General features: G+C 38.9%; 3 protein-coding genes across 5 annotated transcripts in view; 1 reads left to right on the top strand and 2 right to left on the bottom strand.

The window, feature by feature from the left end:
• Positions 1–239: 239 nt before the first annotated feature.
• Positions 240–77,873, top strand: LOC139974445 (ornithine decarboxylase-like). The gene is made up of 13 exons (XM_071981609.1): positions 240–550; positions 1,680–1,815; positions 2,444–2,679; positions 3,037–3,210; positions 24,864–25,036; positions 25,631–25,765; positions 39,516–39,681; positions 44,170–44,347; positions 45,546–45,679; positions 46,217–46,343; positions 66,068–66,155; positions 67,366–75,432; positions 75,464–77,873. Exons 3-12 carry the CDS (start codon positions 2,581–2,583, stop codon positions 67,508–67,510), a joined length of 1,419 nt encoding a protein of 472 aa, XP_071837710.1. The 5' UTR covers positions 240–550; positions 1,680–1,815; positions 2,444–2,580; the 3' UTR covers positions 67,511–75,432; positions 75,464–77,873.
• Positions 77,008–81,659, bottom strand: LOC139974446 (fibrinogen alpha chain-like). Its single transcript, XM_071981611.1, has 3 exons — positions 81,492–81,659; positions 78,822–78,861; positions 77,008–77,886 (listed from the first exon to the last, which is right to left on the bottom strand). Exons 1-3 carry the CDS (start codon positions 81,540–81,542, stop codon positions 77,645–77,647), a joined length of 333 nt encoding a protein of 110 aa, XP_071837712.1. The 5' UTR covers positions 81,543–81,659; the 3' UTR covers positions 77,008–77,644.
• Positions 81,660–112,016: 30,357 nt separating this feature from the next.
• The window catches only part of LOC139973240 (uncharacterized), a 66,342-nt gene continuing 56,462 nt past the window's right edge, over positions 112,017–121,896 (bottom strand). For all 3 annotated transcript variants that reach the window (XM_071979778.1, XM_071979777.1, XM_071979779.1), the window contains 9 exons: positions 121,412–121,495; positions 120,495–120,613; positions 118,779–118,894; positions 117,513–117,714; positions 116,695–116,899; positions 115,886–116,060; positions 115,106–115,219; positions 114,287–114,530; positions 112,017–113,545 (listed from right to left, as the gene is read on the bottom strand). In XM_071979778.1, the coding sequence (XP_071835879.1) occupies positions 113,513–113,545; positions 114,287–114,530; positions 115,106–115,219; positions 115,886–116,060; positions 116,695–116,899; positions 117,513–117,714; positions 118,779–118,894; positions 120,495–120,613; positions 121,412–121,495 (1,292 nt within the window). In that variant the 3' untranslated portion in view covers positions 112,017–113,512. The remainder of the gene's footprint in view (positions 113,546–114,286; positions 114,531–115,105; positions 115,220–115,885; positions 116,061–116,694; positions 116,900–117,512; positions 117,715–118,778; positions 118,895–120,494; positions 120,614–121,411; positions 121,496–121,896) is intronic.

Below are 121,896 nucleotides of genomic sequence, written 5' to 3'. Positions count from 1 at the left end.
GAATATGTTAACTACGGTCTTCATATGTATAGTTTGGAACTTTAGGAGATGATTTACCCACGGAATTCTTGTTTTATGCAGAGCCTTCGCCAATTTGTTCCGGTCTTGCAGTTTTGAGCCTTTCATTACCATATCGAAATGGTCACAATAAGTTGCTATGTATATAGTAGTATAGATGCTATTGGTCGCTGTTATTGTTCGCCAACTTCAGCCCGATTAGTATAGAACCTGGCGTATCAAATGCATAGTAACATTAGCAACCTAGTACACAGTCTTCACGTGGTCAATCCGGCGTGGTTAGTCAACGCTTGCACACGTCGAAGTTCGAACGTTGGCCTAATAATATTAAACTGTTACTGCATTACTATTAAATATCTGGCGTTACACTGAAGAAGCAGTTTGTTCCATAAACCTAGGCTAGTTTTATCTCATAAAAAGTTGACTTTTTCTCCCAGATGTCAATTTTGAAGCTGCGTATATGTCACTCCTAAGGGTCAACATTATTTTCCCTTTGCAAAGACGAATTATCCTGGCTGAACCTTCTGTACAGGTAAGAATTATTTTGCTTCTGTGTCCATAGCCTAACGTACAAGACATCTGTTGCATAGACTGGACCTAAGTTAGGCTGGTGGCCGTGTCATTCCGCTGTCGGTACTTTCCGCCATAGAAAAGGTGCTCTTACCCCATAGAAAAGGTGCCATGTTACCGCCATAGCGGTTAAGCATTGTGTATGGCGGAAAGAGCATGTGCATCATTGTGGGTGAACTGTATATTCTACCTACACTCTACCTAGGACCGCAAACTCCACAAATCGGTCATTTAAATCGACAATCAGAATTGATATATTCAACCAACTATCAATCATAAAATTAATATTTGGAGACAGTGTATTGACTCTTACGAACTTACAATTAAAACAATTCAATCAACCTGTTCATTAAAGACTGTGTACCAATTCCCCCAATCTTGTCTTAACTACAATTCAGTTTATCCAGCCAACCGTCACATTTTGAAGATGGTGTACCAATCCTTCCACGCAATTCAAAGAAAATTTATACCCATACATTCCTGTAGTTGTACACCATGGTCAAATCCTCCCCACTGCTAAACTGCATGAATAATTAGAAGCAAACATCCAAAAATCATTGCAATTAGTGTTTTTCTTAGGCTTATGAATACAGATTCCATATAAGGCCAATGCTATTTCCAGTTGTAAACAGTCAACATGCATCCATTGAACTTAGCCTAGGCCTACAGACTGTAAATGTTGACAAAACTTCTAAAGAAACTTAAAAAGAAATCATTGGAAATGGAGTAGGCCCTAGCCTAATATGACTACTAGATCAGAGGATTTGATTAGGCTATAAGTAATATGCTTGAAGAAGTTAACACATTTTAATTAATAGGGAGTTGAAGGGGAGGTGATGTGAGGAAGGGTTGGCATCTTTGTAATTGTAGCATGACTACCAGTAAGTTTAAATATGACCATTACTACTAGCCTAGGCTCAAGAGTTTTTGCAGCCCTCTTAAGGCTGACAGTGATATTTCTATGTAGAATTTCAGTTATTAAGTGTATCATGAGTAATCTTCATCAGTTAAGTTGTACAATCAGTCATTGCATGTTACTATGTGGTCCCTGTATGTGATTGTACTGTTCATGTGACTATTTCTTCTGCTAGGGAGGACAACACAACAAATACTGGACTGAGGAGCTTGAGGGAATCCAAAACAGCGACCAGCTGATGGTTTTCTGTGAATCTGGTTGGGATCCCAGCTGATATTTGCTAAACAAGGTGCACAGTTTCTAAAAACCATGTAAGTATATCTCTTGAATTGTCATCTTTTTAGCTAACTTTACAAGATCTCTCTATCAACCTAAATGGCAAGCAATTTTCAATGCAAGGACTAACATTAAGTCACTTTGAAATTAGCAACAAAGATAGATAAAAAAGTACTTAAAGCCAGGAGCATGTATTCTTTTTACATGGTAATATGAATAAAATATTATGGAATACTTGCAAATGCCCCACAATGCCTGTGCTACCCTTACAAAAAGTAAAACTTCACTGTAAAAATTTCCAAAATAGTCCAACTTGTCTACCTCAGAGTGGCTCTGCGGATTCAAAGTGGGGAGCTATTTGAGGAGAACACAATTAACATTGTGTATGTGCAGTGCAGTAGACTTTGAAACTCAATGTTGAAATAGTTGTTTCAATGTATTCTGCAATTATGCCAAAATATAGATTTGTTGTAAACAAGTTAAATGTTAATGCTAATATCTTGCTACTATTTTTGTCACTGTTTTTGTGTGAAGATTGAGATGCTACATCGTAAATGAAGGAGCAATGAACTGAAGCCTCCATTGCCGTTTTATAATATTCCTGAGCTATATTTGATCGTTTCCTTGTTGTTGTAAGACTATTCTTTTTTTGCCCCCCATCAGATTTCTTTGACCATCATCATAGGTGTCTTCCAATGAGTAATTTCTAGCAGAAGATACACACACCGAATCAGAACAGAGACCCTTTGTTGGGTGACATTCAAAGAAGACCAAAGTAGATTGATTAAACTGTAATCCAAATGACGACCAGGCACAACAGCGATACTCGTTTTATCCCGGATGGGTTGACCACTCCAACAATTGTACAGGACTTTGCCAATGAACAGTCTGCAAGAGAGGTGAGTCCTTGTGAAGCAGTCTGTTTGATTTCTTTCTATGGTTGATATATTGTGGCAAGGAGGGAATGGAACTTTTATTAACTATATCACAGGAATAGTTTATCCGGTATTGTGTAATAAAATGCTATGCAAAATGGGCAAATAATGTACAAGTGCAAAAACAGAAATTTGAATGATTTCTAGTCATCCTTAAATATTGAATATCCATCTATAGAACAAAACTTTCCAAAGACTAAAGTTGTACATTTTATTTTGTCGATACCTGAGTAAGTTCTGGCAGTTTGAGATTAATTAAATTTTGTTTTACTCACCGAACCCATCTTTACAGATTTTGTCTGTTTTTTAATGTTATTACAGGACATTGATGATCCGTTCTTCGTCGTTGATCTTGGTAACATCGTAGAGAAGTTTAGAACATGGAGAGAGCTTCTGCCGAACGTAGAACCGTTCTACGCCGTCAAGTGTAACTCCGAACAAAGAGTTCTCCAGCTATTGGCTCATCTGAAGATAGGCTTTGACTGTGCCAGCAAGGTGAGCTGTTAATTGTACTAAGGAACTGCTATAGCTTTCTCTCAGAGTCAGCGATGCTGTCTCCAGCTGACAGGGATTTCTGTACCATTAGGGTCTATAAACTTGGTCCATCCATGTTGCAGGACCAGTTAAGTCTCCTGCCCTACTTGAGAGACAAAGCTCCCTGGTTGAGTTTTGTAAAACCATTCTCCTTTGTAATGGATAGTTTTGATTTTGTTTTGGTTGCAAGGGGGGGGGGGGAATTTGGGTGCCCCTAAAAGTGATAGTCAAATTGACTCCACAATTATTAGTACGTCAGGTAGGAGGTAAAACAATATCAATTTCATGTTATACCCTCTCACAGTAGTACTAATTTAATTGAAACTACAAGCCGTCTGTGTTTTACACATTTTTAGGGGAGCCGAACAAAAGAAAGAGGCTCCCTTGTTGACAGGGTTTACAACATCTTCATCTCTGTTTGCAAGAAGTTACAAAAACCTGCTAAATTGGCAGTGTTTGTTCTAGGTAGGTTTGAAGACCATTCTGTTGCATGGAATCCTAATCATGGTCCTGGTGGAGTTTTTACTTGTTTAATGATATGTTTTGGATATTGTGACTTATTTTCAGGGTTGGGGCTGTAACCCTCCTTTCCTTGGGTCAAGGAAAATAGACGATGGGTCAGCGATATTTGGACCAGGTGGGCCTAAGCCTCAAGACAGGATAAAATTGTCTGCAGGTGCAAGTGGTTCAATACTGATATTTTAAAACAACTGTTGAGTCAGTTCTACACAAATTCACAATGAAGACACAAACACAACGAAATGTACCACGAATCACTTAAATATTCACAACAATACTTTTGACTGTCAAAAGCATTGGTAGACAAAAATTATAGCTGTACAGACAAGATAAAAATGAATAGTTTGCAGTGTCAGGCTTATCTCTGTGCATTTGAATTTGTTTGGTTGCAAATAGAGCACACTGCTAAGAGGCAACACTGATTACAACCCATTGTCAAATACAGGCAATTCTAAAGTAGGGGGTCTTCACCTGGAAGAAATTTAAACTAGACCTGAAAATGGTGCATTCTGATGCATATTTAAGCCAGAAGTTTGGTCGTGTAGCGTACTCATTAGATTCTACTAAAAAACTGCTTTTAATTCTTTCAATACCCTCTCCCCTTCCTCTCTCCCCCCCCGCCATCCCTTAGATCGGCACCTGATTATAAACATCATGAGTGCTGTGTGTTTCAAGCTGACTTGCTACAAGCTATTGCCTAGTTTACTCCAGCCTGACTTTCACTTTGTACCTACAGTACAGTTGAAATTGCACATTTGATGTATTGAAGATGTGGGTTTGGGATTCATTGCTTCTCAGTAAGGTACATATTCCAAAGTCTCTTTTACCATCAAAATGTGTTTATTCCAAATTGCCCTTTGTATGTAGAGCCACATACCATTATATTTTTCTGTTTAAATACATGACTGGCTCTTGTGCCTATATAGTCAGATTGTTTAATTCTACATGATGCGAGTTTGGTTACTCTGCTGGTATATCATATGCCAGTTCATCATCAGTAAGGTACTTGTTCACATTTTAATAATTCCCAGAGCAAACCTCTCCAAGCTTACGTAGCAAATAATCATGTGTACGGGGATTTTATCCCTTGTCTAATGAATTCCTTATGGAGACACATGGCCCCCCACCCCTCTTAAATCTGTGCCTCCTTTTGAAGTTTTGATTTCAAATTGTTTATTTCTACACTAATTAGTAAACCTTGCAGTCTCTGTTTCTACAGTTTATTCTCAGATACTGACCTTGATAACAATAAATAGTTTCTATATTTGTAAAGTACTTGGTGCAGTTACCAACTGACATGCTAGAAGCAAATCAAGGATGTACTCCTGAAATCTCATTTCCTACTTGTGTTGATATTCTCGTTAATATGGGTGTCCTTCGGTCAGAACCTTTTACATCCTCCCCCCTCCCCACCACCCCTTCCACTTTGCATCAGGAATTTTTGTATGGTTATCTGAATTTCCTGGCTGTTCTTGAAAACATTTAATGAGAACCAGTTGCTGTACACACAGTATATAATAAATCCAAAGTCCCAATCATTACTGTACATTCAAATTTCTTTAAGTTTACTAGGCATGTTTCTTACCAAGTATGTCATATAATATTTGAAGTTTGCCGGGTTTGATTCATATTCAATAATCTCGCTGCAAAGATTGTCTCTGCAATCAAAATTTAAAAAGAAAAAGAAAAAAGCAAGAGAGCAACAAAGCAACAGGTAAATAATAACAGTACTTACAGTACCACACTTACCCTTCGTTTAGTGACGACAGAATCCTGTTAAGCCGTCTTTAGAGTTTGAGACACTTATCAATGTTGTGTTTGAGTAGTACTAGGGAGGTACTACGGTAGGTGGCAGCAAATGACCAAACCCTGATCAAAACAGTTAGTTTTGGGGGACTCTTGTCAACATACAGGGGATAAAAGACCTTGACATACACTTAGCTCTAGTGTTCTGCATGTAGTGAGCAGGCACATGTGTACAAAATGCAATACCCAGCAAACAGATCTGTGTGTTATATGGATCTAAGAATTACCAGACTAGTTTGTGGTTAAACCATGGACGTGTGTGTACACACATGTTATCTTACCAAGGTCAGCTGAAAATAATAGCTCTCATATACAGGGATGTAAGTCTTCTGTATTTTTACGGAAATCCGGTTTTCTTAAAATTCCATTAAAGTTTCCACAAAATTGTACGAATATCAAAGACACAACGCGGCAAAAATGCCTGGCCCGTTGCAGCAAGCTAACTTCAATTTTCACTCATGGATCAACCAAAATACCATTTTCTGTTACACATCGCATTGCACTGTACAACATTGTGCCATGTGAACATCGTTGCGTATGTGCGAACTTCAAATCGCTATAGCTCATTTCTGTCGTTGAAAAAACCTTGCCTAATTCACATCTTCTTAACTGCTGGTGCTCGACATAAGTTTGGGAATTAACGCTTGTGATATTTGTGAGCAGCGGAAATCTACGAGATTCGCATATGATAGTGGATATTCGTGATCACATTCGAATGTGAGACTGTTTTTTATTCCGGAGTTCGCTGTGACGTATTCGTAACTTTGAGCTAGCCTAACATAACAATAGTGTGTAAGTAGTCAGAACTAGGAGTAGGATGTTTTAGCGCTAATACTTTTGAGCTAGCCTAACATAACGATAGTGTTTAAGTAGTCAGAGCTAGGAGTAGGATGTGTTAGGACGGCATTCACCCGGGGTCTCCGAATATTTTTCCGGTTTTTTTTTGGCGCTGCACTATATCCCTGCATATAGTTTGTTGGTTCCACAACACTTTTTTACTAATTAAAAGAAGATTATTTCCGAGATAAGAATTGAGCAAATTGATTTTACTCATACCGCAATTTCATATTCATTAGAGCCTATTAATTAGAGCCAATTTATTTTTAGTATTAGAGCAAATCTATGTTAATCACCACCATATTAATAAAGTCTGGAATCAATCAACATCATTATTGTGAATAATTCAATTTGGCTGACAATCCTGGCAGAATAACCCAGACAATCACACGACTGAAATCACCATGACAACAGCTAGTCATGCACTAAAGCCTACTACAGTACCATATCTGCTAATCCTCAAAACAATTAAACTTCCATAGAGGGGTCTCAGATAAGGAATGTTAAAGCTTTAGTAATGTCCAGCTTTAGGCATAACTTTGTGAGTCTTGTCTATGTTAAGAGCAATTTTTTTACATCTCGTTTGGTATCCCATGGCATATAATGTTCACCGCTCACTCTTTACCTGTATACCACATGACAAAATGAATAAAACAGACAGTTCAGTTTGGAGATTAAATTGAAAATAGTCATAATTTTTCATCTCAGAACAAACAATAAAACAAAATAAGCAATTTTTGTTATTACCAGGCACCATTTCAAAAGGAGGATCGGGAGGGGGTGGGTGGGGGGGGGGGGGGCTGCAGCATCAAGCAGCCAGGCTGTGTGGGATCTTATCTATTGTGCTCTACATTTCCACATAATAGGCACTGGTAGGTCTTTGATGTGAATTCCTACACACTGAGCAGGTTTTTGCAGCTGCTGCAACGTTTCTTTTGGAGATGTTACCATACTCAGGGGTTTCCTTGATGATACTTTTTAATTTACTATTACACTTTTAGTACGTCTATCCCTTCCAAAATATTACTGTTTTAAAGCATTACTCTTTCAAAAACTCTTTTAAAATATGACTCTTTTAAAATATGACTCTTTAAAAATATTACCCTTATAAAATATTACCCTCATAAAATATTCTTCTTAAAAGCTTTTCTATGACAGGGAAATACTGTATGTCGATGGGGAATTTCCCGTCGTTTTGTAGTTGATCTAGTAGACAGTATTAAACAACTTTCCAAAATGTGACTTAAAATGCGACTTTTAATCAATCTAAGATGCCCACCTTGATTTAATATTCACCAACATAAATCAGCAAGTGATGAATTGTTCAACATTTCATCATCCAGATAATATTTCAAATTAATTGGTATTAATCACGTCTAAGCATCAAAAGTTAGGAAAATTTGAAAGACTTTACATCATTATTATTCTTCACACTAGCCAAGCTTGTAATGTAAACCACCTCGCTATGGGATTTTGGTGTCAAATTACATTGTATGAACTGCACAAAATGAACTAAAAAGCTAGTTACAAGTGTTTTGTATTTATTATGTTTACTTTTTAATGCTCTGGGATGCCAATTCCCAATAAGTAAGGAATGAAGCACATTGGCAGCAAAATTTATGTCACATGGGAAATATTTAAATAGTAAATACATTAACATTGTGCATGAGAATTTCAACTAGTTCAGTGAAAATTTGCTGTTTAGAAAGTCGTTGCAATCAAATTGGTTTGATAATTTTATAATAGATAATTTTGCCCCCCTCCCCCCAAAAAAGATAAAGATATCTAATTCCCCCCCCCTCCCAAAAAAGATAAAAATAGCTAATTTTGTGGTTGGCAGTAACTGGGGATTGAACTCAGAGGAGCTGTTTAAAATTTCAAGCTTTGAAAGTTGTCAATAAGATATAATAAAATTAAAGCATACAATAATAAAACAAAGGCAATGTAAACTAGAAGACAAAGCTCTTTTAAAAAAAATTGATTACCATCACACTTGCTTCTGCATACAAAGACCAATGTCTAGTCTGAGTACAAAAGAAAAAAGCAAAATGTAAAGATTAACTTTCATAAGAAGAAGAAGCTATTTTACAACCAATAGAGTTGAATATGTTGATTTGAATAATTTTAACATATTCCATGGTTACCAAGATCAGGAAGCTGTTAAGATCATGCATACAGTTACTCTAGAGTGATGTTATCATCGTTAGCCATTATTGTAGAGCAACAATACAGCTGTCAATTAATTTATTGTTTGCATCTGGGTAGCGATTGGGAACGGGAGGAAAAACGAAAAGGGCAAGAAACTATCATTAGTAGAGTCACTATATATTAAATGATAATTATTATGCAATTGAAGAGTTTTTTTGGTTCCTTGCTTTAGCAAAAGGAACCTATGCTGTCAGGTTGGCGTATGTGTGTGTGTATGTGTGTATGTGTGTGTGTGTGTGTGTGTGTGTGCATCTGTGACACTTGCTTGGGTACGCTCTATCTCAATAAGGGAATGTTGGATTGAGGCCAAACTTGGACTATAGATCCGCCATATGGAGAAGGTGTGCCCTATTGTTTTTGGTGCCCACGAAGGTCACCAAAGGTCAGTTATGGTCCAAAAACCGAAAATATTAAAACTGCAATAACTCCCAGTGCCAATGTGCGACAAGATTGATATTTTGGGACAAGTTGTGAACTGGTTAGGGGAGCATTTTCAAACTTAACGGTCATGTGATCCGAGGTCACCAAAGGTCAATTAATGATAAAAGTATTTTTGCAATATCTTGAGAACGAAATGTCTGTTAGGGTTGGGAGTTGCCTCAATGTAATCCAATTGTTGACCCGCATCTGGGTGACCCTTGACCTCAATTTGACCTCTGGTGACCTTTTCGTGTTTTTGGGATTTTTACAGTTTCGATGCTATTTTCAGATGTCAAAGGTACCTTCTGATCATAAATGTCAATGGGTTGACCCCGTGTGACCTTTATGTGCGAAGTTATATGGGGTCAAAGTTTTTCGGTCGGAGTTAGGATGGTTGTACAGACTTTTCGTTTTGTTTTTTGGAATCAGGAGATTAAACTACATCTGAAACCAAGGTCAAAAGGTCAAAGGTCACATTAGAAAAAATGTGCTTATTTTGGGAGGAAACGAGCAAAAAAGAAAATGTTTGGTTTTGATGCTAGATTTGGATATCAAAGGTACCTTCCGATCAAAAATGTCAATTGCTTGACACCCGTGTGACCTTCGTGTGCGAAGTTATACGAGGTCAAAGTTAATTTTCAGACATTTAATGCAACAACTCCCAGTTCCAAGGTGTGACATGGTTGATATTTTTGGACAAGTTGCAAATGGTATAGGGGAATATTTTCAAACTTAACGGTCATGTGATACAAGGTCACCAAAGGTCAATTAATGATAAAAAACTAGTATTTTTGCGATAACTTGAGAACAAATTGTCCGTTAGAGTTGGGAGTTGCTTCAATGAAATCCAATTGTCGACCCGCATCTGGGTGACCCTTGACCTCAGTTTGACCTCTGGTGACCTTTTCGTGTTTTGTGGATTTTTTACAGTTTCGATGCTATTTTCAGATGTTAAAGGTACCTTCTGATCATAAATGTCAATAGGTTGACCCCTGTGTGACCTTCGTGTGCGAAGTTATTTGAGGTCAAAGTTAATTTTAAGACATTTAATGCAATAACTCCCAGTTCCAAGGTGTGACAAGGTTGATATTTTTGGAGTAGTTGCAAATGGTATAGGGGAATATTTTCAAACTTAACGGTCATGTGATACAAGGTCACCAAAGGTCAATTAATGATAAAAAACTAGTATTTTTGCGACAACTTGAGAACAAATTGTCCGTTAGGGTTGGGAGTTGCTTCAATGTAATGCAATTGTCAACCTGCATCTGGGTGACCCTTGACCTCAATTTGACCTCTGGTGACCTTTTCGTGTTTTGTGGATTTTTACAGTTTCGATGCTATTTTCAGATGTTAAAGGTATCTTCTGATCATAAATGTCAATGGGTTGACCCCCATTTGACCTTCGTGTGCGAAGTTATTTGAGGTCAAAGTTAATTTTCACACATTTAATGCAATAACTCCCAGTGCCAAGTTGTGACAAGGTTGATTTTTTTGGACAAGTTGCAAATGGTATAGGGGAATATTTTCAAACTTAACGGTCATGTGATCCAAGGTCGCCAAAGGTCAGCTAATGTTAAAAAAGTAGTATTATGGGGGGAGAAAATGGGCAAAGAAAAAATGTTTGAATTTTTACAGTCATGCTCTATTTAGGTCTCACCGATCAAAAATGTCAATTGGTTGACCTCCGGGTGACCTTTGTGTGTGAAGTTACATACAAGTTCAAAGTTAATTTTTTGACATTTAATGCAATTAAATCTCACTGCCAAGGTGTGACATGGTTGATATTTTGAGACAAGTTGTGAATGGGGTGGTGGAACATTTTGAAACTTAAAGGTCATGTCATCTGAGGTCACCATTGTTATCATATCTGTTGACACGCTTGTAGGTCTCTTATATTTCTTACATTTTCGACGCCATATTCAGATGTCAAAAGTGCCTTTTGATAAAAAATCCGATCACATTTTGTGATCACAAAAGTGTTGGCTATAGTGTTGGCTACTTTATGGGAACATGTAGGACCACAATTACTTGGACTATTTCAGCCCAATCTTGCTATGATAATATTATGTGTATTGTCATATACCCCAAGCAAGGAACCACAGTGCCCTTGGGCTCTTGTTTTAATAATTCAACCGGTAGATGCATCCCGTGGTTATCAAAATCGTCCCCAGCAGTACAGTTATTAGCGGATATATCCAGCAACATACCTACGTATACAAAGGCTTTTATCTTTGAGAAATGATGAGACGTAATAACAAGAAAAAATAACTAGCCTCTCATGCTCCTCTCTTGTGGATGTTGCAAGATTTGCACCTTCCTGTGAATTGATACACAAAGTATAAGCTTCATTATAAGATACTATGCATTGAGGATATTGTAATGATGAATAAATTTCTATGTCACTCTTCACTTGCCTCTTTCCTGGCTATAACGAGCAAAATATTCATCTCAGAGCCTCATAATTGTTGCTCGGTGCGTTGAGTCTTTTCCAGAAAGGTTTCATTGTAGTTTTTAAGTCGACTGAATTTAAAGAGCTTGGGATTTTATCACAGTCCGTACCATTGTACTGTACATACTTACATCAAACAGGGAAGGCAATATATTCTAAAGTGTCGTAAAAGATCATCGAGTCGGACCTTGTTCTCAAAATCACAAATTGCAGAATTGGACATATTTCAGTCATTGCATCAGTGCATTCATTCATTCAATAAGATTATTAATGAAAAGTCATATTTGTTTGGGATTTGGTATGCATGCTTGATGGTTGAAAGGATAAAGAAGTATCTGAACAATAAGAAACAGTTTAGTACATCGATCACAGTGGTGCCTGGGACAATGTAATGTAGCCATGTATAGCTTGGTTACCATGACACAAATTAACGTGGACCACATATCCCATGGAACACTGCACAGATGCCTATAGAAGGTGCTAACATAGATGTGTGTAGTTTCAATACATACAAGCAAAAGAAAAATTTTTAAATAAAAAATTCTTAATACTGATTAAAACTTGTATGTAAGTTGTTACTATTGATAAGTTTGGGCACTTGTTAGTTTCAAATGTCTTTTTTTCTTGTCAATGTGTATTAGGATCAGATAAGTGTTGTATGCTACATTTGTAGAAGTGTACTTTTTGTACTTTTGGAAGTTAACTATGATTTGTATGGAAAGAAACCCTCTGAACGATTCTTTTTAACTTGCTTGATACCCAGCAAGTTATCCTATAGTCTGTGGTACCAATAGGTTGCTTTAAGGACCTATTTGGTAGTCCCTACATATAAATAAAGTTAGATGAAACAATCCATGGTGCTTTGATAACAGTTCTTATCATATAACATTGCTGGTACACAACCCTTTTTAATTCCCCAGTGAATTAGGTCGCCAGGAGGAATATCCTGTGACGACTAGATCTAAATTTTTCCCAAATTCTGGTCGCCCAGAATGAAAATGTGATCGCCACTTTGATATGCTAAATATTAGTACAAAAAACACTAGGCCTAGGCTCAACATCGAGTAGCACTAGACTGTACATGTGTACACGCACAGAATCGTATAAAGACGTATAGGATAATAGGGTTGGGCGATGTATCGAAAATTATTATTATCGCGATAATTTTTTTTCAAGACAATATTTTTTGAGGATTGAACAAATGACGATAACTTCTTGTGAAAGAAATTTGATATAAATGTGGGAAAAAAATGCAATTATCCGTTCTCCGTTTTATGTGTAAATGTTATTCAAGCATTCCATGGTTAAGAAAGTTGAAAAGAAATCAAGTTTATCAACTTCATTTACTGACTTTTGAACTTTGTTAAAACCTTTCCTTTACAAAATTCACTGTATAGAGAACAAAACTCTGAAAATCAGTAGAGAAATTACCAATTGTGTACGAAAAGTTAGTTGGTACACCTTTAAAATTTTACAAAGGATCGAGCAAAATACTTTCGAAAAATTCATGCGAAACTGGCATATCGTGCTAAATGCAACAAATGTCATGTAAACAAGGCTCTAGTACACCCATTTATGAATTAACCATAAGACCACATCTGGTGTTGAATTTCCACCAAAAAAGGAAAAATTATTATCCTACCACAGTTAAGTGTATAGTAAATAGCCTAACCACTTTGTCGGTTACGGATCTCACGTAACAACAAAAACACAACTATAATTTGTATTTTGCGAAGTTGATGTTCTCTACAAGGACATGGAAACAATATTTAGCATTTAGTTAATCATGCCAAGTGGCCTAAAATATGGAATTGCAAGGTTTACTTTTATATGACCATACCGTAGCTATCGGGGCCATGATATCGTGCTATGTCTGTATGATATAGACTGTGCCTCGTGTATCATGGGGAAAAGAATGTTTTGTTCATGCGGAGGAGTCGGTTGGCTTGAGGTGTGTTTTACTAACCTTCATGTTACGGGGATATTTACCTACTTTTCTTAAACGTCTAAGATAATATTTCGCATAACTTTACCGATCCTTTACTGACTGACCTAATTAATTCTAGAGCGGAGCGAAAATAGTTTACTCCAGGAAAAGTTTTTTGGAAACGTGCCAAAAATGTTAACAAACAGGTGTTAGACAGGGGGTTGCAACTTGCTTGACAAGGTACCTGGTAAAATTTGCTGCACATGTAGCCTACCAGGGTTAAACACTGCAGTTGTAAACTGATGTACGTATAGTGCACGCTGTTCATTGTTAGGCAGTCTTGAAACAGGGCTTTGCCGAACGTAGTTTGTTTCATAATATCGACAGTTTTGTAAGTTAAACTTTTTAATGATTGTAAGACAGATTAAATCTCTTTTTATTTTATCACATAATATTGCTACTCTAACTTGTCATTTTAAACAGTTTTGTGACAATTTAAATTCATCATGGTGAAATTTTCAGTTGCAAAAACTGATCGCCACAGTATTATAGGTCTGGCGACTAGCATTAATTTTTCCAGAAATTCTCATCGCCAGCTGAGAATTGCGGTCGCCAATGTGACCATGGCGACCGTAATTAAAAAGGGTTGCTGGTACAATAATAGTGTAAGTTATGGGTTTGTTGCTTTGAAAGAATGGATTTATGAATCATCTGATTATATAAACTGTTTGGTATAGCTGCCATGGCATTAGATTTGCTGCTGGGAATTGAATTGATGCTACCTCACGACGTAGTCATAACCTAAACCGGGTGACCTGTGTGACGACCGTACACCAGCAGGTCACCAACTTGCAAAGTACTTTGCTTTAGTAGTAATGAGTTTAACCTTATACCAAGGTCTGGGCAATTAGTTACAAATTTTAATTACTCAAAATTTAGTCACTTTTGGCAACAGGATCCTAACAGAATCAAAGTAATGGTCTCCATGCTGGTCAAGGGCTCTTCTGGAGTGATAAGTAGAGGCTGTCGTGCATCCACATCATCTTTGACACCTGGGTTGTTGTTGTAACTGGAACAAGGGTCTAATTAAAGGCTTATTAGTATTTGCATAAATTAAAACTTGTTCAAACAGTACACATAAAAATGAGAAACAAATTGCTTTGACTTCAAATTTCTTATTAAATCTTTAAAAAAGAGTTCATTCCCTCCCCTCAATCATATCTACTACCAGGTTGCCAACCTCTCACATAATACCCCCATCTCCTCCTTTACCCACATATATCCCTTCCCATAGCAACATACATGTTATGTAAAAGCTTATGCTTATTGTAAAGAGATGTATAACCACTAGTCCCAATCAAGGTACCGACAGTGAAGTAGGACAATTTTCAACCAAATGTACCCCTCTGTAGTACTCTGCGCTATGCCCCCACCCCCCCCCCCCACCCCCTGCACTTTCCAGCTCACCTCCTTGGTATTGGCAAGCTCCAATAATATAAACTCAAGTCATATACATTTACAATTTATATTTTATACACAGTAATGTATGTATGTATTTCGCAAGTACACCATATATTTTGTACGTAACTTATTCCGCTTTTCTCGCCATAGTACACACTGAAAACTATTTTTGTTAAAAAATTCTTTAAAATGTGCATCCATTATCACATATATCTTTAGAAAGCAAAGTTGGAAACTTATCTCATTAATTTGTCAAGAAAATATAAAAAATATGGAAAAAAAGAGAAATCTGAAACATTTTGCTCTCAGTGTGCAGCTGTATGACCTCACACCAGTTTCCATCAATTCCGCTAATTAGTTCACACTTGACAATTTCAATGATTAATATCTGGAAAGGAATTGCATACAAATTTCACTGTTATGCGTAGTGGATGTAATTTTATTCCCTTTCTCTCCCATAGTGGGTCCTTGATGGGGATTGTCCCTCCTGATCCTTTTAACTACTTAACTTATCTTCATTTTTCATTTCAACATGTAGTAATTATGGACTATCCTTTTTAGCAAAAGCCCTGCTTTTAGCCCAAGTCCCAGTGATTACACATCTATTCCTACAATATGATAACATACAAGCAGCATACAAGGACAACACCTTTCAATAAACTGAAATAGACTGCTGTTGTAACAATACTACTGGTAGTGATAAATTATATATAGATCTATATTAGCTGTCATCAACAGAAATATTGTACCCAGGTGTTGCAGTTTTCAGTATAGATATCCTTCAGTCGTCATACCTGTCTCCCCACCGTACATGCACTCTCATGATCCCATCTATCCAGTCAGATACAAGAATTCATCAATCAATTGTACAGTATTCTAGGAACTTCAATGTTTGACCCATATGTCTGAGAAGTTCAATGCCTGAACATAACACATTGCAATAACTTATTTATATACATGTATATCTCTTCCCTCTGATAACATAAGAGCAGTTTACAAGGACAACCTTTCAAGAAACTGAAATGAACAGCTGCTGTAACATTAGTGCTGTTAGTTATGATGATTATTAGACCTGTTTACGTTCTTGTTCAGGGCAAGGACCTCTCACACGACTTAACCCTGGTCATTGGTAACTTGTCACACCTACACACCAAAGTGTGCACAATTCAATCAATCTTTCCTGTGGCACCACAGTGCACCACAACCACATGTCCCCCGGGGGACTTCCCATAGGGTGCAGCCACAATATATATGACAAAGATTCAGATGTTTTACACTTCCTGTTGCAAAAGTGCTCAATACATCGAAGTAGAGCAAGTACATAGTATACAGTAGTATACCTATATGGTAAATGTTTTCTGATGATTGCAGCACACTGCAGGGGTGAAACTCAAGTAACAACATGCTGTTAGTTACTGTATAGGTTTACTATAATATATATAGATATTTATACCCATTCTTATAGTTTTCCAAAATAATCTACTGCACTGTATAGAACACTTGCTTTCAAGGAACAAGCGCAAAAAGAAAAATTACCCAAATTTGACCCTACAGTGACAAACTGAAAATGATATTGAGTTTTAACAACCTGATTCAGGCCTCTCTCATTAAGTACCCTGGATATGGTAATGAGATAATTCATTTTCAACTTTGGGCATAAATTCTTATTTTCTGGTGAACAAACAATTTCCAAAACCTATTGCAATAGGTACCTCAAAGGGTAGACATTTATTAAAGTCAAGATATTATAGTTCTGATAAAAATTTGCAGGCCTTTTATTCTGAGTTAATTATTCATATGTATCCTTAAAGGCAGTCAATTTGTTAGGACTACCATACAACCTCTACCAAAGTACATTACTGTAAATTAGAACAAATTTGGGGGTTACTTTGAATATCTGAATTTCTCTGATAACTATCAACATTTTAGTATAATATCAGAGGCATTAGCATTTAATTTTTCAATACTAATTTTATATGAAGATGATGAACTATTTTATGAGTAAGGCATTAACTACTGTAGATGCTTTAATGGCTGAGTTTCCATGATGACTTATACAGTAGCCAGCATTTGTTGTACAGCGTTTCTCTGCACCTGCTTTGGATTGCAATACATTGATATTTAAAAGAGTTTTAAGTGTTTAGAATGCTTTGTCATTTACTCATTTTCATGGATTTACCAATCTTTTGAAGTAGAGTGCAATGTGTATGTTGCAGGGATATAATTTAGTGTTCAAATTGTGTGTGTAGCAGAGTTGAAAACTATGTCCATTACAAAATAGGATTGTGCAGACTGTGCTATAAAACATATATATCTTCGGACTTGTATAGTAATTTTGCCCATTTTGTATAGCATTTCCCAATGCGATACAGGATAAATTATTCCCTGCGTTGATCCATTGGTTCACACTTCACAGCTTGTCACCATTGCAGCACCTGTCTCCTCGTAATGATAGCACTCTGATATACTGTACTGTGTCTATTGTGACCCTGTTATACTATTGAAGACATTGATCTTAAGAGTGCCTGGTTTCCATGGCTATCCCATCTCAACACCTACAGTGATTGAAAACATTTCAGAATGAAAGCTCATGTATTGCAGTTACCAATGACACAGTTAACATATTGTTTAAATGTTAGCTACTCTCCACAAAGTCCCCTTCCCCCCCCCTCCCCCTTCACCTCCAAGTTTACTGACTTAGCACCAAAGAGCATGTTTAGTGTTTTAACATATTTGCCTCCTCACATGATAGATAGCCCCCCCCATAGTTTGTTTGGAGCCATCTCTCCACAAAGCTCCCCACCCCCCACCCCACCCTTACTTCCAAGTTTACTGACCTAGCATCAAAGAGCATGTTTAATGTTTTAACATATTTTCCTCCTCATTTGATAGATTTTTCCATATGAGTCTCCCTCCCCCCCCCATATTTTGTTTGGAGCCATCTCTCCAAAAATCCCCCACCTCCCTCCCCACCCTCACTTCCAAGTTAACTGACCTAGCACCTAAGAGCATGTTTAGTGTTTTAACATATTTTCCTCCTCATTTGATAGATTTTTCCATGTGAGCCTTGCCCCCCATATTTTGTTTGGAACCATCTTTTCACAATCCCCCCCCCCCACCCTCACTTCCAAGTTAACTGACCTAGCACCTAAGAGCATGTTTAGTGTTTTAACATATTTTCCTCCTCATTTGATAGATTTTTCCATGTGAGCCTTGCCCCCCATATTTTGTTTGGAACCATCTTTTCACAATCCCCCCCCCACCCTCACTTCCAAGTTAACTGACCTAGCACCTAAGAGCTTGTTTAGTGTTTTAACATATTTTCCTCCTCATTTGATAGATTTTTCCATGTGAGCCTTGCCCCCCATATTTTGTTTGGAACCATCTTTTCACAATCCCCCCCCCCCACCCTCACTTCCAAGTTAACTGACCTAGCACCTAAGAGCATGTTAAGTGTTTTAACATATTTTCCTCCTCATTTGATAGATTTTTCCATATGACCCTCCCCCCATATTTTGTTTGGAACCATCTTTTCACAATCCCCCCCCCACCCTCACTTCCAAGTTAACAGACCTAGCACCTAAGAGCATGCTTATTGTTTTCCTCTTATATCTGTCCATATCAACTCACTGTATTTTGTGCTCTCTGCAAGTATGTTGTTTATTGTGAATTTTCATATTACAGTGTAGTTTTCCTTTAGACTAGAGTATGCTGTATTAACTATTGATATTTATCCTGTGTAACACACACTCCGAGCTGTTGGCTATATGCCTGACATATCACGACAGGGCTCAGCGTACACGTGACAGTTGCGTTTTACTTGGTTTCACAATATATCAGCTCAAGTCACTGGACACACCATTAGGTGTCACATACTGATTAGGCATTAACAGTAAAACACTTGGAATGTGACAGGTCTCAAGGAGTCTCGGTATATCCCATGTCACCTTCTCGTCAGCCATTTCCATATTAAAGGAGACATACTATATAGATCAAGGTATTGTGTTTAATCACATCATTAACTTACATCATGCAATTAGAAAACTGTGCTGTTTGTCTCTCCAAAACTCCTCAGATTTCCTCCAAGGTTGTCTCAACTACAAGATTGGTTGCCCACCAAGATAATAACTTCAAAAGTACAATATATGTAAGTGGGCCTGACATTTTGATCCTAGCAGGATCATCTTCAGCCTCTGAAGAAGATCCTGCTAGGAATTGAAAGGTTAGGCCCACTCACTTTTACACAGGCTCTTAGTGGATAAGCAGTTTGCTAAAAGTTTTTGTTTTATTTTATTTTGAAGAACAATACATGACGGAACGCATTTAACTGTATGTACACTGATTGTGCGACAGCTCAAACATCATCACACCCCCGAGTCTGTAATATAACAGTCTGTCTCAGACCATAAAACAATTCTTGAAAATCAGACATGGTTGCTACATTGTCTAAAACTACCTCAAAGGAGCCTAGCAAAATCTTGCCCAATTTAGGAGATCTCTTTAATCAAAATTGTCAATATTTTATGTTCAAAACCTAAAATAGAGCTTTTAGATTTATTGAGGGGAGCAGGATTATCGTTAAGGGTAACTTGAAAATGTCTTAAAGTGCACCGTTGGCATTCTTATGGTACTAGCATTACAGTAAGGAGAGAAGATAAATTTCAAACATATCAAGAGTAGACAAGTTAAATCTTTGTTGTAGAAGAAAGTAAGAAACGAATTCTTATTTGTGAAGGAGGACATTTTTTAGCTGATATTTTGTTCTGGGGTTTGAGGAATGTTGTCTTCTGACAAAAAAGGATTGCTCCACCTGTGCTGTAGCTACTGGGCAAAGCAAAGAATGTGAATTTAAGGTGCATCATGTTGGGAAAGTGCTGAGATTTTGTTTATTTGTTCCCATGTATAATGGAAAGAATGACCCTCAGCCCCCCCCCTCCTTTGAAACTCTGTCTTCTGACCATGTCCACTCCCTTTGAATGGCCACCAGAACGTCCATTTTGTACCAAAATGTCATGAAAATGGTCAACTCACTCCTGAACCGGATCATTTCCATTTTCAGGAGAGATAGAAGTGTCCACTGGTATGTTTGCAGGGTTCAAAGATCTGCTTCAAGAAGGACATTGTATTGTTTGAAGTTCTGAAAGTATGCATCAATGCACTTCAGGATGTTAGTAAGGACTCTTCTTGAAATCTTACTGAAGCGTTCAAATGTCTATGCAGTTGTTGTTAGATGATGACCACGAAACTTCCACTTTTCTTGGTAACTTCCTCAAACAATTTCCAGAGTCTTAGGCCAGGTTTGTTAAACTTTCTGCTTAACTCTACAGTTGTTGCCTCAATATTTGCACGTACTGTAGATAACCTGTATGGAAATGGATAGTGATCATCTAATAGCAAGGAAAAGTAGAATGGTTCATCTTCATATTTCTTTTCAGATCTGCCAGGAAAGTCATGGAGATGTCACCAATTAATTTCTTTCTTGCTTTATTAAGGAGGTAGTTGTCTCCTAACTCCACACCATGCTTCTTCTCAAGAAGAGCTATTGTTTTAAACATCTGGAATGATTACTTGAGAGTAGCCTGCAGTGTAGGCTACATGTCAAATACCTTGATCATTTACTGATGCTTGACTGCATCCCAATGTATTAGCAGCTGTACAATAGCAGACTCTTCCATTGGACGCAAGGAGTTGGCAGCATGTACATGCTTACCTGACTTAAGGTAGACCTGTCACAGCATTACTTCTTTACTTTTGCTGGTTCCTTTAACGTAGGCATCAACCTGCATCTCACACATCTGAGCTTGTCCAGGTCCATAGGAGTAGATCCTTGTCTTTATAGTTATTCCTGCAAACTTAAAACCACACCTTGGATACCAAACCATCAATTACCTCATATACTACAACCAGTCACTGAAACCCCAGGATTCTAAAACACCAAACATCAAATGTGTATGCTTCGTGGCTTCTTTATCAAGTTTTGGTGTTGGCGGGCCTCTTGGCCCCCCACCCCCGCCCCCTAGCAAAACTAAAAGGGTATGACTGCAATGTTTGCTGTAGACTGGGCGTACAGTATCTTTCATGGGCACCACGGCAAACACAGAGGGCCCGACTGCTTTTTGTCACCGGTAATGTCAAGCCCTGCTTCCAGTGCTATTAGCCCTGTTGAATTCATTGTGATCCATGTGAACAGAATAAATATCTTTTTCTATGTGACTATACTTTGCCCATGAAATCCAAGGACATGATATTGATGTTAATCCCCCCACCCCCCCCTATTGTGTGTTTAAAGGAAGGCATTTTGAGCACCTCCTTGCTTTGTGAGTTACTCCAGAGAGCTGGTCTCTCTGTGCTTTGGTGGTTCTGTTTTTCAAATCTGGTCAATGGTGAATTTGTTCCAGTTTAGAACATTTCGTTCAGAAACAAGTATTTTGTGCGAGATAAAAATCCAATGTCAAAACCTTTTTCTTTTGTACAGTAGCTGGAAGTCTCATTATTCATTACTACTCTATGAGCAACGTATGGTGTTTTTCATGTGAATTACAGGCTGTGAATTAACTCAAGGCATTGCTGAACTAGTAATAACACCTGAACGATGGCAGCTTTGGTAAAAGCTGTTTCTATAAACGGGAGGCGAATTAGGTAAATAAATTATTCAGGGCCATTTTACATATTTGAGGATATTCCTTTGACAGTACATAAAATCCAAGGACACTTTTAACCCTGGCCTAGTATATAAAAACCGGGGACTGTTCAAGTTAGTCGGGGACATCTGTTAACCTTGCCTTTCGTTTCTGTACTCTTCCAAGCTGATACAACAAAGTTTAATTCTATAATGCTTTGGAGGCGGGTTGAACCTAGTCTTTGTGCTCTGTCTGAGCTGTGATAAAAACTATAAATTCTTCAACAATTGGAATCGGGATAGACCTAGTCTCTGCAATCTTCTGAGCTGATAAAAACTATAAATTCTTCAACGATTTGGAAGCCTGAAAGCCTTAGGACTAGTGTAATTTGTAGATAAGGAGTCAGAAGAGAGATTGTCATTGTAATTAAACTGGCAAGACTGGAGTCCTAAATTGGGGAGGGGGGGAGGCAGGGGGATGGGGGAGGCAGGGGGATGGGGGCGGCAGGGGGATGGGACATAGTAACACTACCTCATTGAACTGAAAGAAACTGGTTTCGTACTACTTCACACCGCATCCTCTGGCTATCAGATACAGAACAGACATTCAAACCCATTTGTTGAATTGTAGTAAACATGTCCTAATACTGCTTGTACTTTAAACCCGGTATTACAGCAACTTCATTAGACTCCAGACTTCTCTCACCCTGTCCACCAACTCATGAAAATTATCCAAAGTCTGAGTCTTGAGTTACTTCACCAAAATTTTCTTCTCAATAGTCTGTGATGACAAAATGCACACTGAGATCCAGTAAATTATGATATGGGGACCGTGTGACTGTATGTTACACATGAGAGGTTTATTAGTACTGAGTGTTCATGGATAATTTAAAACCAAAGGGTTTTTTTTGTGAAGGGACAGATCTGTACGTGTTACAAATTTTGGCACTTTTCTTGTAACCTTGTTTCTTCATCAAAAACTTTTTGTCAATCAAACCTGGTTGATTATACAGTAGCTTGTTTGTTGTCTACACTGTACTTAAAGTTACACTTAATACAGGTAACCTGGAAGTATTGGAAAGGTGATGTAAGACAGTTTCCTCTAGGCTTAATACTGTTTGTACCAACAATAACAGTTTTACACATCTGAGGCCTCCTGGTAAGCAAAATCTCCATACTAATAATGATTATATACATAGCATCAAGGTAGTATATTTACAAATATATACTGTACTTATGAGGCATAATACTGTAGAGAGGGTTAAAACTAATTCATCAACCGAAAAGATAACATGGACATCAGTGCAAGTACATCATCAAACTCTGGCAGTAATTACTGTGGTAGTAGTAGTAGAAGTGCAGTAATACTGTGGAATGTCCACATTACTGTACCGTACTATATGCCATGTGTGGACCATCTGCCAGCCACAAGTCAGATTAAAATTCCATTCTCCATGATTATGTGTGCTCTGAACTTAAAATACTGTATGCACAGTACTCTGATGATAAAGCTCTTAGAGCCAGCGAGCCACGTGATGACTTGTGGTACTGTCTGTACATACAGTGTTTGGTGATGGGAGAGATTGCGGTTATTTAAAAATGTACACACTCCTCCGTGAGATAAAAGCTCAAAGGCTTTGCGTATACGACTTTGATTGCTGGATGTTAAAAGACAAGCACATGACGTCACGATATATCTGATAACGCGACGTCTTTACAGGAGCCAGAAGTTTTAAAAATTTTACCATCATTGAAATTAATATTTTTATATTGTACGTTACCATGTTAATAGGTTTTACTTGGCCTGCCTGATCATGTTTCAATAATCTTGCACACGAATTCAAACAAAATTTGACTTTGAGCGTTAATATGCTCACTAAGGCTTGTTGTAATTTCGTTTGAGAAAACCATCTGTAAATTGATAGGATTGAGATGAATGCAGTCAAGTTGTGCTTATTTGCTGAAGGCAAGCTACTGACTATTTCACTATATATTCATGTTGGCGTGTGTATTTACAGTATGTATGTGTGTATGTGTGGTGACCATGTGAAAAACACAGTATCTCAAGAAGGGGAATAATGCCAAATGTCAGACTTGTCATGTGACTGATAATGAAGGTCAAATCAGCAGAGGTCAAGGTGTGAAAATCTTCAAATCTATAGAAACATAATTTGAATACATTTTGTACATTCATCATAGTGTAACAAGTCTACAGTTTTGGCTGGATGAAAATGTAACCACAGTATTTCCAGATGGCAAAGTATTGCCAAAAGTATCATACAGTACTTGACATGAAACATGGCTGTCATCAGTACAACTTTCAAGTCCCTATTGGCTTGTGGTTTGTGGTCAAAGGGCAGAGTTCATGTGCATATCATAAAACCCATTAGAATTACACATATGATTGCTTTATGAGGTGTCTAACTTTGTTGGTTAGGCTCAAAAATTATGTGATATCATCAATGTTCAAAATTTAAAACTTTAGGAACTTTGTACTACATAGTGTATTGCTCTGATATTTGCACACACATGTCCATGGACTTAACAGAGCTACTACAGTGCATTTTTATGAAGTTTTCTTGCATCATCCTGTTGAAACTTTGCCAAAACCAAGGAAAAGCTGGATAAATTCAGCTTGTGCTGTTGCACTATACTTGGTAATTTAACACATTGTGGTTTCCTTTGCTGAACCAATTAGACCAGCAATTAGTTGTTTAAATCAATTTGCAATAATTAGCATCCTAGAAGCGACATGTCAATATGGTTATTACTTCAGTCTGCCAAACTATAAAAACTAACATAAGGTAAAGTTTCATTACTCCACTACATTAAACTTAATGTATACATGACAAATTTACCAGTCTACATGTGTATGCATGGCAGTAAAGGGTACCCTGCAGAAAATTGGCTATTTAATTATATATGTATGATTTTAATGTTCCTCATTTTGGCAAGTAACAGCTGCCTAGGGTTCGTGTGAAAAGGCGTGATAACAATCTAAGAGTAATAGAGGCGGGTTTGTATGAGAGAAACATGTGTTTGATGTACTGAAGGAGTGGCTCAGGCTGGTACAATCAAAAGAGCATCAACTTTTATGAAGTTGCAGAACTTTTTATGATAGGAAAAAGAATGTAAAATTTTCAGCAAACAGCATTTTGAGCAGACATCAAAACCATTTTTTTTAAAGTATAATTTTGATAATCCACAGAGCTTGCTACATACTTTACTGGGCATTATTGTACATGCATACTTTGCCTGAGTAATTTGATGTAGTTTTGTCAATACAGTAAATACTGTGCTGTAATTGGCTGCTAAACAGTTGATGAAAGTAGTATGAAACAATTGACCTATGACCTTTCCTTTTTCAGCATGAGATCGAGACCATGCTTGACCTGAATGTGCATCCTTCCAAGATAATCTTTGCTAATCCTTGTAAGCAGAAGTCTCACCTCCGATATGCAGACAAGTACGACCTCTACTTTATGACCTTTGACAACGAAACTGAACTGGACAAGGTCAAAGCAACGTGTCCTCAACAAAGGTACAGTAGGCAGGCAAAGTTACATAACCAGCCGTTTCTTGAATTGGCTTTACGCATGTTCAAAGTAACAATGGAATAGTGAGAAGTTACAAGAGAGAGGGCACTAACTAGTCCCAACTGTAGCGGTTTAGGTTCTCTTATCCCTGGTGGAGGGGTCAGCAAGATCAACTGTACAGTATTTGAGAGACATGTATGCCAAGCCATACTTCAAGCTTTCAGAGTATTTGACATAAACTGTACACATGTAAATGTGATACTGGAAAGAACGTTGTGGGTCTATGAATTTCATCTCTTTATGTCTTGTGCTAATGCTGAAGTTTAAAATGCTTCGATTCAAAACATTGCACAAAAAAAACCCAAGACCCCCCTCCTCCCCCCCCAACAAAAAAAAAACAAGCATTATGAAATGAAATAGCAAGTTTTGGTTAATCCTTCAATCCACAGTAAATAATCCTTATGCTGTTTGCCTTTCTGGACAGAAATGATTCACTCTTGCAAAAAAAGGTAATAATGTGTGGTTTGAATTAGCATATTGGTTTTGATATAATATCTTTGCATTAGTTTTGATTTTTTGGCTTTTTTTTACACTTCAAGACTGGTCCTACGAATCTTAACAGACGATTCTACCGCTCAGTGCCAGCTGGGACTAAAGTATGGCTGTCATCCAAAGAGGGCGCACTACCTCCTCGAAAAGGCTAAAAATCTTGACTTGAAAGTCATTGGAGTAAGGTTAGTATGCAATAAAATGACGAAAACTTTTTGCAAAGATTGTCACAAAAGTTTGAAGAAAACTGTCAAACTTGCTATAGCCTCCTGGTATTCAAAGAAAGTTATTTCAGATGGAAAACCCACCTCACTATGACCCGACTGGGTATCGAACTCGGAGCCTCCCGATTGCTAAGCCTCATTGCTTCAAATGCCACCGCTTTTATCCACTGGGCCACAGCACCGGTTAACAAACTGAAAAAAGTGCTGAGCCAAAAAGTCTGTGGTCTTTCACCATTGAAATCATTTGCATAATACAGTACCATCATAAAAATGATGATGTTTGAGATGTAAACACCCCAAAATGAATTTCTTTTGAATGTAGATTGTCAGCATTTTATTCAGTTGAACTTGAACAAATATTTAATTGTCAATGTTCATTAAGCATGCTTGGTATTTAATCAAATTAGAATTTGACTCAAATGTTTGACTTACGGTGATTGACCATTTTTTTGAGTCTGAACTTTAAATACAACTGCTCACAGTGTAGGTGTGAAAATGGATCATTACCTTAGGAATATTTTGGTTACAGACAGTGAGAAGAAAATGTTATGCACTGACAGTTTGCCACATTCTCAAGATAATGGTTGATTGAATGTAACCTGTTTTGAGCAGCCAAACCTTGAATCTTTCCATGGCATGGATAACAGTTCAGTTAAGTATGTGATCTGTGATATCATCAAGGTAAAGACAGAGCTCTTAAAAGCCCTGCTTCTTGCCAAAAAGTATATTGCTGTCTGCCTGTAGTGATAAGAGGTCTGATGATGTTAGCTGACAGCTTTTATATGCAAACTAGGTAACTGACATAGGGTGAGTTGCCGATGCACTGTAAGTGTTGCAGTCGGTATAGGCTGTGCTGTAGTTTTAATTTACAGTATTTCGTCTTGGAGAAAATACATAAATTTGATAATAATATTGTTTGGCAATAAACTAGCGGCAGATTTTTGTAGATATGACACACATTTATAATATATAGTCACATAAATCAGCAAGCATCATTTGTGGATTAGTGTATCAAGGGGTGGGTCTTAGCAGCAAAGAAAATATATGTATCGCCATAGTTCCATCAGTGTGAATAACTTGTGTGTAACTTATATACTGCAATGGATTAAAAATCAATGATATGATGATAAATTGAGAAAACGTCATTAATGTTTGGGTCTTATGCCACAATTCTCAACTGGACGATTATTTCCAAAATTTTGCAAAGATGATGTGTAGTAATACTGTACTGTAGCAAACGGAAACCATCTTGATAAATCCGGGTGATAATTTAAAAGTACTCTGCAATTTTTGAAAGCCTCAAATGAAGTAAGGCACATTGTAGCAGGGTATTGTTGTTGAGTTTAATTCATTTAAATTTTAAATTAATATGGAAATTATGTACACAGTTCAATTCTTTTGTTAGATTTAAGTCAAATGTTTACATAAAATAATGATGAAATTATGAGAATTGTGGAAATTTCCTCTTTGCTTTATTCTTCTGACAAAAACTAACTTTCCCATTCAGTATTTCATTATTCATTAATTTAAATCTAAATCTATACAGTAAATGTCTCTGGGCAATGGAAAGTTTCAGAAGTCATTTCATCATTTTCATTTGATCAAATAATGTAGGAAAGCTCCTGATATACTTCATTCATCTCATACCGGTCTCTTCCCATACATAACATTTTCAGCTTTTACCTCCCTTCCCCCACCCCTTCCTCAATTGAGCTCTCTCACACTTAAATGGCAAAAGTACCTAGCATGCTTTGGATGTAAGAGTTGTGTTGAAAAAGTGGTAAATGATTATGAACTAGAACCAAGTATTCTATTGCTAAGTAACGTGTTCATCTTATCTTTTGAACTGAACTACTTTTATTTTACTGATTGACTCTCTAAAAGCTGTTTCTAACCTACCATTGCATTTTACTACTGTTTTACTACCTGGTCTACAAGTTAGTCTATATCCGAGTAATTTCCTCTTTGCAATAGCCACTTTTATGGAAGTTTGAGGTAAATTAAATACATGTATATTTGATGGCTGAAATTGCTCTGATGATGGTTTCAGCTTGGTAATAAATTCCATATGATGATCATTTGTTTACTCAACACCTGATTGCTGGTAGAAAATGACTTGTTAAGAGCAGTTTTTCTGCATTTTCTCAAATTTTGATTGTTTACTAACTTCTTGATTGCTTTTTGCAAGGAATAAACAGGTGTTTTCAGACGTTTCCGTCGTGAAATTTGGTAGAAAAAGTGGACAATACAAGTATATGTAGGTTACATTTGTGTAATGAACATGCTGATATGGGCGGTCGCAGTGATTTTACGGTAAATCGTTCGCTCCATAAAGGGCAACAATATAAATTTCTTTCCTTCGATTGTGAAAGCTTTTCTCCATTAAACCCACCTGGTCAGAGTGCATTTAGAATATAGAAACATTGAATCTGCTTCGGAAGTTTGTTTTCCGAAATTCATCAGCAAACACACATTGAGACTTTAATTTTAGAATGGGTCTCATCAGTGTCCTTAAGTACATTTGAAAATAAATATCTATCACCAAGAATGTTCCTACCAAAACAAAAATAGCTATTAAAACTGTCTATTTCACCCAAAGTTCTAAAAAGGGATAGATGCTTGGAGCCAGTACATGCATTCCTAGAAAAAAAGGACCACAAAACAATTACTTAGTTTAAAAAGAACAGACAGGTCACACAGGGCCCACCTGAGCACTAACTGTTGCCATGTCAGTAGTTAGCAATAAAAGTGAAAATTAAGGGAACTCATCAATATACCAAGTAAAGGTTATTCATTATCAAATGAATAAAAATAAAACTAAGATGATGAAATCAAATGATCAAATGAATAAAAAAAATAGGAAACTGAAAGAAATGATAAATATACTCAACAACAAAAAATTAACCAAGTTATGCTCTGGTTACACGTGAATAAATAATCCCAGATCTGGATATGACCTCTAAAGCCGAAATATAAAGATATGAGACGGTTCGACTTAATTAGTTCTTTCACGTATAATCAATAACCTGTGATTGGTTATGAGGATGGGAATCTTGTAAAGAAATTAATTTGATATCAGTTATCACATGATTGAGTATTTTTTTCAGATGGCTGATATAACTTCTCCAGCAGCAGGAGTTTCCATCATTTGTACTTTTGCAAGTTGGTTGTGTGTTTCATGCACCTTTTCCTATTGATGCTGTGAAATTATAAATACTAATTGGGTCATAAAATATCATAGCAATGTAATAACTCATCAAGATATTCAATTCTTAAATGCAAAAGAGCTTGTAAACTGGTACTTTGACACGAATAGAAATGAATTTATTGTTTCTCTCTGTGTAATATTCAATTGTTGAAAACATCTGGAGGAGGGGAGGGGTAGAGGGGGAGATGTTATCCAGTTAGAGTGATTGATTTTTTCCCCATTGTACTTTAAGGGAAGGTTTTTTAAAATTCTCAGGAATTGCAGCAAGTCCATGCAATCATGTTTTGTTTTGAAAGAAAAAACTATGTAGATCTCATGGATTAAGTTGGCAGCCAGTTGAGACAGTTTTTAAGCTATGTTTTGTACTTACATGTAATGCTATTCAAATTACAGAATTGATAGTATGAACAGTTTTGAACCTCCTCTTAACTAATAGGAACAGGATATATTCATACTCTACCATACTGTACATTTGCCTTGAAGTGTTACATGAAAGTACAGTTTACTTGTACAGTAGAAAGCTGCACATAAATATCTATACAGGTGAACACATGTCTTCATTCACTTACAATAAATTTGCCTCACTGTATGAACATGGAGTGCTTGGTTGGGTTCTCCTTTTGAGATGAACTTTACCTATAATGTAATAGTAACATAAATATCTCTTCAAAGGTTGTTAGTCAATGCTGTATTGGAAATACACCTCGAAAGAGATCGTCAACTTTCCTGTCAGGGAGTTACTTATCCAGTGTGGCATCACAAAATGGGCAACAGATGTATTACGTAGGGCTCAGTTTTAGACACACAGTATGAATCAATATAATATTCAAATTATGTGTAGCAGGTATGAAATGTTTGAACTGTTTCATATCAAATGCTAATAGAAATATATAACTTTTTACTTCCTACATTGCAGTTTTCATATACAGTATTGTAGAGCAGTGTATGAATTATTACTTGTTTCATACGAGACACAAGGTTCTGAACCTTCAAAATTGCCTCACAAAATTTGAACGCTTACTAATTTATTCACCACTCATTTAGTGTAGTTGGTTGATTGTTGTTTATATAACCCCTAAATATTGAGAAGATGGAGGGATAGTACGTGCATCCCATGATATCAGAGGATTAGGAAGTGTATCCGATAAGATTGCTGGTTAGTGAAAGAGAATAAGCGGGTAGATTCCTGTTTTAATTGTTGGTTACTTGATTGGCAAGTAACCCGTGCAGTCAAGTTGGCGAGTATAAATTTTATTGGCTATTAATTGACTTTTAAATTGCTCCACAAATTGGTATGGTAAAAGCTAAAAAAAAATTTAAGGTTTGCAAAATTCAAACCCTTTTAAATTTCTAAAAGTCGAGTCCCAATGGAGATGTGAAACTTCAAATGATTTGACTTTCCCCATATACTGTATGTAGTAGAATCTCCTTGCTGTTTTAGATCCATGGGAGGTCAAAGGTCCAGTAACTAGGTACCTGCAGTATCACCATCAGCCAAGGTTAGCTCGCAAAGTACTCTTGTGCTAGATATGCAACGTATTTAAAGGCAAGTAACTGCTGGGAGGGGTTTCCCTTTTTGATTCCTTGCCCGAAGGCTCAAGGAATCTATGCGATGGTGATTGCGTGTGTGTGTATGTGACACCCTTGGCTCGTAAACACGATAACTCAACAATGGCAAGTTGGATTGAAGTCATACAGGTTAGTACATAGATGCGCCATACTGAGTAGATGGATCCTATTGATGTCGATGCTCATCTCATGAATAATAATGAGGTCACGGGGTCAAACGTGAAAATCTCCAAATGCTTTTAACTCCGCAACCGAAAGACAGAAGTTATTCATACTTGGTAATAATGTGTTGGTAGATATTGGGTACATGGATACATATGTTCAAGTTAATATTATGCATATTTATTAGGGGGCAGGGCTTAAGTTTATAGCACTAAAATAGCTTGTAAACATGGTAACTGAACAACGACAAGTTGGACTGAAGTCATACTTGGTACATATATGTGCCATAGTGAGTAGAAGAGCCAGTGTAGGACTTTCACGGTCGTCCGGTCGTCCGTGACGACTAGAAATTACGTCGGACTACCAAATCTTTCAAAATGTTGTGTGGTTGGTTGTCCTTCGGACGACCAAAAAAAATGAAGGCTTTGAAGAATTATTGAGCCTAATTATATTTCATTAAAAATGAAAGTCAATTTAATTAAATAGTTTCTGAATAACACCCAAACCAAACATGAATTATTTAAAAACATGCGCGAAATATTAACTTTACAGCATTGTTAGAAAAAACTTTTCACTAATAAAGTCGCCTAACGTTAGTCTCTAATGATGTACCCAGAAAACAAATGAGACTTGTGGCCAAATGTCAGTGCAATGCATTTTGTACGGTGTTGTAACAACAGTCGATCAGACACTGACAGTCTATAGGCCGAGTGAAAATGCATTGCTGGACAATGGGGGAAATCTAGCCTATACTGCTGAATTTGTGACGCAGTTATAAGATATCCATGGAATACTTTCAGTATTGCTGTTATCTTCAACCACATGGTTGCCTAACAGCACACTAAGTCAATTGGGGAAATCTAGCCTATACCGCTGAATTTGTGACGCAGTTATAAGGTATCCATGGAATACAGTAATGTTATTAGCGAAAAAATACTGACAACTTTTAATTTAAATTGTCACGAACGGAAACTGATGAAAATTTTAAAATGACAAATTAGAGTAGCTATATTACGTGATGAAATGAAAAGAGATTAAATCTGTTTTACAATCTTTAAAAAGTTACAACAAAACTGTTGATATTATGAAACAAATTTCGTTCGGCAAAGCCCCGTTTCTAGACTGCCTTACAAGGAACAGCGTGCACTATACCTCACCAGTTTACAAATGCAGTGTTTACCCCTAACATTTTTGGCACGTTTCCAAAAAACTTTTCATGTAGTAAACTATTTTGGCTCCACTCTAGAATTAATAAGGTCAGTCAGTAAAGGATCGGTTAAGTTATGCGAAATATTATCTTAGACGTTCAAAAGTAGGTAAATATCCCCGTAACATTAAGGTAGGTAAAACACACCTCAAAGCCAACCGACTCCTCTGCATGAACAAAACAATCTATTCCCCATGATACACGAGGCACAGTCTATAACATACAGACATAGCACGATATCAAGGCCCAATGGCTAAAGTATGGCCATCTTTATGAAAGTAAACCTTTTAATATCATGTTTTAGGCCACTTGGCATGATCAACTTATTTCAAAGTATTGTTTCCATGTCCTTCTAGAAAACGTCAACTTCGTAAAATACAATTAGTTGTGTTTCTGTTGTTACGTGAGATCCGTAACCGACGAAGTGGTTAGGCTATATGCTTTACACTTAACTATGGTAGGATATTAATTTTTCCTTTTTTTGTGGAAATTCTAGAAAATACTTTCTTTTCCCCGCGCTTCACACCAGATGTGGTCTGACGGTTTGTTCATAAATGGGTGAACTAGAGCCTTGTTTACATGGCATTAGCTGCATTTAGCACGATATGCCAGTTTCGCGTGAATTTTTCGAAAGTATTTTGCTCGATCTTTCGTAAAGTTTGAAAGGTGTACCAACTTACTGTTCGTACACATTGGTAATTTCTCTACTGATTTTCAGTTTTTTTCTCTATACAGTCAATGTTGTAAAGGACGGGTTTTCGAAGTTCAAAAGTCAGTAAATGAAGTTGAAATTATCGTCATTTGTTCAATCCTCAAAAAATATCGTTTTGAAAAAAAAATTATCGCGATAATAATAATTTTCGATATATCGCTCAAACCCTACGTGATAGTCTCAGATACAATTCAAATGCATCTTCGTACCACCAGTGAATGTACGTAACAAATATGAGACAAGGCCTAACGGTATGATATTTGAGTGCAGACATTATGATAGTCTTTACCACAAGCTTCGTTATCTCTACACAGGTAAAAGTAAACGTTGCAAGTAATTGTTGTTAAACAAGTTACTTACTTCGTGTTCATTGAGCACTAAAAATGCAAGAATGTTTGCAGACAATCGGTAGGGACTATTAGCCAATCAAATCACAGGAATCTTGGTAAAGCATCATTGTCTATTTTTAGCATGAAAATCTCTGTAATGAAGTTTTGGTAGCCCTGTACCTTGCGGTTGATTGTTATGATATATATTTATTTTCAAACAAATTCAATGATCTGTAGGAGTAGGAGAACTTTTGATTCTTGTCAGAAAAAGAAATAATGAAAGATGTTCATTCAAAAATATGTTTTGTTATGTTTTCCGTTGACCTAGTTGTGAGTGTGTACTTGGGGATTGCAAGCAATTTGAAGATTTTGCATCCCTGGCCAAAACATTGCGTCCCATACCCAGAATCCTGTGTTCGTAACAATGCTGGAATTCTTTCGTTATTGCTGTTATCTTAGACCACATGGTAGCATAACTCAATGGAAATATCTTGCCTAACCATAGGTTTGCCCTCAAAAAAATCACACTGCGTAGTATTTGGGTAATAAATAAGGAACCGGGTAGTATCGCGTCGGGCGGGTATCAGGGTACCCGGATACCCGTGCAAACACGTTTTGAAAACAGTACACAATAACATGGTTATATGCTAAACTAATAAAGCTTTGGTTTACACAATCAGATTGAGCACTAAAATGTTTTGTTTTGTATTATTTGTGTTCATTTGCAATTTTGGTGGAAAATTTGGAAGGACTACCAAGTTTTTTGCAGGACTACCAAATATTTGAAAATCCTTGAAACTGGTAGTCCTTCGGACAACCTTCTCAAATTCCTGAAAATCCAACACTGAGAGCCTATTGATTTTGTTGCTCATCTCAAGAATATTAATAAGGTCACAGGGTCAAATGTAAACATTTTCAGAATTGAACCATACTTTGTGAGAAGGTGTTGATAGATAGCGGGTACATGATAATGTATGTTCAATCTGATAGTATGCACATTTATTAGGGGGCAGGGCTTGAGTTGATTTTGCTAAAAATAGCTGGTAAACATGGTAAGTTAATATTTTTAGTAGGTAGGTCCACAGTCAGTGAAAGAACCTTGCTGATCAATTTAATCAACATTGACGAAAGCTTGGGATTATAATCTCAATTGGCAAGGAATCAAAATAAGCCCTGGCTTTCTGGTTAAATTTTGTTGTTGTTTTAATTCTTGATATGAAGATGTCTATTAAATTCTGCTGGGTGTTTCATATCTATCAGATAAAAATTATGAAGTAATATAAATATCTATTTATTTCTCATCATGTACATAGTCTGGAACTGATTAAAGTCTCTGTTTGCAGTCATACTAGACAAAGTAAATATGGTTCTCAATTGTCAGACAGAAATTGTTAAGAACATTTAAATGTGATGAACAGGTGATAACAGTTTCAATGAGTAACTGTTTGGCAAACAGGAATACAAGGGAGGGGGCAGGTGTTGGGGAAGGGGAAAAGGACAGACTTCAAATCAAGTTGTTATATTGTCCTGGATACTTATTCATAAATTTTTGGCTTAAACAAGAAATAGGGTAAGGGGTGACCGGGGGGGGTGGTGATGGGGACAGAGGCCAGAAAACCAGGAGGGGCAACAACAAAAAAATCGATATGTCGTTTATTTACAAAAATTGTGACGTTTCTGCTTCAAGCATAATTTTGATGAATTGCGTACCCTTGAAAGCCAGTTGTTGGTTTAGTTCAATGAATCTCTATCGTTTACCGTGCCTAATGTACAGTACTGGCATTAAAACCAGTCCGGTCTAGCAACTGTTGATGATTTTACCAGATGATGGTATTGAGAGCCTTTTAATTATTACAGTAACAATGCCAATTAAGTGTGTGCTGCCCAAACTCTTCTTCATACTGTGTACCAGTAGTGTGTAATAATTATGTGAATTGTAAATTGGAACATTTAGAAATTTTCAAAATGGAGCTTAATTTGATCAATTTGATTTTGACTACTTACTAATAATACTGATGAACTGAATTTTTTATATTATTGGACTTTTAAGGATAACTTTTGGCACAAAATTAACTTGGATATGTTGTAGATTGTTCAAAAACATTGTTATCAGTCCAGCTGTTAGAACATTTATTTTTTCAGAAATGTCCCTTTAAAACAGATCTGGTCCATCAATTAAAGTGACTGGACTATATAGTCTAATACAAAGACTGTTAGGTCAGTTCCTCAGATCTTAGCAACACAAAATGCAACATTTGTCAAAACATGAGAATTTTATGGCCTCAAATGACATCTGATTTGTCAAAGGACAGATAGATAGATATTTATTCAGCCAATCATATCAAAAAATACAATGAAAATTGGTTGATAACAAGAGCTCAAAACATTAAACATTGTAAACAACAAATAAGACTTATAATAATGCACATAGATATGAAAACGTTCCTATAAAATATTAAGATGAACAAAATATAAAATGTACCTACAAAATATTAAAGCGTATAAAAATATATAAGTGCCCTCATATCCAATATAAAGTCTACAAAGTTTAAAATTGTTTACTGTGTTCTGTGTTGTGGACTATGTGCAATGCTAAGGTGCTCTGTTGTTTATATATGGAGTTCAAAGAAAATGTTTTTGGTCAAGTTATAGAAAACAGTGGATTAAAAATTAACATGTATGTCTGTACTGAGGATTGAACTTTAAAGGAGCATTCCATAGATTCAGAATATTTTAACTTAGGTGAATATCTTGAAAATCAGTATATTTGTAGAAATATTTCCAGCACTACAATTTGTCCTTTGGAGGGAATGACATATCAGGACTGAAATTCTACCTAAAGTCTTCTTTCAAGCATTGAATAGCTGCATCAAAAGCCTTTTAATCAATATGCTGCTTTAAGCTCAAGGGTTAAATACAATTAGTTCATTAGGTCTGTCATAATTGCACTCAAACTGCCAGTAGACGTATGTAGGAGGCATATTATCTCCCTGCTTTACCATAACAGATGGACAGGCTGCGAGAACATTGCCATTGATTTTGAAGGCTTGTAAGTGCTTGTGCTTTCAGTAGCATTCAGCTCAGGGTAATGAAAACTGGTGATGTTGACTGCACTGTTGCCAAGGATACTGTTTTGTTTGGGGGGGGGGGGGGGGGAGGGTGCGTGTGGTTACTGTATAGGATATATATCATTTGCAACCTCAATATATTGTGAGATGTTTACATACAACTATGCTATGAAGTTATGATATTTGTATTGTTTCTCTCATACCCATATTTGACAGGAAATGTCAAGATGGCCTCAGTAGATCAGGCTGTAGGGCTGCAATAATAGTCCATAAACCATTTCTTGTATATTGTTTCCTAGATAATGCAGAGGTACTTAGGCAGCCAGCAATGTTTTTACCCATTCCACATACATCTTGAAGAACTCTTTCCATTCCATGCCCTTTCATTCTTCTGACCTTTATGGTCACACCACACCCACCCCACCCCCATTGCCCCCCCCCCATCCTCAAAACATACAGGCACAGTACAACAGTATAGTACTATATCTTGGAAGTACACCCTCAGAGAAGAACCTTTTCAGGGCATAAACTCTTTCCCCCTCATCCCCAGTACTCTCCTCTAACTGCCCCTCTTCACCACCCTGTACCCCCCCCAAAAAAAATGGTACAGTCCAGTTCAAGAATACCCTCCACATCATAGTCATAACAATGGGCTAATTTGATAGCTGTGGAATAAATAAAATGCACAAACAAAACTCCTATTGCAAACTTGCACCACCTTAACACAAGTGTAATTATCATTATTTTTTTTTTATAATATCAGCCTGCTATAAGTTTGTTTTCTTCTTATAAAGAGTTATTGCAAGATGAATAAGTTACATCCCAATAGCCAATATCCCCGGCCTATGTAAACAATGCCATTGCTTGTATGATCAATCTATAAAAATACCATTCAGTACTGTACGCCTGATATGAATGGAAGGTGTTTGCAATTCCCAAATATTACCATTATAAGCTTTACTTTGTATTGTATGTAGGCCTATTATTCAAACTTTGATAAAGAGCCAAATGGTTTTGGGGCATGGCTTTGACTCTAGTTTGGTCTTTTGTGTTCCTGTTTATTAAGCCTGCCTTGCTAACCTTCATTACTATGGACAGATGAGAGGCCTCAAATACCAGCTTAAGTTGCTTGCATTCAACAGCCTGCTGTTAACAGCCCCTTGCTCACACCTAACCATAGAACTGTTATGGAGCCCATACAGAATATGCTCAACAGTATGGCGTATGGTAGGACAGTCCATGCGTAAGCTGTCCAAACTACCCTGATATTAAAAATAAATATGCAATCATAATACTGCAAGATAACAACAAAGAAACTTATTTGTGTGTATGGCAGTTATAACCAAACTTTGTAGGCCCTGAGCAAAAAAACAAACTCATAAATTTAGTGCACACTGTGTAACTTCCAGAAATGCTTACCAAACCATCACAAAAATCAACATGGCACTACTACAATACAATATGCAAAATATTTAAATATTCAAAACTTTTTAAGTACAAAAGTTTTAATATTATGAAGAAGATCAATTAGCCCTCTTTGAAAACTATTGAACTGATTATTCCCCCCCCCCCCAATAAATAACCTTGTATTTTGATACGGTTGTATTATGTGAAAAATGGCAGCTAGCTGTGTATTGTGGTGAGCCTTTAGGAGCCAATTTTCAAAGCGAGCGTATTCAGTCAAAGAGGAAGCGGTCAACTTAAAAGTCAAATATTGGAGTTTACATTACTAAATAATATAAATCCCTGCCTTTGTTATTCCTTAAGTTTAACAATTTGCTGGCAATTTTACCAGTTACTGTAAGTTAATGAACTAGGGTACTACTGTACATTGCTATGCGATTTATTAATTGAAATCAGACCAAGATTTGTCAATATCGATATAAAATGGTGAATTAAAATCTACGATCTAGAAGAAACTTAATACCTTGCTAGAAATGTGGAATCCATGTATGGATTCATGCTATGAACAATGTATTTCATTTCCAAGATTTGTTTAAAGGGGCTATATAGTGTCTCTCCCCCCCCCAGGGGCTTTTTAGTGTCGCTCCCCCAAGGGGCTATTTAGTGTACACTGTATCTTCCCACCCCCCCCCCAGACCACACACAACTGGATCTTCAATTGACCAATTTGATGGTGTCTCTGATTGTATTGGAACAATTAATTGTATGACACATGTAATAATTTAGTGTTAGCATTTTCAAAGGCTCTGAATTTGTTCTCGTGTTGAATAATACTATAGTTCCTTTGTAGAAACTACTAGACCTGTGTACACACTTACATATAGTAACACTACCATTTTGAATAGTACTCTGGGATGCGATACTGGATAAATTATGCCCTGTGATATTGGTAATGAAGAGATTGTGTTTCAGTTATTAATTAATTTTTAATACAATTTATTATTGTTGTTGTTGACAAAGTTTGTACAAGGTTGTCTTTGAAAGCATTTTGGAATGTTGTTCCATCAGTGCTTCTGCTTGTTTCACTTGTAGTCCTCTAAGGAATTAAAAGGATCAAGAAGTAAAATAGGGAATGCAGGGTAAAATAGGAAAGGCAGGGTAAAATAGGAAAGGCAGGGTAAAAAATGGAATGCAGGGTAAAATAGGGATTGCAGGGTAAAATAGGGAATGCAGGGTAAAATAGGGAATGCAGGGTAAAATAGGAAAGGCAGGGTAAAATAGGAATGGCCGGGTAAAAAAGGGAATACAGGGTAAACTAGAGAATGCAGGGTAAAATAGGGATTGCAGGGTAAAATAGGGAATGCAGGGTAAAATAGGGAATGCAGGGTAAAATAGGGAAGGCAGGGTAAAATAGGGAAGGCAGGGTAAAATAGGGAAGGCAGGGTAAAATAGGGAATGCAGGGTAAAATAGGGAATGCAGGGTAAAATAGGAAAGGCAGGGTAAAATAGGAATGGCCGGGTAAAAAAGGGAATACAGGGTAAACTAGAGAATGCAGGGTAAAATAGGGATTGCAGGGTAAAATAGGGAATGCAGGGTAAAATAGGGAATGCAGGGTAAAATAGGGAAGGCAGGGTAAAATAGGGAAGGCAGGGTAAAATAGGGAAGGCAGGGTAAAATAGGGAATGCAGGGTAAAAATAGGGAAGGCAGGGTAAAATAGGGAAGGCAGGGTAAAATAGGGGAATGCAGGGAATAATTTATCCGTTATTGCAATACAAAATGCTATGCAAATTGGGCAAATTGCTTTACAAGTGCAAAGATGCATAGTAGACATGTTCATAACCTCCAAAACTGCTACGCAAAATTAATCTCCAAAATGAATATTTTGGTGGTTATAACCATCTGCTTTATAAAGTGTCTCACTACTAAATTATATGTGTTTACCTGTGTTATTATAATGTTGTCTAGTTATTTTCCCAATTAGCTAATATATGTCATTTTTATCTACGGTGGGGTCAAATGATTTAATATTCTCATTTTTATTCCGCTGCAGTTTCCATGTTGGCAGTGGATGTAGAGACGCTACTGCCTACAGCCAAGCCATCAGTAGTGCTCGTGAAGTCATGAATACCGGCGTGAAGATAGGATTCGATATGCGAGTGTTGGATATCGGGGGAGGCTTTCCTGGTCAAGAGAGTGTGCAGTTAAAGTTTAAGGAGGTACGTCAATAAGTGGTTGTAGTGTCAACCATTTCTATGTTAGGAGATCACCTGTAAATATTTCAATGCCTGCATCTCATAGTTACCATGGCCCCAAAATTTCCCGTTTGCCAGCGTGAAAAAACGGGCACTGCCAAGCAAGTTTCTGTCAGTGGACATGAAGAACTAAAACACAGAGTGAGTCAGTTGGCAACAGTCAGCCAAAGCATGGACATTATGTCTGTACCTTACATAAGCCCTGTATTACTGCTTATTACCAGCCAATGATAATGTGCTGCCATCAAAAGCCCATTCTGTTAATGATGTTTGTCATTCAGGAAAGTGCCAGTGAGGACTTGATTATAGCTAGTAGCTTTTATTAGCACTGACATTTGTAAATATAAATAGGGAGCTCAATAAATATCAGGGTTCCCATCTTCAAAATTGTCATAACAATTTAATAAACAGTAGTTTTCTTTATATACTGGTAGTATGGATTAGTAATTGATAAACAACAAACAACACAAATTTGCATCTTTGTCATGGTTCAAATATGCTCTTTTAATTAACTTGTTTTGTCGCGCATAGTAAACGTAGCAGCCTACTTCATTGTTACTGTATACAAGCAAAAGAGAGAGAGCCGGGTCTGTAACAGTACTCACCAGGATTGCTCAGAATGTTCCATGAGCATAATACAATCATGCGAATAAGGGGTAAATCAACGGTCTAGCGTGCGTTACTCACAGGATTAATGCACGATCGGGGGATAATGCAAGCGATGCACGAGGGCGGAGCCCGAGTGCATCCAGCGATTGCATTAACACCCGGAGTGCATTAATTATGTGAGTAACGCACGCTAGACCGTTGATTAACCCTGTTCATTCATACACTACCATTTGTGTGGGGGAAAAATAAAACAAAACATTTTTGGTTACATATAACCAAAGATTTATTAAAGTGATGCCCCGTAATTTTACCGTGCGCTACTCACAGGATTAACCACGGTCAGCTGACCTGAATGGACCAATAGGATTTAGGAATCTTTACTAAGTATGAATGAACATCCATTCATCCATGAAAACATGTTTATTGTGCTAGTCCTTGTGATATGGTTGCCTTGTGGTACATTACAAGTTGTTTATACTACCAACAAGCATTCATTCTTGCTTGAGTGCATGGTGTCTGGTACTGGGTAAATAAGATGTTAAAAAGGCAATTTGTTTTTAGCCATATTTGTCCCATAGCAATAAAGTTCTTCAGCTTAGACTGGCCAAGTTTTCTTTCAGATAATTTTAAATTCTTTGTTTGTATCTGAATCCAGGTTTGGGCCACAGAACCTTTGTCCGAAATAAATGTTGTTGTTTCTTTAAACAAATAAATCTTTGTAAATGGACAATGGAAAACTGGGAAATCATTGAAAATTTTGAAGGGGGCAAAGATTATTTTGGTCAGAATGGGGATAGAACCAGCAACTCGACAATTTGCACTGATTTGAATACCATCCTAGCCACCAAAAAAAATAATGTTTTGGCCTTTTCAGATTATACACTCTGAACATGTCAATGGAAATCAGAATTCTATGGTTTCATGCCAACTTGTGAGAAGGGAGTTTATGGTTGATATATCATGATCCATACATGCCACAAAAGTATCAAAAATATGCACAAAAAAAAGCCCAAAATTTAAAAAAAAGAATGTTTGCTATTATTGTTCAAGTAATTATATTTCCAGCAAGAGTGGGAAGGTAATCTGAAAGCGTTCCACTTCATCCACCCACATGTTCTCATCTTTTTGTGTCGTCGTACACCTCGAGAACCAAATTTTCCAGTAAAGACAGTAAAAGTAATCATCCTACCTACATCTTCCAGAGGGTGTTAGGGCCTACAGAAACAAACCTCTTTATAATATAACCATCAAATTCCTGAGAAAATTTCACAATGGAAACTTCACACAGTCTAAAGTGTAAAGGTTATTACCCACAGGTCTGGTATTATTAAAATGAAAAACATGGTCGCTGTTACACACCTTTCAGAGTCGAGTTGACATTTTGTTAATATTTATCTATTTATTTATTTTACAGAATTTCTATAGCGCCTTTAATATGCAATATAAAATCGCTCTAAGGGGCATTACAATAAAACATACAAATCAAGAAAATAAACTATAAATGAATGTTAAAGATACAGATATACAAAGGTAAAAAGGGATTAAATAGTAGAAAGGCAAAATTAGTGCAAAATTCAATTTCATTGTAAAAAAGGGAAACTGTCCAGCCACCATTTTTAAATTGTCTTTATTGATAGAGAACTAGTAACTTGAACAAGCATGTGAGAAATAAGGGCGAAATAAATACAAAATACAAAATAAATACAAATACAAATTAAAAAAATAAAAATAAATAAAAATTTTCTTCGTCCTTTATGTTAGTTTTGATTGCATTTCTTTCCCTGACCTATGAACAGTTTTTTTCTCCAACAACTAACCATTAGAAGCAGTTATGACTTTGCTCTATATAAAGTCAATGAGTAAATTAATGTGTAAGGTTATGGTTACTTTTGTCCTTTAGGAGCGATGTATTAAAAATATTAAAAAATTTGTAACCACTTGCTATAATTACTTACTACTCCAATAATGGACAGGACTTTAATGAGGTTCTTAGCACTCTAGTTGCTGTTATAAGTGATTCTCCTGATCAGCTACTTTGCATATAAATCCAATAATCACTCTATCTTAATATATTAAGTGCTGCATGAGCGAGGGCGGGCGCCTTAACTGTTGGTATGTTATCTGCGGTTGTCATTTGAACAGTTTTCAAGATGGTACAAGGACAGTGCTGTGAACTTGATAGTACTGTTCAATTTTAATCTGTTTGTCGGTGATGGCATGCAATAGCCAAATAACAATGTGCAAAAGCGAGAGTGCTGTTCTGTTTGCGCTTGTATTTAAACGTATATTCGTTTAGTTTCATTGAGCTTTTGCTCATCTAATAATTAAGTGTCAGATTTGTAGGAACAAAGTAGCATTCTGAGGGGAGGGGTGTTCTGGGGAAGAGGGGAGGGAGGAGTTATGCTGGGCAAGAGTGATGGGAGGGGTTGTGCTGGGCAAGAGGCATGGGAGGGGTTGTGCTGGGAAAGAGGGAAGGGAGGGGTTGTGCTGGGAAAGAGGGAAGGGAGGGGTTATGCTGGGCAAGAGTGATGGGAGGGGTTTTGCTGGGCAAGAGGCATGGGAGGGGTTGTGCTGGGCAAGGGGAAGGGAGGGGTTGTGCTGGGCAAGAGGGAAGGGAGGGGTTGTGCTGGGGAAGAGGGAAGGGAGGGGTTGTGCTGGGCAAGAGGGAAGGGAGGGGTTGTGCTGGGAAAGAGGGAAGGGAGGCATTGTGCTGGGAAAGAGGGAAGGGAGGGGTTATGCTGGGCAAGAGTGATGGGAGGGGTGTTCTGGGGAAGAGGGGAGGGAGGGTTGTGCTGGGGAAGAGGGAAGGGTTGTGCTGGGAAAGAGGGAAGGGAGGCGTTGTGCTGGGAAAGAGGGAAGGGAGGGGTTATGCTGGGCAAGAGTGATGGGAGGGGTTGTGCTGGGCAAGAGGCATGGGAGGGGTTGTGCTGGGAAAGAGGGAAGGGAGGGGTTGTGCTGGGAAAGAGGGAAGGGAGGGGTTATGCTGGGCAAGAGTGATGGGAGGGGTTTTGCTGGGCAAGAGGCATGGGAGGGGTTGTGCTGGGCAAGGGGAAGGGAGGGGTTGTGCTGGGGAAGAGGGAAGGGAGGGGTTGTGCTGGGGAAGAGGGAAGGGAGGGTTGTGCTGGGAAAGAGGCATGGGAGGGGTTGTGCTGGGAAAGAGGGAAGGGAGGGGTTATGCTGGGCAAGAGTGATGGGAGGGGTTGTGCTGGGCAAGAGGCATGGGAGGGGTTGTGCTGGGCAAGGGGAAGGGAGGGGTTGTGCTGGGCAAGAGGGAAGGGAGGGGTTGTGCTGGGGAAGAGGAAAGGGAGGGGTGTGCTGAGGAAGAGGGAAGGGAGGGGTTATGCTGGGCAAGATTGATGGGAGGGGTTGTGCTGGGCAAGAGGGAAGGGAAGGGTTGTGCTGGGCAAGAGGGAAGGGAGGGGTTGTGCTGGGCAAGAGGGAAGGGAGGGGTTGTGCTGGGCAAGAGGGAAGGGAAATGAGAAGGGGATATACCAAGTAAATACCAATTTAAAAAGGCAATTTTGATCATGTTTTTGCTGTAATATTTGCAATATTCTGTAAGTAGTTGTCAGTAGGCTACATAAACACTATTCCTCTCCACCTGAAATACATTTTTTTGGGGAGGGGAGGGGAGAGGTGGAGGTTGAAGAGGTGTGTGTGTCATCAGAAATTGTTGTGAAAAATGTCCCAATGAAGGCTCATTGTTTGGCTTGAATGTGTGTCTCTCTTTAGGAATGTTTGCAATTTTCTAGGAAATGATCATTTGTGTCAATGACTATCATTTTTTTTAATTTCAGTCTTTTTATTTACCCTCACGATTGATTCGCTTTGTTTAAACCCTAGGTTGCCAACGTCATCAAACAGTCTCTGGAGAAACATTTTCCACCAGAATCTAAGATACGAGTGATTGCTGAGCCAGGCCGCTACTTTGTTGCATCGGCGTTTACCCTGGCTGTAAATGTAACGGCTAAACGGGTGGTCGCCAGAGATTGTCAGACCTTCAAGATCCCCAAGTCTAAAGGTGGGTACCTCTAGATGCAAATAAGTTTGTACCAATCTTCAGCCTAACTTCAAGAATAGGTCTGCTAGCTGGCACTGTGATACCAATTCACCGTTTAACACTGTAGAATTAAAATTGACAGACAGATCACCTATGGTTTTTGAGAATCATTCCATTTGCTAGGCCAAGCCTGAATAGTTTTACAAAATAATTGTCTCATTCTGTTTGCTTGTAGTGTCATGAATTGTTACCACCTGCAAAGTTGTTGCATGCTTGTTGCTATGATTGTCGTAAACAAAAGTTTCATGTGGTGCTCATGTGCTTGAGCATAAATTGTGAAATTATTGATTAATGGGGTTGCAACACCATACATATGTAGTAGGACACCTGTTTTTTTTTAATAAACATTACAGTTAATAGATTCACACTCTTAATGCCACTCAAATATCTAATTATGCATAAAAAAATGCAGACTGGTATTTTTGGTGAACAACTAAGACAATCACAGGATGCCGAATGTGTTTATGAAAATTTCAATGGTATTTCACTATGTAATTTGAAGCTTTTCAAAGAGTCAAATTGTTTCTTCATAAAGTCATTAACTTATTTTTTGTCATCACTTGAGTCTGGTGACTGATAAGTATGCAGAAAGACAGACAAAGCACAAGTGTTTGTCCCACAAAATAGATAAACATTTCATGTCCCTATAAACTAAGAACCTCTTTTAAGTTGAGCAAATCCTTGAGAGTATCTGTGGAGCTACTTACTGAACCTGGTACTGCAATTCTTACATAATAACTTGTCTTTTTTTTGACCAATAACCAACAATCATCTAACAAGCAAACCTCACCTACCAGACATTTCAAGGTTGGTATGGCTCTGTGCCACTGTTGTCAACCTACCCTCGTCCCAGTTGTTCATTACGTAGAGACTTGTTTTATAAAATAAATTTGTTTGATCATGGAATCAATGAATATTTATTTTTGCCTATGATTTTCTTTATTAGTGCTTTCTGTTACAGATACTGGACTAGGCTTACAGTATCTTTGTCATAATACTGGTGTAAGGGATTTGTGATAGGTGAGGGGCGGGGGGGGGGGGTGGAGGGCTAAGAAGGGATTGTTTGGTATTGTTTGTTTGTTCTTTCCTTATTGCCTTTCTCCTAATAGTACTCCCTTCGATGCAATTGTTTATGTTTTTGTGTTTTTTTTGCTTTCAGACCTGGTAGCCAATAGCGAGGCTCCTACTAAGTGCGACGAACCCGGTTTCATGTACTATGTGAATGATGGGGTATACGGCTCCTTTAACTGTCTGCTATACGATCATGCTACAGTCTTCCCTCAGCTGCTTGAGGTAATTCCTTTAGGATGTTTAACTTTTATTTGCAGGAATGATATACTCGTTTATTGGAAGGCTCAAGATAAGAAAAACTTGGTTTATATCAGAGTCAAAGAGCTTGAGGTGGGGGGATCAGGGTTAGGTTCAAAAATAGGAAAAAATAATGACTAAATACTCTGTTACTGCGTTCGTATAATGAGTGAATGTGGGGAAAATTGTTTGAAAGAGGAGTGAAAGAGCATACCTTTTCTTCCCCTTCCTTTCCCTTTCCCCTACCTTCCCCTCCCCCTTCCTCTTAGAGACAAATATGAGATTCTGTTCCTTACATTCTCTTGTATTATTCAATGTTGACGAGAATATTACATATTCAATGTTGAAGAGAATATTACAGATCCCATTATATATATTCACAGACTATTCCAAGCTATGACTTTAGAAGTTTTTGTGTCAAGAGTTGTAGTAGATTACGAAACAAAATGGTTACTTACACGCGGTACTTTAACTTGTCTACATCTTCTGCTATGCTGACCTGTATGAGTTTTAATTTTACAGGAACGAGGTCCAGAGGAACCGATGTTCTCCTCCAGTCTGTGGGGTCCATCTTGTGATGGCCTAGACAGAATCATTGAAAACACCCTTTTACCTGTTCTGGAGGTCGGAGAGTGGATCTACTTCAAAGGTAGGCTGGCTTTCATTAACATCAAACAGGCTTGGTAAACTGCAGATGTAGTCAGACAGTTTCATGGCTCCTTCAATTATAATTGGATGATGGTTGCAGTTTAGGCATTTCATTGATTTGCACTTTGGATACCCGCTAGGTGTCTGCACATATTTTAAGGAGAAGGTGAGTGTACCCTCAGTGGTATATTTGATACTGGGTAGGTGTCCGCAAATATTCCAAGGAGGAGGAAGAGAGTCTACTCTCGATGCTAACATGTCAATAATATATGATACCCGCTAGGTGTCCGCAAATATTCCAAGGAGAAGGTGAGTGTACCCTCAATGGTATATTTGATACCCGCTAGGTGTCCGCAAATATTCCAAGGAGGAGGAAGAGAGTCTACTCTCGATGCTAACATGTCAATAGTATTTGATACCCGCTAGGTGTCCGCAAATATTCCAAGGAGGAGGAAGAGAGTCTACTCTCGATGCTATCATGTCAATAATATTTGATACCCGCTAGGTGTCCGCAAATATTCCAAGGAGGAGGAAGAGAGTCTACTCTCGTTCTTACATGTCAATAATATTTGATGCCCGCTAGGTGTCCGCAAATATTCCAAGGAGGAGGAAGAGAGTCTACTCTCGATGCTAACATGTCAATAATATTTGATACCCTCTAGGTGTCCGCAAATATTCTAAGGAGAAGGTGAGTGTACCCTCAATGGTGTATTTGATACACGCTAGGTGTACTCAAATATTCCAAGGAGGAGGAAGAGAGTCTACTCTCGATGCTAACATGTCAGTAATATTTGATACCAGCTTGGTGTCCGTAAATATTCCAAGGAGGAGGAAGAGAGTCTACTCTCGATGTTATCATGTCAATAATATTTGATACCCGCTAGGTGTCCACAAATATTCCAAGGAGGATGAAGAGAGTCTACTCTCCATGCTATCATGTCAATAGTATATGATACCCGCTAGGTGTCCGCAAATATTCCAAGGAGAACGTGAGTGTACCCTCAATGGTACATTTGATACCTGCTAGGTGTCCGCTAATATTCCAATGAGGAGGAAGAGAGTCTATTCTCGATGCTAACATGTCATAATATTTGATACCCGCTAGGTGTCCGCAAATATTCCAAGGAGGAGGAAGAGAGTCTATTCTCGATGCTAACATGTCATAATATTTGATGCCCGCTAGGTGTCCGCAAATATTCTAAGCTGAAGGTGAGTGTACCCTCAATGGTATATTTGATACACGCTTGGTGTACTCAAATATTCCAAGGAGGATGAAGAGAGTCTAATCGTGATGCTAACATGTCAATAATATTTGATACCCGCTAGGTGTCCGCAAATATTCTAAGCTGAAGGTGAGTGTACCCTCAATGGTATATTTGATACACGCTAGGTGTACTCAAATATTCCAAGGAGGATGAAGAGAGTCTACTCTCGATGCTAACATGTCAGTAATATTTGATACCAGCTTGGTGTCCGCAAATATTCCAAGGAGGAGGAAGAGAGTCTACTCTCGATGATAACATGTCAATAATATTTGATACCCGCTAGGTATCCGCAAATATTCCAAGGAGGAGGAAGAGAGTCTACTCTCGATGCTATCATGTCAATAATATTTGATACCCGCTAGGTGTCCGCAAATATTCCAAGGAGGAGGAAGAGAGTCTACTCTCGATGCTAACATGTCAATAATATTTGATGCCCGCTAGGTGTCCGCTAATATGCCAATGAGGAGGAAGAGAGTCTATTCTCGATGCTAACATGTCATAATATTTGATACCCGCTAGGTGTCCGCAAATATTCTAAGCTGAAGGTGAGTGTACCCTCAATGGTATATTTGATACACGCTTGGTGTACTCAAATATCCCAAGGAGGAGGAAGAGAGTCTAATCGTGATGCTAACATGTCAGTAATATTTGATACCAGCTTGGTGTCCGCAAATATTCCAAGGAGGAGGAAGAGAGTCTACTCTCGATGCTAACATGTCAATAATATTTGATACCCGCTAGGTGTCCGCAAATATTCCAAGGAGGATGAAGAGAGTCTACTCTCGATGCTAACATGTCAATAATATTTGATGCCCGCTAGGTGTCCGCAAATATTCCAAGGAGAACGTGAGTGTACCCTCAATGGTATATTTGATACCCGCTAGGTGTCCGCTAATATTCCAAGGAGGAGGAAGAGAGTCTGTTCTCGATGGTAACATGTCATAATATTTGATGCCCGCTAGGTGTCCGCAAATATTCTAAGCTGAAGGTGAGTGTACCCTCAATGGTATATTTGATACACGCTTGGTGTACTCAAATATTCCAAGGAGGATGAAGAGAGTCTACTCTCGATGCTAACATGTCATAATATTTGATGCCCACTAGGTGTCCGCAAATATTCCAAGGAGGAGGAAGAGAGTCTATTCTCGATGCTAACATGTCATAATATTTGATACCCGCCAGGTGTCCGCAAATATTCCAAGGAGGATGAAGAGAGTCTACTCTCGATGCTATCATGTCAATAGTATATGATACCCGCTAGGTGTCGGCAAATATTCCAAGGAGAACGTGAGTGTATCCTCAATGGTATATTTGATACCCGCTAGGTGTCCGCTAATATTCCAGTGAGGAGGAAGAGAGTCTATTCTCGATGCTAACATGTCATGATATTTGATACCCGCTAGGTGTCCGCAAATATCCCAACGAGGAGGAAGAGAGTCTATTCTCGATGCTAACATGTCATAATATTTGATGCCCGCCAGGTGTCCGCAAATATTCCAAGGAGGAGGAAGAGAGTCTACTCTCGATGCTAACATGTCAATAATATTTGATACCCGCTAGGTGTCCGCAAATATTCTATGCTGAAGGTGAGTGTACCCTCAATGGTATATTTGATACACGCTTGGTGTACTCAAATATTCCAAGGAGGATGAAGAGAGTCTAATCGTGATGCTAACATGTCAATAATATTTGATACCCGCCAGGTGTCCGCAAATATTCTAAGCTGAAGGTGAGTGTACCCTCAATGGTATATTTGATACACGCTAGGTGTACTCAAATATTCCAAGGAGGATGAAGAGAGTCTACTCTCGATGCTAACATGTCAGTAATATTTGATACCAGCTTGGTGTCCGCAAATATTCCAAGGAGGAGGAAGAGAGTCTATTCTCGATGCTAACATGTCATAATATTTGATACCCGCTAGGTGTCCGCAAATATCCCAAGGAGGAGGAAGAGAGTCTATTCTCGATGCTATCATGTCATAATATTTGATGCCCGCTAGGTGTCCGCAAATATTCCAAGGAGGAGGAAGAGAGTCTACTCTCCATGCTAACATGTCAATAATATTTGATACCCGCTAGGTGTCCGTAAATATTCTATGCTGATGGTGAGTGTACCCTCAATGGTATATTTGATACACGCTTGGTGTACTCAAATATTCCAAGGAGGATGAAGAGAGTCTACTCGCGATGCTAACATGTCAATAATATTTGATACCCACTAGGTGTCCGCAAATATTCTAAGCTGAAGGTGAGTGTACCCTCATTGGTATATTTGATACACGCTTGGTGTACTCAAATATTCCAAGGAGGATGAAGAGAGTCTACTCTCGATGCTAACATGTCATAATATTTGATGCCCACTAGGTGTCCGCAAATATTCCAAGGAGGAGGAAGAGAGTCTATTCTCGATGCTAACATGTCATAATATTTGATACCCGCTAGGTGTCCGCAAATATTCCAAGGAGGATGAAGAGAGTCTACTCTCGATGCTATCATGTCAATAGTATATGATACCCGCTAGGTGTCGGCAAATATTCCAAGGAGAACGTGAGTGCATCCTCAATGGTATATTTGATACCCGCTAGGTGTCCGCTAATATTCCAGTGAGGAGGAAGAGAGTCTATTCTCGATGCTAACATGTCATAATATTTGATACCCGCTAGGTGTCCGCAAATATCCCAAGGAGGAGGAAGAGAGTCTATTCTCGATGCTAACATGTCATAATATTTGATGCCCGCTAGGTGTCCGCAAATATTCCAAGGAGGAGGAAGAGAGTCTACTCTCGATGCTATCATGTCAATAATATTTGATACCCGCTAGGTGTCCGCAAATATTCCAAGGAGGAGGAAGAGAGTCTACTCTCGATGCTAACATGTCAATAATATTTGATACCCGCTAGGTGTCCGCAAATATTCCAAGGAGGATGAAGAGAGTCTACTCTCGATGCTAACTTGTCAATAATATTTGATGCCCGCTAGGTGTCCGCAAATATTCCAAGGAGAACGTGAGTGTACCCACAATGGTATATTTGATACCCGCTAGGTGTCCGCTAATATTCCAATGAGGAGGAAGTGAGTCTATTCTCGATGCTTACATGTCATAATATTTGATACCCGCTAGGTGTCCGCATATATTCTAAGCTGATGGTGAGTGTACCCTCAATGGTATATTTGATACACGCTAGGTGTACTCAAATATTCCAAGGAGGATGAAGAGAGTCTACTCTCGATGCTAACATGTCATAATATTTGATGCCCGCTAGGTGTCCGCAAATATTCCAAGGAGGAGGAGGAAGAGAGTCTATTCTCGATGCTAACATGTCATAATATTTGATGCCCGCTAGGTGTCCGCAAATATTCCAAGGAGGATGAAGAGAGTCTACTCTCGATGCTATCATGTCAATAGTATATGATACCCGCTAGGTGTCGGCAAATATTCCAAGGAGAACGTGAGTGTATCCTCAATGGTATATTTGATACCCGCTAGGTGTCCGCTAATATTCCAGTGAGGAGGAAGAGAGTCTATTCTCGATGCTAACATGTCATAATATTTGATACCCGCTAGGTGTCCGCAAATATCCCAGTGAGGAGGAAGAGAGTCTATTCTCGATGCTAACATGTCATAATATTTGATGCCCGCTAGGTGTCCGCAAATATTCCAAGGAGGAGGAAGAGAGTCTACTCTCGATGCTAACATGTCAATAATATTTGATACCCGCTAGGTGTCCGCAAATATTCTATGCTGAAGGTGAGTGTACCCTCAATGGTATATTTGATACACGCTTGGTGTACTCAAATATTCCAAGGAGGATGATGAGAGTCTAATCGTGATGCTAACATGTCAATAATATTTGATACCCGCCAGGTGTCCGCAAATATTCTAAGCTGAAGGTGAGTGTACCCTCAATGGTATATTTGATACACGCTAGGTGTACTCAAATATCCCAAGGAGGATGAAGAGAGTCTACTCTCGATGCTAACATGTCAGTAATATTTGATACCAGCTTGGTGTCCGCAAATATTCCAAGGAGGAGGAAGAGAGTCTACTCTCGATGCTAACATGTCAATAATATTTGATACCCTCTAGGTGTCCGCAAATATTACAAGGAGGAGGAAGAGAGTCTACTCTCGATGCTATCATGTCAATAATATTTGATACCCGCTAGGTGTCCGCAAATATTCCAAGGAGGAGGAAGAGAGTTTACTCTCGATGCTAACATGTCAATAATATTTGATACCCGCTAGGTGTCCGCAAATATTCCAAGGAGGATGAAGAGAGTCTACTCTCTATGCTAACTTGTCAATAATATTTGATGCCCGCTAGGTGTCCGCAAATATTCCAAGGAGAACGTGAGTGTACCCTCAATGGTATATTTGATACCCGCTAGGTGTCCGCTAATATTCCAATGAGGAGGAAGTGAGTCTATTCTCGATGCTTACATGTCATAATATTTGATACCCGCTAGGTGTCCGCATATATTCTAAGCTGAAGGTGAGTGTACCCTCAATGGTATATTTGATACACGCTAGGTGTACTCAAATATTCCAAGGAGGATGAAGAGAGTCTACTCTCGATGCTAACATGTCATAATATTTGATGCCCGCTAGGTGTCCGCAAATATTCCAAGGAGGAGGAAGAGAGTCTATTCTCGATGCTAACATGTCATAATATTTGATACCCGCCAGGTGTCCGCAAATATTCCAAGGAGGATGAAGAGAGTCTACTCTCGATGCTATCATGTCAATTGTATATGATACCCGCTAGGTGTCGGCAAATATTCCAAGGAGAACGTGAGTGTATCCTCAATGGTATATTTGATACCCGCTAGGTGTCCGCTAATATTCCAGTGAGGAGGAAGAGAGTCTATTCTCGATGCTAACATGTCATAATATTTGATACCCGCTAGGTGTCCGCAAATATCCCAAGGAGGAGGAAGAGAGTCTATTCTCGATGCTAACATGTCATAATATTTGATGCCCGCTAGGTGTCCGCAAATATTCCAAGGAGGAGGAAGAGAGTCTACTCGCGATGCTAACATGTCAATATTTGATACCCACTAGGTGTCCGCAAATATTCTAAGCTGAAGGTGAGTGTACCCTCATTGGTATATTTGATACACGCTTGGTGTACTCAAATATTCCAAGGAGGATGAAGAGAGTCTACTCTCGATGCTAACATGTCATAATATTTGATGCCCACTAGGTGTCCGCAAATATTCCAAGGAGGAGGAAGAGAGTCTATTCTCGATGCTAACATGTCATAATATTTGATACCCGCTAGGTGTCCGCAAATATTCCAAGGAGGATGAAGAGAGTCTACTCTCGATGCTATCATGTCAATAGTATATGATACCCGCTAGGTGTCGGCAAATATTCCAAGGAGAACGTGAGTGCATCCTCAATGGTATATTTGATACCCGCTAGGTGTCCGCTAATATTCCAGTGAGGAGGAAGAGAGTCTATTCTCGATGCTAACATGTCATAATATTTGATACCCGCTAGGTGTCCGCAAATATCCCAAGGAGGAGGAAGAGAGTCTATTCTCGATGCTAACATGTCATAATATTTGATGCCCGCTAGGTGTCCGCAAATATTCCAAGGAGGAGGAAGAGAGTCTACTCTCGATGCTAACATGTCAATAATATTTGATACCCGCTAGGTGTCCGCAAATATTCTAAGCTGAAGGTGAGTGTACCCTCAATGGTATATTTGATACACGCTTGGTGTACTCAAATATTCCAAGGAGGATGAAGAGAGTCTAATCGTGATGCTAACATGTCAGTAATATTTGATACCAGCTTGGTGTCCGCAAATATTCCAAGGAGGAGGAAGAGAGTCTACTCTCGATGCTAACATGTCAATAATATTTGATACCCGCTAGGTGTCCGCAAATATTCCAAGGAGGAGGAAGAGAGTCTACTCTCGATGCTATCATGTCAATAATATTTGATACCCGCTAGGTGTCCGCAAATATTCCAAGGAGGAGGAAGAGAGTCTACTCTCGATGCTAACATGTCAATAATATTTGATACCCGCTAGGTGTCCGCAAATATTCCAAGGAGAATGAAGAGAGTCTACTCTCGATGCTAACATGTCAATAATATTTGATGCCCGCTAGGTGTCCGCAAATATTCCAAGGAGAACGTGAGTGTACCCTCAATGGTATATTTGATACCCGCTAGGTGTCCGCTAATATTCCAATGAGGAGGAAGTGAGTCTATTCTCGATGCTTGCATGTCATAATATTTGATACCCGCTAGGTGTCCGCAAATATTCCAAGGAGGAGGAAGAGAGTCTGTTCTCGATGGTAACATGTCATAATATTTGATGCCCGCTAGGTGTCCGCAAATATTCTAAGCTGAAGGTGAGTGTACCCTCTATGGTATATTTGATACACGCTAGGTGTACTCAAATATTCCAAGGAGGATGAAGAGTCTACTCTCGATGCTAACATGTCATAATATTTGATGCCCGCTAGGTGTCCGCAAATATTCCAAGGAGGAGGAAGAGAGTCTACTCTCGATGCTAACATGTCAATCATATTTGATACCCGCTAGGTGTCCGCAAATATTCCAAGGAGGATGAAGAGAGTCTACTCTCGATGCTAACATGTCAACAATATTTGATGCCCGCTAGGTGTCCGCAAATATTCCAAGGAGAACGTGAGTGTACCCTCAATGGTATATTTGATACCCGCTAGGTGTCCGCTAATATTCCAATGAGGAGGAAGTGAGTCTATTCTCGATGCTTGCATGTCATAATATTTGATACCCGCTAGGTGTCCGCAAATATTCCAAGGAGGAGGAAGAGAGTCTGTTCTCGATGGTAACATGTCATAATATTTGATGCCCGCTAGGTGTCCGCAAATATTCTAAGCTGAAGGTGAGTGTACCATCTATGGTATATTTGATACACGCTAGGTGTACTCAAATATTCCAAGGAGGATGAAGAGAGTCTACTCTCGATGCTAACATGTCATAATATTTGATGCCCGCTAGGTGTCCGCAAATATTCCAAGGAGGAGGAAGAGAGTCTACTCTCGATGCTAACATGTCAATAATATTTGATACCCGCCAGGTGTCCGCAAATATTCTATGCTGAAGGTGAGTGTACCCTCAATGGTATATTTGATACACGCTTGGTGTACTCAAATATTCCAAGGAGGATGAAGAGAGTCTAATCGTGATGCTAACATGTCAATAATATTTGATACCCGCCAGGTGTCCGCAAATATTCTAAGCTGAAGGTGAGTGTACCCTCAATGGTATATTTGATACACGCTAGGTGTACTCAAATATTCCATGGAGGATGAAGAGAGTCTACTCTCGATGCTAACATGTCAGTAATATTTGATACCAGCTTGGTGTCCGCAAATATTCCAAGGAGGAGGAAGAGAGTCTACTCTCGATGCTAACATGTCAATAATATTTGATACCCGCTAGGTGTCCGCAAATATTCCAAGGAGGAGGAAGAGAGTCTACTCTCGATGCTATCATGTCAATAATATTTGATACCCGCTAGGTGTCCGCAAATATTCCAAGGAGGAGGAAGAGAGTCTACTCTCGATGCTAACATGTCAATAATATTTGATACCCGCTAGGTGTCCGCAAATATTCCAAGGAGGATGAAGAGAGTCTACTCTCGATGCTAACTTGTCAATAATATTTGATGCCCGCTAGGTGTCCGCAAATATTCCAAGGAGAACGTGAGTGTACCCTCAATGGTATATTTGATACCCGCTAGGTGTCCGCTAATATTCCAATGAGGAGGAAGTGAGTCTATTCTCGATGCTTACATGTCATAATATTTGATACCCGCTAGGTGTCCGCATATATTCTAAGCTGAAGGTGAGTGTACCCTCAATGGTATATTTGATACACGCTAGGTGTACTCAAATATTCCAAGGAGGATGAAGAGAGTCTACTCTCGATGCTAACATGTCATAATATTTGATGCCCGCTAGGTGTCCGCAAATATTCCAAGGAGGAGGAGGAAGAGAGTCTATTCTCGATGCTAACATGTCATAATATTTGATGCCCGCTAGGTGTCCGCAAATATTCCAAGGAGGATGAAGAGAGTCTACTCTCGATGCTATCATGTCAATAGTATATGATACCCGCTAGGTGTCGGCAAATATTCCAAGGAGAACGTGAGTGGATCCTCAATGGTATATTTGATACCCGCTAGGTGTCCGCTAATATTCCAGTGAGGAGGAAGAGAGTCTATTCTCGATGCTAACATGTCATAATATTTGATACCCGCTAGGTGTCCGCAAATATCCCAACGAGGAGGAAGAGAGTCTATTCTCGATGCTAACATGTCATAATATTTGATGCCCGCCAGGTGTCCGCAAATATTCCAAGGAGGAGGAAGAGAGTCTACTCTCGATGCTAACATGTCAATAATATTTGATACCCGCTAGGTGTCCGCAAATATTCTATGCTGAAGGTGAGTGTACCCTCAATGGTATATTTGATACACGCTTGGTGTACTCAAATATTCCAAGGAGGATGAAGAGAGTCTAATCGTGATGCTAACATGTCAATAATATTTGATACCCGCCAGGTGTCCGCAAATATTCTAAGCTGAAGGTGAGTGTACCCTCAATGGTATATTTGATACACGCTAGGTGTACTCAAATATTCCAAGGAGGATGAAGAGAGTCTACTCTCGATGCTAACATGTCAGTAATATTTGATACCAGCTTGGTGTCCGCAAATATTCCAAGGAGGAGGAAGAGAGTCTATTCTCGATGCTAACATGTCATAATATTTGATACCCGCTAGGTGTCCGCAAATATCCCAAGGAGGAGGAAGAGAGTCTATTCTCGATGCTATCATGTCATAATATTTGATGCCCGCTAGGTGTCCGCAAATATTCCAAGGAGGAGGAAGAGAGTCTACTCTCCATGCTAACATGTCAATAATATTTGATACCCGCTAGGTGTCCGTAAATATTCTATGCTGATGGTGAGTGTACCCTCAATGGTATATTTGATACACGCTTGGTGTACTCAAATATTCCAAGGAGGATGAAGAGAGTCTACTCGCGATGCTAACATGTCAATAATATTTGATACCCACTAGGTGTCCGCAAATATTCTAAGCTGAAGGTGAGTGTACCCTCATTGGTATATTTGATACACGCTTGGTGTACTCAAATATTCCAAGGAGGATGAAGAGAGTCTACTCTCGATGCTAACATGTCATAATATTTGATGCCCACTAGGTGTCCGCAAATATTCCAAGGAGGAGGAAGAGAGTCTATTCTCGATGCTAACATGTCATAATATTTGATACCCGCTAGGTGTCCGCAAATATTCCAAGGAGGATGAAGAGAGTCTACTCTCGATGCTATCATGTCAATAGTATATGATACCCGCTAGGTGTCGGCAAATATTCCAAGGAGAACGTGAGTGCATCCTCAATGGTATATTTGATACCCGCTAGGTGTCCGCTAATATTCCAGTGAGGAGGAAGAGAGTCTATTCTCGATGCTAACATGTCATAATATTTGATACCCGCTAGGTGTCCGCAAATATCCCAAGGAGGAGGAAGAGAGTCTATTCTCGATGCTAACATGTCATAATATTTGATGCCCGCTAGGTGTCCGCAAATATTCCAAGGAGGAGGAAGAGAGTCTACTCTCGATGCTATCATGTCAATAATATTTGATACCCGCTAGGTGTCCGCAAATATTCCAAGGAGGAGGAAGAGAGTCTACTCTCGATGCTAACATGTCAATAATATTTGATACCCGCTAGGTGTCCGCAAATATTCCAAGGAGGATGAAGAGAGTCTACTCTCGATGCTAACTTGTCAATAATATTTGATGCCCGCTAGGTGTCCGCAAATATTCCAAGGAGAACGTGAGTGTACCCACAATGGTATATTTGATACCCGCTAGGTGTCCGCTAATATTCCAATGAGGAGGAAGTGAGTCTATTCTCGATGCTTACATGTCATAATATTTGATACCCGCTAGGTGTCCGCATATATTCTAAGCTGATGGTGAGTGTACCCTCAATGGTATATTTGATACACGCTAGGTGTACTCAAATATTCCAAGGAGGATGAAGAGAGTCTACTCTCGATGCTAACATGTCATAATATTTGATGCCCGCTAGGTGTCCGCAAATATTCCAAGGAGGAGGAGGAAGAGAGTCTATTCTCGATGCTAACATGTCATAATATTTGATGCCCGCTAGGTGTCCGCAAATATTCCAAGGAGGATGAAGAGAGTCTACTCTCGATGCTATCATGTCAATAGTATATGATACCCGCTAGGTGTCGGCAAATATTCCAAGGAGAACGTGAGTGGATCCTCAATGGTATATTTGATACCCGCTAGGTGTCCGCTAATATTCCAGTGAGGAGGAAGAGAGTCTATTCTCGATGCTAACATGTCATAATATTTGATACCCGCTAGGTGTCCGCAAATATCCCAACGAGGAGGAAGAGAGTCTATTCTCGATGCTAACATGTCATAATATTTGATGCCCGCTAGGTGTCCGCAAATATTCCAAGGAGGAGGAAGAGAGTCTAATCGTGATGCTAACATGTCAATAATATTTGATACCCGCCAGGTGTCCGCAAATATTCTAAGCTGAAGGTGAGTGTACCCTCAATGGTATATTTGATACACGCTAGGTGTACTCAAATATTCCAAGGAGGATGAAGAGAGTCTACTCTCGATGCTAACATGTCAGTAATATTTGATACCAGCTTGGTGTCCGCAAATATTCCAAGGAGGAGGAAGAGAGTCTATTCTCGATGCTAACATGTCATAATATTTGATGCCCGCTAGGTGTCCGCAAATATTCCAAGGAGGATGAAGAGAGTCTACTCTCGATGCTATCATGTCAATAGTATATGATACCCGCTAGGTGTCGGCAAATATTCCAAGGAGAACGTGAGTGTATCCTCAATGGTATATTTGATACCCGCTAGGTGTCCGCTAATATTCCAGTGAGGAGGAAGAGAGTCTATTCTCGATGCAAACATGTCATAATATTTGATACCCGCTAGGTGTCCGCAAATATCCCAAGGAGGAGGAAGAGAGTCTATTCTCGATGCTAACATGTCATAATATTTGATGCCCGCTAGGTGTCCGCAAATATTCCAAGGAGGAGGAAGAGAGTCTACTCTCCATGCTAACATGTCAATAATATTTGATACCCGCTAGGTGTCCGCAAATATTCTAAGCTGAAGGTGAGTGTACCCTCAATGGTATATTTGATACACGCTTGGTGTACTCAAATATTCCAAGGAGGATGAAGAGAGTCTACTCTCGATGCTAACATGTCATAATATTTTATACCCGCTAGGTGTCCGCAAATATTCCAAGGAGGATGAAGAGAGTCTACTCTCGATGCTATCATGTCAATAGTATATGATACCCGCTAGGTGTCGGCAAATATTCCAAGGAGAACGTGAGTGCATCCTCAATGGTATATTTGATACCCGCTAGGTGTCCGCTAATATTCCAGTGAGGAGGAAGAGAGTCTATTCTCGATGCTAACATGTCATAATATTTGATACCCGCTAGGTGTCCGCAAATATCCCAAGGAGGAGGAAGAGAGTCTATTCTCGATGCTAACATGTCATAATATTTGATGCCCGCTAGGTGTCCGCAAATATTCCAAGGAGGAGGAAGAGAGTCTACTCTCGATGCTAACATGTCAATAATATTTGATACCCGCTAGGTGTCCGCAAATATTCTAAGCTGAAGGTGAGTGTACCCTCAATGGTATATTTGATACACGCTTGGTGTACTCAAATATTCCAAGGAGGATGAAGAGAGTCTAATCGTGATGCTAACATGTCAGTAATATTTGATACCAGCTTGGTGTCCGCAAATATTCCAAGGAGGAGGAAGAGAGTCTACTCTCGATGCTAACATGTCAATAATATTTGATACCCGCTAGGTGTCCGCAAATATTCCAAGGAGGAGGAAGAGAGTCTACTCTCGATGCTATCATGTCAATAATATTTGATACCCGCTAGGTGTCTGCAAATATTCCAAGGAGGAGGAAGAGAGTCTACTCTCGATGCTAACATGTCAATAATATTTGATACCCGCTAGGTGTCCGCAAATATTCCAAGGAGGATGAAGAGAGTCTACTCTCGATGCTATCATGTCAATAGTATATGATACCCGCTAGGTGTCGGCAAATATTCCAAGGAGAACGTGAGTGTATCCTCAATGGTATATTTGATACCCGCTAGGTGTCCGCTAATATTCCAGTGAGGAGGAAGAGAGTCTATTCTCGATGCTAACATGTCATAATATTTGATACCCGCTAGGTGTCCGCAAATATCCCAAGGAGGAGGAAGAGAGTCTACTCTCCATGCTAACATGTCAATAATATTTGATACCCGCTAGGTGTCCGCAAATATTCCAAGGAGGATGAAGAGAGTCTACTCTCGATGCTATCATGTCAATAGTATATGATACCCGCTAGGTGTCGGCAAATATTCCAAGGAGAACGTGAGTGTATCCTTAATGGTATATTTGATACCCGCTAGGTGTCCGCTAATATTCCAGTGAGGAGGAAGAGAGTCTATTCTCGATGCAAACATGTCATAATATTTGATACCCGCTAGGTGTCCGCAAATATCCCAAGGAGGAGGAAGAGAGTCTATTCTCGATGCTAACATGTCATAATATTTGATGCCCGCTAGGTGTCCGCAAATATTCCAAGGAGGAGGAAGAGAGTCTACTCTCCATGCTAACATGTCAATAATATTTGATACCCGCTAGGTGTCCGCAAATATTCTAAGCTGAAGGTGAGTGTACCCTCAATGGTATATTTGATACACGCTTGGTGTACTCAAATATTCCAAGGAGGATGAAGAGAGTCTACTCTCGATGCTAACATGTCATAATATTTGATGCCCACTAGGTGTCCGCAAATATTCCAAGGAGGAGGAAGAGAGTCTATTCTCGATGCTAACATGTCATAATATTTGATACCCGCTAGGTGTCCGCAAATATTCCAAGGAGGATGAAGAGAGTCTACTCTCGATGCTATCATGTCAATAGTATATGATACCCGCTAGGTGTCGGCAAATATTCCAAGGAGAACGTGAGTGCATCCTCAATGGTATATTTGATACCCGCTAGGTGTCCGCTAATATTCCAGTGAGGAGGAAGAGAGTCTATTCTCGATGCTAACATGTCATAATATTTGATACCCGCTAGGTGTCCGCAAATATCCCAAGGAGGAGGAAGAGAGTCTATTCTCGATGCTAACATGTCAATAATATTTGATGCCCGCTAGGTGTCCGCAAATATTCCAAGGAGGAGGAAGAGAGTCTACTCTCGATGCTAACATGTCAATAATATTTGATACCCGCTAGGTGTCCGCAAATATTCTAAGCTGAAGGTGAGTGTACCCTCAATGGTATATTTGATACACGCTTGGTGTACTCAAATATTCCAAGGAGGATGAAGAGAGTCTAATCGTGATGCTAACATGTCAGTAATATTTGATACCAGCTTGGTGTCCGCAAATATTCCAAGGAGGAGGAAGAGAGTCTACTCTCGATGCTAACATGTCAATAATATTTGATACCCGCTAGGTGTCCGCAAATATTCCAAGGAGGAGGAAGAGAGTCTACTCTCGATGCTATCATGTCAATAATATTTGATACCCGCTAGGTGTCTGCAAATATTCCAAGGAGGAGGAAGAGAGTCTACTCTCGATGCTAACATGTCAATAATATTTGATACCCGCTAGGTGTCCGCAAATATTCCAAGGAGGATGAAGAGAGTCTACTCTCGATGCTATCATGTCAATAGTATATGATACCCGCTAGGTGTCGGCAAATATTCCAAGGAGAACGTGAGTGTATCCTCAATGGTATATTTGATACCCGCTAGGTGTCCGCTAATATTCCAGTGAGGAGGAAGAGAGTCTATTCTCGATGCTAACATGTCATAATATTTGATACCCGCTAGGTGTCCGCAAATATCCCAAGGAGGAGGAAGAGAGTCTACTCTCCATGCTAACATGTCAATAATATTTGATACCCGCTAGGTGTCCGCAAATATTCTAAGCTGAAGGTGAGTGTACCCTCAATGGTATATTTGATACACGCTTGGTGTACTCAAATATTCCAAGGAGGATGAAGAGAGTCTACTCTCGATGCTAACATGTCATAATATTTGATGCCCACTAGGTGTCCGCAAATATTCCAAGGAGGAGGAAGAGAGTCTATTCTCGATGCTAACATGTCATAATATTTGATACCCGCTAGGTGTCCGCAAATATTCCAAGGAGGATGAAGAGAGTCTACTCTCGATGCTAACATGTCAATAATATTTGATACCCCCTAGGTGTCCGCAAATATTCCAAGGAGGAGGAAGAGAGTCTACTCGCGATGCTAACATGTCAATAATATTTGATACCCACTAGGTGTCCGTAAATATTCTATGCTGATGGTGAGTGTACCCTCAATGGTATATTTGATACACGCTTGGTGTACTCAAATATTCCAAGGAGGATGAAGAGAGTCTACTCGCGATGCTAACATGTCAATAATATTTGATACCCACTAGGTGTCCGCAAATATTCTAAGCTGAAGGTGAGTGTACCCTCATTGGTATATTTGATACACGCTTGGTGTACTCAAATATTCCAAGGAGGATGAAGAGAGTCTACTCTCGATGCTAACATGTCATAATATTTGATGCCCACTAGGTGTCCGCAAATATTCCAAGGAGGAGGAAGAGAGTCTATTCTCGATGCTAACATGTCATAATATTTGATACCCGCTAGGTGTCCGCAAATATTCCAAGGAGGATGAAGAGAGTCTACTCTCGATGCTATCATGTCAATAGTATATGATACCCGCTAGGTGTCGGCAAATATTCCAAGGAGAACGTGAGTGCATCCTCAATGGTATATTTGATACCCGCTAGGTGTCCGCTAATATTCCAGTGAGGAGGAAGAGAGTCTATTCTCGATGCTAACATGTCATAATATTTGATACCCGCTAGGTGTCCGCAAATATCCCAAGGAGGAGGAAGAGAGTCTATTCTCGATGCTAACATGTCATAATATTTGATGCCCGCTAGGTGTCCGCAAATATTCCAAGGAGGAGGAAGAGAGTCTACTCTCGATGCTAACATGTCAATAATATTTGATACCCGCTAGGTGTCCGCAAATATTCTAAGCTGAAGGTGAGTGTACCCTCAATGGTATATTTGATACACGCTTGGTGTACTCAAATATTCCAAGGAGGATGAAGAGAGTCTAATCGTGATGCTAACATGTCAGTAATATTTGATACCAGCTTGGTGTCCGCAAATATTCCAAGGAGGAGGAAGAGAGTCTACTCTCGATGCTAACATGTCAATAATATTTGATACCCGCTAGGTGTCCGCAAATATTCCAAGGAGGAGGAAGAGAGTCTACTCTCGATGCTATCATGTCAATAATATTTGATACCCGCTAGGTGTCTGCAAATATTCCAAGGAGGAGGAAGAGAGTCTACTCTCGATGCTAACATGTCAATAATATTTGATACCCGCTAGGTGTCCGCAAATATTCCAAGGAGGATGAAGAGAGTCTACTCTCGATGCTATCATGTCAATAGTATATGATACCCGCTAGGTGTCGGCAAATATTCCAAGGAGAACGTGAGTGTATCCTCAATGGTATATTTGATACCCGCTAGGTGTCCGCTAATATTCCAGTGAGGAGGAAGAGAGTCTATTCTCGATGCTAACATGTCATAATATTTGATACCCGCTAGGTGTCCGCAAATATCCCAAGGAGGAGGAAGAGAGTCTATTCTCGATGCTAACATGTCATAATATTTGATGCCCGCTAGGTGTCCGCAAATATTCCAAGGAGGATGAAGAGAGTCTACTCTCGATGCTAACATGTCAATAATATTTGATACCCGCCAGGTGTCCGCAAATATTCTAAGCTGAAGGTGAGTGTACCCTCAATGGTATATTTGATACACGCTAGGTGTACTCAAATATTCCAAGGAGGATGAAGAGAGTCTACTCTCGATGCTAACATGTCAGTAATATTTGATACCAGCTTGGTGTCCGCAAATATTCCAAGGAGGAGGAAGAGAGTCTACTCTCGATGCTAACATGTCAATAATATTTGATACCCGCTAGGTGTCCGCAAATATTCCAAGGAGGAGGAAGAGAGTCTACTCTCGATGCTATCATGTCAATAATATTTGATACCCGCTAGGTGTCCGCAAATATTCCAAGGAGGAGGAAGAGAGTCTACTCTCGATGCTAACATGTCAATAATATTTGATACCCGCTAGGTGTCCGCAAATTCCAAGGAGGATGAAGAGAGTCTACTCTCGATGCTAACTTGTCAATAATATTTGATGCCCGCTAGGTGTTCGCAAATATTCCAAGGAGAACGTGAGTGTACCCTCAATGGTATATTTGATACCCGCTAGGTGTCCGCTAATATTCCAATGAGGAGGAAGTGAGTCTATTCTCGATGCTTACATGTCATAATATTTGATACCCGCTAGGTGTCCGCATATATTCTAAGCTGAAGGTAAGTGTACCCTCAATGGTATATTTGATACACGCTAGGTGTACTCAAATATTCCAATGAGGAGGAAGAGAGTCTACTCTCGATGCTAACATGTCATAATATTTGATGCCCGCTAGGTGTCCGCAAATATTCCAAGGAGGAGGAAGAGAGTCTATTCTCGATGGTAACATGTCATAATATTTGATACCCGCGAGGTGTCCGCAAATATTCCAAGGAGGATGAAGAGAGTCTACTCTCGATGCTATCATGTCAATAGTATATGATACCCGCTAGATGTCGGCAAATATTCCAAGGAGAACGTGAGTGTATCCTCAATGGTATATTTGATACCCGCTAGGTGTCCGCTAATATTCCAATGAGGAGGAAGAGAGTCTATTCTCGATGCTAACATGTCATAATATTTGATACCCGCCAGGTGTCCGCAAATATTCTAAGCTGAAGGTGAGTGTACCCTCAATGGTATATTTGATACACGCTACGTGTACTCAAATATTCCAAGGAGGAGGAAGAGAGTCTAATCTTGATGCTAACATGTCAATAATATTTGACGCCCGCTAGGTGTCCGCAAATATTCCAAGGAGAACGTGAGTGTACCCTCAATGGTATATTTGATACCCGCTAGGTGTCCGCTAATATTCCAATGAGTAGGAAGAGAGTCTATTCTCGATGCTTACATGTCATAATATTTGATACCCGCTATGTGTCCGCAAATATTCCAAGGAGGAGGAAGAGAGTCTGTTCTCGATGCTAACATGTCATAATATTTGATGCCCGCTAGGTGTCCGCAAATATTCTAAGCTGAAGGTGAGTGTACCCTCAATGGTATATTTGATTCACGCTAGGTGTACTCAAATATTCCAAGGAGGATGAAGAGAGTCTACTCTCGATGCTAACATGTCATAATATTTAATGCCCGCTAGGTGTCCGCAAATATTCTAAGCTGAAGGTGAGTGTACCCCTAATGGTATATTTGATACACGCTAGGTGTTCTCAAATATTCCAAGGAGGATGAAGAGAGTCTGCTCTCGATGCTAACATGTCAGTAATATTTGATACCAGCTTGGTGTCCGCAAATATTCCAAGGAGGAGGAAGAGAGTCTACTCTCGATGCTAACATGTCAATAATATTTGATACCCGCTAGGTATCCGCAAATATTCCAAAGAGGAGGAAGAGAGTCTACTCTCGATGCTATCATGTCAATAATATTTGATACCCGCTAGGTGTCCGCAAATATTCCAAGGAGGAGGAAGAGGGTCTACTCTCCATGCTAACATGTCAATAATATTTGATACCCGCTAGGTGTCCGCAAATAGTCCAAGGAGGAGGAAGAGAGTCTAGTCTTGATGCTAATATGTCAATAATATTTGATACCCGCTAGGTGTCCGCAAATATTCCAAGGAGGAGGAAGAGAGTCTACTCTCGATGCTAACATGTACATGTCAATAATATATGATACTCGCTAGGTGTCCGCAAATATTCCAAGGAGAAGGTGAGTGTACGCTCAATGGTATATTTGATACCCGCTAGGTGTCCGCAAATATTCCAAGGAGGAGGAAGAGAGTCTACTCTCGATGCTAACATGTCAATGATATATGATACCCGCTAGGTGTCAGCAAATATTCTAAGGAGAAGGTGAGTGTTCCCTCAAAGGTATATTTGATACCCGCTAGGTGTACTAAAATATTCCAAGGAGGAGGAAGAGAGTCTACTCTAGATGCCAACATGTCAAATACCCGCTAGGTGTCCGAAAATGTTCCCAGGAGAAGGTGAGTGTACCCTCTATGGTATATTTGATACCCGCAAGGTGTTTCCAAATGTTCCAAGGAGGATGAAGAGAGTCTTCTGTCAATGTTATCAAGTCAATAAATATTTGAGATTGAAGACTAATGCCAGAGTATCCTTGTTTACCTTTTAGATATGGGAGCATACACTATCAGTGCCGGGTCAGAGTTCAACGGCTTCAAGAAACCCCATTGCTTTTATGTCTGCCCGACATCCCTGAGGTAAGAATGTTCACCTGTAATCGCTTGAATTTTCGGAAGGTGGTTTGGTCCGCGCCTGTTGATTTAATAGAATACATTGATTTCAGTCTGAATATATCATGTCAATGACGTTTGGTTTAGACCCTCCCAACTTTTATCATCCATTCTTGAAAATGACAGCTTTAATTTTATCAAGGTAAAGTAAATTATCGCAGGGACTGATTTAACATCGCATCTCAAAATGTGATGGGAAAATTACTTATTGTAATAATATACAAAAATTTATAATGGTTTTTGATTCCTTGCCGAAGGCTGAAGGAAACTACACGATGGTGATAGTGTGTGAGTGTATGTTGTTTGTGTGTGTATGTGAGGCCTTGGCTTGTAAATACGATATCACTTGAACCAAAAGTTGTCTCAACTTAACACTTTGTATGTAAGTAGCACTTGGTAAGTACATGATCCCATTCCTTTTTTTCATGGAGGTGAAAGATCATTTGAGGTCACCAGAGGTCAAAAGCCTGAAAACCTTGTAATCATGATACTCAAGAAGTAGAAGTTGCTTGAACTTTAAACTTGGTATTTTGGTAGCCCTTGGTGAGCAGATGATCCCTATTGTTTTTCATAGAGGTCAAAGGTCCTTTAAGGTCAATTGCAGGTTACAGTCTGATTATGCAGAAGTGGAGTTTGTTTGACCTTCGACCCTCTTTGCATAGGTACGCATTTATCAATTCTGCAAGACTTGCCATTTCTGCTCAGCAATTCAGATTGATAGATAGTCTTGTATCTAAAGTTTCTTTTCATATTTGCAAAGAAGAACTAAGTCATTTGATTTGCACACATAAACAAGATTATTTAATGGCAAAGTTTTCATCACTCACGACCTAGTGAGTGATGGCATTGATATCAGCGTCAACACTTGTCTAACATTGTACCTTGAAAATACGAAAAGAAATACGAGAGATTAAAACGTATCAGATCTACAAAGACATCACAGATGCACAAAATGACAGATTATAGACATGACATTTTATACCAGGATATCTCCAGAATGGAGCGAGAATATTCTCAGCTGTTTTGTGGGGAGTTGTTCTTCCCATAGATTGCTGTTGTATAAGCCAAATATGATGGTTGAGGTTTTTAATCCCCTGTGTATCCCCTGAACACCTCATGAATGATGTTCAGTGTCAAGTTTTTCGTCTATTTTCTATAATTTCTCTTTTCCCTCCAGATATAGAATCGGTAACACCAAGTCAGGCAAGATGACTGCTGCCATCCTTTCTCCTCTAAGCGCAACCCAAGGGTGCCGTGAACCACATGTCCGAGCCATCATAGATAAACAGAATTACCCTGAGACCCTTGTTGAAAATTTCTGACAATTACTGTGGTTTTTACCCAAATTTAATGTAAAGTATAAGAATTCGCCTATGATGTTAAAAAGTGTTAAAAGTCTTTTAAAAGAAATGTGGTTTCTAGATGCTGCATGCACCTTTTCCTTTCCATTTTCTTTCTCATTTTTTCTCTCATTATGATCTGCTTTTTTTTCTAACTTTTTCCCCAACTTTTCCTAAAAGGAGAAAGAAAAAAAAAAAAGAAAAAAAAAGAAAGAACAGCCCAACCCTACCAAACATTTAATTATTTAGAAAAGATTACTAGGATCTTATAAAACTATTTTTATTCTTCTTCTTTTGTTGCTAATAATATATGTTGTAAGTGTTAATTGCACTAATTAGAGCCACAAATGAGAGCATCAGAGTTCGCTCTTAGATTTATTGTGAATTAAATACAAAACTAAGTTGCCTATACTTGCAATAGTTCATCCTCGACCAAAAGAAAAAAAAGGTCACCTGTGATGATGTGTACATTTAATCTCCGCCCATTTATCGTTTCATCAAATTTTACGACTTTCACTAGGGACAAGTAAATTAAGATTATTTTTCTTTTATATTTCTTAAAGGGGACACAAGTCCCATCCATCACTTCAAGCACAAAACAGTGATGCTTGGAAAAATAGTTCCATGCCGACGCACATTTAATGGCAAAACGTCCAGATATCTAGCTTTGGTGTTCCTTCATATTCCAAGGAATGTTGTATTCTTGCACAAGCTGAAAAATAAAAGTATAGGGCTTGAATCTTTGAAATTGTTGTCCAAATTGTTGGGTTATTAATCCTTGATGGGGCCAGCTGTTTACCAGACTTGATGCTGGAATTGGAAGTTATTGGAATTAGCATCTACTGCTAGTGACTAAATTAAGGTCAATGTTTATATTGACCCATTCTAACAAACAAAACTAGCTGTTAAGCTAGGATTTGGGGACACTTTAAAGTATGTTTTCTCTGTGTCAGATATTCAAAACCTTTTGTTTCGATCTTAAGAATTACCAAGTACCATAGGTTTCATCAACATGTTCGTTTATATAAGTTAATTGTTAGAAGACATAAGGCATTAGCATTCATGCTGCATTTTGTTGTTATACCTCTACCAAAATCCTCTGGTAGAAAACATCTCTTGCCCGGAACGTTAGAAAGAAAATTCAGTTTTCTTCTTTTGGGGATTTTTTCATTCACGTTTCTATCTGTTATATTTACAAAGTATTTATCATTTGGGCAGATGAAGGGATGACCATAGTGATCCACTCAGTTGGGAAAATTGTTTCTTGTCATATAAACAATGCTTTCATATCAAAGCACTCCCTATTTCCATTAGGTAAAGTTCAGAATTGTTCTTAGTATTTCCATGGTTTAGAAGTCAGTACAGTATAGACTGGTATTAGCGTAAGGAAATTGTTCCAACTGGCCTAATGACCACAAATTAGACAAATTCTGATCAGAAATGATGTGAAGTCCAAATATTGAATATGCAAATTTTGCTTATGAATATTTAAACTTTACTTATGAATATATACATATCAGTTAAGAATTGCATCTCCCAGAGATATCGAGAACAAATTTTTTGATATATTGATGAGAAATTTGTATTTTGGGAAAAATGTGCATCTCAAATAATTTGGTGATATCCTCAAAACTATATCTCAGCAATATTGTCTTTTGTATGTTTTTGTTTTTGGCCCTTTTTAAAGGAGTTTTAGAGACTTGAGCATGAAAATGAATTACAGGAGGTAGTTTTAGATAGATATTGATTCAGCCAATCATATAAAAATAAAATGGAAATTGGTTGATAACAAGAGCTCAAAACATTAAAACTTGTAAACAACATATAAGATGTGAAATAATATACAAGTTTTGGTAACTTGAACAAGCAATCCTTAAAAAGCATTGTCTAAATTTAAAACCTTTTTTGTATGTGAGGTGGTCTGTTGCAATTTAGAGAAATATAGCGCTGGGAAACATAGAAGCTATTCAAAAATGAAACAAATATGGAAAAATTAATAAATTATCAAAATCCCTGTATGTCGTGAGCATGCTGATTGTTCTACCTCAAGCATTCACCCTCTTCCACAAATGGCATACCTACAATGGCCAAATTCTTTGCATGGTCGTTGTGCTTCATCTTGCATCATCGGAGCCCTACTTTTCTTTTCTTATTTTTTCATAAAAACAACTGTAAAGTGTGCCAGTACATGTTTATACCAGTAAAGGGCCATAGTTGTGTGATGTGATGTAATTTGGCTTGAACATTTCTCCATGTCTTCATAGCCTACTATATTTATTTGGTTTGAACAATTCTTCATGTCTTCATAACCTACTATTTTTTTTTATTCCTCGCTAATGTCAGGATTTAAAATGTATGACCATCTACATTTCTCTAGCTTTGCAGTTTGGATGTTGGTCAATATTTTGTACCTCTCAAAGTCAGGTTTGGCAAGGTTTTGAATAATAATGATTAATTTCATACTTTAGGTCAAAGATACTGGCATCAAGCATGTTTCAAACTATTGTTCTTTTGAACGAACTGCAAACTGTCTAACAATTAAGTTAGGTTGGTGTGAAAATATGAGCATTAAATGTGAAAAGATGTATTCGTCCTCTGCAGTGACATGTCTATTACCGAGGTTTATAGCATCTTGCCAAATCAAATATGGCCGGAATCAGATTTTTTGTAAGGGGACAGTGTTGAGGGTGATGATTCAAATGAGTAACAAAGATGGCTGGAGGAGGGAGGTTGGGTTGGGGGTCAGTTATGTTGTGTAACCTTAAGATGTGTTCTTGCCTACTGTTCCCTTTCCCAAAACAATAATACCTTTGTTTCTTTTTATGTTTTGTTAGAGGGAACAGAGAGGGACTCGGGGGGGGGGGTGCAGGGTAGCTTTAAGTTTGCAGCTGAATTATCTTATTGACATGATCCCAACTACATTTAACTGGCTGCCTTGCTCAGGTTTTGACTGGATCTGGTCTTAACGTGTCCTAACGTGAAACATGATGTTTGAAATGGACCTCATCATGCAATTTGTGTTTGTTTTTTCCCCCCTCTCCTTTGTAACCTAAGTCACTAATGCTATAGATATGACAGACAATGCCAGTGATAGCAATTTAGTATCTCTTTTTCATCTCATGGCCGGTTCTTCTCTGTTACAATAGAGTAATCATTATTGCCATGTGTGCTAACTAGTCAGCTGTTGTATGGTATTCAACTGTAGTACATCAAAAAATTATATAAACAATTTTATAGTACTAAATCGCTAATTAATCAAAAGAGATTACTAAACTAATTGTGAGAAAATATGTAGATAAAAATATATATGACAAACGTTTGTTTGGTCCATGTAATAAATATACGTGGAATTTTTTTATCCTCAACAGATCTACTAAGTTTTGACCCAAGTTAGCGAGTTTTGCTATAATTTATCATTGGTGCGTTATATTCTATAACAGTGAACAGATAGTGGAGTGAAATTTGACTGAAAAATTGGCTTACAAACAGGCCCTGCAAAATGCTTTCAGGTATTTGGTGAGATTCCTATCTGAGTACAAGGAGAAATTTATTTTCCTTATTATGTTTTTCCTTCTTAATGTTTCTATATTCTATATTTGTCAGTAGATATATAAGACCAAAAAATGTATTTCACTTTTTAAGCATTACAGCCTATTTCCTTTTCACTTTTTTTCTCCTTGTCACATTGAAGCCTTATTTCATTTTAATGTTACCTTTTTTTTTTGGGGGGGGGGGGGGGTTCATATGCAAGAGCATTTTTGTCTTATCCATTATGCATTTATTTGTTTGAAGAAGATCAAATTAATGTTAGATTACTTCAATTTTGCTGCATTTTCTTCTCTGAACACTAAAGTACCCCAATTTATTCTGCTTTAGATGTAAAGATCCTCAAAGCAAGGTTTTTTTTTTTTTTTTTTTTCAAATCAAATTTGGGGATATAAATCAAAGGATAGAATTATAAGTTACACGTTACAAGTCCTACATGTATATATTTGGTCATGATGTGACCATTGGTATAAATGTGTGCATTGTCCCTCGTATAAGGGTACCAGGTAATATTGTGCTATAAGTGTCATTTCAATCTGTGGATCCACCCTTACCCCTCCTAGCCCTTGCCCTATTGGCCCTTCTACCTTACCCCTTCCCTTTCTGTAGAAATTACTATATATATGTGTATATGTTTAAGAAACAAAGTTCCTCGCTTCAAGCATTTCCCTGTCAGTTTGATAGAAGGGCCAAAAGGGGTTGAGTGGGTCACTTACCTATATCCCCCTCCCCCCACCCCCCCCCCCCCCCCCCCCCCGGTCAGCGGTAACAGATTCTTCCATCTGATATTACCCCTGGATGACATCCTGGAGTACTCCTTGATGAGTAAAATACCTCCAGTAAAAGTAAACATTTTAGAACCCTTTCGAGCAATGTTCAGGTTGCTAAAGAGTTTGTCGTTAATAATGATCTATGCTGTGATGTGACGTGACCTCATAGAATGTGTACATAATTTCAACCATTAGAACTGATAATATTTATGAGATTTCAAGTAGTTCACATGATTTTGATGTTTCAGTTTTAAGGTGCAGTTAGAAATGCTGCTTTGAGGTCTTCTCTGTAAATACTCAAGTGCTGCTTTTCTTTTCATTTTTCTGCACACAGTCACAATCTTAAATGCATATATTTCTCCTTGGTTTGGTTTGTTTAATTCTTTTCAAATACAGCAATATCTGTTATGAAAAATGATTGGTTACGAATCAGCTGGAAAATGATTGGTTGGGGAGGGGGGGCAGGGAGCGATTTTTTTTTCCCAGCGCGGTAAAGGCATAGATTAGCATACCTCGCTTCTCATTGGCTGGGGTCCGTATACATACGATTCATTACAATATCAACTAGCAGCTGCTGCACTGAATCGCTCATCACATACCACATTTCTCAAGGCCACTTTGCTACACTCTAAAACGAAAACAGTCTAGCAGCAGAATGTACAATGGTACGCGTTTGAGTAGAGTTAATTTATTTGTCGGTATGTTATGCCACGGGTGTAGAGGGTCTGTGGTTATGTATCGCGCAACTCTGTTGCTGTAAATTTAAAGAAGTTAAATCAAACCGAAACAGTTTGAAGATGATACAAAAAATCACCATATAAACGTAAGACAAATTCTGTGTTCAATAACTATAATCCACAGTGGCAGTGGTACTACTAACATGCATGACTAAATACTAGTCCTATATCTTTCGTATAATATATTATCTGAAAACCGTGCCAAAGGGTCATGGGGGGGAGGATGCATATGTTGTGTAGAGGGTACACTCTCTGGGCATTAGGTACATGGTTTCATATGTAAGGATGAGTCACAATTCACTTGTACATTCAAACTAGTTTTTTTTTTTGAGGGGGAGGGGGGGGGGCGGACTTGGCATAAGCCAGTTGTTGACTCAAGGGTATAGGGTGTAGTTGTGGTTGTGAGGTAATAATGCACGAAGAGGGTTTGGATGAATACTTTATAGAAAAAAAGAAGGAAAGTAGACATTAATGAAAGGATTGAAAAACCAGATGATTTGGATGGTAAGCCAATGGAAAGGTTGGATTATAGTTGCATGGGTGGTGTAATGTCCACTTATTGTTGATTTGGATGGTAAACCAATGGAAAGGTTGGATTATAGTTGCATGGGTGGTGTAATGTCCACTTATTGTTGATTTGGATGGTAAACCAGTGGAAAGGTTGGATTATAGTTGCATGGGTGGTGCAATGTCCACTTATTGTTGATTTGGATGGTAAACCAATGGATAGGTTGGATTATAGTTGCATGGGTGGTGTAATGTCCACTTATTGTTGATTTGGATGGTAAACCAATGGAAAGGTTGGATTATAGTTGCATGGGTGGTGCAATGTCCACTTATTGTTGATTTGGATGGTAAACCAATGGAAAGGTTGGATTATAGTTGCATGGGTGGTGTAATGTCCACTTATTGTTGATTTGGATGGTAAACCAGTGGAAAGGTTGGATTATAGTTGCATGGGTGGTGTAATGTCCACTTATTGTTGATTTGGATGGTAAACCAATGGAAAGGTTGGATTATAGTTGCATGGGTGGTGCAATGTCCACTTATTGTTGATTTGGATGGTAAACCAATGGAAAGGTTGGATTATAGTTGCATGGGTGGTGTAATGTCCACTTATTGTTGATTTGGATGGTAAACCAGTGGAAAGGTTGGATTATAGTTGCATGGGTGGTGCAATGTTCACTTATTGTTGATTTGGATGGTAAACCAGTGGAAAGGTTGGATTATAGTTGCATGGGTGGTGAAATGTCCACTTATTGTTTTCTGTTCTGCATTGAATTATTCTTTCTCCTGTTTTTTGTTTTTGATGGTTTATATACAATGATTGAATGTTTCTTGTAAGTCTTGGACTAGGAATTACAATATAGTAAAAAGAAATGGAAAAAAAAAAGTGAACAAATGTTTTGTTAGATTTTAGTAATCTTTTTAGTGGCTGTGATGGGGGAGGGGGGGGGGGGGAGGGGGGGGGGGAGGGAGGCGGTGCAGGGTGTTCATTTCTTAACTTAAATATAAATGATCTTCACAGCAGCTTTGCCTAAGTAATTTGTGTAATGCTTGGAAAGAAGGCTTGGTATATAGTGCAATCTATCACCCAATTTATCTGATTCTTATATTCAGAGATTGGTGTAGGCCCGGTTCATTAATTTTGTAAGATAATGTTGTCAGTCTAGACCAGGGAGTCTCTATTACTTTCCTACCTGGGCCAAAGCGAAACATTGGATGAAACAAAGGCCCAGAGCTAGAGAGGAGAGAATCACCCTTCCCCCCCCCCCCCCACCACACACCATTCTATTACCACATTAAATGCAATATACAAGTCATACAGTTTATAAACAATTGTATTACACAGTTGGAGATTTCTTTGTGCCAACAACCCCCCCGACCCCCCCCCCCTCCGTTGAGATACAGAAGAATGAATGTTGGTCAAATATAGTTAATTTATTCGGTCTGAATTTACAGCATCTTGTATTGGTTTAGAGTCGGCCCTAACATATGATGAGAATCAATAGAGAGAGTGATAGTTGGAGTGAATTAAATGCAGCCTTATATTATCAATGGTAATGATTATTCAGTCTTCCTATATTAATAGTAAGGGATTTTCAATGGAATGTTATCATACCATTGTCATGTATCTTACGTAGGTTTGGTCGTACAAGGATCTCAGAAGCGACACGTATCCTGTTTGTTTTAAAGAGCTAATTGTTTCTCATTACGTGTAATATCAACATCACAGTGTGCAATGCCAAGACAACATTGATACAAGCTGTGCAAAGATAGTAGTGGTTTGGGCAATGACATATACTTAAATAACAGGCAAGCATTATATAGATAGTAGGATCAGTTGTACAGATTCATATATGTATGGTATTAATGGCAATAAGTGGGCTTGAAAACTACAAACATATAGAGGTGGGTTTATTATAGGGCGGAGTGTATAGCCTAGTGGTTAACGCCGGCGTCTCCCAGTCATGAGATCCCCGGTTCGATTCCCCGCCGACAGCAATGTGTGTCGTCTGGCAAGGGTGTTGTTCAATAACAACTTCCCGACATGGACGTTAAATGGATGTGTGCCGAGAGATTGGCTTCGGTCAGCTTGCGAGTCTATAAGCCTGCATGGCTTCTTTCGCGAGTTCCTGCTTGCGGGAAGATCACATATACATACATACATACATACATACATACATACATACATACATACATTATATCCCACCCTTTTGTACCACACCTCCCTAATCTGTACTTTCATATGTTTGAAGGAATGGTTAGAAAAAGTAAGTTTTAAAGCAAACTTGGATTATTTGATGAGAGATTTAGTAGCGGGAGGGTTGGGTAGTGTTCAGTAGGGGAGGTAGGGTGGGGGTAGTGTTCAGTAGGGGGAGGGAGGGTGGGGTAGTGTTCAATGAACAGTAGGGGTATATCTAAGTTGGTGCTGACAAGTGTAAGGTATGAGTAAAATATTGATGGGAGTCGATCATTGAGTTAACTTTGTAAGTTGTCCGTAGTTTGTTCAACTATTCTGATGCTGTTTTTCTGAGATCAATGTAATTGAAAAAAAAAAATTGCACCATAGCATGAAGCTTGATAGAAACTATTCTGTTCTTATTCTTGTCTTATTTGTCAATTGACGGAAAGTAGCAGGAAGTTGGAGATGGATATTTTTGCTTGGGGGTGGGGGAGGTTGGGGGAGAGGGCAGGGGATTAGTCTGCAAAGCCATTGCCCATTGTCCCTCATATAAGACCCCCCAACCTTCCCCATCCTTCATGGTAGTTCCTATTGCCTATCTTCAAACTTAGCCCCATTCTTCTTGTCTTTATTTTCATCACATATGATGGCATGGAGGAAGAGAATTTGGGGGAGAGGTGAGGGAAGTCCAGCACTTTGCTAAAGGAAAGAGACATCGTGCACACGGTTTCCCTAATATATGCCATTCACTACAGGACTACTGTAGCACGTGCTCAGATGCAAGAGAAAGCAAAAATCAGTTCCTCACTGCTAGATGATCCTGCTTCTCGTCAACCCCCCCTCCCCGCCACTTCCCCACTCTTCACCCTTACCCTATGTAACCTCTTTCTGATATTGCCACTAAGTGAGGAGTAAATAAGATCCAATAAGTAAGTTGTTCGGAGTATAACTTATCTTTATTTCTCAAAGCTAATTTTGAATTGCGTTTACAGTTAACAGCTATGGTCTGAAAAAGAAAGGTAAGCCTACAGGACTACCAGTATACATTAGACCAGTTGATCACGGGGAGTGGAAAGCTATGTTTTGGTTTTCTGAAATTTTTAAACAGTTTAGCGGAACTTGAATCGCGGGCGTTTCTCTTCATTTTCCATGATAATATATTTGTGTAGTACTTGAGAGGAATTTGTAAACTTCGATGGTGCATGTGAAGACTTGGGTGTGTAATAAATTAATTGCAATTCAAATCAGCTTGCATTTTGCATTTAAAACGTTTAGATCGTCATAACTGACATGTTAATGGCAGAAACTAGTCAAACGGTTTTACTTCTTCAAACAAATTTTTCTCAAAACTCCACACCAAAGTTTATTTTCTTAGTTAGTATAGGCATCTATTTACCAATCTATTCACTGCTAATACAGTGTCTTTGTATATTAAACAATTTTTAATGCCATAAGTATTCTGATATATTTAATTAAAATATTAATTAAAGGCCTAGTATTTTCAAGCAAATTATATTGTGGCATAAATTTGTGTCCAATAGAATAGTTCATACCACAGGTACACAATATATCAACAATCTACATTTCTTATTTTCGTGGTCGGGATAAATCGACTTTGGCAAGTCCAAAGCTTTTTTCAGAGGCCTGCTTAATTTGGCAAATTAGTTAGTGGGCTTTTAGTCTCTTGAACAGTGAAAGAAAGAACAGAAACACTTTAAAATAAAATAACGTCTATGGATGTATGTGATTGTTATTTTAATTCAATAACCATGATACTGTTTCAACGGGAAGGTGTACACTATATCATGATGTAGGTCTATGTGATCTGACCATCTTAATAACCTTATGGACTGGACGCTAGAAATGAAAAGTAAAAGGAAAGTAAAGTCGTGTGCGATCGTAAATTGTGAACGATTAGTAACGATAAATCGCCTTGGCAACCGGTTTTCGGGCAAGTTTAGAATTGAACGTAGTAAACTACATGCAATATGGTGACATACAATACACTTTACATTGGCTATATAGACTAATCGAGCAAGTCGATGGATGAGATAGGTTGAAGAAATGATTGAATTATCTCTCTAAATCTATACTCGTTAAAATCAGCTTTGGGAAGTTTATTATTTAACGTAATTAAACTGCAAGCTATAAATACATGCACACGTGCTACGACTTACATTTATAAGCTGTCTGGGATATAGACTTTTAATTGTTTTTTTATCAGAAAAGTTCAGTGATAAGGTATAGTTCAACGGTGTAGAAAATCGCTGTTAACATATAACCTATTCGTTTAGTCGACTTTGGCAAGTTTAAAAATCGAAGCAGCAACCTGCAGGCAATAACTTTGTACAATCTTCCTTCTCTTTGATTGGGGAGTTTATTCCATTGGTCTAATTTTCATTTCCATCTTGACAATCTTGTTAGCGTCCAGAGGTACTCCATACCAGACACCTGCTCTGCCGCTCGCCTCGAAATCGCCATGTAGGTTCAGCTTCGCGCAATCGTCTGCGAACCACCAGGCGCCGCCGTATGTATTGGCACAGTCGTTTGCATCGCTGTTTCTGTCGAATGTGCGGAATGGTTTTCCGATCAAGTCTCTCATGACATCAGCTTTATCCGCTTGTAAAAGAACAAAAAATAAAGGATTTCGTAAATGAAAAGGTAAGATTTGCAAAAAATGAGAAAAAAAATGGTATATAATGAAACAATATTGTCTAGATCACCAACCAACTGAACAAAAGACCGCTTTAGGGAGAACGATTTTTGTTCGTGGACCTAAGAACAGAGGGATGTTTACCCGGTTTTGTTTCTTATTTTTAGGGAAGTAGGAAGGGGGTGGGGCAGCCTCCCTCGGTTTTGAAGAAACCAGCTGACAAGTACATTAAAACAATGCTATTAGTAAAACTATATATATATATATATATATATATATATTAATCAAACAACAACACAATAAGGGAAAATCCTGCATCTAAGATATCTTACCTCACATTTATCAAATTTAAGCAAATTCTTTCTAGTCTATATGAATGGCTGATATAAAAAATAGAAACCTATAGGTAACAGTCATAAACTCGCAAAGGATGACACAGAACTGCACCCCTTCGGCTCACCCCTCCCCTCGTAAAAGCTCGGTGCCTCTCGTGGTGCTAACTCCCTTGTACCACAGGGAGGGTAAGGGAAGAGGCGAGAAGAGGAGGGTAGCAAGGGGAGAAGGGGAAAATGGGATGGAAAGTGAGGAAACAAGAGTGAGGGGAAACAGAACATGGGAGCAGGGGAGGGGAGAACGAGAGAGAGAGTGCGAAGGGCGCAAACCTTTCCCTCACTTTCCGGAAATAACATCTGTGCAAAGTTCTTTGTTTTAGTCGATGGAATGAAAGAGGGCCCGGGGAAGGGGGCTAGGGATTAGGGAGAGGAAGGCCGGCGGGGGAGGGGTGGGGATTAGGAAGAGGAGAGGGCCGGGGGACTGAGGAAGGGTAGAGGGCAGGGGGACTGAGGAAGGGTAGGGAAATTAGAGGGATATATTGTCAATCTTGAATAATCAAAGGGCTTACCAGGGCTATTAGTTTGTGCTGTCGCTATGTTGACGACCAACTGTAAACGTAAAATGAAAGATGGATTGAAGTGACGATAATGATACAGTATTACGTTTGCAATTCATGCGTGTCTATCACAAGAAACAAAAACAACTCTCCTTATCCGGAACAGTCGAAGGGTATTTAGATATCAAATCGTTTCATAACCGATTTGTGAGAGAATACGACGCTTTGGAACAATGCCATAGCCTACCTATTGTTCAGTTGTTAATGAGGGTTAGTCTGACATTTAGGTTTGGTAAAGCCTAATAAACTGTCTAACGTTAAGATGAACGTGCCAATGTTTCCTGGTATGATCCTTTATTTTTAGCGTATCATTGATGGGGTTATATAGCCACAAAGGTCATCAAAAACACACACACTTCACAAAACGCACACACACACACACACATGTTTGTATTACATTCAGACCGAGGACCCCATTGTATTTTCCATTGTTCAAATCCACGTACCCTAACCTTAGCAATCAAGGGCGTAGGAACCGGGGGGCTGGGGGGCGCCAGCCCCCCCCAGTGAAAAATGTGGAGGGGCGGAAGTATCATTCCGCCCCCCCCCCCGCTTCGCAAGTCAGAAAACCCCTTTTTCATTTCCAAATGAGAAAAAAAATCTCATTTGGAGCACCAAATTGCATCTAAGGCCTGGTGAAAATACAAAATTAAGTTTACAAAATGGAGTGGGTGTTGAAGTGTGCTATATTGCACCAAATTGCATCTGAGGCTACCTGGAAATGCAAAAAATTCCAAAGGGGAGGGGGACACCCCTCCCCTTAGACCCCTCCCCCAGGCCGGCCATCAGTTTTCAGCCCCCCCCCCCACTCAAAAGTACCTTCCTACGCCACTGTTAACAATACCCCTTACAATAGAATTCTTCCGAGGACGTGGTGATTCTTTAGAAATCACAACCGAGGACCTGGAATTCTTTTGTTCAAGTCCTCGGTCAGAATACAAAACAAACGCACACACGCACACAAGATGAAAACAAAGTTATGGTCACAATTTTGAGACAAATAAGACGAAAAAAGCCTTAATTGTATCAACATTTCAATGAAAATTGTCTTATTCAGTTTATACGACCACAGAGTACTTTTAAATGCAAAGATTGTGATTATTTTCAAGATTATGATAATGAGACACATTCAAAACTGTAAATGAATAAAATAGTGAAAGTGTGTTGGGAATTTATGAAACTTTGTGACCCATTTAAGCAGTTGTTTTGTGTCACTATTTATAGCCCTTTGTACAATAATATGCAGAAAGAGAGGAATTAAGAAGAGCTGTTTTACCAAGTGTGACTAGAATTGCCTTAAAGATTATTACGCTTGACCACAGTCATTCTTTATCGCGGTGTAGTATTGAATTATACATGTTGTTCGCAAATAATTGAAATCAAGTTTACCAAATTTAACATATGTCAAATTGGTTCGCAATTGACCATACTAAGACATTCTTCATCTTTTGTACTCGAACAATGCTAATCAGAGACATTATTGAACAATGCTTATTCGATACATTAATGAAAAATGGTAATTAGAGATATGAATAAACAATGCTAATTAGAGACATTAATCAACAATGCTAATTTGAGACATTAAAAAAGAATGATAACTATAGATACATTAATAAACGGTGCTAATTAGAGACCTTAATGAACAATGCTAATTTGAGGCATTAATGAACAATGATAATAAGAGACATAAATAAACGGTGCAAATTAGAGACATTAATGAAGGATGTAAATCGACCTATAGACCATATTGACTCTTGACCTTTTAATGATGGACACTCATATTTGCTCAGAATCTCGTCGAGCTCAATTTGATGGACTGTTCGTGACCGCTATTTTTAGCATAGTTTTACTCATTTCTGTTTTTCGAGTTAGAATAACTGAAATTCGATTTTATATTAATTTCAGCCTATACTTCGATATATATTTTGTGTGCCGATTTCCCCTACTGAGTTGAAATTAGGTGAAATTTATTCGAATTTGATTTTAGATTTATCTTAAATTTGTTGATCTTCTTGAACATTTGAATAAATACTATTTGAATATGTTTGTGGTCTTACTGCCACTATGTCTGTTTAAAAGTTTTAAATCGTCTCTTGTATGGTAAAAACACAAAATATTTCAGGGGCGAATCCAAGATGTTAAAAACCTGGATTCGTTGAAGCGGACTCCCATATATATGGAGATCTGTTTGTACTTTTAGACTGACGTTACCTGGTGCATGCTGGGGCATATTTAGGCGATAAACTATGTCTGTAATTAGGTCTATACGCAAGGTTGTGATAATCATTACTCTGATATTATAAGGCAATCAGTTTACTCTGCAGAGAAATTACAATCTTTGTTACGGAAAAACTTAAGGTTTAATAAAATTTCTCATGACTTTATTCAAAAGAAGCGAAAAAGAGTATTTTCACTTCAATCGCTATAAGAAGATTAAGTTTTAGAAGAAGTCTTCTTCGTAAAAACATAATAGATTTTCACAAGTCTCAACAAGTCCCAACAGATCCACTGGACCTACTCAAAGAGTGAGTGTTCTTTCTTTCAAATTAAGAATATTAGATCACAAAAGTAGGTCCTTCTTGCAGAGCTATCTAGGCATAAAATGATCGAAATGATACTTACAAGCATGGCCATAACCGACATAAGTATCTGGTTTACTGTGGTTTGCTTCATGATGCTGCGTTGTGTGTGACTTTCCTGTTTCCAAGATGTTTGGACTGGCTAGATGATCGTCTCTCTTCTCAGTGCAAATGAGGAAATGGATGAGTAGTGACTGTAAGGTACAACACTTAATCCACACAACACGTAAGCCTATCCCATAGGCTGCTACCTGCGACACGTGTAAACCAACAACTTAACCTTAATAATTATACGGCAGCCTATGTGAGGAATATTAATTCGTTATCGTCGGGACGAAAAAACAACAATTATAAAATGGTGATAATTCAAAGAATGAAAGAAAAAATTGGATGTGTAGTGACTTAATTTGATTTATAAAGTTGATTTATAAAGTTTTCTGGATATATACAGGATTGGAATATGAAATGTTCTATTTGATTTGAAATGATAAGAATCCAAAAAAGGAAACATAATTTGAACATGGAATGTATGAGCATCGGTACGAAAAACAATTGCATCATCTAAACGTAACTGATATTGTTTTTACAACTAAGTGAACGGAAATCTGTGACGAGGAGGGCTTCCTGATTCATTGAACTGAATTCCAAACTGTACGTTGTGTAAAATGACAAGGAAGTATGAAAATATAGAAACTGATTTAAAAATTGCACGTAGAACAAGAAATGATGAAATTGTTTTCTTTTTTCTATAAAGCGATATTTTATTAGAAAAACAAAATGCAAAAGGGAAAATATTCTTGAAGTGACACGGATAAAGAGAAGAGTACACGTGTGTTATCTCCTTTGATTGAAAATTGAATTTGTGTGGTTGATTCCTTCAGAATGAATATAAGCACAATTGGCTAACAAATTTGAACAAATTAAGAATACCCTAAATTACTACATTACTAATGGAATCATCACAATGTATAGAGCGAGTAATTCTCACTTATTCTCTATCCACAGACTTAATTTTGGGGGGATTTTGTTGTGTTTTTGCTTCGGTTGTGTATGCCGCTACGATACAAAACGAATGGTGCCTGAAAGAGGAATACACACACAATGACGGTTGTGTGAGGTTATGGGAATTAACAGCAAGGAATGCATGAACCGGTAATTTCAGCCCCCCCGCTTACCAACCCACCCCACTAAACCACACCGCAAAACCCCTAATCCATCCCAAGATAATGTAATTTGTGGGGTGGGGTGAGTGTGGTGCCGGGTAGGGGGTTTGAAGCGTACATTAATGTACCATATGGAATAAGTAACTGACATAAGAATAGTGCCCCAACTGACTGCTCATTAATATAATTTTGTGATAATAATCGCAGTGGTTTCCCCTCTTCTACGGGATATGACGTAACCTTGTCAAAACAGTTATCCAGGATAGAGTAAATGGTGCACTAAAGGTATGATGAATTAAATATTTGACGGGATCAACTCATTATCTCAAGCTGCGTCCTATATTTCAAAGATAGACCGATGTAAAAATGGGTTTCGAATATCAAATAAATATAGAGGCATAAAGTTACATATAATGCCACCTTTAAACTAAAAACAGAGTAACGTTTTCGCGCCCTGGGAATCCAAACGAACGACTTGGAATCCAAGCAATCGACAATTGGAAATCGCCCTTTGGATTCCTTTCCAGGTGACAAGACTAGTATAAACACTCATATTTTGGTGGAAAATGAAATTTAAACACCATATCTCGACGTAATTTTTGGCCCAAATATGCATATATTCATATCGCATTAAGATGACTAAAACATCGTCCAATGCCACTTTTGACCCGAGAGAAGCGTCTACTGGGAGCTGGGAGTCCCTTCTGCGTATTTTGGGAGAAATTTGAGAACTTTCATTTTTGGCCCAAATATGACGATTTTGTAAGGCTATATACCCTTATGATTTTGTCCGATTTTGGCCAAAATCGCGACTTTTTGAATTCTTCGCAAAATTGTACCTCGGAAGTGTGGCGCCCTTTGGATTCCTTTCCAGGTGACAAGAGTTGCATAAACACTGATATTTTGGTGGAAAAATGATATTTAATTTTGACCCGAGAGAAGCGTCTACTGGGTGCTGGGAGTCCCTTCTGCGTATTTTGGGAGAAACTTGAGAACTTTCATTTTTGGCCCAAATATGACGAATTTGTAAGGCTATAACCCTGATGATTTTGTCCGATTTTGGCCAAAATCGCGACTTTTTGGTGGACTTTTTGGCAGCACCCAGTAGACGCTTCGGAGAAATTTGAGAACTTTCATTTTTGGTCCAAATATGACGATTTTGTAAGGCTATAGCCTTATGATTTTGTCCGATTTTGGCCAAAATCGCGACTTTTTGAATTCTTCCCAAAATTGTACCTCGGATGTGTGGCGCCCTTTGGATTCCTTTCCAGGTGACAAGAGTTGCATAAACACTGATATTTTGGTGGAAAAATGATATTTAATAACCATATCTTGACGTCATTTCATATCGCATTAAGATGACTAAAACATCGTCCAATGCCACTTTTGACCCGAGAGAAGCGTCTACTTGGTGCTGGGAGTCCCTTCTGCGTATTTTGGGAGAAATTTGAGAACTTTCATTTTTGGCCCAAATATGACGATTTTGTAAGGCTATACCCTTATGATTTTGTCCGATTTTGGCCAAAATCGCGACTTTTTGAATTCTTCCCAAAATTGTACCTCGGATGTGTGGCGCCCTTTGGATTCCTTTCCAGGTGACAAGAGTTGCATAAACACTGATATTTTGGTGGAAAAATGATATTTAATAACCATATCTTGACGTCATTTCATATCGCATTAAGATGACTAAAACATCGTCCAATGCCACTTTTCACCCGAGAGAAGCGTCTACTGGGTGCTGGGAGTCCCTTCTGCGTATTTTGGGAGAAATTTGAGAACTTTCAGTTTTGGCCCAAATATGACGATTTTGTAAGGCTATACCCTTATGATTTTGTCCGATTTTGGCCAAAATCGCGACTTTTTGAATTCTTCCCAAAATTGTACCTCGGATGTGTGGCGCCCTTTGGATTCCTTTCCAGGTGACAAGAGTTGCATAAACACTGATAGTTTGGTGGAAAAATGATATTTAATAACCATATCTTGACGTCATTTCATATCGCATTAAGATGACTAAAACATCGTCCAATGCCACTTTTCACCCGAGAGAAGCGTCTACTGGGTGCTGGGAGTCCCTTCTGCGTATTTTGGGAGAAGTTTGAGAACTTTCATTTTTGGCCCAAATATGACGATTTTGTAAGGCTATAGCCTTATGATTTTGTCCGATTTTGGCCAAAATCGCGACTTTTTGAATTCTTCCCAAAATTGTACCTCGGATGTGTGGCGCCCTTTGGATTCCTTTCCAGGTGACAAGAGTTGCATAAACACTGATATTTTGGTGGAAAAATGATATTTAATAACCATATCTTGACGTCATTTCATATCGCATTAAGATGACTAAAACATCGTCCAATGCCACTTTTGACCCGAGAGAAGCGTCTACTGGGTGCTGGGAGTCCCTTCTGCGTATTTTGGGAGAAATTTGAGAACTTTCATTTTTGGCCCAAATATGACGATTTTGTAAGGCTATACCCTTATGATTTTGTCCGATTTTGGCCAAAATCGCGACTTTTTGAATTCTTCCCAAAATTGTACCTCGGATGTGTGGCGCCCTTTGGATTCCTTTCCAGGTGACAAGAGTTGCATGAACACTGATATTTTGGTGGAAAAATGATATTTAATAACCATATCTTGACGTCATTTCATATCGCATTAAGATGACTAAAACATCGTCCAATGCCACTTTTGACCCGAGAGAAGCGTCTACTGGGTGCTGGGAGTCCCTTCTGCGTATTTTGGGAGAAGTTTGAGAACTTTCAGTTTTGGCCCAAATATGACGATTTTGTAAGGCCTATACCCTTATGATTTTGTCCGATTTTGGCCAAAATCGCGACTTTTTGAATTCTTCCCAAAATTGTACCTCGGATGTGTGGCGCCCTTTGGATTCCTTTCCAGGTGACAAGAGTTGCATAAACACTGATATTTTGGTGGAAAAATGATATTTAATAACCATATCTTGACGTCATTTCATATCGCATTAAGATGACTAAAACATCGTCCAATGCCACTTTTCACCCGAGAGAAGCGTCTACTGGGTGCTGGGAGTCCCTTCTGCGTATTTTGGGAGAAATTTGAGAACTTTCATTTTTGGCCCAAATATGACGATTTTGTAAGGCTATACCCTTATGATTTTGTCCGATTTTGGCCAAAATCGCGACTTTTTGAATTCTTCCCAAAATTGTTCCTCGGATGTGTGGCGCCCTTTGGATTCCTTTCCAGGTGACAAGAGTTGCATAAACACTGATATTTTGGTGGAAAAATGATATTTAATAACCATATCTTGACGTCATTTCATATCGCATTAAGATGACTAAAACATCGTCCAATGCCACTTTTCACCCGAGAGAAGCGTCTACCGGGTGCTGGGAGTCCCTTCTGCGTATTTTGGGAGAAGTTTGAGAACTTTCAGTTTTGGCCCAAATATGACGATTTTGTAAGGCTATACCCTTATGATTTTGTCCGATTTTGGCCAAAATCGCGACTTTTTGAATTCTTCCCAAAATTGTACCTCGGATGTGTGGCGCCCTTTGGATTCCTTTCCAGGTGACAAGAGTTGCATAAACACTGATATTTTGGTGGAAAAATGATATTTAATAACCATATCTTGACGTCATTTCATATCGCATTAAGATGACTAAAACATCGTCCAATGCCACTTTTCACCCGAGAGAAGCGTCTACTGGGTGCTGGGAGTCCCTTCTGCGTATTTTGGGAGAAGTTTGAGAACTTTCATTTTTGGCCCAAATATGACGATTTTGTAAGGCTATAGCCTTATGATTTTGTCCGATTTTGGCCAAAGTCGCGACTTTTTTATATCTTCCCAAAATTGTACCTCGGATGTGTGGCGCCCTTTGGATTCCTTTCCAGGTGACAAGAGTTGCATAAACACTGATATTTTGGTGGAAAAATGATATTTAATAACCATATCTTGACGTCATTTCATATCGCATTAAGATGACTAAAACATCGTCCAATGCCACTTTTCACCCGAGAGAAGCGTCTACCGGGTGCTGGGAGTCCCTTCTGCGTATTTTGGGAGAAGTTTGAGAACTTTCAGTTTTGGCCCAAATATGACGATTTTGTAAGGCTATACCCTTATGATTTTGTCCGATTTTGGCCAAAATCGCGACTTTTTGAATTCTTCCCAAAATTGTACCTCGGATGTGTGGCGCCCTTTGGATTCCTTTCCAGGTGACAAGAGTTGCATAAACACTGATATTTTGGTGGAAAAATGATATTTAATAACCATATCTTGACGTCATTTCATATCGCATTAAGATGACTAAAACATCGTCCAATGCCACTTTTGACCCGAGAGAAGCGTCTACCGGGTGCTGGGAGTCCCTTCTGCGTATTTTGGGAGAAATTTGAGAACTTTCAGTTTTGGCCCAAATATGACGATTTTGTAAGGCTATACCCTTATGATTTTGTCCGATTTTGGCCAAAATCGCGACTTTTTGAATTCTTCCCAAAATTGTACCTCGGATGTGTGGCGCCCTTTGGATTCCTTTCCAGGTGACAAGAGTTGCATAAACACTGATAGTTTGGTGGAAAAATGATATTTAATAACCATATCTTGACGTCATTTCATATCGCATTAAGATGACTAAAACATCGTCCAATGCCACTTTTCACCCGAGAGAAGCGTCTACTGGGTGCTGGGAGTCCCTTCTGCGTATTTTGGGAGAAGTTTGAGAACTTTCATTTTTGGCCCAAATATGACGATTTTGTAAGGCTATAGCCTTATGATTTTGTCCGAATTTGGCCAAAATCGCGACTTTTTGAATTCTTCCCAAAATTGTACCTCGGATGTGTGGCGCCCTTTGGATTCCTTTCCAGGTGACAAGAGTTGCATAAACACTGATATTTTGGTGGAAAAATGATATTTAATAACCATATCTTGACGTCATTTCATATCGCATTAAGATGACTAAAACATCGTCCAATGCCACTTTTCACCCGAGAGAAGCGTCTACCGGGTGCTGGGAGTCCCTTCTGCGTATTTTGGGAGAAATTTGAGAACTTTCATTTTTGGCCCAAATATGACGATTTTGTAGGGCTATACCCTTATGATTTTGTCCGATTTTGGCCAAAATCGCGACTTTTTGAATTCTTCCCAAAATTGTACCTCGGATGTGTGGCGCCCTTTGGATTCCTTTCCAGGTGACAAGAGTTGCATAAACACTGATATTTTGGTGGAAAAATGATATTTAATAACCATATCTTGACGTCATTTCATATCGCATTAAGATGACTAAAACATCGTCCAATGCCACTTTTCACCCGAGAGAAGCGTCTACCGGGTGCTGGGAGTCCCTTCTGCGTATTTTGGGAGAAGTTTGAGAACTTTCAGTTTTGGCCCAAATATGACGATTTTGTAAGGCTATACCCTTATGATTTTGGCCAAAATCGCGACTTTTTGAATTCTTCCCAAAATTGTACCTCGGATGTGTGGCGCCCTTTGGATTCCTTTCCAGGTGACAAGAGTTGCATAAACACTGATATTTTGGTGGAAAAATGATATTTAATAACCATATCTTGACGTCATTTCATATCGCATTAAGATGACTAAAACATCGTCCAATGCCACTTTTCACCCGAGAGAAGCGTCTACTGGGTGCTGGGAGTCCCTTCTGCGTATTTTGGGAGAAGTTTGAGAACTTTCATTTTTGGCCCAAATATGACGATTTTGTAAGGCTATAGCCTTATGATTTTGTCCGATTTTGGCCAAAATCGCGACTTTTTGAATTCTTCCCAAAATTGTACCTCGGATGTGTGGCGCCCTTTGGATTCCTTTCCAGGTGACAAGAGTTGCATAAACACTGATATTTTGGTGGAAAAATGATATTTAATAACCATATCTTGACGTCATTTCATATCGCATTAAGATGACTAAAACATCGTCCAATGCCACTTTTCACCCGAGAGAAGCGTCTACCGGGTGCTGGGAGTCCCTTCTGCGTATTTTGGGAGAAGTTTGAGAACTTTCATTTTTGGCCCAAATATGACGATTTTGTAAGGCTATACCCTTATGATTTTGTCCGATTTTGGCCAAAGTCGCGACTTTTTTATATCTTCCCAAAATTGTACCTCGGATGTGTGGCGCCCTTTGGATTCCTTTCCAGGTGACAAGAGTTGCATAAACACTGATATTTTGGTGGAAAAATGATATTTAATAACCATATCTTGACGTCATTTCATATCGCATTAAGATGACTAAAACATCGTCCAATGCCACTTTTCACCCGAGAGAAGCGTCTACCGGGTGCTGGGAGTCCCTTCTGCGTATTTTGGGAGAAGTTTGAGAACTTTCAGTTTTGGCCCAAATATGACGATTTTGTAAGGCTATACCCTTATGATTTTGTCCGATTTTGGCCAAAATCGCGACTTTTTGAATTCTTCCCAAAATTGTACCTCGGATGTGTGGCGCCCTTTGGATTCCTTTCCAGGTGACAAGAGTTGCATAAACACTGATATTTTGGTGGAAAAATGATATTTAATAACCATATCTTGACGTCATTTCATATCGCATTAAGATGACTAAAACATCGTCCAATGCCACTTTTGACCCGAGAGAAGCGTCTACCGGGTGCTGGGAGTCCCTTCTGCGTATTTTGGGAGAAATTTGAGAACTTTCAGTTTTGGCCCAAATATGACGATTTTGTAAGGCTATACCCTTATGATTTTGTCCGATTTTGGCCAAAATCGCGACTTTTTGAATTCTTCCCAAAATTGTACCTCGGATGTGTGGCGCCCTTTGGATTCCTTTCCAGGTGACAAGAGTTGCATAAACACTGATAGTTTGGTGGAAAAATGATATTTAATAACCATATCTTGACGTCATTTCATATCGCATTAAGATGACTAAAACATCGTCCAATGCCACTTTTGACCCGAGAGAAGCGTCTACTGGGTGCTGGGAGTCCCTTCTGCGTATTTTGGGAGAAGTTTGAGAACTTTCATTTTTGGCCCAAATATGACGATTTTGTAAGGCTATAGCCTTATGATTTTGTCCGAATTTGGCCAAAATCGCGACTTTTTGAATTCTTCCCAAAATTGTACCTCGGATGTGTGGCGCCCTTTGGATTCCTTTCCAGGTGACAAGAGTTGCATAAACACTGATATTTTGGTGGAAAAATGATATTTAATAACCATATCTTGACGTCATTTCATATCGCATTAAGATGACTAAAACATCGTCCAATGCCACTTTTGACCCGAGAGAAGCGTCTACCGGGTGCTGGGAGTCCCTTCTGCGTATTTTGGGAGAAATTTGAGAACTTTCATTTTTGGCCCAAATATGACGATTTTGTAGGGCTATACCCTTATGATTTTGTCCGATTTTGGCCAAAATCGCGACTTTTTGAATTCTTCCCAAAATTGTACCTCGGATGTGTGGCGCCCTTTGGATTCCTTTCCAGGTGACAAGAGTTGCATAAACACTGATATTTTGGTGGAAAAATGATATTTAATAACCATATCTTGACGTCATTTCATATCGCATTAAGATGACTAAAACATCGTCCAATGCCACTTTTCACCCGAGAGAAGCGTCTACTGGGTGCTGGGAGTCCCTTCTGCGTATTTTGGGAGAAGTTTGAGAACTTTCATTTTTGGCCCAAATATGACGATTTTGTAAGGCTATACCCTTATGATTTTGTCCGATTTTGGCCAAAATCGCGACTTTTTGAATTCTTCCCAAAATTGTACCTCGGATGTGTGGCGCCCTTTGGATTCCTTTCCAGGTGACAAGAGTTGCATAAACACTGATATTTTGGTGGAAAAATGATATTTAATAACCATATCTTGACGTCATTTCATATCGCATTAAGATGACTAAAACATCGTCCAATGCCACTTTTGACCTGAGAGAAGCGTCTACTTGGTGCTGGGAGTCCCTTCTGCGTATTTTGGGAGAAATTTGAGAACTTTCATTTTTGGCCCAAATATGACGATTTTGTAAGGCTATACCCTTATGATTTTGTCCGATTTTGGCCAAAGTCGCGACTTTTTTATATCTTCCCAAAATTGTACCTCGGATGTGTGGCGCCCTTTGGATTCCTTTCCAGGTGACAAGAGTTGCATAAACACTGATAATTTGGTGGAAAAATGATATTTAATAACCATATCTTGACGTCATTTCATATCGCATTAAGATGACTAAAACATCGTCCAATGCCACTTTTGACCCGAGAGAAGCGTCTACCGGGTGCTGGGAGTCCCTTCTGCGTATTTTGGGAGAAGTTTGAGAACTTTCAGTTTTGGCCCAAATATGACGATTTTGTAAGGCTATACCCTTATGATTTTGTCCGATTTTGGCCAAAATCGCGACTTTTTGAATTCTTCCCAAAATTGTACCTCGGATGTGTGGCGCCCTTTGGATTCCTTTCCAGGTGACAAGAGTTGCATAAACACTGATATTTTGGTGGAAAAATGATATTTAATAACCATATCTTGACGTCATTTCATATCGCATTAAGATGACTAAAACATCGTCCAATGCCACTTTTCACCCGAGAGAAGCGTCTACTGGGTGCTGGGAGTCCCTTCTGCGTATTTTGGGAGAAGTTTGAGAACTTTCATTTTTGGCCCAAATATGACGATTTTGTAAGGCTATAGCCTTATGATTTTGTCCGATTTTGGCCAAAATCGCGACTTTTTGAATTCTTCCCAAAATTGTACCTCGGATGTGTGGCGCCCTTTGGATTCCTTTCCAGGTGACAAGAGTTGCATAAACACTGATATTTTGGTGGAAAAATGATATTTAATAACCATATCTTGACGTCATTTCATATCGCATTAAGATGACTAAAACATCGTCCAATGCCACTTTTCACCCGAGAGAAGCGTCTACCGGGTGCTGGGAGTCCCTTCTGCGTATTTTGGGAGAAGTTTGAGAACTTTCAGTTTTGGCCCAAATATGACGATTTTGTAAGGCTATACCCTTATGATTTTGTCCGATTTTGGCCAAAATCGCGACTTTTTGAATTCTTCCCAAAATTGTACCTCGGATGTGTGGCGCCCTTTGGATTCCTTTCCAGGTGACAAGAGTTGCATAAACACTGATGTTTTGGTGGAAAAATGATATTTAATAACCATATCTTGACGTCATTTCATATCGCATTAAGATGACTAAAACATCGTCCAATGCCACTTTTCACCCGAGAGAAGCGTCTACTTGGTGCTGGGAGTCCCTTCTGCGTATTTTGGGAGAAATTTGAGAACTTTCATTTTTGGCCCAAATATGACGATTTTGTAAGGCTATACCCTTATGATTTTGTCCGATTTTGGCCAAAATCGCGACTTTTTGAATTCTTCCCAAAATTGTACCTCGGATGTGTGGCGCCCTTTGGATTCCTTTCCAGGTGACAAGAGTTGCATAAACACTGATAGTTTGGTGGAAAAATGATATTTAATAACCATATCTTGACGTCATTTCATATCGCATTAAGATGACTAAAACATCGTCCAATGCCACTTTTCACCCGAGAGAAGCGTCTACTGGGTGCTGGGAGTCCCTTCTGCGTATTTTGGGAGAAGTTTGAGAACTTTCATTTTTGGCCCAAATATGACGATTTTGTAAGGCTATAGCCTTATGATTTTGTCCGATTTTGGCCAAAATCGCGACTTTTTGAATTCTTCCCAAAATTGTACCTCGGATGTGTGGCGCCCTTTGGATTCCTTTCCAGGTGACAAGAGTTGCATAAACACTGATATTTTGGTGGAAAAATGATATTTAATAACCATATCTTGACGTCATTTCATATCGCATTAAGATGACTAAAACATCGTCCAATGCCACTTTTCACCCGAGAGAAGCGTCTACTGGGTGCTGGGAGTCCCTTCTGCGTATTTTGGGAGAAGTTTGAGAACTTTCATTTTTGGCCCAAATATGACGATTTTGTAAGGCTATACCCTTATGATTTTGTCCGATTTTGGCCAAAATCGCGACTTTTTGAATTCTTCCCAAAATTGTACCTCGGATGTGTGGCGCCCTTTGGATTCCTTTCCAGGTGACAAGAGTTGCATAAACACTGATATTTTGGTGGAAAAATGATATTTAATAACCATATCTTGACGTCATTTCATATCGCATTAAGATGACTAAAACATCGTCCAATGCCACTTTTCACCCGAGAGAAGCGTCTACTGGGTGCTGGGAGTCCCTTCTGCGTATTTTGGGAGAAGTTTGAGAACTTTCATTTTTGGCCCAAATATGACGATTTTGTAAGGCTATACCCTTATGATTTTGTCCGATTTTGGCCAAAATCGCGACTTTTTGAATTCTTCCCAAAATTGTACCTCGGATGTGTGGCGCCCTTTGGATTCCTTTCCAGGTGACAAGAGTTGCATAAACACTGATATTTTGGTGGAAAAATGATATTTAATAACCATATCTTGACGTCATTTCATATCGCATTAAGATGACTAAAACATCGTCCAATGCCACTTTTCACCCGAGAGAAGCGTCTACTGGGTGCTGGGAGTCCCTTCTGCGTATTTTGGGAGAAGTTTGAGAACTTTCATTTTTGGCCCAAATATGACGATTTTGTAAGGCTATACCCTTATGATTTTGTCCGATTTTGGCCAAAATCGCGACTTTTTGAATTCTTCCCAAAATTGTACCTCGGATGTGTGGCGCCCTTTGGATTCCTTTCCAGGTGACAAGAGTTGCATAAACACTGATATTTTGGTGGAAAAATGATATTTAATAACCATATCTTGACGTCATTTCATATCGCATTAAGATGACTAAAACATCGTCCAATGCCACTTTTGACCCGAGAGAAGCGTCTACTGGGTGCTGGGAGTCCCTTCTGCGTATTTTGGGAGAAATTTGAGAACTTTCATTTTTGGCCCAAATATGACGATTTTGTAAGGCTATACCCTTATGATTTTGTCCGATTTTGGCCAAAATCGCGACTTTTTGAATTCTTCCCAAAATTGTACCTCGGATGTGTGGCGCCCTTTGGATTCCTTTCCAGGTGACAAGAGTTGCATAAACACTGATGTTTTGGTGGAAAAATGATATTTAATAACCATATCTTGACGTCATTTCATATCGCATTAAGATGACTAAAACATCGTCCAATGCCACTTTTCACCCGAGAGAAGCGTCTACTTGGTGCTGGGAGTCCCTTCTGCGTATTTTGGGAGAAATTTGAGAACTTTCATTTTTGGCCCAAATATGACGATTTTGTAAGGCTATACCCTTATGATTTTGTCCGATTTTGGCCAAAATCGCGACTTTTTGAATTCTTCCCAAAATTGTACCTCGGATGTGTGGCGCCCTTTGGATTCCTTTCCAGGTGACAAGAGTTGCATAAACACTGATAGTTTGGTGGAAAAATGATATTTAATAACCATATCTTGACGTCATTTCATATCGCATTAAGATGACTAAAACATCGTCCAATGCCACTTTTCACCCGAGAGAAGCGTCTACTGGGTGCTGGGAGTCCCTTCTGCGTATTTTGGGAGAAGTTTGAGAACTTTCATTTTTGGCCCAAATATGACGATTTTGTAAGGCTATAGCCTTATGATTTTGTCCGATTTTGGCCAAAATCGCGACTTTTTGAATTCTTCCCAAAATTGTACCTCGGATGTGTGGCGCCCTTTGGATTCCTTTCCAGGTGACAAGAGTTGCATAAACACTGATATTTTGGTGGAAAAATGATATTTAATAACCATATCTTGACGTCATTTCATATCGCATTAAGATGACTAAAACATCGTCCAATGCCACTTTTCACCCGAGAGAAGCGTCTACTGGGTGCTGGGAGTCCCTTCTGCGTATTTTGGGAGAAGTTTGAGAACTTTCATTTTTGGCCCAAATATGACGATTTTGTAAGGCTATACCCTTATGATTTTGTCCGATTTTGGCCAAAATCGCGACTTTTTGAATTCTTCCCAAAATTGTACCTCGGATGTGTGGCGCCCTTTGGATTCCTTTCCAGGTGACAAGAGTTGCATAAACACTGATATTTTGGTGGAAAAATGATATTTAATAACCATATCTTGACGTCATTTCATATCGCATTAAGATGACTAAAACATCGTCCAATGCCACTTTTCACCCGAGAGAAGCGTCTACTGGGTGCTGGGAGTCCCTTCTGCGTATTTTGGGAGAAGTTTGAGAACTTTCATTTTTGGCCCAAATATGACGATTTTGTAAGGCTATACCCTTATGATTTTGTCCGATTTTGGCCAAAATCGCGACTTTTTGAATTCTTCCCAAAATTGTACCTCGGATGTGTGGCGCCCTTTGGATTCCTTTCCAGGTGACAAGAGTTGCATAAACACTGATATTTTGGTGGAAAAATGATATTTAATAACCATATCTTGACGTCATTTCATATCGCATTAAGATGACTAAAACATCGTCCAATGCCACTTTTCACCCGAGAGAAGCGTCTACTGGGTGCTGGGAGTCCCTTCTGCGTATTTTGGGAGAAGTTTGAGAACTTTCATTTTTGGCCCAAATATGACGATTTTGTAAGGCTATACCCTTATGATTTTGTCCGATTTTGGCCAAAATCGCGACTTTTTGAATTCTTCCCAAAATTGTACCTCGGATGTGTGGCGCCCTTTGGATTCCTTTCCAGGTGACAAGAGTTGCATAAACACTGATATTTTGGTGGAAAAATGATATTTAATAACCATATCTTGACGTCATTTCATATCGCATTAAGATGACTAAAACATCGTCCAATGCCACTTTTCACCCGAGAGAAGCGTCTACTGGGAGTCCCTTCTGCGTATTTTGGGAGAAATTTGAGAACTTTCATTTTTGGCCCAAATATGACGATTTTGTAAGGCTATACCCTTATGATTTTGTCCGATTTTGGCCAAAATCGCGACTTTTTGAATTCTTCCCAAAATTGTACCTCGGATGTGTGGCGCCCTTTGGATTCCTTTCCAGGTGACAAGAGTTGCATAAACACTGATATTTTGGTGGAAAAATGATATTTAATAACCATATCTTGACGTCATTTCATATCGCATTAAGATGACTAAAACATCGTCCAATGCCACTTTTGACCCGAGAGAAGCGTCTACTGGGTGCTGGGAGTCCCTTCTGCGTATTTTGGGAGAAATTTGAGAACTTTCATTTTTGGCCCAAATATGACGATTTTGTAAGGCTATACCCTTATGATTTTGTCCGATTTTGGCCAAAATCGCGACTTTTTGAATTCTTCCCAAAATTGTACCTCGGATGTGTGGCGCCCTTTGGATTCCTTTCCAGGTGACAAGAGTTGCATGAACACTGATATTTTGGTGGAAAAATGATATTTAATAACCATATCTTGACGTCATTTCATATCGCATTAAGATGACTAAAACATCGTCCAATGCCACTTTTGACCCGAGAGAAGCGTCTACTGGGTGCTGGGAGTCCCTTCTGCGTATTTTGGGAGAAGTTTGAGAACTTTCAGTTTTGGCCCAAATATGACGATTTTGTAAGGCCTATACCCTTATGATTTTGTCCGATTTTGGCCAAAATCGCGACTTTTTGAATTCTTCCCAAAATTGTACCTCGGATGTGTGGCGCCCTTTGGATTCCTTTCCAGGTGACAAGAGTTGCATAAACACTGATATTTTGGTGGAAAAATGATATTTAATAACCATATCTTGACGTCATTTCATATCGCATTAAGATGACTAAAACATCGTCCAATGCCACTTTTCACCCGAGAGAAGCGTCTACTGGGTGCTGGGAGTCCCTTCTGCGTATTTTGGGAGAAATTTGAGAACTTTCATTTTTGGCCCAAATATGACGATTTTGTAAGGCTATACCCTTATGATTTTGTCCGATTTTGGCCAAAATCGCGACTTTTTGAATTCTTCCCAAAATTGTTCCTCGGATGTGTGGCGCCCTTTGGATTCCTTTCCAGGTGACAAGAGTTGCATAAACACTGATATTTTGGTGGAAAAATGATATTTAATAACCATATCTTGACGTCATTTCATATCGCATTAAGATGACTAAAACATCGTCCAATGCCACTTTTCACCCGAGAGAAGCGTCTACCGGGTGCTGGGAGTCCCTTCTGCGTATTTTGGGAGAAGTTTGAGAACTTTCAGTTTTGGCCCAAATATGACGATTTTGTAAGGCTATACCCTTATGATTTTGTCCGATTTTGGCCAAAATCGCGACTTTTTGAATTCTTCCCAAAATTGTACCTCGGATGTGTGGCGCCCTTTGGATTCCTTTCCAGGTGACAAGAGTTGCATAAACACTGATATTTTGGTGGAAAAATGATATTTAATAACCATATCTTGACGTCATTTCATATCGCATTAAGATGACTAAAACATCGTCCAATGCCACTTTTCACCCGAGAGAAGCGTCTACTGGGTGCTGGGAGTCCCTTCTGCGTATTTTGGGAGAAGTTTGAGAACTTTCATTTTTGGCCCAAATATGACGATTTTGTAAGGCTATAGCCTTATGATTTTGTCCGATTTTGGCCAAAGTCGCGACTTTTTTATATCTTCCCAAAATTGTACCTCGGATGTGTGGCGCCCTTTGGATTCCTTTCCAGGTGACAAGAGTTGCATAAACACTGATATTTTGGTGGAAAAATGATATTTAATAACCATATCTTGACGTCATTTCATATCGCATTAAGATGACTAAAACATCGTCCAATGCCACTTTTCACCCGAGAGAAGCGTCTACCGGGTGCTGGGAGTCCCTTCTGCGTATTTTGGGAGAAGTTTGAGAACTTTCATTTTTGGCCCAAATATGACGATTTTGTAAGGCTATACCCTTATGATTTTGTCCGATTTTGGCCAAAGTCGCGACTTTTTTATATCTTCCCAAAATTGTACCTCGGATGTGTGGCGCCCTTTGGATTCCTTTCCAGGTGACAAGAGTTGCATAAACACTGATATTTTGGTGGAAAAATGATATTTAATAACCATATCTTGACGTCATTTCATATCGCATTAAGATGACTAAAACATCGTCCAATGCCACTTTTGACCCGAGAGAAGCGTCTACCGGGTGCTGGGAGTCCCTTCTGCGTATTTTGGGAGAAGTTTGAGAACTTTCAGTTTTGGCCCAAATATGACGATTTTGTAAGGCTATACCCTTATGATTTTGTCCGATTTTGGCCAAAATCGCGACTTTTTGAATTCTTCCCAAAATTGTACCTCGGATGTGTGGCGCCCTTTGGATTCCTTTCCAGGTGACAAGAGTTGCATAAACACTGATATTTTGGTGGAAAAATGATATTTAATAACCATATCTTGACGTCATTTCATATCGCATTAAGATGACTAAAACATCGTCCAATGCCACTTTTGACCCGAGAGAAGCGTCTACCGGGTGCTGGGAGTCCCTTCTGCGTATTTTGGGAGAAATTTGAGAACTTTCAGTTTTGGCCCAAATATGACGATTTTGTAAGGCTATACCCTTATGATTTTGTCCGATTTTGGCCAAAATCGCGACTTTTTGAATTCTTCCCAAAATTGTACCTCGGATGTGTGGCGCCCTTTGGATTCCTTTCCAGGTGACAAGAGTTGCATAAACACTGATAGTTTGGTGGAAAAATGATATTTAATAACCATATCTTGACGTCATTTCATATCGCATTAAGATGACTAAAACATCGTCCAATGCCACTTTTCACCCGAGAGAAGCGTCTACTGGGTGCTGGGAGTCCCTTCTGCGTATTTTGGGAGAAGTTTGAGAACTTTCATTTTTGGCCCAAATATGACGATTTTGTAAGGCTATAGCCTTATGATTTTGTCCGAATTTGGCCAAAATCGCGACTTTTTGAATTCTTCCCAAAATTGTACCTCGGATGTGTGGCGCCCTTTGGATTCCTTTCCAGGTGACAAGAGTTGCATAAACACTGATATTTTGGTGGAAAAATGATATTTAATAACCATATCTTGACGTCATTTCATATCGCATTAAGATGACTAAAACATCGTCCAATGCCACTTTTCACCCGAGAGAAGCGTCTACCGGGTGCTGGGGGTACCCTTATGATTTTGTCCGATTTTGGCCAAAATCGCGACTTTTTGAATTCTTCCCAAAATTGTACCTCGGATGTGTGGCGCCCTTTGGATTCCTTTCCAGGTGACAAGAGTTGCATAAACACTGATATTTTGGTGGAAAAATGATATTTAATAACCATATCTTGACGTCATTTCATATCGCATTAAGATGACTAAAACATCGTCCAATGCCACTTTTCACCCGAGAGAAGCGTCTACCGGGTGCTGGGAGTCCCTTCTGCGTATTTTGGGAGAAATTTGAGAACTTTCATTTTTGGCCCAAATATGACGATTTTGTAGGGCTATACCCTTATGATTTTGTCCGATTTTGGCCAAAATCGCGACTTTTTGAATTCTTCCCAAAATTGTACCTCGGATGTGTGGCGCCCTTTGGATTCCTTTCCAGGTGACAAGAGTTGCATAAACACTGATATTTTGGTGGAAAAATGATATTTAATAACCATATCTTGACGTCATTTCATATCGCATTAAGATGACTAAAACATCGTCCAATGCCACTTTTCACCCGAGAGAAGCGTCTACTGGGTGCTGGGAGTCCCTTCTGCGTATTTTGGGAGAAGTTTGAGAACTTTCATTTTTGGCCCAAATATGACGATTTTGTAAGGCTATACCCTTATGATTTTGTCCGATTTTGGCCAAAATCGCGACTTTTTGAATTCTTCCCAAAATTGTACCTCGGATGTGTGGCGCCCTTTGGATTCCTTTCCAGGTGACAAGAGTTGCATAAACACTGATATTTTGGTGGAAAAATGATATTTAATAACCATATCTTGACGTCATTTCATATCGCATTAAGATGACTAAAACATCGTCCAATGCCACTTTTGACCCGAGAGAAGCGTCTACTGGGTGCTGGGAGTCCCTTCTGCGTATTTTGGGAGAAATTTGAGAACTTTCATTTTTGGCCCAAATATGACGATTTTGTAAGGCTATACCCTTATGATTTTGTCCGATTTTGGCCAAAATCGCGACTTTTTGAATTCTTCCCAAAATTGTACCTCGGATGTGTGGCGCCCTTTGGATTCCTTTCCAGGTGACAAGAGTTGCATAAACACTGATATTTTGGTGGAAAAATGATATTTAATAACCATATCTTGACGTCATTTCATATCGCATTAAGATGACTAAAACATCGTCCAATGCCACTTTTCACCCGAGAGAAGCGTCTACCGGGTGCTGGGAGTCCCTTCTGCGTATTTTGGGAGAAATTTGAGAACTTTCAGTTTTGGCCCAAATATGACGATTTTGTAAGGCTATACCCTTATGATTTTGTCCGATTTTGGCCAAAATCGCGACTTTTTGAATTCTTCCCAAAATTGTACCTCGGATGTGTGGCGCCCTTTGGATTCCTTTCCAGGTGACAAGAGTTGCATAAACACTGATATTTTGGTGGAAAAATGATATTTAATAACCATATCTTGACGTCATTTCATATCGCATTAAGATGACTAAAACATCGTCCAATGCCACTTTTCACCCGAGAGAAGCGTCTACCGGGTGCTGGGAGTCCCTTCTGCGTATTTTGGGAGAAATTTGAGAACTTTCAGTTTTGGCCCAAATATGACGATTTTGTAAGGCTATACCCTTATGATTTTGTCCGATTTTGGCCAAAATCGCGACTTTTTGAATTCTTCCCAAAATTGTACCTCGGATGTGTGGCGCCCTTTGGATTCCTTTCCAGGTGACAAGAGTTGCATAAACACTGATATTTTGGTGGAAAAATGATATTTAATAACCATATCTTGACGTCATTTCATATCGCATTAAGATGACTAAAACATCGTCCAATGCCACTTTTGACCCGAGAGAAGCGTCTACCGGGTGCTGGGAGTCCCTTCTGCGTATTTTGGGAGAAATTTGAGAACTTTCATTTTTGTCCCAAATATGACGATTTTGTAAGGCTATACCCTTATGATTTTGTCCGATTTTGGCCAAAATCGCGACTTTTTGAATTCTTCCCAAAATTGTACCTCGGATGTGTGGCGCCCTTTGGATTCCTTTCCAGGTGACAAGAGTTGCATAAACACTGATAGTTTGGTGGAAAAATGATATTTAATAACCATATCTTGACGTCATTTCATATCGCATTAAGATGACTAAAACATCGTCCAATGCCACTTTTCACCCGAGAGAAGCGTCTACTGGGTGCTGGGAGTCCCTTCTGCGTATTTTGGGAGAAGTTTGAGAACTTTCATTTTTGGCCCAAATATGACGATTTTGTAAGGCTATAGCCTTATGATTTTGTCCGATTTTGGCCAAAATCGCGACTTTTTGAATTCTTCCCAAAATTGTACCTCGGATGTGTGGCGCCCTTTGGATTCCTTTCCAGGTGACAAGAGTTGCATAAACACTGATATTTTGGTGGAAAAATGATATTTAATAACCATATCTTGACGTCATTTCATATCGCATTAAGATGACTAAAACATCGTCCAATGCCACTTTTCACCCGAGAGAAGCGTCTACCGGGTGCTGGGAGTCCCTTCTGCGTATTTTGGGAGAAGTTTGAGAACTTTCAGTTTTGGCCCAAATATGACGATTTTGTAAGGCTATACCCTTATGATTTTGTCCGATTTTGGCCAAAATCGCGACTTTTTGAATTCTTCCCAAAATTGTACCTCGGATGTGTGGCGCCCTTTGGATTCCTTTCCAGGTGACAAGAGTTGCATAAACACTGATATTTTGGTGGAAAAATGATATTTAATAACCATATCTTGACGTCATTTCATATCGCATTAAGATGACTAAAACATCGTCCAATGCCACTTTTGACCCGAGAGAAGCGTCTACCGGGTGCTGGGAGTCCCTTCTGCGTATTTTGGGAGAAATTTGAGAACTTTCATTTTTGGCCCAAATATGACGATTTTGTAAGGCTATACCCTTATGATTTTGTCCGATTTTGGCCAAAATCGCGACTTTTTGAATTCTTCCCAAAATTGTACCTCGGATGTGTGGCGCCCTTTGGATTCCTTTCCAGGTGACAAGAGTTGCATAAACACTGATATTTTGGTGGAAAAATGATATTTAATAACCATATCTTGACGTCATTTCATATCGCATTAAGATGACTAAAACATCGTCCAATGCCACTTTTGACCCAAGAGAAGCGTCTACTGGGTGCTGGGAGTCCCTTCTGCGTATTTTGGGAGAAATTTGAGAACTTTCATTTTTGGCCCAAATATGACGATTTTGTAGGGCTATACCCTTATGATTTTGTCCGATTTTGGCCAAAATCGCGACTTTTTGAATTCTTCCCAAAATTGTACCTCGGATGTGTGGCGCCCTTTGGATTCCTTTCCAGGTGACAAGAGTTGCATAAACACTGATATTTTGGTGGAAAAATGATATTTAATAACCATATCTTGACGTCATTTCATATCGCATTAAGATGACTAAAACATCGTCCAATGCCACTTTTCACCCGAGAGAAGCGTCTACTGGGTGCTGGGAGTCCCTTCTGCGTATTTTGGGAGAAATTTGAGAACTTTCATTTTTGGCCCAAATATGACGATTTTGTAAGGCCCTTATGATTTTGTCCGATTTTGGCCAAAATCGCGACTTTTTGAATTCTTCCCAAAATTGTACCTCGGATGTGTGGCGCCCTTTGGATTCCTTTCCAGGTGACAAGAGTTGCATAAACACTGATATTTTGGTGGAAAAATGATATTTAATAACCATATCTTGACGTCATTTCATATCGCATTAAGATGACTAAAACATCGTCCAATGCCACTTTTGACCCGAGAGAAGCGTCTACCGGGTGCTGGGAGTCCCTTCTGCGTATTTTGGGAGAAATTTGAGAACTTTCATTTTTGGCCCAAATATGACGATTTTGTAAGGCTATAGCCTTATGATTTTGTCCGATTTTGGCCAAAATCGCGACTTTTTGAATTCTTCCCAAAATTGTACCTCGGATGTGTGGCGCCCTTTGGATTCCTTTCCAGGTGACAAGAGTTGCATAAACACTGATATTTTGGTGGAAAAATGATATTTAATAACCATATCTTGACGTCATTTCATATCGCATTAAGATGACTAAAACATCGTCCAATGCCACTTTTCACCCGAGAGAAGCGTCTACTGGGTGCTGGGAGTCCCTTCTGCGTATTTTGGAGAAGTTTGAGAACTTTCATTTTTGGCCCAAATATGACGATTTTGTAAGGCTATAGCCTTATGATTTTGTCCGATTTTGGCCAAAATCGCGACTTTTTGAATTCTTCCCAAAATTGTACCTCGGATGTGTGGCGCCCTTTGGATTCCTTTCCAGGTGACAAGAGTTGCATAAACACTGATATTTTGGTGGAAAAATGATATTTAATAACCATATCTTGACGTCATTTCATATCGCATTAAGATGACTAAAACATCGTCCAATGCCACTTTTCACCCGAGAGAAGCGTCTACTGGGTGCTGGGAGTCCCTTCTGCGTATTTTGGGAGAAGTTTGAGAACTTTCATTTTTGGCCCAAATATGACGATTTTGTAAGGCTATACCCTTATGATTTTGTCCGATTTTGGCCAAAATCGCGACTTTTTGAATTCTTCCCAAAATTGTACCTCGGATGTGTGGCGCCCTTTGGATTCCTTTCCAGGTGACAAGAGTTGCATAAACACTGATATTTTGGTGGAAAAATGATATTTAATAACCATATCTTGACGTCATTTCATATCGCATTAAGATGACTAAAACATCGTCCAATGCCACTTTTCACCCGAGAGAAGCGTCTACCGGGTGCTGGGAGTCCCTTCTGCGTATTTTGGGAGAAATTTGAGAACTTTCATTTTTGGCCCAAATATGACGATTTTGTAAGGCTATACCCTTATGATTTTGTCCGATTTTGACCAAAATCGCCACTTTTTGAATTCTTCCCAAAATTGTACCTCGGATGTGTGGCGCCCTTTGGATTCCTTTCCAGGTGACAAGAGTTGCATAAACACTGATATTTTGGTGGAAAAATGATATTTAATAACCATATCTTGACGTCATTTCATATCGCATTAAGATGACTAAAACATCGTCCAATGCCACTTTTCACCCGAGAGAAGCGTCTACCGGGTGCTGGGAGTCCCTTCTGCGTATTTTGGGAGAAATTTGAGAACTTTCATTTTTGGCCCAAATATGACGATTTTGTAAGGCTATACCCTTATGATTTTGTCCGATTTTGACCAAAATCGCCACTTTTTGAATTCTTCCCAAAATTGTACCTCGGATGTGTGGCGCCCTTTGGATTCCTTTCCAGGTGACAAGAGTTGCATAAACACTGATATTTTGGTGGAAAAATGATATTTAATAACCATATCTTGACGTCATTTCATATCGCATTAAGATGACTAAAACATCGTCCAATGCCACTTTTCACCCGAGAGAAGCGTCTACCGGGTGCTGGGAGTCCCTTCTGCGTATTTGGGAGAAGTTTGAGAACTTTCAGTTTTGGCCCAAATATGACGATTTTGTAAGGCTAAAGCCTTATGATTTTGTCCGATTTTGGCCAAAATCGCGACTTTTTGAATTCTTCCCAAAATTGTACCTCGGATGTGTGGCGCCCTTTGGATTCCTTTCCAGGTGACAAGAGTTGCATAAACACTGATATTTTGGTGGAAAAATGATATTTAATAACCATATCTTGACGTCATTTCATATCGCATTAAGATGACTAAAACATCGTCCAATGCCACTTTTCACCCGAGAGAAGCGTCTACCGGGTGCTGGGAGTCCCTTCTGCGTATTTGGGAGAAGTTTGAGAACTTTCAGTTTTGGCCCAAATATGACGATTTTGTAAGGCTATACCGTTATGATTTTGTCCGATTTTGGCCAAAATCGCGACTTTTTGAATTCTTCCCAAAATTGTACCTCGGATGTGTGGCGCCCTTTGGATTCCTTTCCAGGTGACAAGAGTTGCATAAACACTGATATTTTGGTGGAAAAATGATATTTAATAACCATATCTTGACGTCATTTCATATCGCATTAAGATGACTAAAACATCGTCCAATGCCACTTTTCACCCGAGAGAAGCGTCTACCGGGTGCTGGGAGTCCCTTCTGCGTATTTTGGGAGAAATTTGAGAACTTTCATTTTTGGCCCAAATATGACGATTTTGTAAGGCTATACCCTTATGATTTTGTCCGATTTTGGCCAAAATCGCGACTTTTTGAATTCTTCCCAAAATTGTACCTCGGATGTGTGGCGCCCTTTGGATTCCTTTCCAGGTGACAAGAGTTGCATGAACACTGATATTTTGGTGGAAAAATGATATTTAATAACCATATCTTGACGTCATTTCATATCGCATTAAGATGACTAAAACATCGTCCAATGCCACTTTTCACCCGAGAGAAGCGTCTACTGGGTGCTGGGAGTCCCTTCTGCGTATTTTGGGAGAAGTTTGAGAACTTTCATTTTTGGCCCAAATATGACTATAGCCTTATGATTTTGTCCGATTTTGGCCAAAATCGCCACTTTTTGAATTCTTCCCAAAATTGTACCTCGGATGTGTGGCGCCCTTTGGATTCCTTTCCAGGTGACAAGAGTTGCATAAACACTGATATTTTGGTGGAAAAATGATATTTAATAACCATATCTTGACGTCATTTCATATCGCATTAAGATGACTAAAACATCGTCCAATGCCACTTTTGACCCGAGAGAAGCGTCTACCGGGTGCTGGGAGTCCCTTCTGCGTATTTTGGGAGAAGTTTGAGAACTTTCATTTTTGGCCCAAATATGACGATTTTGTAAGGCCTTATGATTTTGTCCGATTTTGGCCAAAATCGCGACTTTTTGAATTCTTCCCAAAATTGTACCTCGGATGTGTGGCGCCCTTTGGATTCCTTTCCAGGTGACAAGAGTTGCATAAACACTGATATTTTGGTGGAAAAATGATATTTAATAACCATATCTTGACGTCATTTCATATCGCATTAAGATGACTAAAACATCGTCCAATGCCACTTTTCACCCGAGAGAAGCGTCTACTGGGTGCTGGGAGTCCCTTCTGCGTATTTTGGGAGAAATTTGAGAACTTTCATTTTTGGCCCAAATATGACGATTTTGTAAGGCTATACCCTTATGATTTTGTCCGATTTTGGCCAAAATCGCGACTTTTTGAATTCTTCCCAAAATTGTACCTCGGATGTGTGGCGCCCTTTGGATTCCTTTCCAGGTGACAAGAGTTGCATAAACACTGATATTTTGGTGGAAAAATGATATTTAATAACCATATCTTGACGTCATTTCATATCGCATTAAGATGACTAAAACATCGTCCAATGCCACTTTTGACCCGAGAGAAGCGTCTACTGGGTGCTGGGAGTCCCTTCTGCGTATTTTGGGAGAAATTTGAGAACTTTCATTTTTGGCCCAAATATGACGATTTTGTAAGGCTATACCCTTATGATTTTGTCCGATTTTGGCCAAAATCGCGACTTTTTGAACTCTTCCCAAAATTGTACCTCGGATGTGTGGCGCCCTTTGGATTCCTTTCCAGGTGACAAGAGTTGCATAAACACTGATATTTTGGTGGAAAAATGATATTTAATAACCATATCTTGACGTCATTTCATATCGCATTAAGATGACTAAAACATCGTCCAATGCCACTTTTCACCCGAGAGAAGCGTCTACTGGGTGCTGGGAGTCCCTTCTGCGTATTTTGGGAGAAGTTTGAGAACTTTCATTTTTGACCCAAATATGACGATTGTGTAAGGCTATACCCTTATGATTTTGTCCGATTTTGGCCAAAATCGCGACTTTTTGAATTCTTCCCAAAATTGTACCTCGGATGTGTGGCGCCCTTTGGATTCCTTTCCAGGTGACAAGAGTTGCATAAACACTGATATTGTGGTGGAAAAATGATATTTAATAACCATATCTTGACGTCATTTCATATCGCATTAAGATGACTAAAACATCGTCCAATGCCACTTTTCACCCGAGAGAAGCGTCTACTGGGTGCTGGGAGTCCCTTCTGCGTATTTTGGGAGAAGTTTGAGAACTTTCATTTTTGACCCAAATATGACGATTTTGTAAGACCCTTATGATTTTGTCCGATTTTGGCCAAAATCGCGACTTTTTGAATTCTTCCCAAAATTGTACCTCGGATGTGTGGCGCCCTTTGGATTCCTTTCCAGGTGACAAGAGTTGCATAAACACTGATATTTTGGTGGAAAAATGATATTTAATAACCATATCTTGACGTCATTTCATATCGCATTAAGATGACTAAAACATCGTCCAATGCCACTTTTGACCCGAGAGAAGCGTCTACCGGGTGCTGGGAGTCCCTTCTGCGTATTTTGGGAGAAATTTGAGAACTTTCATTTTTGGCCCAAATATGACGATTTTGTAAGGCTATAGCCTTATGATTTTGTCCGATTTTGGCCAAAATCGCGACTTTTTGAATTCTTCCCAAAATTGTACCTCGGATGTGTGGCGCCCTTTGGATTCCTTTCCAGGTGACAAGAGTTGCATAAACACTGATATTTTGGTGGAAAAATGATATTTAATAACCATATCTTGACGTCATTTCATATCGCATTAAGATGACTAAAACATCGTCCAATGCCACTTTTGACCCGAGAGAAGCGTCTACCGGGTGCTGGGAGTCCCTTCTGCGTATTTTGGGAGAAATTTGAGAACTTTCAGTTTTGGCCCAAATATGACGATTTTGTAAGGCTATAGCCTTATGATTTTGTCCGATTTTGGCCAAAATCGCGACTTTTTGAATTCTTCCCAAAATTGTACCTCGGATGTGTGGCGCCCTTTGGATTCCTTTCCAGGTGACAAGAGTTGCATAAACACTGATATTTTGGTGGAAAAATGATATTTAATAACCATATCTTGACGTCATTTCATATCGCATTAAGATTACTAAAACATCGTCCAATGCCACTTTTGACCCGAGAGAAGCGTCTACCGGGTGCTGGGAGTCCCTTCTGCGTATTTTGGGAGAAATTTGAGAACTTTCATTTTTGGCCCAAATATGACGATTTTGTAAGGCTATATACCCTTATGATTTTGTCCGATTTTGGCCAAAATCGCGACTTTTTGAATTCTTCCCAAAATTGTACCTCGGATGTGTGGCGCCCTTTGGATTCCTTTCCAGGTGACAAGAGTTGCATAAACACTGATATTTTGGTGGAAAAATGATATTTAATAACCATATCTTGACGTCATTTCATATCGCATTAAGATGACTAAAACATCGTCCAATGCCACTTTTCACCCGAGAGAAGCGTCTACTGGGTGCTGGGAGTCCCTTCTGCGTATTTTGGGAGAAATTTGAGAACTTTCATTTTTGTCCCAAATATGACGATTTTGTAAGGCTATACCCTTATGATTTTGTCCGATTTTGGCCAAAATCGCGACTTTTTGAATTCTTCCCAAAATTGTACCTCGGATGTGTGGCGCTCTTTGGATTCCTTTCCAGGTGACAAGAGTTGCATAAACACTGATATTTTGGTGGAAAAATGATATTTAATAACCATATCTTGACGTCATTTCATATCGCATTAAGATGACTAAAACATCGTCCAATGCCACTTTTCACCCGAGAGAAGCGTCTACTGGGTGCTGGGAGTCCCTTCTGCGTATTTTGGGAGAAATTTGAGAACTTTCATTTTTGGCCCAAATATGACGATTTTGTAAGGCTATAGCCTTATGATTTTGTCCGATTTTGGCCAAAATCGCGACTTTTTGAATTCTTCCCAAAATTGTACCTCGGATGTGTGGCGCTCTTTGGATTCCTTTCCAGGTGACAAGAGTTGCATAAACACTGATATTTTGGTGGAAAAATGATATTTAATAACCATATCTTGACGTCATTTCATATCGCATTAAGATGACTAAAACATCGTCCAATGCCACTTTTCACCCGAGAGAAGCGTCTACTGGGTGCTGGGAGTCCCTTCTGCGTATTTTGGGAGAAGTTTGAGAACTTTCATTTTTGGCCCAAATATGACGATTTTGTAAGGCTATACCCTTATGATTTTGTCCGATTTTGGCCAAAATCGCGACTTTTTGAATTCTTCCCAAAATTGTACCTCGGATGTGTGGCGCCCTTTGGATTCCTTTCCAGGTGACAAGAGTTGCATAAACACTGATATTTTGGTGGAAAAATGATATTTAATAACCATATCTTGACGTCATTTCATATCGCATTAAGATGACTAAAACATCGTCCAATGCCACTTTTGACCCGAGAGAAGCGTCTACTGGGTGCTGGGAGTCCCTTCTGCGTATTTTGGGAGAAATTTGAGAACTTTCATTTTTGGCCCAAATATGACGATTTTGTAAGGCTATACCCTTATGATTTTGTCCGATTTTGGCCAAAATCGCGACTTTTTGAATTCTTCCCAAAATTGTACCTCGGATGTGTGGCGCCCTTTGGATTCCTTTCCAGGTGACAAGAGTTGCATAAACACTGATATTTTGGTGGAAAAATGATATTTAATAACCATATCTTGACGTCATTTCATATCGCATTAAGATGACTAAAACATCGTCCAATGCCACTTTTCACCCGAGAGAAGCGTCTACTGGGTGCTGGGAGTCCCTTCTGCGTATTTTGGGAGAAATTTGAGAACTTTCATTTTTGGCCCAAATATGACGATTTTGTAAGGCTATACCCTTATGATTTTGTCTGATTTTGGCCAAAATCGCGACTTTTTGAATTCTTCCCAAAATTGTACCTCGGATGTGTGGCGCCCTTTGGATTCCTTTCCAGGTGACAAGAGTTGCATAAACACTGATATTTTGGTGGAAAAATGATATTTAATAACCATATCTTGACGTCATTTCATATCGCATTAAGATGACTAAAACATCGTCCAATGCCACTTTTCACCCGAGAGAAGCGTCTACTGGGTGCTGGGAGTCCCTTCTGCGTATTTTGGGAGAAGTTTGAGAACTTTCATTTTTGGCCCAAATATGACGATTTTGTAAGGCTATATACCCTTATGATTTTGTCCGATTTTGGCCAAAATCGCGACTTTTTGAATCTTCCCAAAATTGTACCTCGGATGTGTGGCGCCCTTTGGATTCCTTTCCAGGTGACAAGAGTTGCATAAACACTGATATTTTGGTGGAAAAATGATATTTAATAACCATATCTTGACGTCATTTCATATCGCATTAAGATGACTAAAACATCGTCCAATGCCACTTTTGACCCGAGAGAAGCGTCTACTGGGTGCTGGGAGTCCCTTCTGCGTATTTTGGGAGAAATTTGAGAACTTTCATTTTTGGCCCAAATATGACGATTTTGTAAGGCTATACCCTTATGATTTTGTCCGATTTTGGCCAAAATCGCGACTTTTTGAATTCTTCCCAAAATTGTACCTCGGATGTGTGGCGCCCTTTGGATTCCTTTCCAGGTGACAAGAGTTGCATAAACACTGATATTTTGGTGGAAAAATGATATTTAATAACCATATCTTGACGTCATTTCATATCGCATTAAGATGACTAAAACATCGTCCAATGCCACTTTTCACCCGAGAGAAGCGTCTACTGGGTGCTGGGAGTCCCTTCTGCGTATTCTGGGAGAAATTTGAGAACTTTCATTTTTGGCCCAAATATGACGATTTTGTAAGGCTATACCCTTATGATTTTGTCCGACTTTGGCCAAAATCGCGACTTTTTGAATTCTTCCCAAAATTGTACCTCGGATGTGTGGCGCCCTTTGGATTCCTTTCCAGGTGACAAGAGTTGCATAAACACTGATATTTTGGTGGAAAATGATATTTAATAACCATATCTTGACGTCATTTCATATCGCATTAAGATGACTAAAACATCGTCGAATGCCACTTTTCACCCGAGAGAAGCGTCGACTGGGTGCTGGGGGTCCGTTCTACGTATCCTGAGAGAAATTTGAGAACTTTCATTTTTGGCCCAAATATGACGATTTTGTAAGGCTTTGTAAGGCTTTTGTAAGGCTTTTGTAAGGTTTTGTAAGGCTTTGTAAGGCCCTTATGATTTTGTCCGATTTTGGCCAAAATCGTGGCTTAAATTGTGACTTTTATCTTTCTCCAAAATCATGTGTGAGATTGGTGGTGCTTTTCTGAGTACACGTCAGTCAATAATTATATCATAATCAGTCCCCAATCCATACATCAGTATTAGATAACATTGCATATTTGACTGATGATATTATACATAAAGATGCAGTTCTCCTAGTTCGATAAACAGACCAGTTACTCTTATTTATAATTTTCGTTTCAAGTCACGCACAATTCCATACATAGCAGTTTTAGCATTTCCCATTAGTATGTTAACCATTAATTAAAGTTTGTATGTTGGATATCTTAAGAAATATTATTTTACTTTTCAAAGCAAAACTTGAAAAGTTATGTCAACCTATAACATGTTTCATAGCACACATATCTTTGTCCTAACTTACTTTGCATATTAAAATTGGGCAGTTAGTGTTAGTATTATTACCCAGAAAATAGAAAGGAATGCCACTTGCAAAGGGTGCTATATGTTTTTACAGTGTACCTTGTTTTGAGCAAGTTTATATTTTCAGCTACTTCTTGGTACGAAAAAGATTCCAGAATAGATTGCCGTGCTCCCATGTACCCCCCCCCCCCCTGGATCCACCCTTGCCTTATTGAAAGCCAAAATTAAACACCAGCAAAATGATGACAATGTGGCAACCTTATAGAAAACATGACTTCTGAAATATTTATTTACAAGAAGTGTTATATTCCTTTGAGCATATTACATATAAGTTTTTGTGCCATTCCATTATAACAAAGTGACTCACTTAAACAATATAACTACAATGAATGAAGTTTGAAAAGGAGCTAAATGATTGCACTGCAAATTGTTCAAGGTCTAAAAATCTTAAGAAGGCTACCTTCTCAAGGTTTCATCAGGATGGAATCTTGTACACAAAAAAACCTTGGAAAGCTGTGCTTATAGATCAACTACTCCCAGCCCCTCACCCTCCTTTAACACCTCTACCTGACTCTTATAAATTTAAGTTCAAGTTGTTTTGAAATATTAAGCTATTACTACTCAATGATATGAGATGGAAATTTCTAAACATTGAAACTCTGCTGATATATATTTCTAATCAGGGTTTTCAGTCTGTGAAATATACTTGGAGAGTTGTGCTTATTGATCTCCTCCTCCAACCACCCATCAGCTACCCCCCCCCTCCCCCCACCCCGCCCTTTTCCTTAAATAAATAAAATGATCAAGGTGTTTTAAGTCTCAAGGAATTCATGTTCAATGTTATGTAAGGATGGAATCTTTTTAATACTAAAACAACTGTACATTGGTTAGATTTTCTGTCTTGTGAAATAAGCAACTTATATAGTAAGTATGCTCCCCTTCCCCTACTCCCCCACCCCTCTCTCCACTTCACTACCATCCCCTCCCTAACCCCACCCAATTTCCTGTGACTGTTAAAAACTGTTCAAATATCATGCAGTTAATACTGATAAAAACACAAAATGGATGGTCTAGTCAGTAACATTAGCATTATGCATTATATCAACTTCCAGGTCAGGAACATATAAAAAATATTATAAAATATTTAAATTCTCAAAATATGTGCATATGAGTTTCAAACAAGAAACTTTTGTGCACCTTCACATTGACAAACACCTTGACATGGTACTGGTACAGCCTCTTTCAAAGACTCATCTGCTTTGGCATTGAGAATATTTGTACCCCTTCATGTCTTAATAATATCATTAAGGGTTTAATAAAATTAACCATATCACTTTCAAAATGTGATAATAATTGAGTTAATTAGATATTCACGATGTTGAATAACCATTAGACTCTGAACAAATGTTATATTGTTACAATGCAAATCAAATGTAATTAATTAAATTATAATTCGTGATTGTCTATGAGAGAACTTTGTTTACATCATAATATTAGGGCACTTTACATAAAAACTGTTCTAAAATTGTGCTTAACTGTTCTACATTTCTCCTTTTCTCACGTCTTCCTATGCAGCAAACTCTGTGGGGATTTTGTTTCTATCCACAGCTACTCTACAGTTCCTCAGAGAACATTGCTTTGCTTGTAAAGTTAAAGTTAAAGTTTGAGGACAAAGTTTTGTTTGCACTGACCAGTAGTTATTTTGATTTTTTTGGAAAACATTTAAATGTGGTCCTTGTATTTGTATCAAAGAGAAAAATGCCAACAAACTTCTTATCTATCTACTGTTAGAAAGATTGTGTATATAAATATGTAAAAAAAATGTAAACTAAAAAAAAACAAAAATAAAATAAAATGTTTCCCATGTCTTCCTTTCACTTCATCTCTGATGAAACATCCTTCTAGATCAAAGTTTGTAACTTTTATACATTACTCTTAAAAAATGGAGAGGAAGGAAACATAAACAAACCAATATCTGGTGTTCTGTGGAATGTAAATATCCAAAAATGCTTCTTTTTGCCCTCTCTTTGGTAGTTGTTGTGAAGCTAATACATATTCATACCCTCATGTCAAGATAACATACACCACTATCCCAAAACTTAAAAAGGAAGTAAAAAAAAAATCAAATTCAGAGATTAACCTAGTGAGAATGGATGTTTTATTCGTCCATCGCTTACCTTTGGTACATCAATGTCTTCTGATATGGAGGTAAGCACTACGCAAGATACCGAGGGAAGGTACAGGATAGGTTAACTCGCAGAACCAGAACTCGCAGAACTGGCAGAACTTGCAGGAGTGATCATGGATGAAGGGGGATGAACAAGGAATGAACTTATAATATGACTTGAGGACACTTGAGATGGAATGTTTATTCATACTTGCTGTGAGCTTGCTCATTTCAAAATTAAAATAAAATAAAATAAAATAAAAAATAACATATAAAATAAATAATAAATAATAAAATTTAAATATCAGATCACGGCTGAGTCTTTGCAAAAGTCAAATCATCCTGTAAAAGAAGAAAGGAGAGAAATAACAATAAAATTATGAACAATGTTCAGTGAATTTGTGATTATTTTTTTGTGATTATTTAGATTAATTCTAGCCCTGAAGTGCTTCACAGGAAGCATAGGAAAACAGAGAAACTTGTTTTGTTATTTTCTGAGGTAAGGTGGAGGGGAGGGGGGGGGGGGTGGTATGCGGAAGAAACATCTCAATAGTTTGATAAACCTTCCTGAACTTCCTAAAAGGTAAACAACCTTTCCCAACCTTTCATCAACTTCAAGGTTACTATGTCCATTATGTCCAATAAGATGGTGTTAAAATTTAGTATTCAAAATAAAGTTGATTATTTTCTTATGTATTACTTCTTTGCTACCTCTTTCTGATTCTTTCAAACCCTTTTTCAAAGGAGGAGTCTCTTAGGTGACATTCCTGGGATCAACTAGTAGGCCTCAGAACTTGATAATATGGGATAAAGAAAAATCTATCCTTATTTACAGGAAAAATGAAGAGTGAAAACAGGGGGCCTGTCCCGGAGCTCAACCATCTCAATGCCTTTGGCTACAGTACAGATATTTGATTCCTGACATCATTGCCTTTATCCCCACACTAACCAATTATGTGTCTCTACTCCCTCATCATGTGTTTCCATCTTTCAAGTCAGTTTTCCCTTCAGATTAAATACATCTTGTTTCTTAGATTAAATACATCTTGTCTTTTAAAACTGTTAAGACTACAAACGGCTCACCATGGGAGGAGGAGGTTGCATCCTGACTTTTGATGCCATTGACTCCATCTCAGTGTCCTCCTCTAACCTTCCACTCAGGCTGAAGATGTCACTTTCTGTGTCCGATTCCTGGAGGGTGGCCATCTTTGGAGGTAAGGGAATCATGACTGATTCATCTGGCGTTGATAACTTCTGTTGGAGATAATCCTCTTGTTCCTTCCGGAGTTTCCGACGAGCTCTGCTCTCTAATCGCAATTCCTTCAGTCTAAAATGAAAACAGATCGTGGTCAAGTGATCATCTGAAACGTAGACGATTGATTTGAAATATATACAAGAAAATTAATCAAACTTTTGCAGTAATAAGGACAGGTTTAAAGCTGCAGCATCTCGTTCGGCAGTTACCACATTTAAAAATGGGGGGGGGGGGGGGCAGGGGAGGGGGGTGGGGTGGGGGCAGTGACATAATGGTTCTCAACCCCATTGCATAGGGGAATGTATTATCAATTGTCACATATGAAACCATGTCAAATCAAGTCAACAATCGGCATACACTGTTACTTTTGGAAATATTTCATCAATATGCGACACCCTTGTTAATCAGGGACAGTCATTCATGATATGCAGAGAAAATGTTGCATCATGGGAAAGTTCTGGCCAAAATGATGAAGCAAACAACAGGAGTAGACAAAAAAAATCCAATAAAGGAGCTCAAATGATAGGTAAATGATCGTTAGGTATTACATATATGTATACATGAAACAAATAAAGCACAGTCAGGCATTGAATGAATTATCTTACTGCAATGTAAGAAGAAAGAAAGACTGGATTATTATAAATAACCTTTTAGTTTGATCTGGTTTCATGAGAGTGGGTGAAGGTGCTGCTATCTCCACCACCGGTGCATCACTGATCGAGATGGCTGATGAGGAGGTGGCATCCACCACATAGGGAGACCTATACAGAATACAGAGGCAGGAGAAATGTGGCAGGTAAAGAGCAAGTTCAGCAGGAAGAAAAGACACATTCACAGAACGAAGAAAGACTTGCAGAAACAAAAATAGTATATTGAAACGGTGGCAGCAGACATGAACTTAGCACCGATATTCAGTCAAGTAAAATGTTCTATGTATCCATTTTCATATGAAGATACTGAAAAGAACAAGCATATCCAAACATGTACATTTCTGCAAGTTTTCTCTAAACCAGAGTGGCGGATGATGTCAGCTCCACTCTCTCACAGAAGAGACTCAAATCATTTGCAGACAAGTCCAAGAGATCACAAAAGTGTTAATCCGATTAAGGTTTGTTTAACTTCAATGGAACTAACTTGTTAGTTCAGAGTCTTTGACAAATATAATTTCCACATTAGGGACACAATACTTTTTTGGGCTGGGCAAATCAAGTTGCACTATTTAAAACAGTTTGCACATAAGCATGTGTGTGTATTCATATATCTGTTTTAAATTTCAATGCGGGTTTTTTTTTCTTTATGACGAAGCAAACCAGGAACTTGGAAGGAGGAAAAAGAAATGCAGTCCTTATCATAAATGATAAAATTAACAAAAAAGTTGAAAACAAAATTCAATTTTAATTGATTGCTTTGGAGAACATTTTATCTACCGTGGTTTTGGTTCATTCGTTCCAAACAAGGACATCTGCATCTTGGTATCTCTCCTGCCTACAAAACGAGGACGAGGTTTGTTCTCTGGGGACTTCAATAACTCCGGGTCCTCGTAATCATGGTCCAGCCCTCCTGAGGGTCCACCTCCATTATCATGTCCGTGACCACTTGGACCTTCAGAATAAGGTAAACAATGTTAAGTTTAATGCTTTAAGTTCGCACTACATTTCACCTCAACAATACCAACAACTAAAGAGATTCATCGCAATTCATTTTGTGGTGCTTGCTTAGAGTTCCTGATGACAAGGAATTCTTCCTTGATTTAATATTGATGTCACATCTATATAATAACTGTCTCTCATAAAAACTGTGATACCTTATCTCTTCTTTTTTTTCAGATAAATTGCAGTCACTTTTGGTTTCTGAATCCAAGCAAAGCAAGCTACACTTAGTTTGGTGGACCCTCCTTTGAAGGACACTCTATACTCAACAAAACCTGAAAGGTCTGTCAACTAACTGTTAACTGACTGTTAGTGTATAACAAACAAATAAAAAGAGTTTGATACTATTAGTGGTTTTTGAAATATTGCTTGCAATCCCCTAACCTCCCATACAGTCAGAACTAAATAATGTATGACTTTTGGTATAAGTGTTAGCCCACCCTACCCCATTCCTCCCCTCCCTCCTCATTAACCCCATTCCAATCATTACAGTATGTACAATCATTTTAACCAGCTGGCTTTCTTGTAAATAATAGATACCCCCAGATCCCCCCTCCCCCACCCCTCCCCACCTCTCCTGTGCTTACCCACACTGTTGCCTCCTTTTGCCTGTAATGTAAGCAGTGTCTGCAGTAAGTCCTTTATCGTTGAAAGATCATTCTGTATATTTTCTTTACTCTTGGTATGTTCCTCTCTGAGGTGATTTAATTCTTCCCTCAAGGTACTTATCTCGTTCAGGCTTGATTTCACTCCGAGCTTGGCCATGTCTTGTTGCATCTCCTCAAGAGATTCCTGTCCAGATATAGAACAGAAATATACAAAAATGTATACAAAACAGTATTTTGGTACAATTACATTGATAAATTGTGATATGACTCGCAGCTATGCTTAGTACAAAAGTTCCGGGGCTTCATTTTTCCATTTGTTAGACCAGAAATTTACCTACTGTCATAGTTTTAATGAGTAAGCGGTCTTGTTTACATCCAGTTTTGGTCTCCTTTGATATTATCATTTTTAAGCTTGAAATTCTCTTCCCTGGAAAGTATAGAACTCCTCTCCATTGACATTAGTTAGTGCTAACCCCACAGGACAGACACAGACGATACATCTACACATGAGGAGGCGTCCACATATGAGGAGGCAACTGCCTTACAAGATATCATTGCTTTGACTGCTGTTCTTGGATTATAATATTGACTAATTTGGCACTAACCCCACCCTCTATTCCACCCCTCCTCCTCCCCTCCCACACACATGTTAACATAGGCCATCATGACTGCATGAACATGAAAGGATGTTAAATTTCATGTTCACTTGCTAGGGAAAAACATGCTCCCCACCCCCCCCCGCCCTCCCCCCCCCCACAATCCCAGACAGATGAAGAGCAGCAGAAGGCATCACAAACCTTTATCTGGAATGTCATGAGTTTGAGTTCTTCTCCATCCTCGCTTATGACATCATCATCATAAAACAGCGCCTCTGGACTACAATTCTCATGAATGTATCTCCTCATTTTTTTCCTCTTCTTCTTGGGCATTCCTTCCTCAATATTCAAGATGATGGAGGCTTGCTGCATCACAGCATTGGAGGTAGCGTTGTCATATATCCTACCAAGTTGTACAGAGAAGACAGAGTAATGCCTTAATGATGTAATAATTCAGTTTATGTATGGACAGATGTGTGAAGTGGGGTAGGTAAGATGGGTCACCAGGGTGAGTGTGGGAGGATGGGGGAAAAAGGAGGAAGAAGGAGCATAGGGGTAGGGAGAGGGGATAGGGGCAGGGAGAGGGGGTAGGGAGAGGGGTAGGGAGAGGGGGTATAGATAGGGATAGGGAGAAGGCATAGGGGAAGGAAGAGGGGCATAGGGGTAGGGGTAGGGAGAGGGGATAGGGGTAGGGAGAGGGGGTATAGGGGTAGGGAGAGGGGGTATAGATACTAGATAGGGGTAGGAAGAGGGGCATAGGGATAGGGAGAGGGGGCATAGGGGTAGGGATGTAATCTACAATTAACATTAAAATAGCCAAAGCACTGGGACATTACATTTAATCATGGCTACACATGTAAGATAGCCAATTGGGGGGTGGGGATAGTTTCTTGGGGGTGGGGGTGGTATGAGGGGAGGCAGAGTATATATAACATCTTTTTTAAATCAAATGTTCCAATGCTGTGATACATTACATCATACATCAATAAATGTGACTGCAACTTCAGTGTACTTTTCTATGCTGATGTTTTCAAACTTGAACCATGTATTGTGGTACTTGTAAACAAGTCATATCACAGTTTGGAATACACAATTAAACTAGAATGATTATTCTTTTACAAGTGTCACGATACCTGGTTCAACTTTCACAAACATCAGCATCAGAAAGTACACTGAATCGACAATTCCAGCAATACTGAAAAACATCACAGGATTGGTTTACATTGCAATTTGCAGGTGTGCCCTAAGGACGAACTGTCCTTGTTAGCTCGTCCAACTGGAAAATTGGTCAGGAGAAATAGTTGACAGTTCAATAGAAGGTCTGACAAAGAGTGAGTTAACTCTGGATTGGAATAGTGTGTCCTACTGTGAACCTCACAGAGCAGTCTTGGTTCTTCAATTAAGTATATAAATGCGGCCAAAAAGGAGGGGCCTCTAAAATTAAGACAAGCTTTATCTCTGACTCACCTTTGGAAAGTGTTGGACAACAATGCAATGAAGAGATTGATACAGAGAATGGCAGACAAGAACAGAAAAGTCGTACACAGGATGTATGTCATTACTACATCGACTTCCCGCATTTCCTGAGAAGAAATAAATTATAAAAAAATTGATAAAATACAGTGAGCAATACACCTCCAGTTTGTCATATACTTTGTAAAAAAAAATCAAACTTGAGAAGAGAACATTAATGTTTAGCTAGAACAGGATAGAAAGCAAAGACATCAACATGGTGACTATTCCTATACAGCCTTCTTAGCTTTGGGGTGTGAGGGTGGGTGTGGGGAGGGGAGGGGGAGAGTATGGCATGCAGAAGCCACCGTACACTTTGTGTAAACATAAGCTACAACCATTTTTCATCATATAAGTGTCATACCAAAGTTATTCATTAACTTGACTAGTCACGTTTCATTTGAACAATAAAATAAACATTAAAACAAACATTAATTTTTCCGGTTTAGCTATTTTCTATGCGATTATTACTTGTTCATAAAAGTGTCTGGTTGATGAAATGTTGGGAATGAAATCAAGATTATTAATGACTTGCTTATCAGTTTTCACTAATAGGATATATATATAAGACTTTGTAAATGCAATTTTATTTGAGTAATAATGCATAGGGTTTGATCAAATTATTGACCAAATGAAAAACGGCTACTTCCAAACTCTATCAATTAATGCCATCAGTTACTAGTCGCGAATATTTAGCACCCTATAAAATTGCTGTTTTTCAAAAGTACTTTACTGGAAATTCTTGTCCTTAAACTTATTCCTGACATCTAGGATTGTTAGAATAGATAATGAAACTTCTCAGTCCAGATAACTTCAATTACAGTAACAGTAAAATGTTTGTCAAGATTTGCATTGTTTTAGGTAGTCATGACTACAGTCCCAAAAATTTCAAGTAAACGAACCGAAAAAGATTGTTAAATTCTTCCCTGTAGTGATAATACAGTGACTTGAATCCAGGACTTGACTCATGTCAGGAAGATCACTGGCTGTGACTCATTTTATCCTTAAAGAACTATGGACACCTAGCTAATATGCCACATATTCAGTATTCATTTGTTGTGTGGGATAATCTCATTCAAAATCTGTTGAAATTTATTGAAACACTCCTTTCGTTTCTAAGACACATTGATAAATATGGGAAACTCATTAAATATGTGCAAACTATGATGTGGACTGTTGTGTATTGGGCAATACTGATGGACCCTTAACTCTACCTGGATTTTCTACCTATGAAAATGTCCCTGATTACATTTCAGTCATTTCTAGAGTATAAGGCAGTGGCCGAGCTAGGGGTATTGGTCAGGGGGGGCGAGAATGGTCTGTAGGGGCGCTTTTGACACTATCTAAGCGGAGCGCCACCACTGGTTAGCGTGGAGCGTACAGAATTGTATTTAGTAAAGATACTCCCTAGATGGCTGGAAATGACCCTTTCCGGGCCTTGCTCATTTGCAGATAAACGAAGAATAAATAGGTGTCATCGTCAACAAAATGTGACAAATGTCAATAGGTAGACGAGAGCGCAATAAAAAAGTCAATAATCGCAAATAAGTAAAAAAAGGTAAAAAGCTGAAAAGGGCGCCAGCAGTCCATTTGAGTCAGGGGGGGGCATCCGCCCCCCCCTGACTGTTTGGACGCTCCGCCACTGGTATAAGGGCATCAGGGTTTACTTACATCATACTGGTATTCGTCCACAAGGGTAAGACGGAACAAGCTGTAAGTGAGTTGGTCAACTGTGGCCATGCTGGTCACATTACCTTGACCTCCACCGAAGGTCATCCAGAAAGCAAAGCCTGGACAAAATAGAAGAAAAAAGGGAAGAAAAATGAAGCTCAAAACTGCAACTTGAATCTGACAGAAAATAAATTCCATGAAAAAAATTGTAACTAAGAAAACTGTTTCAAAACTAATTCAAACAAATGGTTATACAATATTTAAATTGATATGGTTCATAATTGTTGTTTTTGAAAGCAAACCAGAAGTCCAAACATATGCTGTGACTCTCATGGGATCATGTCCCCATTCATCGCTAGTCTGTTTCTTCTGGACTATACCATTCAATAATAGGTTGGTGTCGAGTTTAACAATGGTAAAAGGTCGGTATAGGTTAGGGATTAACAATATAAAATGATATGAATTCACTAAATGAAATAGATTAGGAATGTGAAGTGTCGTACTCAGAATATTTTGAGTATGACAAAACACCCCTACTTAATAGTGGAATATTCCGACCGGCAACGAATTGAACATGATCACTCTCTTGCAAACACTAGCAATAAGCTTTATATAGTTTGTGGTCACAGATTAGCAATACTTATCACATTGTATAGTTAAACAGCTGCCTCTAATGAGGAAATCACATAAAGTAATCATGTGTATGTTGAAAAAGGACACAAAGAATTGTGACTCAAAGATAAGCTTTATTAAGAACAGTTGTAAAAGGAATTTTGGGAGACGTTGTCAACTATCTGACCTTCAAAAACCACCAAGGTCATTCAACAAAGTAGGAACATCAAGCTCTTTGTGGTTTCATCTTTTCCTTGATCTAGATTTTGTCCTACATTTAGACTTGTCCCACATTAAGGACTCACCGAATGGAATGAAAAACTCAAAGTACAGAAATCCAAAGATAGCAATGTCCTTGACAATCAGTCCCAGCATCACAATGAAAGGCCCTGCAAGGAAGAAAGTCAACAAGGACAATTATTAGACTGAATGATATCACATTGTATAACAATATCCTGCATATTGAGAATTCAAATGAAAGAGAAAAAACAAAAAAAAAAGCAGGAAGATAATTAAAGAATATATATCATCAAAGTGAGGAACCCTTTTTTGTGGTTTTGGATTATTTCTTCTATTTTTCCATATCACATACAAGTCAAAATGCCGGTGATATAAGAAAGGTTAGCTTTCTGTGTTTTTAATGGAAATCTGATTGTTTGTGTCAATGAAAAGCCGCACAAACATGCTGAACTTAACTTAACTGAACACTATATTTACTCATTTGAAAATTCAACACACTGAATTATGAACATTGAATCAAGTTGAGTTGGGACAATCTTTTCTATACTGT

This window comes from Apostichopus japonicus, chromosome 9 (assembly GCF_037975245.1).
Source record: "Apostichopus japonicus isolate 1M-3 chromosome 9, ASM3797524v1, whole genome shotgun sequence".
NCBI classification, from domain to species: Eukaryota; Metazoa; Echinodermata; class Holothuroidea; order Aspidochirotida; family Stichopodidae; genus Apostichopus; species Apostichopus japonicus.
Note: the sequence above shows the minus strand (reverse complement) of the source record. Positions and strands in the feature narration are given on the sequence as shown.

Bases quoted from the DNA above. Each gene is read 5' to 3' on its own strand.
- LOC139974445 (XM_071981609.1), top strand. From the start codon at position 2,581: ATGACGACCAGGCACAACAGCGATACTCGTTTTATCCCGGATGGGTTG. The intron at 2,680-3,036 runs GTGAGTCCTTGT...ATGTTATTACAG, and splicing joins ATGAACAGTCTGCAAGAGAG to GACATTGATGATCCGTTCTT. The intron at 39,682-44,169 runs GTACGTCAATAA...TTTAAACCCTAG, and splicing joins TGCAGTTAAAGTTTAAGGAG to GTTGCCAACGTCATCAAACA.
- LOC139974446 (XM_071981611.1), bottom strand. From the start codon at position 81,542: ATGAAGCAAACCACAGTAAACCAGATACTTATGTCGGTTATGGCCATG. The intron at 78,862-81,491 runs GTAAGTATCATT...TTACGTTTACAG, and splicing joins TGTCGGTTATGGCCATGCTT to TTGGTCGTCAACATAGCGAC. The intron at 77,887-78,821 runs GTAAGCCCTTTG...TTCTTTTACAAG, and splicing joins AGCACAAACTAATAGCCCTG to CGGATAAAGCTGATGTCATG.